The sequence below is a fragment of the Leuresthes tenuis genome, unplaced genomic scaffold (genome assembly GCF_036924035.1).
Source record: "Leuresthes tenuis unplaced genomic scaffold, fLeuTen1.0.hap1 SCAF_17, whole genome shotgun sequence".
Classification (NCBI taxonomy): domain Eukaryota; kingdom Metazoa; phylum Chordata; class Actinopteri; order Atheriniformes; family Atherinopsidae; genus Leuresthes; species Leuresthes tenuis.
Window position 1 is genome coordinate 7,163,451 of NW_027325371.1, and position 144,179 is coordinate 7,307,629.

Consider the following 144,179-nt stretch of genomic DNA (forward strand, 5'->3'; position numbering starts at 1 on the left):
TTGTGGAGCTATGTCAAAAGACACTGCCTGTTATGTTGCACAATTGGAATTTTTTCCTTTGAACTTCACTCTGGAAATTGTGAAGTTTGGTGGCCTTGTACATACTCTTACTTTGTTTTCAACATCTCCCAGACCTGCAGAGAACTGGATATCCAGTTCCATAACTATGTGCTTCATCACCTCTTTATTATTGCAGACAATGTTGATCTGTCTTTGGACATTTTCTACTGCCCAGATACTAAGTCTGAAAAGGTTAATGAAACATTACGTTGTAAATAGTTCAAGTGGTCCTTTTGAAATGAATTCCATAATTGAACAGACATTACGCATCAAAAGTACATATTTTAGTTTTAAGTATCACTCTCCAGCTCCACCCTTGTTGTTTCAGATAGAAAGTGCTAAGAAAGTCTTCAGCTGAGGAAGCCGGGGAAAAGCATAAAAATCCCAAGTAATGTCAGTTCAGTGTTAACCTTTTGCTGCAGAAGATTGTTTAGGTTTGTCAGAAACAAATCCTGTTTTTCTAATGAGGCTGAAATGATGCAGTTTACAGTTGGCAAGCGTTGACTTTAAAACTCCCTGATCTTCAGTGTTTGTGTATATGAAGCCTTGTGCTGAAAAACCATCTCATTCTCATCCTCCCAGGGTTTGGTGTGCTTTCAGGGGAGACGCAGCGCTGATGTGAAACAAGCCACCAACAAGCAGTGGATGGCAGAAAGAAATCCCCTGACAGAGAAAAAGATGAACTGACTTCAACAAAAGGGTCAGTTAGTATACACACACACACACACACAATAGCACAATTCTTTCACTTATTGATGAAACTGCTTTCTTATGCTCAGGGGTACTTGCGTGCCAGCTGATGTGTACAGGAGCTGATTAGAGTGGTGATTCATGACTGACCATGAATGAATGGATCTTGAAGCTTAACTCGATTGATCTCAGTGGAGGGACGCTGAGAATGCGAGGCGAAAAGACAAATGGGTTGAACGAGGTAAAGTGGGGCAGAGGGAGCGAGATGAAGGAGTACATAAGAGCATTAGGCTCCTGTACTGAAGCCTGAATTCACCATGAAGCCCAGCGTCCGGGGCCAGAACAGACCTGAGACCTGCCAACTGCGCTCAGCCACCCTGCTTTGTCAGAGCTGACTCTGTCAACACTCAACATACGGATGATAAACAGACTTTCACATATGGTGTTAATAAAATACAAAATCACAAACAGGTCCCTCGGGAAGTAACACAATGCAACAACACAAATGAGTTAATGATTAACAGCTGTCCCATTAAAGCTTCCCCTTTCTTAAAACCTGATCATTTTTTTTAAACAATAGCTGGCGTGAAATTGCCAATGAGAGCATCATGAATTGTGGGGTAATGATGTTTCATCTATTTAGGGTGTGACAAAGACTCAATCACTTAAAAACATGCATGACTTCCTGCAGAGATTAATTAGCAGTGCATAATGAAATATGGCTTTCACTCTCAGACATGTTAGAGAAGCCACTGTCGTCTTCAGGGTCTTTAGTTGCTCCAGTTGCATCAGCTTCATACACACATACTGCCTTGAAGGAGAGCACACAGAGGCCAAATGCCACTGCCAGCCACAGTTGAGTTTGTTTACTCCAGATAAGTGGAGACATCCTTGCTGCCACTGTGACTGAAGGCTGAGAAGATGATCTGGACTGAGGTTGTGTAAAGGAAAGAGGAAGGATACTGGATGTATGCACATAATGATGTGCAGAGCAACTCTCAATATCTTAATTATGGTTTTATTTAAGTAAAGCTGATGGCATGAAATAGTACAAATGAGTCTCACTGCCAACATGAATAATACAATTAACAGACAGTCTTGCACACCTGCTGACTGAGCTGAGCCCAGATTCCTGTGTTATGAAACTGATTACAGTATTTGGACAAAGATCCTTTTGTTCACATGTATTGATTATGTGAAAACAAAAAATCTGGGCAGACTGTAGTCAAAGTAGGAGGAACTCCTTTCATAGGTATTAAACACTGATTTCTTGCCTTTTTTTCACTGCATATTTTCTCTTTAACCACCAGCATCAGCTTGTTTGTTACCTTGAAGGGATGATTCACCTTGTACTAGGACCTGTCAGGGGTTAAATATCCTGCTCAAGGCCACATAAGCAGATCCTTCTGTTTGCAAGCAGGAAAACACAGATGTGTTGGCAGACAATGACCTTGACCCTCTTTCTTCTGACAAATTTACAGGACATCATTCATATTAATATCAGGCCATAGCTGGGACACGAACAGCACAGAGCTCTCCACAGTTATTATATTATCTATGTAATAAGTCTTTGTCAGAGCACAGCATCCATTAGCCATCATTCACTTTAATTTGACACGACCATGGACACCATCACTCCGTTGTCACCGTTTTTACCATAAGGAGCTAAGCAGGCTGAATGAAGGTCCTGACTGAAGGAGAGGCCAAGGTTTGTCAAACAGCAATAGTCAAAGTTGAAACGCCGTTCAAACTGGAAAATGTGTCTCAGGGAGCCAAGGTGATAACATTAACCTTCATTTTAGCTCCATAATAGCTCCCTAATGATACAGATTGAAAGATCTCTCTACAACTACAGAAAAATTTAAAACAATTTAAAAGATCAGTTCCATTATGAGCTTTTAATTTTATTAACTCACACTTATATATTATAAAATACCTGCAAAACCAATATTGCCTTTGGAGAAATTAACATGACAAGATCCCTCAACTAATGATATTTGTTTTATGCCTGATCGTCTCTTTGAGAAAGATGTACGGTTTAATGGTGTACTGAAAAATACTCAACATGAAAATCCTGCTCAACCTCAAGTGAAGACATTTTTATGCCATTAACATGTACTTCCAATAAAAATGTACAGTTTCTTCTAATGTTTAGTTTAGTGTTTAAAGTTCAAAAGATGCCCGACATCAGGAGAATATGAGATGGAGACACACACAAAGACAGGAGGCAAGTGAACGCAAAGCTGCCGACATTAAGAATTGAGTTGGAGTTGCAGCCAAATTCAGCAGATGGTGAGTGAATGTAAACGGAAGTGAGCACTCAAATTTCCAACAAAACTCTTTAAAGGATGCAGAGAGGGAGGGAGAGCTGAGATAGAAAAATGGAAAGGGCATGAAAGGAGCTCAAAAAGAGCTGTTATGCAGCAATATGTTCTTCCCTGCGGTGACATTTGTTCCAATACATTTTTAATCATCCAATCAGGCTTGGTTTGTCGACCGACAGCAAAAGTTTTCTGCTCATTCTGATAATGGATCAAAAACCAAGAAATGAAAGAAACAAGAATCACAGTCATCAGCGTAGTGTGAAAAACAGAAAGAAAACAATGAAGCAACTGTTTTAAACAACCACAGGATTGGACAAGAGCTATTTCGAGGGCATATTTGGACCTAGTTCAATGTTATATAAGTTATATAAATGATTGGCTGACAAAAAAAAAAAATGAATAAAAAAATGTTCTCTAAGCTGAAAGTATGGGCGAATCCCTCGTGGTGCCTCATAGCTGAGACATTGTATATAACCTAATGAAATCTCCTATATCACGTTGAGGACCACACGGCACTCCGTTTACATCTGCTAAGAAGATACAAACAGAGTATAGTCTTGTTACAGGCTATGTATGGCCTCTGTTATAATAAGAAATAAAGTAAACACAAGCCTATAATGTAAGATCAAAAAACATCTTTGACTTTTAGTTCAAAGTTGTTTTGACTTCTGCTTGTATACATGCATTCATAAAAGGACTGGGCTGGTATCCAGTTGGCCATACTGTGTTTACATTTAAAATAGATACGATTTTCATTGCTGTCTATGGTTTGGCAATTTCTACAGTCACATGGCCGGTTATGTCTGCACTGTATTCAGCTGCTGCTCTGGCCTCTTCATCACCATCACACTCATCACATGTGGATTAAAAAAAAAAAACTTTATGTGCATCACTCCTTAACACACAGGAAAGGCCTTCATAGTCATTTTTCAAAAGTGCAGATAGTCCAATAAACTCCAAAAGAAGCTCCATCCATCCACTTTCCATGCCCACTTAATCCAATTCAAGGTCGCAATAGGGGGCTTAAGCCTATCCAAGCTGCCACCGGGTGAAAGGAAGGGTACACAAGGACAGTCCAGTCCATCACAAGGACAACACAGAGACACACATCTATGCACACTTGCACACTCCTAGAGTCAATTTAGTAATTAACCTAAATTAACTCAATTAACCTAACATGCATGTTTTAGGACTGAGGGGGGGAGCCAGAGTATCCAGAGAGGACACATACACAGGGAGAACATGCTAGCTCCACACAGAAACCAGGAAGCTTCATGTTGTGAGCAGTGCAAACAACCATACCCCTATGCAGCCCCAATAGAAGTATATAGAATGGACACTTTCCTAAATCTAACCAAACAACAATCGTAAAGACAAAGTGCAGAACAAAAGTTTTTGACTTGTTCTCACAGGAGCCCTTACCACCCAAACCCAAACAGAACTTCTCTCTAATGTTGCTTCACTTTATTCTTATGAATATAAAGAGTAAAGGGGCAAGAATGAGTATCCACAATGTACTGCTAAAGGAAAAATAGCATGTGCCAAGTTTTAAATACAGTATGCCCTGGTGCTCCTGTGCCAAAGAAGAGACGTGAGCTCTGATAAAATCCAGAAAGAAATACACTGCCAGTGAGGTGCTGCTGCTGCTGCTCTCCCCTACGGCCTGCGCATACAATCACTAAGTCATAATTCTCTGAACAAACAAGCTCCTCATCTGAGTAAATCTTTATGTAAAATGTCTGTCCTAAGGCTCCTCACATAGGAACCCTCAACTCCCTCAGTTCCTCAGTGCATTCAAGATAATTTTGTGCAACAAAGGCCTTAACCAATAAAAATAGAACAAACAGAAAATACTGAAACAAAAGATAGCTATTTAAAGTTAGCCCTTAAGCACTTCTGTCAAGCAAATCTGTTTTTGTTTTTGTTTTAGACATAGTTAGCCTATGTCTGTGAGGCTACCATGAAGGCTACACTATTAGCACAAGAGCATCTGTGCTCACCTTCGGGCTTTTTCCTACCCATCACACCGTGGTAAGCTGTGGGGCATCCTAAGGCCATGTGGCCATGGAAACCCACTCATGTATGAATGTTACTTTGCTGAAACATGAAACCAGGAGCAAAGACAGAGGAAAGGACAGGTCAGGACAATCTGGGGAGACACATCACATGTCTCTGACCTAACCGAAGAAAACCTGAGTTGCTGCTTTAATATTAAACATAAATATTATTGATACAAGAGGATGTCAGTTTGTGTTTGAGGCTCAGTCTAACAGATATAAATATCTGTATTATAATGTGTTAAACTGTGTAAAGTATTCAGAACACAACTGAGTCTATTATTTTCATGGCTGATTTTTGTTGCCGGTTCTCTCCTAGAATGTCTGTTATAATTTCCCAGAGAACAAAGTGACATATTCACTTTGTTTTGTATTATCCAAACAATAGTCTAAAACCAGAACACATTCAGCTGCCTTTCCCCTATAAAAAAATGCATCCACTTCCTCAAGTTTGGACAGTTTTTTTTCACTTTTACAGTTCATTTTATTAACTTCCAACTATTTTTAGCTCTACAACTGGACACAGACAAGTCACTAAATATCCTTTAGAAAGACAGTAAACTGGCAACACTTTGTCAAAATCAAAGAACATAAAATAATTTGTGTTGTTCCTGAGCAACAGGACTATAAACACCACCAGACACTGAAATATTCTCCCATGAATAAATAGCACTGGTCACTGTGATCGTTCTGCACATAAATATATTCAAAGAATTTAGCTCTAACCTTAATCCAGACTGTGCCTGCAACATTTCTTTCAACTCAGTCAATTACGTAGCTCCATACGAATGCAGTCCAAAGTCTCTATAGGAGGTATTTACACTGAGCGTGACCCTGGAGCATCTTAGTGTCTGGAGGAAAATGCTGTATATGGAACAACAGCTAAAAATAACCCCGTGTTAGCTTGTCTCTTTCTTGCTTTGTATTACTGTAAGCCCTTTGTGGTTGCTCAATTGAATGAAACTAATGGCTGAGACATTTAAAGAGCTTCCACACTGGTTCAATACATGACACATTGAACTGAAGAGACTCAAATGCTGGGGTTCATATGTTAAGATGAATTGATAAATTCACTCTGTGATTAAAAAGTCATTGGTCACACTTACTGTGCATTCATTATAATTTAAATGATTACTTACATGATGCAGGAATGCAGGGACGTTTAAAAGAGGGGATAGGCTTGAAGATGGTGGAGCATTTGTAAAAGCTACCACAACACTGATGAAATAGGAGTAATATGTTCATTTGGTTATTGTTTAGATGAATCATTACTACATGCAAGCAAAGGGAATGCCAAAAAAATGTCTCTTTCCCAGAAATGGCTTTCGGACTAAATGCAAACCAATTCTAGTTTTCTCTGGTCTGTGGTCCTGCTTTTCATATTTCTGCACATCACAGTGTGTGTGTGTGTGTGTGTGTGCGGCTGCCTCAGTGTGTGGTGGAGGGCGCTAAGCAAGGCGGTGACAGGATGTCGGCTGCGGTCTGTGAACCTGGCTGCTCTGCTCAGCTCTGCTTGTGACAGAGAGCGAGGTGGACATCGCTCGGTCGTGGCTGCCCCAGCTGGGCCAATCAGGCGTGAGCTCGTGGTCGGATCAGCGAATGCCTTCCGCCATGTGCAGCACTGTGGCACAGATCTCCTTATGGATTCTAATATGCTCTCCACAGTGTCTGTGGCACTCTGTGGTCACTCGTGTGGGTTTTCTCTGATAATGAAGGTGTGTTTGATGAATGTGTCTCCTTGACCGCACCAAGGATGCTAAATGTGTTTCACAAGATATAAACAGTCACATGGCTGAAGTATAGGCTTCTGTAACTCCATGTACTTGTGGAAACTTAGTCATTTAATATGTAACCTATGTTTTGCAAAACAACCAAAGTGGCAAGTGTCACCCAGAAGGTCCCATTGACAACAGGCTGTGACGGTGGTTAAAACGTTAAAAGTTAGCTGCTCTGGTACGTTGATACACCGCAAGTACAACTTCAAAATATCTACACTATATCAAACTTGCACAAGAAAACAAAATTCCCAACAAATATCAGTCAATTGTACAGGTTCATGTATTTTTGGTCCCATCGTTACACACTTTAACCCACTGCAGAAAAAGGGTATTTTTTTAATCTACCTTAATTGACATCACTAAATAGAGTCAGTCATAGTTCCACAACTGCTCAACTAAACAACCTTGGGCTTCAATAGATGGATAAGAAGTACCGATGGCAATTTGAGTAAGTCTAACTGTCCCCAACACAAGGTAGTTTGGATATCTGACAAAAAGCCAAATCAATATGTTATTGAGATATGTTATCTAATATATATTATATATATTAGAGTTGAATAACAACCTTGTGAAATCGAGTCTTTGACACTGATGTTAATGAACCTGCTGCAAAATTTCTGAACTATAGTTCACCAACTTTGAAGCAACACTAATGAAAGACAACAGAGATACCTCTATTTTAAGTATTGTAGAACAGTTATAGTTACAGTTATTGTTCATCTGTTTTCAGGCTTTAAAAAAATCTGACAGCTGATCAATCATCTCATGGGGCATTCCTGTTGGCCGTACCAGAAATGCAGAAGCACACGCATGTCCCTTGAGATGATGGCATACACGCTTCAGTGGAGGAAAATCCTGACGGGTAGAATTAATTGGCAACAACTGTCTTAACTGTAAAACAGCCTAAACAAAGATGACTTGCTCATCCAAAAGCCTAAAAACACTTTGATAAAAAACACATTTGTCCATTACAAATGACACTTACATTAACTTAACTATTAAAGATGACAAATGATACAATGAACTGGACTGTCTCATAGCAGCTACTTAAGCTTATCGATCGGACTTGCCTTGAAGATGTACAGAAAGCATGTGCCTGTGCTTGTCTGGTGGAGAGCTATACTCTCTGTCTGCATTTTTTTCCTATTTTTTCCTTTCACTTTAACTTCAAACCTTCGAGAAATTTGATGCATGGTGCTGAGATTCACATAACAATCAGTGTAATTAAAAAAAAACACCTGAAATGCTCAAAACAGTTCTGTTGCCCACATCTTAATGATCAAACATCATTAAAAGTAACCAGCTTCACATGTGCAAATTCACCATCGGAGTCCTGCGAAGTAGCAGTCAGAACATATAGTCAGCACAACATAAGGGCACAGTTCAGTCCACACTCCAGATGGACATATTCAGCCCAAGGTCAGAACATGTTGCGAGTACCAAATGGACTGATGGACCACCAACGGATAACAATGACATTTTAAAAGCTGTTAATGTACAGACATATAGGCCCAATATTTTTATTGGTCAATAATCAGATTGTTGACCGCAATCAGCCTCTTAGCAAGCAGGACAACATCAACCGGTGGCAGTGGATTGACTTTGACTTTACCCTGAAGCAGCTGAAATGTACTCATTTCATATTTATTCATATTCATTTTAAGTTTGTTGGGCACAAAAAAATGTGTTGCTCGAAAATGACATTCCCAATGTATTTCTCTGCATTTACAAACATCAGAGTCAGATCAAACCAAATGTTCCCCTCCCGAGAGGTGAGGTTCATCGTTTCAGTAAATATATATATGTCTTAGGGCTGGGCAAATATTAAATTCTTTAATCGCATGATTTCCTGTGATTAATCACGATTAATCGCATTGTTATACGCAAAATCCAATAATGAATTCAAAAGTAGCATATAATGCACTTTTATTGGAACTGTACACTGAAGGAACTGAAGTACTCCGGTGATAAGACATTTCAACGTTGCAGTGCTTACAAATAACTTTTGCTCTGTCAACTGCGCCGTCTGGAAGAACTTTGAAATGAAAAAGGCCATGTAAAAGTTCTGTAACCTTCTCCAAGTTTGTTTTGCCTGCTTCATCCGACATTCTTTCCTTTTCTGACTGTTTCATGTGAGCTCCGTAGCAGTATGCAACATACTCGGCTCGCCAACAATGAACTTTTTCAAGATAAAAGCCGGTGAGCAACAGACGTTTACAATGAAAATAATAAAAACTACGTTAATGTGAGACAAATAATCGTCGGCGATAATGAATTCATTAGTTAAATGACGCGTTAATGTGCCCAGCCCTAATATATATGAACTGCTGGCCTTCTGCTGGCCTTCCAGTTGGAAGATGACCACTTTACCAGCTTACCCAGTTTTATCAAATATAAAATATATGTTGTCTTTTCACTTTTCATATACAGTGTTTGATAAAAAAAATATTTTGTTTTAGAAACTTTGGAAACTATTCCCACATTTTGAAGACAGTTAATTATTTCCAACTCTTAATTAAAGATGTCAGCATGCATCACCGATGATTCAAATAGTCAGCAAGCACTGGTGGGGCCTTAAACCACATGACTTGAGCAGTGTTGTCAGAAACAATGTTTTAAACTGATCCAACTCTGGAACGCAAGTGTCAACACAAGTGGGAGTGGAGCAAAAGTAGAAGAGACTGAAACGATGGGTATGAGTAACAAAAAACATGCAGTCCTCTGAGCAGAAGCCAAACAGTTACCTCAAAACTGCTGAAACCGGTAAATTTGCAGAGAAAGGAAGGCTGTGTCATTAGAGAGTAACAGTGAATGAAAGGCAACTCTCTGCCCTTATCGCTGTCACGTTGTGGCTCCACCTCCTCTGCTGACCCAGGGGCAGTGGCATAAGACCTGTCACCCTGAATCACGGCCAGGACCACGACATTCGTGCTCATATGTAAATGTGTCAGCACGCGCATCTTTACGGGCCTGACATATCAGTTTGAATATGCATGTGCAGCACTGACTACAGCGTAAACATCTCTGTGCATGCAGGGCTTAGTTCATCTGCATGTGTGTGTTTGCCCGCATGCAGTGTGTATGTCTGAGCTGATCCTGGTGTGTAACGGTGACATTCCCGTTGGGAAGGAGGCTCACGACCGTTTTCATTTGTTAGACTGCCCATATCTCTTCATGAGTACAGGCTAGGTGAAAGTGACGTCCGTCTCATCCACACTCGGTTGGGGTCTCTGTCTGTATATATCTTTTTCTCTTTACTACACATGTCCCCTATGCTTGGGAAGTGAATATCATTAGTAGTTCTTAAATTATTTTGTGGATATGAAGTTAACAGATATCAGTTGGGACTTTGAGAACTAATGATGTAGATGAGTCAGTAATTTATATTCATGCTGAGAAATTATTATCAGTCTGCTATATTTTGTGGACTTGATTTCATATAATATGGTTTCATGTTCTGAAGTGGTGAGCAGCAACTCTTTATGTTTATGAATTTATCCGCTTTTATCCAAAGCACTCATATCCCAGGTAGGCAGGTAGCATAAGGGGGTCTTGCCTTAGGACCCCTACTGGAGGTAGTACCTTTCGCGTTGGGGTCAGGATTCAAACCGCGACCACTCACATGAAAGATGGGAATCTTACCACTACACTATCCAGTCCATTATTACATTTTATCTACACAATAATTGTTGAAAAAATCTTTTTTTAAGAGGTTGAAAAATATGCTGTTCCCCAGAAATTCTATAAATGAAGCATTTATATGAAGCATAAGTATCATATTCTTTCTAATGAAAAGTTTTAAAAAGAAGATAAACTAAATTTCAGAATTAATTTCTATCAAAAATTTGTGTTCTCTCATACATGCATCTGTTATTACTAAGTCTAAATTGTACAATACAGTACCACTGCATTTGCAGTTACTGTTGCAACACAAACACGTGTGTTGCACAATCACCATATGTTGCACAAATACCACACAGACTACACGAAACACGGAGTTCGGATTCCCTTCATCCAACACAATCAGACACTTGCCTTCCGTATTTTTTATAGTCAAAGACTTATCTGCTGTGGCGTCACAGCGACACGTGTACTGACATAAATGGCAACACGCCTGTTCGGAAAGGGTCAGGGCCGACTGCAGGGCTCATTTTCCTGAGGAGTCATCCTGATTCACACAGAGCACGCACAGCCCTCTCCTGCTCGTTGTTGTCCAATATTTAAGGTCTATGCTGTAATATCTGAAGCGTTGGGCGCAAACCCCTCTAAAAGAAAAAAAATCACGCGTAACACTATACCAGTGGCTAATCAACTACATTAAAGAAACACAAGAAGGTCGAAATCTTTGTAATTTATGTTTCAAAGCGTGAAGTTAATGAGTTTGAAATTTAATGACGTTTTAATTAAAACTATTTTAATCCTCACAGTTATCTAAAGTCACATCTCAGTAGCCAATCTTCAAATTTCTCCTGGAAAATTACCATTTGCTGGCTCCAGAACGAGTTCCGTCACATCATCCAAATCCATAAATTACATCCTCATGGTACTTTCAAGTAGCCCCGTCAGTGCAGCTGAAAGCTCACACTTGAAATACACAGAAAATGCACACATAGAGAATAAAAATGGGTGGACTGACTGCACTAAAACACACAATACTGCATCTACCACTTCGAGCTGATGACCTCTAACTACTCTAATCACTTGGTAATTACATGGAAAGAGAGCAAAGCACCTTCCCTCCGCTGTTGCTTTAAAGTAGCTTACAGGAACTGGCAACCAGAAAATGCAGAGCAGAGTACATAGCGTCAAGCAGAGGGAATCCAGACTATTTGGCAAGCATAAAGACACAGTTTTCCCTCTGCAAGCTGCACCCCGAGGATTAAACCTGGCAGTGTGCTCACGTCTGCTAAACAAGCTATAGTCATAATACCTTGATGTTTCATGTTGCACAAAGCCATTTAGGAGATGCTGAAAAGGTGAAGGTTCTTCCACATATTTCCCATCTCACCTAAATCTCTGCAGTCACCAATTACTCATAACATGTTGATGGTTTACTCTGAAAAACAGGTGCTTTTTATGTGCAAGTGTTTGTTAATGTAGTGACTAAAAGCATCAAATTGACCTCTTACTGTACTGGCCCCACATCTCACACACCGAAGGCAAGAATTGGGGAAAAACAGGAAATGAATTACCCCTTTTATTTAAAATAGCAGCCTATAAAGCATGTAATTGATTTAAACACATCCTGCAGACATTTTACTTAAGTATGATGATTCTAAAGGGTGGATAAGACTGCAAGTGATTAGAATGAAAAGATTCAAATAACAGCACAAAGGAAGATCATTAAATAATCATAATATTGATCATATTTGTGTTTTGTTTATAGATTGAAGGTAATTTTTTTTGTGTTGAAATCAAATTAGAAAATGTAAGGACTGATGCGCTTTTTTTTATTGCACACATCAGCTGTCATTATTCTTGGTTGTTTAAAAATTATTTTACAGTTAGGTACAGTGTTAAATACAAGAAATGACAGTATGCATCATACAGTTGGATGTAAGATTAAACTGTGCCCTTAAAAAGTATTTTAATGGTGGAAGGAAAATCTAATAGGTCTTCAGTTTAACATGCCAACACTGATTACAACCACAGGAGTTATTTTGATTTTTTATTTAAAAAAATGAAAGAGGAGCAGGCTAATGAATTCTACACATTATGGCAATATTGATTTTCCATATATTAAATAGTACAGCAATTAAGCCTAAGTATCATTAAGCTCTGTACTGAGTGGGGCAAACAGCATAGGCTGATTGAAATGTATTGAAAAATGTTAGCAACAGACACCTTTATAGTATACAGTCATTAGGAATAATATTTAAATCCTGAGAATTTCCTGCTTTGTAGCGTTGAAATGTGACTGAGTGCATTTAATGGGGGGGTTGTAAATCAAAATGTTTTCTTCTTGACTTTGCTTGAGTATCTCAGCTATATACCACCATTAAAAAAGGTGTGCTTTCATATAACTTTATTTGTTTGACAGCTTTAGAAACTTTTCAGCAGTTCCATGCAAAATTCTTGATCCGGACCTCATGTCCTTATATTTTGCTTCAAAGGAGCTAAAGCTCGTAATCTTTTAAAGCGGTTTCGAGCAATAGTTCTCCAGGCTTTCTGAAGTTTTTCTTTGGACATGGCTGCATTTTCACAATTCTAGTCTTTGTAGCTGACCTTTCCAAAGGAATATTATCTTTTTGTTTGTTAAGCCACATAACACTGACCTGTGAGTCATTCTGACATAAAAAGGGCATCTAACTCAAAGGATTTGTGATGTGTGAACATGTATGTGTCAACTTATCAAAGAACCAATTTCAAATTTGATCTTTTGGCTCTTTATTACAAGCCGCTTGATACAAAGACACATAATTTGTTCAGATTTATTTAGTTTTTATCTATGGTGGAAAAACTCCAATATTTGTATACCAATGAGCTGGAAATTTTTGCATATCTTGATATGATGTGGGGGGTTGACATGGGACCAGAGAGATGCATCTGGACCTTCAGCTGATCCATCTACTGTTGGCCCAAGCCTCATCAGAAATGGTCTCCATGGAAGGGTGGCTGTCAAGAAGCCATTCTTAAGGAAGGGAAACAGGGAGAAAAGGCTGAGCTGTGCCAAATGACACAAGAAGTGGACTGAAAATCAGTGTCAACAGGTCTTATGGAGGGATGAATCCTCCCCAGAGCCCGGACCTCAACATTATTGAAGCAGTGTGGGATCATCTGACAGAGAACGGAACAAAAGGCAGCCAACATCCAAAGAAGAACTTTGGGATGTCCTTCAAGAAGCCTGGAGAACTATTCCTGAAGACTTCTTAAAGAAATACAAGAAAACTTGTCTGAGAGGGTTCAGGCTGTGTTGAAGAATAAAGGTGCTCAGAACAAATAGTAACTTTCAAGCTTAGAATCGTGTAAACTGTTTACCTTATATACTTATACTGTATTTTCCATTTATGTTTGCACATGTTTCAATAAATCTCAGCACCTTTTTTGTGTTTTTTTAGATATATAATTTTTTTAAGGATGCTCAAGACTTTTGCACAGAGGTGTACATGAAGCACACAATGAGCTTGACAAATGTGGCGCATTAATAAACGAAAGTGCCCATCAGCATTTTACAAGTGGAAAATCAGTTCCAACAGCAGCTGATGCATTCAAAATAAAAAATGAATAAATCAACAGTAGCTCAAAGCCAGAATTACAATTATTTTCATACAGCTATCATATTTTCATACTTACAGCACACTTGTTTTTTTAAATAGTTTACATTTTTATTTAGACGTGATAAAAACGTAGATTTTTCCTCTACTATTTTGCTCTATTGAGTATCTATTTATTAGTAAAATTGTGTATATGCTCTAAATTGCAGGATTCAATCAGTTCCACTCGTGTCCAACATAGCTGACAGCCAGCTTTGCCCGTGATGCGGTCCCTCTCATTTTTTGCTTTGCTTTTCTTGGTATTACTTCTGCTGTTAAATTTCTTGGGAACACAGAAAAAAATGCATCAGCCAATTTTTCCGTTTTATAGATATATTGGATATAGAACAACTTACCAGTCAGCTAAGACGCTAAATATCATTTCTCCGACTTTTCTAGGACGTCCTCTGATAATTTAATAAACATCCATGCACAATTTATCACTTGTATCTGCCAGGTCATGATTTTTCTTTTTCTCAGCGGTGGGGAAAAATACAGAAAACCCTGTATTTTAAATTAAAAGAGAGCAGGAGCATATTCTGAACTGATGGGGTAATTCGCAGCTGCCAAACAGAATGTGCTCCTCATCTCTCTCAGTGTTGGAGTGCACGGGAGGTGGCTTTTCCTCCTCTGTCGATGCACGAGGAGTGAAATAATGGTCTGTGGTGAGGTGGTGGTGGTGAGGCTACAAGGGTAACAAGGTGGGAGGAGTATCAGAGAAAAGATTGACTGCCTTTCACAATAGTTTCAAACATGGAAAATGTTAATTAAATCTATAGCATGCGAGGCCACGAAACGCCACAACTGCATTCACTTGATGGGAACAAAGGTATGGAGGGCAAATGGAGGTTGATATGCTGCTACTGGCAGCTTACCAAAGAATAAATTCAGAACAAATACATAGCAACCATATGTTATGTAGAAAGCAAGCATCACTCACTAGCACTAAGTTCTTTCAATTGGCAATACCCCAAATCCATCACAATGACTTCACGTGTAGCGTGGATTTTCTGTGGCACAGGGGAGAAAATCATTATGATGGCTCATATTTGAGCTGGTATGGCATTGACAAATACTCCACGGAGAAGTCAATGTGGCATATTTCAAAGATATCCAGAGGCTGTTTCTCAACATGGTGAATAATGCCGGCAGCTGGCTGCTTCTCAGGTTAAGGATTTAGGTGGTGGGAGGGTTTCTTTTGATATTCTGACTAAATCAGGAAATATGTGTAAATCAAAGGGGTGCCAAAGCCATATTTACCACATAGTATTGTAAGAATGGTAAAGGGGTTTTAGAGCTATACAGCAGAGAACCAGCTGCACAAAAGGATAAACATAATCCCGGGGTTTAAACAACAGAAAACTTAATTAGGTCATTTTTTTGAATGGTTACTAGTAAATTGGAAAATATCACGATGAAGACAATTCAACAAACAATGTTTCATCATAAGCTTTACTTCTGTGGGCTAAATAAGAAATTCCATCTCAATCTAAATAATAAAAAATGTGACCCTGAATGCCATACTTAAGGTAAAATCCCCACAGAATCCTTCAGTAAAATTATAAGGGAAGCTTTTCAGCCATTGGTGATTAATTCATTATTGATTAATGACAGCGGTTTCCCAATAAAGTAATTTTAAAGTCTGCTTGTGCTCCCTCCAATCTGAACAGCTCCTGCAGGATTCAACCAAACCCTGATCCGAAAAGCTCCACCGCCCATCCACACCATGGTCCTGCTCTTTCAAACTGATGAGCAGATACTGTTTCACTCCACATAAACAGACACAGTCAATGAGACGCTTATCTCAGCTCCTTCCCAAAAGCACGCTTGTTTAGAGAAGTTGATCTATTGCTGCTAACTGCTTGGCCTTGATCAGGGTTACGCATGCAAAAAAAAATAAAAAAAATAAAAAATTAAATTCAGTAAATTAAATTTAAAAAAGAAATTAGCCAAAAGGATGCAAATGTCATTTGTGCGTTATGGTGCCATGTGATGAGTCTGTGACCCTCGACATTCACTGAGCGAGTGGGTTCCACCGGGTCAAGTCAGCCACGTTAGGACTGATATGTATATGAAAACCTTTAAGATACTATGACTTAACGAAAAAATTCTTACCGCTATGCGAGTCTGTGAAGATGCTTTAAGATATAAGATGATCCTTTGTTTGGAGAGGGATGGTCGTTTTGGACTTGGTGAGGTCCAAACTTGAATCCCGCCGCTGATTATCTGCTCCTCTTCTGGGGAGGAACCAGCACAACGTATCAATGATGTCTTTTCAATTTTATCTCATAGCATCACTACGAGACTTGCAAGCAGTGTGTGTCCATGTGTTCCGTGATCGGGTGAGCTACGTCGATTACACTATGTGGTCTGCTGCGTAAAACCGGTGCCAAAATTCCTGCGGGCCCATACCGTTACAGAGATGTGAGACAATGGTCTGGTCATTTTGGCACGGATAGAACCTCGTCCACTGCCAAGAACAGTTGGATCTGCTGATTTAAAAGCAAATCTTGGGCGCTGGTTTGTTCATATCTCTGCGACTGGCTCGAAAATTTGGTAATAATTATGTCATTCGCTCACGTGCCAGTTGACTCCGGCGTTGTCTTTCGGGTCCCTCATCGTGTTCTTCGCATGAGTATTGGGTAGCGTAGTTGCCGATCTGTTGATCACTGGAGGTCCACCTACATCCAGCGGTACCTCTGTCTCGTTTCTATGGTGAGGACAGTGCTCTTCGCCACACAAGCCCACAGTCTGGCTCCGGCTGAACGGGGATCTCGGAGACTGACAGCTGGATTCTCTCAGTGAAAGCCTACCGTCTTTGCAGGGGAGCAGTAAAAGCAAGATGTTGCGCGTACGCGTTTGGCAGTGCGCGTACCCGACAGGTCACATAGCTCGGGTCCATAAACATCTGCCATAAAGAAAGAACAATTCAGGCAATTATAAACAACGTTTCAGTGTGTATTTGGAGCTTACATCATTGAGCCGTTCATAAATCAATACCACGCTGTATTCCACACCGTGTAAAAATGTGGAGCAATTGTAACGGCAAAATCGCACACTAATAGGTTAATTTTGACTAATGATGTAATTATTTTACACATTCGTATTTGAATGGAGTTAGTTTTACATGCTGTGGGTGTTTCCTTTTACATGCTTTTCTTCAATCGAAAATGGTTGACCTTGTTCATATCCCATTATTGCACAATTATGGCAATCGGTAGGCATTTTGAGTGCAATACAAAATAGGCTAAAACAGTAAATTGTATTTTTATAGATATTTTTAAAATACATTTCAACATTTGCAAAAGGTATAAAATGAAAGAAGATGGTTAAATACAAATATGAATCTACAAAAATAAGTCTTTGCTGAATAGAACTGTCTTTAGTTTGGTGTGGTTTGGTTAACAGAAGCCTCCAGTATATGCAGCATTCAGAGCCAATAAAGCTCAGATAAAAAGCAGATTTGATGAGTTTAATCAGTTGGATTGGAAAGAAAGTGATGCAAGACAACAGCAACAGATTTCATCATCAGGCTGCAAACAATATTCTGATAAAATGACAAACAAGGTCCTATGGTGGATAATGTCTATGATTCCATGCAGTTTGAAAGGCTTTCTGCTGAGAACTTAGTGGAATGACTTGGATCATTTTAAGGTGCTTTACTAATTGTCAGCTCAGTCTGAAGGACAGCTCTCATCCGGTTTCAATCTGATTTGTAGAAGGCCTCGAGTGGCAGAACACATATGGCTCATTTGGCAAATTGAAACTGCTGGTTGTTTTGCTGCTTGATTGTTCTAAAGTTGGCATACACACAAGTTCATCCATCCTCCCTCTGATTCTGCAGGCACCCATGCATGTGCAGCTCGAATCAGTCTGTTGGCTAAACTCTGCGATGGACTAACGTCTGGAACCTCTGATGCAATGATAAGGGAATGATTAAGCATTGAGGGTACTCTGGGTGAGGAGAGGGGGGGAGACCCACAGTCATTTGACTGCACATTTGCTTGTGTGCGTGCTCAAAACCTCAACCTTGCTGGACCTCAAATTGTTACAGACCTTCAGGGAAGCAGTTATCAGAGTGTTATGCAATGCTTTTTAGTAAACTGAGAAAGCAAAGATGCACTCAGGGAAGGTTGAGAAATAAGTGGTCCAGACTGGGGGGTAGTCTTAAAGATGAGGGCCTTTTTTTTTTTTTTCTTAGAACAAATTGAAACATTTCTAACCACCTGTTCTTCGTAACTACAGACAAAAACATTCAAAAGGAATAATTGCTAAAAACAAAATCCTCCAAACAGAGGGACATCACTTCTGCAAAAATCACAAAAAACTGAGCAGGGTGGGTTCCCAGATACCCACATACTAAGTTGAAAGCCACCTGACTGAAAATAACACAAAAAGTTGATAAACAGTAAAACTGCTTTGTGCTTACCAAGTAGTCGCGTTTCCATCTTGTTCTGTGGTTGGTTTACACCCTTTGGATCTTTTCTAGTCTCTTCATAGCGGTTGTAGTTGTGACATTGTTTGGAGGCTGACTCAACCTTTATCATCTTCACTCAGCCTTCTATTAATGATTTATGGTTATGTTTTTTGCTATAAGCAGACACTTTATATGAAATAACCCGATCGGACTCTTCATGCCTATAGCTGGAGATTCTAGAGGGAAGGATTTGCTCATGATGTTAGCAGGAAGAGACAAGTGTGACTGAGTCACAGACACATGGCAGAGTCAGAGAGGTGTGTTGTTGCAGAGAGGGAGGACAGGATGAACAAGAATTACAAATAAACTAGAGGAAAAGATAACAGAGGAGGCTTTAAGAGCAAATGGAGCTGAAAAGGAAAAAGATAAGGCCTTAACTTGCAGGAGGAGTTGCCCTGAGTCGGCCCCATCACACAGCTTGCTCCTGTCTATATATAGCACAGGGACCACAGATTGTAACAAGTGCTCCGGGGCCTTGCGTTCAGACTGGCAAGAACTGCTGCCATCCATCTCATCACCCGGGGCCAGACACAATCTCAGCTCATGCCAGCACAAGGGAAGTTTGATGCAACCACGTTTGAGTGCACACTTCCTTAACACATGTGCAGAACTGATAAAACACTATTGGAGCAGATGTCTTCATAATGGAGACGACAGGACGCCAACCCCGAAGGCACCTGCGTGTCAATACCTTGGTCAGTGGAGAGCCATTACTCAAGTTTTGCTCTTCTAATTGGCTGTATTAGTGTTAGCAAATTTCTCAATGTATTAATTTCTCCTTCCTGTCAGCATATCCAAGAGCAGAACATCCCCATCACCAACCCACATCTGCTGAAAAATACAAACTTGTTGGAAAGGATTGACATTCAATCGAAATGTCAAACGTCGCAGAAGCTGTTTTCAACTCTTCCTGTTTGTGCTGTAACCTTCACCATCTCCACCACCTCCAGGACTGTTAGAGGGATTGTCAGTGGTGAGTGATGAAGGACTGAGTGATTCAGACAACAAAGTCTTCTGAAGGTGTGACCCAAGACTCAAACTGCAATCCATCCTCAAGTGTAGTTAAATGCTATGGTTTACAGTGCTTAGAACTCAATATATAGCACCTTTGGCTCAATTTGTCACACTCAGCAGGGTTTAATCTTTAACCATAAACAGCAACTGTAGGCAGCTTGACACAATGTGAATTACGCTTCACAGAAAATGCTGTCTCTCATACTGTTCCTGTAGAACCACTTTAAGAGTAAACTCTCGACAAGTAAAAACACAAAAATATCAAGTTGCAAGCTGTATCATGATGGGAAATTGTACCACAGGCACATTTATGCAATTACAACTCAAGTTCCAAAACAGGCAGCACATTGTGAAAAATGAAAAAACAGAATCCAATGATTTGCAAATCAATAAACCAGTACTTTGTTCAGAACATATTAAACATATAGCTTGAAGAACATTCAGCATCTAACTGGTTAGCTGTCAACAGCTCAAAAACATGATTGGGTAAAAAAAAAAAAAAAAAAAAAAGAGCACCTTGGAGAGGCAGAGTCTTCCAGAACCCTTAAAAAAAACTATTGCTACAAATTGTGTCACAATTTCACAAGGAAGTCCCTCCATATAAAATTGCAAAGTCTTTGAACACTCCATAATACACAGTACATAAACTCATTAACAGATTCAGAGTCTCTGGGGACATCTCTGTGTGTCTGGGACACGGCTGAAAATCAGTTTGGATGCCCGTGATCTTGGGGCCCTCAGGCAGCTCTGCATTAAAAACAGACATGATTCTGTCCTGGAAATCACTGCAAGGGCTCAGGAATACTTCCGTAAATTGTCTGCAAACATAGTTCACTGTGCCATAAATGTTCCACAAATGCAGCTTAAATCTGTATCATGCAAAGAAGAAGCCATATGTGAACATGATCTAGAAACCTTACCGTCTTCTCTGGACCAAAGCTGATTTAAAATGGATTGAGGCAAAGTGTAAAACTGTTCCGAGGTCAGATGAGTTGAAATCTAAAATAAAAAATTCTCTTTGGAAATTATGGACGCAACATCCCCTGGATTAAAAAGAAACGGGACCATCTGGCATGTTGTCAGTTCTCAGTTCAAAAGCCTAGATCTCTGATGCTGTGGGGGTGCATTTGTGGCTGTGGAACTGGAAACTTGCACATCAGGAAAGACATCATCAGTGTTAACGGTATATACAGCAACATATGATTCCATCCAGATGACACCTTTCTTCAGGCAAGGCCTTGCACATTTAAGCAAGACCACGTTAAACCACATACCACGTCTATTACAACAGCACGGCTCTGTAGAAAGAGAACTCTGCTGCTTCACTGGCCACATGCAGTTCAGATCTATTAACAACAGAAAACGTTTGGCGCATCATGGAACAGCGAGAATCCTATCTCAGACAAGAGTGAGACCGGATTCCTCACCCTAAGGTCCAACAATAAGTCTCCCCAGTTTCCAGGTGTTTACAGGCCGTTGTTAAGAGAACAGTGGTAAACATGGCCCTGTCCCAGCTTTTTTAAGACATGCTGCTGCTGTAGAATTCAAGATGAGCAAATTGGATTTGGGGTTGTGGACACGGTTATTAACTACAATCGCAGCATGTGACAATACAAGTCGATGTCAGAGACTAGAAAGAGAGAGAAAACGCTTTGTGCTGATCTCATCCATGTACATCAGAGCATAACTCATCAAAGCTGCATTTTGTGGTTCATGTGTTAAGACATGTATCCATCATCATCATCAAGTCCACAGCAGTTTGTCCAAACCCATTGTTTGACCTACCTCACAGACCTGTTAGGATTTTAAGAACTCCTCTGCCAACATTCAGTCTTTACACTGATTACCATTCAACAGTTTTACAAAAAATAAGCCTTAAAATTAATTTAATCCTAAAACTTCTTCTTTATCCTCCAACACTCCTGTTTCATTGTTATTCTGTCACTAATCTTAGCCTCTCTGCCTGCCTTCAAACATCGCACTTCCTGTCCGTCAGTCACCGCCTCCAACGTGCCCAGAGTCACCAGTCACTCAATCAGTCAAGACCTTCTTTGCAAAGTTCTCTACAGACAAAGAATTCAAACTCAAGCCAACATTATCATGTTACATCCTTAATTACAGCCATAATCACAACTTTCATGGTAAAAAAAAACAATAAAAAAACCCGTTATATTGGAGTACAAAGCAACATAAACACCTGTCTTAGAATTTAAAACATTTTATTCAGACATACACCAGATCAAACACCCACTCTTTTTTTTGCCCAACTTCAAAGTTATTTTATGCTACAAAAACAATGATAATTTGTACATATTAAAAAAAAAAGAAGCAACAAAATGTTGCAATGTTTGACAGTTACAGTTCTGCATGGTTTTCATCAAACTAATCAACTGTGACGTTTCCAGCGGGACACAGAACATGCTAGAAAAAGAAGCCATGGGGACCTGAAATAACCCCATCTCAATCCGATTTTACCCATTTTCCTTGGAAAAAGTAGCATTATCTGTTGAATGTCCAGTGACGGTGGTGATCTCACATGGGATAATTAAGCACCACGTCTTGTTTTGCCAGCTCCAACAACATAGGATCGTCGAAGAACTTGCTGATACTCACATCTTCACTCAGACCCTGCAGAGCAAACAAGACAAAACACTGTCTGTGCAAAAAACAACTGCAGTTAGAAAAGGAAAGGAATAAACAGGTGGACAGAAGGCCTACCTTGCGCCTTCGGGTCTTGATCATGAACTCTCTGGCCAGGTGGGGGGCAGGCTGGGGCTCAAGAGGCCTGATCACAATACTCTTATCCAGGGGGTCACCAGGAACAATCTGAAAGAAGGACCAGATGGTAAAAACAGACAAAGGCGCGAACATCAGCTGAATTCCCAGTAACATTCAGATGTGTACAATCAACAATCAATCTGACGACACAAAACTTGAGCGTTAATAAGCTGAGTGGACATTTCTCATAGTGGCTTCGACCTTTCATTAAATATGTGATTCAGCAGCAAATGTGTCCCGTTGTTACTGAGTCAGGAGTACATCCATCATCGTGATGGAAGGAGAAGTGCTGTCACTCCTTCCAATGTGGCCAGCAGAGCAACAATGCAAAGTTAGCAGGGTGAGTTAGAATACATGGGAGCGGACAGGCTTTTAAAGGATTCACCAAAATCATCAACTTGTGGAGCTCCCGGAACGATCTTCACGAAACAGCTCAGTGCCAGGGATTTATAAAACATTCTGTACTGAGTAAGAGACACAGAAGAGCAAGAGGAGACTTGTTAGGAATGTTTTATCTGAAATAAGTAGGTTAGAGGGGGCTAAATACGACTTTCCAAGCCTCAGGGAGATTTTTACTGGAGGAAAAGAATAATCAATGGAGTGGCTGAAGCCCAATCAACAGATGGATGAGAGCTGTTAACAACAGTAACTCAAACACTGTGCTGTTAGCATGCCAATACTGGCAGCACACGATCAAACTAATGACGGAGGCGCAATATAGCCTCTTGAGTTTAATGGGCCAAACAACACAGTTCAGGGACTCGTGTTATTCTTATTATTATCTAGGGCAACTGAATCAATATGGTGCTAGCAGGAATGGCTTCTCTCAAAGACCAGAGCAGGAGAGATGATCCAGACTGCATCGGGTACAGACTCTGGTCTATACAAGAGAGTATTATCAACAAACTTCCTCACCCTGATACTGAAACTGGGGAAATGCTGTGAATACAACAACAGAAACCATTCTGTCATGAGCCATTTTCATTAATTCTTTATGTCCCCAAAGGACCACTGCAGCTATTATACGTGTTGTACACATAAATAAATAATTCATGTCTCGTTTCTTGTCAGACACTTGTATTTTCACCTCAAGGGGACAAAACATAAGTTTAGAGGATGAACATGAAATTATTTCACCGCAGACGACTGTCTTTTGGTTGGCACATTAGCGACTTTACAGTGAAGTATTAATCTACCCTACGTGGAGTTAATTTTCCCTGACACAGCTCTGCAGAGTGCAGAAACAAATACATGTCAGACAGAGACGCAAAAAAGTACTTAAAAAGTAATGACTCAACACTCCGCTTCCCTCCCCATCAAAAGCAGTTTAACCAGAGTGGCAGACGTGTGCACGAGGTCGGTTACACTGTAGCACAAGCTGCCAGAAATGTGTGCCAAAGTGAGCAAGGAAACATGGGACTTTGTTCGTGTGTACGGGTGAAAGGAGGATAAAGAAGAAAATCTGAATGCTGTAAAACATGCAAACCAACTGCTCGCCATAGTAACAGCCGAATAGAAATCTCAGGTTCAGATTCAAAAGTAGATTATTATGGAAATGCAATGTAATGTGACACAGTTTTTCTTTTAGTCAGGCTTCCAACATATTCTCCATTTTAAAACTTCCAGGTTGATTTGAAATGTTTGATTCAAGCTGCAATGTTAAAACGGTTCAAAACAGCACCAACATGTCTGCACAAAGAGGCAGTGAACCAGCCTCGCCTCAACATAATGAATATACTACGCTTTAGTTTGGTTCCCCCATCTTTGTTTAATCTCTTTTACAAATAAGATCAGAACATCTTCATCCTTTGTTGTTTCACAGGAATAAACATGGAATCAGTGATGAGCACAATGACAAAATCATAAAGCTGACTCCGTCTCTCACGCAGTGGTGGGACAGACCTGCTCCGAACACCACCAACAGGCACAGACTCTAATATCCTATTACTCATCTTCGTTTGTGGGGTAAATAATTGGTTTACAAATCTTTCAAGCTTGCATTGTGTCTGTGGCTCTCAGTCAGTGACTTGAAAAACATGCTGGTAGATAAACCAAGAGGTGACATCACTGTGTCCATCTTTTCAATAAACTCTAAGAGAAAGGAACTCTTCGGGTTTAATCAATTCTTCTTTTAAAAAAAAAAAAAATTCACTTTTTTAAAAAAATATAAATGTTTTTCCATATTTATCCAGATCTGGACATTATCGTGACAAATTCCATATTTTACGGCATAAGAACCTCATTCTTCAGGTGAAAACCAGGTGAGAGTCACTAAATCTTACCTGCCAATGATGGAACACAGACAGAGCAAAGGCCTGACCCTGTGTATGTGTGCGAAGGTCCGTCTCAAAGCCAAAGGAGTCGATGGCCGGGATGAAAGCCTTAATTGTGTAGAGTGGAGAGCCAGGAATAGGAGCATCCTGGGTGACATGACCCCTGATAGATGAGAAACACAAGAGTAATTTTAAGAAACGGACATTTCTGTTGCGTGATGTCAGAATTAATATTTTCAGCCGCTTTGACAAACTAACCTTCTCCGAGCTAGCACTGTGTAGACCGCTGACACACAATCAGCTGGAGCCTGAACCTCCACAAAGTAATATGGCTCCATCAACCTCGGAGTGGCCTGGGACACAAAGGACCCGAAACATTAATGCATGGACAAAAAGCCTGGAAAAAACACTGGCATTCTCATGTAAAACCGCTGATGGATTTTTTTTAAAAGCTGTGCACGAGCCAAAGAGGGCAAAGACAGAGGCCAAATGTGGGATAAAATATATATATATATTATTAGAATTAAAAATAAAGCACATCAGCAAAATTCCAAACCGTAATCAAGGTAATGGGATGTTTTTAGACTGTGTGGATTAAAGGAAAGTCGGGGGGGGTCAGATGAGGGGAGGGGAGAATGACCTCACCATGAGAAATGCAGAGTACACCACTCTCCTGGCTGTAGGAATGACCTGGCCTCCTCCTCTGTGGAGGGGCTCCTGAGCGATCACAGCATCCAGGATCTTAAACTTCACATTCCTGATGGCTGAGGGCGGCAAAAAGACTTGGTCATGGTAATGCAGCAGGGATGAGGAAATAACATTTTCCTTTGGCACAATCCAATGTCCACGACACCAAAGAGAAGACTTACGCTCGTCACACAGAGGCCCCTCCCTGGTGCCCCACTGGAAGCCCTGAACAATGCTGTCTTTGACTGAACCCAGAAGGGCTTTGTCCACCTACAAGCAAAAGGCAGACATATTTAACTGCTTAGGACAACATCAAAGGGCTTCTCTGGAATACAGTGGTATGTAAAGCCCGTAATAAGAGCCACTTCATAACCGACACACCATCTGATCATTACTTTCATTACCATTCGAATACTTTCAAATACAAGCTTCTTGTAGTATTATCCACAGATTAGTGGCCAGGATATATAAACATGTACAGTTTATTGGATCTCTATTTTATGTCAATGTAAGCGCTCCCAGTTTAAACTAAGCACAATGATGTGACCAGCACCACCTGGTTCTTCAGTCCGTATTGTTCTCCTGCTTTTTGAAGTTTCTCTCCACTTAATCCTGCTGAAATGTTATGATATTGCGAACTGAAATCATGATGGAGGCGTGGCTGTTATTGCCAAATTCAACCAAAATCTGCTCAGTTTCTTGAGCAGTCGGCAGTTTTCTCAGGGTTTCCTCCTCTCGTGTCCTCTCACTGGCTGTAGCTCCTGTTATACACCCGTTTAGCTTTGATTGTGTGACTTGGAAAAACTCACCTCAGAAGGCAATGTGTCGTCTACAAGAATGTTTGGTCCTGTTGTGTCTGGTCCGAAGGCCCATATAGACCTGGCAGCCAGCAGATCCCAGTCGTACTTGGTCTGGAAAAATTCTCCCAGCTTCTTCCTGTCATGAGGAAACAGAGCAGCCGTAAGTTGGGAGGAGGTGTGCACTGTGTGTCAGCTGGAACATTAAGGAGATTGGTTGATAGGGTGAGCAGAGGGGTTAATGGAAGAGGAACAGGGGTATGTGAAGTGTGTCACTCCTGTTCTGGCACTGCTGGGTCCAGATGGCCTCGCAGAGAAGAGGGCTCTGGGCAGAGAGTGTATTCAAGCATGCTCTTCATACAAGGAGGATGGAAAAACTCATGCATGCTTTTAGTGGACGATTCAATTACTGAGAGTGAGCTGATCAAACTGCCATGGTGAGTTTTTCTTTTTTTAATGAGGACATATTTCCATGATGTCGTTTGCACTGCTGAAACATTCCAGCACAGAAAAGTGTTTTATCTATACAGCTAGAATAAAGGTTGCTACAGTTTTAGCTCCACATGGCCCTTCCCTCTACAAGGAAGCTTCAAAATGAAAATTGATGGTTTTCTCATCAGAGTGCACACCTTTGGATTTAAAAGCAATGTCGCATGTCCAATAACTGCTTTTGAAATTACTTTTGTCAGCCCTAAAGATTTCTATATTCCTCTACCTTCTTCCCTGACAGCATCTAATTAAAGAACCAATCATCGCTCTTACATGTCTGCTCATTTACCCTTCCAAAGAGGAAATGAGAATTAATGGTCAGAAAGGTGGGGAAATTAATAAGCTGACATCCAAGTAAAATGAGCACGTTTGACATGAAAGGCACATTTTATCGCTTCTGCTAATTAAGACGTCACTTTAACTGGAATACGTGCCAGTATGAAGCTAACTTCTTCTATACCATACCTGTTCCATGTGATTTGCACCACTTCGTTCTCTATATCCTCAGCAAGTCCCTTCTCCAAGGGCTCAGCAATCATGGTGATCTTATTCCTGTCAATCAAATAACACAGCTGTCAATCAGTCTTCCTGGGTTGGGTGGACCCTCAGGCAGAGGGAAGGACACACTCGCACAACTCAAAATGAAGCACTACGAACTGAATCCGAATATCATTTCATCAGAAACCTTTCAGAAAATCGAGAGATTTAAAACACACTTTTTGTTCGGTGTCTCGGCGAAGCACTTAAGTGATGACGTCTCCACAACCGTTTCGCAAAAGGTCACAACAGGGTCGGCGACCTGTGGGCAAAGATGAGCAAAATTACTGAGTTAAAGCAAAGACTTTACACAAATACACCACCTGCAGCTGATACTTGTATCCACCTAAGAAAACTGTTTATTATAACATGCATGTTGCATATAGGGCAGAGGTGGAAGATAACACACAGTTTCATTGCTTTTTAGAGTTTCCATCGTGAGTTCTGTAGTTTTCAGATATTCTTTAAAATGGTTTAATGACTCTCATAGCCTGGACCCATACACACAGAAGTCAACTTCTCTTACTTTAATGTCGATCTCGGAATACATTTTGCGCAGGTCGTGCATGACGCAATCCAGGTACAGCTCTCCTGTTCCTAAGATGACGTGCTCTCCCGACTCCTCCACCTGAGGCACAAACACCCAATTCACATGTCAAACATGTCCAGCAAACAAAGTAAAATAATGGAATAATTACAGTGAACAGGTATGGGACCAACTCAACTCAAACCGACCCTCTACGGAGCAGCTGTGCAGACACCTACCTTTGTGGTGAGAGAAGGGTAGCTTTTGTTGACCTTCCTCAGGCCATCCAACATTTTTGGCAGCTCTGATGGGTTAACTGGCTCCACTGCAATCTTGATAACCGACGCAGTGTTGAACTTTAATGGCCTGAAAATCTGAGCCTGGCAGAAAGAAGGAAAAACGTAAACCTTGATCTGACTCATTTTCCTAAAGATCACTGAGGAATTTTTCATTGTCGTCTCACCTCTTCGTTCCCCCTGGGCTCTGTGATTGTGGCAGTTTTGACGATTGGCTGATCACAGCCTTCAATGAGAACCCAATTGCCTGCAGGCACTCGATTCACTTCAATCTGGTATCTGAGATGTTGTCAGATGCTGAAGTTTAATTAAAAAAGTCACTGATTTCTGGTCCTTCAATCATAATAAAGCAAACATATGAAGATACCTGGCGACAGAAATCCAGAGACGGCCCACAGTGCAAACCTGGGAGTCCTCTTCATCCTCGAGCGTGTAGTTCTCTCCTAAAACCTTAACGGGCTGACCTGCCTGAATGGTCCCGCTCAGCACCCTGCCAAACGCATGGAACTGAACGCCATCCTCTGTGCTGTACATCTTAGTGGTGTGGCACATCAAAGGACCCTAAGGATGACACACATGACATGTGGAAAGGGTAGAGGGAACAGAAAGACAGAAAAGCATCTTCCTTTCAAGCCATTGAATTAACCTTTAAATGAATATGTAGAAAAAACCACCATGAAGAGATTCCAGCTGTATGCTGTCAACTGGTCCATCTACTCAATAAAGAGGACACTATTCATGCATCTCTATTATACTCACATCAGGATCACACTCTGCCATGGCTTCCCCCAAATCTGAGTCAAGACCTCCAGTGTAAGTGTGTTCTATCTTTGTCTTTGCGCCCTCTTGTGGTGACGGAATGTGCTGCACGCACAAGTCCACAAAACCTGTAGGGAGCACATACATAAGATATAAAAAAAGATTAATAGCTTTTTGTAAAACATGAACAATTATCTCTAGATTATGGTTGTAATTGGGAGAGGATAAGGAATACAGATCAAGTATTTGATAGTTTCTGCAGCAGCATAATCACTGTATTTATCTCGCATTTAAGTAGTGCAACAATTTAAATACAAAAAAAATAAACCGGTAAAAAAACTTCACACTAATACTGTATAAAGCCGTACCAGTGAACTCTCCAAAGAAGCGATTACAGACCAGCCTAAGCAGGGGTCTTATGTTCAGCTTCAGTTCCTCCTTAGTCAGGTGGATACCAAGCTCATCCAAAACACGCGGGAGAGACGTGTCCACATCCCCGACCACCTAGACATCAAGCGGATTTGGGAAAAGGATTACACACCGAGGAGGTTTATCCTGAGCACGATGGAGGCAGAGAGCTCTTTGCTGGTTGTGTTGCTTTCGTTAAAGAAGAAAAAATAAAGACATGTCCAACCTGTGAGAGGATCTTGTAGAGAGGCTCCAGGACAAATTCCACAAAGCTGCGCTGGGAGTTGCTGCTGGGAGCTTTCTTTGTGAACTTGCGACTAAACGGAAAACAAAGGAAATGCACAGTGAAAACATGGCTGAAGAGGACGATTTCACATCTGCTGGAATCTTAGCTGGCTACTCACGTTTTGGGGTTGAAATAAATGTCTCCCCAGAGCCTCTTTGCAAACTCATTATAGTTAATATCACCTATAAAAAGACAAAATGGAGTAAGTGACTCCTATACAAACTGTGGTTATTATTGGGTTTACAGATTAATCATCTCACCATAGGTGTCTGAGTAGATCTTTGCAAAGGACCCCAGGGTGAAACAGATGTGGTACTGAGAGCTGGCGAAGCACACATTTCCAAGAAGGGGAGACACCACCAAGTTCTCATCTGTGGAATATGTACTGAAAGAGAGGAGACATTTCCAATTACAGTGTCTTCTATATTGATTTGTCCCAACGGCTGTGGATCACTGGTAAAACGTCCTTAAGATTAAAGTAGCTGTCATTCTTTAAGGTAAATTAATCCACCAAAAAAGCTATTTTCTAACTTTAAAAAGAGCTTTAAAAACCTTCAGCTTTTACACACACTGAAAGAGAATATCTTCCAGAATTACCTGAGCAAACCGTTGACCTCATCCACAATGTGGCGAAGCTTATAATAAGCATCTGTTGGAGGCAGTTTGAGCTCCACAATGAGCCGATCCACCTTGTTGATGCAGATGGTGATGGCCATGCGCTCCTGAACAGCATGTTTGATCAAACGTTCTGTGTTCAGCATCACCTAGGCAGAGATACACAAAGCTCTACCTCATGTGGACGAATGCAGAATATCAGAGTATTATATGGGGGGGGGGGGGGGGTGAAAATAACAAAAAGAAAGCGGCTCACTCCTTCTGCTGCGTCTATGAAGAGGACAACGCCATCTGAGATCCTCATGCTAGACGTAACCTCGTCTGAGAAGTTCACATGTCCTGGGAGGGAGATACAAAATTTGTCAGGTTTTTTTTTTTTTTTTGGTTATTCTGTGGGTTAGAGTTAGTTATCCTGTTAAAATACAACACCTGGTGTATCCATGATGTTAAAAAGATAGGATTTTCCTCTGGAGTCAGGCAGGACCATCGTGACAGGAGTACTTTTGATGCCAACTCCTCTCTATGAAAAATGTACCAGAAACAAGCATATGAGCCAAAATCAAAGGCAAATTAAACAATCTTATGAAGTAAATTCAACCACAACTCGAGCAAACCACTCACCTCCTGCTCTGTGAAGAGGATGTCTGTGTACCGGAGCTGAAAAGAGCCAAATATATATGTAGGATTTGAGTGTAATTAGGTGAAAAGATACTGAATTACTGTGGAAAACACTTACATCCACGTCATCCCTCTTCCTAATTTCTGGGTGTGTCTGTTCAATCAGGCAATCCACAAAGCAGGTCTGAATGGAAACAACACTTTCATTAGATTCCAAGAGCAGCAGATGAATCCACAGTTTTTAACTTTGTGAATCCACAAAGTTAGAAACAAATTCTTCAACTTTCAAACACATGTTCTCCTTATCAAAATGCTGTGGATGGGCTCTAACTCGGAACACAGAGTGAGGAGACTAATGCAGAGACATACGCTCTAACCTTGCCATGGTGGAGGTGACCACAGAGGGTGACGTTACGGATCAGCTCAGGACCATCCATCAGGTCTGCAAGAAACCTGCCGAAAGCGAGAGGAAGAATATCACAACTTTAAAAAGGAATACAGATACTGCATGTAAATAAGACATTATGAACCACATACCAGCTGTAACATTCACGATCAACATTGGAAACAAATCAATGCAAAAAAAATGAAGATACATGTGTGTTAACAGGTTTCTACACAGATAACTCACTCCATGTCGTAAACAGTGGCAGGTAACTCCTGTTCCATCAGAGTGAACTGCCTGTGTTTCACAGGCTTGATGATGGGTTCTAGAGAGAATAGAGAGAAAATAATTTGATTTGATCTGCTGTTAACAAATGTTTGATTACGTATTAATAAAGTATAAATAAATAAAACGAATATCTAATATTTATAGGCTATTTGCATATAAAACACTCTGAGACACTGATTAAGTAGGAAAACAAAATGCCACCAAAGAAACTAATAAACTGTGGTGGAAATCTTGTTCTTAGCAGGGTTTTATAAAACAAAGCTGGTGAAATAAAAACAGTGAAGGCACTCAGACAGCTTTCAGAAGCACAAATTGTCCAAAGTTAGATGAAAAATGAGAGCAACAAAAAATGGGCTCTTCAAGTTTCGTTTTTTTAACATGAAAAGCCAAAACATTTAATTGACCATCACAATATCACTCTCAGCAGAGTTTATTTTCTTTAGACTTTCAATAACTTTGTGCAAAAGCACCAACAGTTCTCCTGGTTGAGAGCCTCTTCGGATGTTTAAACAAAAAATTTATTTGAAATTAGACACTGGCTATGAGCTAGCTCTGAAACAAGGTTTATCTTGGCTTCAATTTACCAGCCAAGCCAAGTGCACAAAGCCCCTTATGGTAACTTTACAAAGCAAATGTTTGCTTAACAATGTCTCCAACCTGTAAGAGGCTGTGTGTCTTCCTCCTGTACAATAGTTTCCACCTCTGGCCCATAAACCTCCTCCGCTGTGGGATAGTACTTCTTGTCCTCATGCAGGACCACCTCCATGCCCGGGACATCATCATCAGCATCTGCAGGCTCGTCATCATCATCTTCATCACCCTGACAAGATAAAAAGTATGACAGATGTGCACAAGCAGCTTCAACAAACAAAAGGACCACACAGTTATGATCGTAAAGTACCTCATCAACGTCCCTGTCCTCTGCTTCCAGATCTTCATCATCATCGTCAGAGTCGAGCTCAGGACCGATGTAGTTCCCAAACTCATCATACAAATCAGCCTCCATCTTGTACAGAACTGAATGACAGGTGAACGTTTTTAAGTAATGCCATGCTCGTGATTGACGCAAATGCATATCACATTATTTCATCAGGAAAGTAAATAAAGATTTATTTACAACTCCAAAGATAAGTTATCCTGTAAAAAGGTGCATATGTAGTCTTAGTAGTATATTTTCCCTCTTAAACTTTGTCAAGAGATTTTTTTAGAAAACAGACACGTGCTGTTGTGATTCATTATATACCAATAATAGTCTTAATGCTCACATCTTCTTAGAGAACAACGTTTCCCGTATAAGAGGAGTTTAGATCGGTTTTCCAATGCCGGTGAAAGCTATCCTTCATTACCAAGAATCAACCGTAACCACAACAGCTACTGCTAACATCGCATCCCGCCGCCGCACAGGTTGAGTTTTCACAGTGACGTTTGTTTAAGTTCACGGGCTTATTCCACGGCCAGTTAATCAGTTGCACTCCAAAACACAACGAGTAAACATAAAAAGCTTGTATTATGTTTAAATTATAATTGGGTAACTAACATGCTAGCAGGCTAGCAATAGGACAAATGAATGGACTGGAAGCGACGTCGGAGTTACGTTGTTCTGACTGAGCTAACGCCAGCAAACGTCGCGTTGCTAACTGCATTGCACGTTACTAAATACACGTACCTGTATCTTGTTATACAGTAGCCAGTAAATATCAATTCCAAATCAATAAAAAAGTTGGTTTTGCAATCACAGGACAAACAATTATTCAAACAGTCCCATGCGCCCGAGATGTTACTTCCGCCGTTCTTCTTCTACTTTTTAGTCTAAAGACGAGGAGAACGTCCAGCTCATAATCGCCCCCTTTCGATTGGTGACATCGTTGCATAAATTCACATAATTTGGTATTTTTGTGACATTGGACTAATTTGAATGTATTTACTGAAACCTATTGATACGCCCATTAAAACGTCGCACGCTGGATATGTTATGTACCAAATAGAACATCTGAATCACGAAAATGACTTAGTAAATGCTGGACTTGAACTAGTTTGGAAGACCTAATGCAGGCTCTCTCACATAAACATTCTACCTATAGCCACGCTCCTTAATCGCTAGATGGAATTGGACAATAGAGACTTTCTTAGATATACTCGTAACGGAAAAAAAGAGAAGCATACCAATCATACAGGTGACTCTGGTTATGTATTAGATTACTGAAGGATGACGAGCTTAAATCATAAAAGCATAATTCGTGGCTCTGAGAAGAATAACACTATCTCAGGTAATTATAGCCGGGGTGCGATTTGCCGGTGGGGATGGTGGGGATCGTCGTATTTTACAGGACCACAACAAAAAAATAGACCGTTTTCTTAGTCTGACCTATAGACTATCAGATTAATCATTAAAAAAGAAAAAAAAACCATCTTGACAACACATTGCGGTATTTCATGTTTTCTGTTAAACTGATATCGGGAAAGAATTGAAATTTTATTTGTATTTGACAAATTTAAAAACAATATTTTGGGAAAATATTTCTGCAAATGCAGAGGTTAAATTCACGTTCAAAATAGGCCTACCGCCTACGTTATGTAGCCTAAGTGAAAGGCTTATCTTTAAGACTCAACAGTTTTCATGTTTTCACACTGTTGTGTGGTCATCGCACCCTGCTTATAAGGTAGGATGAAGATAAACTAATTGTTTTCTAAGTTGCTTATATCTTAATTTCAACAGCTTGTCTTTGTCATGGGACAAAAAAAACAATTAAAAAACTCGTGCAGAACATCAAAGCTGCAGTAAGTTTATTTTTTGGTTTATTTTTCAAACTAATTCTTTGAAAACCATTTTACGCTTCCTTGTAATCTTTTAAAGTGGTCACAAGAAAATTTGTCTAAGAGATTCAGACTATGTTGAATAAATAAAAGTGACTTGAAGAATAAAGCTGGCCAGTGTTGGTAATAACGGCGTTAGAGTATAACTGCGTTACTAACGGCATTCTTTTGTTCAGTAACAAGTTATCTGATTTATTACTTTTCACATCGTTGCAACGCCGTTGCCATTACTGAGTATGTGAAGTGTCGCGTTATTACAATTTGGTTGAATAAGGCGCAGCGCAAGGTGTCAGGTTTTGGCCACACATCAGCTGCCCGAAGAGAGCAGGGGTGGGGATGATGACACCGTTGCAAATGCGATGATGATTGGCTGGGGCGCGGATCACGCCGGTTCACGGTGTCTTTCTGCACGATCTGACTGCCAAACACAACAAGACAACGACAATGGCGACGAGCCAGGGAAATTCAAAGGTAGCATCCTCAAACCAGTATTTCCCGGCACTAATTCTCGCCCATTTTAATTAAAGGCGAGAATATTTATGTAACATGCAGCTTTGCCCAGGAAACAAAGACTATATCCACATCTGCCTCAAGCAACCCGAATCTTATGACGCACCTCACATCAACACATACTAACATGACACTTGTTGCTGCTGCTGGTAACCCAAGCCCAAATATATAAATATAGTTTTCTGTTTATTGTGCAGTAGGCCTAAAATACAGTTACAGAGATTTGCACCACTTAATGGTCAGATTTTCCTTAGTTTCGTTTAACCCAAGTTTACACGTTTCTTAATTTTGCACTTGAATTTTATTTTAAATTTGCATGTCATATGGCAGGCTGCAATCTATTGAGTTCAAATAAATACCAAATGTTCTAAGATACCGTATATAGTATTTTTATTCTTCAATCAGTTAATATAAACATCTTTGCCGTTAAAGATGTTATAGAACGCAATAGCGTAGAGAACATGAAAAATTGTCACAGTTACTTTGCTGAGTAACGAATTACTCTTACAATGAGGTAACTGAGTTACTAACTCAATTACATTTTCGGATAAGTAATTTGTAACTGTAACTAATTACTTTTCTTTTTTTTTTTTTTTAAGTAAGATGGCCAACACTGGTCATACCAAATAGGGACCCTCTAAATCAGAGTTGTTCTCTCTGTTTTTGCCTTATATTCAGTATATATCATATATAAAATGTGTATAATCTTTCCATTTATTGTTCACATGCATGTCTCAAATCAATGTACTCATTTCCTGGTACTGTATCTTAATCTAGAAATAGCTATTTAAAAAAAAAGAAAAGAAAACTTATATCTTGGCTATGAATGATCACTTTGACGGTTTGGTAATTCAGACAGACAGTGTTTCAGTTCATGGCTTTATTCCTGCTGGTGTATTTTTTTTTTTTGTCAATAGGCCAAGCCTATACAGTAAAGACAACAAACTGATAAACAATTAAACAGAGACACACTCCTTGACAAACAAAAATACATTTCTAAATCAGACACGCACTGAGAAGCATTTCAGTAAAAGATATTGCTTGATCCGCTTCAATGCCCGTTGCCATCAGATGGCAGTGTTGCTCTCATTTGATTAACCGACACCACAATTTCCCATTACATATTCAAAAAGTGCTGTTCAAGAGCAATCGCTTCTCATTTAAAAAAAGAGAAGAGATAATATTGGCATGGGAATACTCACTGAGCTAAAAACAGTAGAATCCCTGACTTTAGGCAAGATTGTTTAAAGATTGTTATGACATGACATTTGATGGGCCTTTGATTTGTCCAATTTTCACTTTACAGCTAAACTCAATCACTTATGCATTTCTGGGATTATCTTTACCTGAGAACATGTTTTAAAGTGGCAGCTGGCTGTTTTAACGCTCTTTGCTCCTCTTTCTGTCTCTCTGATCCACTATTCTGCCACCAGCTTCCTTAGCCGCTGCACCACATCCTCCCCGCTCACCCAAGGCACCGTGACCGCTTTGAACTCCCCGGGCATGGCTTCGTGGGTCTCCGTGATCAGCCGGTGCATGGGGAAGTCCCTTCGCGGAAATGCCACGTCTCTGGGCCCGAGGGACGACGCTGGGCAGAAGTCGTTGGCTCCGTCTCCCACGTAGAAGATCCTCTGGTAGGGGCGGCCGCGCTCCTGCGTCCTGCGCGCCACATAGTCCCTGACGACCACCTGCTTGCACATGTTGTCTGGGCAACGTGGGCAGTCGTGGGAGTGGAAGGGCCGCAGCACCAGTCGCCCGTCCTTGTTGAAGGTGGCCGGGTTGGTGAAGACTCGGTGGAAGAGCTGACGGGCACCGGTGCGTCGGAGCCAAGACTCAATGAAGAATGTGTTGGCGTCGGACACCAGCACCACCTCAAAGTCCTGAACAGGCCGGGTGCGGAGGAACTGGAAGAGGGTGAGCATGCCGGGGGAGGCTGGTATCTTCTCCATGATGTTGCGTATGTCGCTCTCGGTGACGCCTTGCTCTGCCAGGTAGGCCAGCACGCGCTGCATGTACTCGTTGTAGCGGCCGGGCTGGTAGGTGTCCTTCAGCCAGGCGGGCAGGTGCTGCCCCGGGGCGGCCTGCACCACCATATCGTCGCTCGTTTCATCCACGATGGTTTCGTCGAAGTCAAAGAAGATGAGGAAGCGCTTGTCTGAGGAGATGCGAGCTGAATGGGAGGCCATGATCTCTGAGCGGCTGGACCTGTGGGGTTCCTCCTCGCCTGGAGGGTGAGGTGGGACATAACAGCAGGTGAAGACTGAATCCCCCATGACTCCCTATGCCACACCCGTTAATGTTGCCAAGTGGCATCAAATCTTCACTCCTGCACCTCCACTCTCAAGCATCTGACGCAACACAGGCCACTTAAGGTGGAGGCTATGGATGACTCTCTGGGAAACATCAATGCATAAATGAGGATGGGGGTTGGGAGGAAGCAAAACAGAGTCATATTTTAAAGATAATATATTGATATATTAAGAAGGTATGAGATATATCTATAAAGAGAGCAAAACAGCCAACCAGCAGTCCTTTCAGCCCAGAAGATGCACCTTCAACCATACAAAACTTAGGCTGAGAGGGTCGATCCGCATAGAAGTTATAGTGAAGAGTATACTCTGGATCAGGATAAAACCAGGAGCGCCATGCAGACCCTGCAAGCGATTTAAAAAGAGAAGCCCCACCAGGTAAAGCCTGCGTACCTCGGATTGACGTTTATGCCGGCAGCCGCAGCGGATATCCCCTGCAGCAGCTTGACGCCTTCGAGCTGTGCAACTGGTTGAACCTGCGCTGCATGGTAAAGAAATACATGAGAAAGCAGAGCAATAATGTATCGGTTTGTGCTTTTAACCGTCCTGGACTAAATCATTATCACCATTACGACAGGTCATTTAAAGGCTCGTGTCAAAATGAAAGGTTAACAAACATCTTTGCAACAACAGAAAAACGGTGTTTGGCAGTTTAAGGTCAGAGTACAATGCAGAAACAAATCAAGTATACTCTAACAACTTGTCAAACTGCCATCTTTACAGGCTGACAGCAAAGTTAATTCTCTCTCATAAGGACTAGCACCACTTTCTAATTGCCATTTTTAATGACAGCTTAGATTTAGTCTTGTAAAAAATCTCTCACCGGCGCTGGTTCCGATCCCCGCTGCCAGTCAGGTCCAATCCGGTCTCAGAGAGTTCCGCCGGCCGTTCAGGCACTTTTATGCTCCTCTCAAAACCACCGGAGCCGCCGTGAACGTGCACGCGCCTCCAAGCCCGCCCCTTTAATAGCAGCCCATTGCGCGCGCTCACGACACTCACAAGAGAACAGGGTGTTAGGGGGCACCGTGGGGCGTAAGGAAGGGGGGAAGGAAGAGAAGAGACACTTTTCAAAGCAAATAGGCTGTTCCGTTTCCTGAATCCACCCGAAGGAATACTTGTTCGTCAAGTAATTGTATCATTATTCGTTCCCTGATCTCAGAATACAGTAAAAGAAAAAAGTCCCAATAAAGCACTTACATAAGGTGAGACTGTACCAGAGAGAAGAATCACATGTTGGCTGTGGCAGCTCTTAGATAAAGGTGAAATGTGGAAATGGAAATGTAATGTTTATGACTTGTTTGGTGGTTAAAAAAAAAAAAAAAAAAAGAATTAATAGACCGTTAACATTAATTTTAAAAGCCTATTATTTTCCTACCAGACCACAAAGGCATCATTCTTCCACAGGAAGATGTGACAATCAGCACAGCAGGAAGACACTTTCCCCCTCAGATCTCTGTTGTAATGGCAGGATACAGAAGGGTTGAGTTGTATTTTTAATATTTGAGGATAAAGCTTGGAATATTAAAATTATTAGCTGAAATCACATCAAATCTAAGGTTTGTTTCAATCAAACATCTTCAGTAAAACATTACTGCAGCATGGAGTGCAGGAAAGCAAACTCCTTTCTCAACAAGATCTTGATTAAAAAAAAAAAAAAAACCCAGCAAGTACACGGATTAATGAGCCGCACAGCGACTTTCAGTGGATCGAGCACACGCCTGATAACACAACGTGAAGCCCTCCTCCCTTTATCTGCCTGCTGACAGACGCAGCTCCCTCCCATACACCACAAGGCGTAATGACTAACAGCTGGGGAGGCTGACTATTTTCAAACCCAAATGGGAATGGAGATGTACAGACGGTGTGTTATTATCTCCTCTGCTCATGAAGTGAGCCTTGGTACCTGACCACCCACTCACCAACAGTGAGTCACACACACTTTTCTCTATACCCAGTGGTCTGCTGTGCTACCTTATAGGATTATGTGACTCATTTGAGCTATGCTTAAAAGCACACATGGTGATAGAGGGCATGTGGCGTTTAGGAGGTATTCTAGCACCAATAAATGTCTTTTAAACATGAGTAAAGTTGGAGGATATAATAGTAGCAGAGAGAGTTGTTTTGCAGTTATTAAAAATATATATAATAAAAGTCCCTGCAATTGTAAACATTACAATTTATAGTAACTGACAGTCAATGTCATGGCTTGCAGGTACAATAAAAATGTAATGTCACAATGAAAGAACAGTAAGCGTTCCCAAAGAAGAGAGCCTAAAACTTTCCCCGTCAAAAGCTTTGAAAAGCAAACGCATCAGAGCTCGGGGTCATGTGCAGCCTGCAGACGTTGTTAGATAACCTGTTACACCAACACCCCAGAGAACCTGAAATAACAGAAACGGGTTGATTTGCAACAATCAGCCGTAATCCACACTTTCCAGTAAAGCTCAGTGTGGAAGGTACTTAAAACTCAAACCTACAATCAGACATGTGCTGTGCGTCATACTTATTTCTTATTTGTGCACACTACATACTTAACTGTCTTCTGTTCCCTGGAAAGAAGAAAACATTACATGATAAAACAAAAACACTCAAAAATCCAATAATCGTCATGGCTACTTGTTTTTACTTCTCAAAGTTAGCAGTCAGTTAAATGTACATTATCAAAAAAAGGCCCAACTTTTTTACTTCTCCATCTCCAGATAACATACAAAAAAGACAAACCAGGACATTATAAAGCTGCACATTTTGTACCAGATACAATAATAAAATACGCAATGCTACATTAAGTGGTTAAAAATACAAAGGGGAAAGTATATTGATTTGTTTTAAAACATCTTTAAAGAATATACATTGTTATTTTTTTTCTTAACTACTCAAGGATTTTAGTAGAAAGTGCATTCTATATAACAAAGAAAGGAGGAGGAGAATCATTCTGCAAACTCACAAAACAGGACACGACAGAGACGGATGAACAGGTAAAAATAAGGAGAACGTTATTTCAGACATGGCATGGACGGGCTAGTGTAAAGTTGCCAAAGCAGGAGGAACGTCACCTTCACTCTGAAAGGAGGGGGGGGGGGCGCATATTGGAAAAAGCAAAAAGATATATGAACAGAGAAAATGAAAAATAAAAAAAGAAAGGGAGGAAATTTAAAAAAAGAAATGTCCTTTGTCTGCTATGGTCCCTTTCACACTACCCACCTCCACCCGGGATTCTCCTCCTTTCCTTGCCTAAAAACATCCACTCAAAGTAATCACCTCCACCCTTTCCCATGCAGCCGTAACCGCACTCTGTTCCACAATGCATCGTCAGTCCCACCCCCATTCCCTGCGCCTCACCCACGCAGCAGTAAAGTGCAGAGAATACACACAAATGAAGCTTAACAAGAAAAAAACAAAAGCATGACAAAAGATCCATACTGCAAAATGCTGAATCACAGCAGTGAACTCAGGGGGGACTGGGTGATAAGCAAATATTGCAGCAGTATTAAGACCCACAGAAATGGCAGGATAATCGTCGGTCTCAAATCGAAAAGGAGACTAAACTACAGAGCTTAACCACTTCAGACTGAATTCCATGAGAATGGCTGAAAGGGGGTCTACTGCTATTGTCTATGTCAGGTTTTCCCCAAACACACATTATCGGGGCACATTGTATAAGCAGCTTCTGGTAGAAGAGCACTGGGGACAACCAGACTGGTCGAGATTAATGCATGCACACGTATGCACTCACACACACTTCCAACTCCATGTTCCCCAAAACACTCCATCAGTGTGAGTGAGGAGGTGAGAACAAAGCAACCCAAATTCATGCCAAACACCAACCAATCACTCCTGCTCCTTTTCTCACGACGACCACTAACACCATCGGCTGTTACACACAAAAAAAGTCATTTCTTGCACCGATTTGATCACGTGTATGCCTTTTAAAAAAAAAGTCATTTACGTTGTATGACCACTGACTCTTATCCTGACATTTCCATCATGTGCTAACAGTATAACTACATGATAAAGCCAATCATTAGCTTAAAACTGAGAAAAATGACCAAAAAAACCCCGGAAAATAAAACATACAAATGGCTTAATAGCCATCATTCTGCTTAGGCGACATTCAACAGGATTAGACATGCGCTTGCCTGTGTGGATCAAAGTATGTCAGTATACAAAGTCCAAAACAAACCTCTACATTTCAACAACACCCCACACCAAACCGTGGAATATAGGCTGAGAGGAGTATGCATAATTTCCTATTAAGAGCTTAAATGAAAAAGGTCCCAGTTGTGTATATACTGTGTGTGTCAAATGACCTTTAACATGGTGACCCGTATCATTTCAACAGCAGCGAAGGAGGTGGGGTAAATCCTGATGGGGCCATGTGTCTGGCCCCTCACAGTGGCAGTATTTGTAATCCATTATCTAAAAGCAACTGTTGACCAACAGTACCGAAAGCTGAGGTGGTCACTGATCACAGCATGTAAATCAGCGACCACGTGGTCTTGTTTTGTGTGTGTGCTTGAACAAGTGTAAGGTTGTGTGTGCCTAGGTCATATATTGTTTAACTGAAGTTGATCACAAAATATCTGGTTAAACTGCAATTCCACTGAACGAAAACCAAGCTGGCAAGACATGTTTTGTATGACACAACACGCTATCTTGTATTTCATACTTCCGAAAAATCTAATGAAAAAGCAAAATTAAGAAATATTTTATGTACTGGAATGGAAAGCACCATTTTACCATGATAAGAATCTCAGACTTTGTCTGGATTCAACTAAACATTTACAAAATCTTTTTCTCCTTTACAAAAATTCCTCTCCCCCTTCTCACTGTAACCTATGGCACTGCATCTTGCACTACTGCCATTGCTCATCTGGCAGAAAGCCTCCGTCTTGACCTTCGGACAGAAAGAAGCTCAGGTAGAACCAGTTACAACATTCATTAAACATTTCTGTGAGCCCCGAGGTTTCTGCAGTTCAAAGAGGAGGACAGGTGGAGTATTGCTATGGACAAAAAAGCTCAAGTCCTGACCAATGTGCAACCGTAAGTCAGCTTGACAAAAGGAGGAAAGTTCAATGAGACTGATCTGTGATGATCAATAAAGTCCAGGTATTACATATGTTGACTTCCATCAGCAGCTTATGATGAAAATGAGATATCACCCATCAATGTACAAAGAGAAGTCACAAAATCATTTTCTGTAGAGGAAAATGTTGAACACAACATTGTAAAATTTTGTCAGTTGATGAGGGTTTTTAAGTGGGGTCTCACTTAAATGTGTGCACTGAGTGTGCATTAGTCTCAATCTTTCACACATACAAAGATGCGTTTGTTTAGCTTGAATTGTCATCTGCTTAACAGAAGCAAGGCGTGTCTACACAAAAAGCCCGTATTTTTAAGGCAACATATCTGCTCTGATGTGACAGATATGTCCCTACTTAATCAATACTGCCATTTACTTAGGCTGCAGATGTAACTGCACTGCTTGAATGTTGGGTTCTGAGCACCTTCAAAACACACACCTCCCTGCTGTGCCTGAAAGCCTGCTGTGTAGACCCATGTGGAATAATGGTACTGCTGCTCCGCCAGTGTGGTGCTAACACAACGCCTTCTCTGTAGACATGACTTTAGGGAGGCTTACAGGTAAGAAACCGAGGCAGGACTCTGAGAGGACAATAAACGAGGCGAGGTTTTGTGCTGCCTGCGGACCTGGAGCACAGTTCAGTGGTGCTGAGGGGCTCCGGGACCTTTGTCATGGGGGGCCATGTGATGCAGATAGCTGCTGTCCTCATGCCCGCAGTGGTTTAGGGGCTCACTCTTGAAAAGAGCCGGAGGAGGGGGAAGGTGGGAGACGGGTTGCACAGCCAGGTGATGGTGGGGATGTGGTGGGGGCTGCTGAGGTGTGTTAGAGAGGTGCTGCTGGGTTGTCGAGGGGTGGGAATGATGGTGGGGGGGTGTCGAGTGAAGCTGCACATGGGAAAACGCGTGTCCAACAGGGCCCTGCGGTGGAATTGAACCTCCTGTTGGGTTGAGGCCCAAAGATGCTGAAGCGGTGGCCGGGTCGGCAGTTGACGGGCCGGGACCAGAGTTGGAGGAAGCGGATGAAGAGGAAGAGGTGAAGGTATTGGCATAGATGCGGACAGGCACAGGAGGCCCACTGGTATGCAGAACAACAGGGCTGGTGACCCGGAAACACTTCTCTTTGTGTGCTTTAAGCATGTTGGAGAAGCGGAAGCGCTGGCCGCACACCTCGCAGGGATAGGGCTTCTCGCCTGTGTGGGTGCGGCGGTGACGTTTCATGTTAGGTCGGCTGGTGAAGCTCTTCCCACAGATCTCACAAATGAAAGGCTTCTCTCCTGCACAGATTCATAAAAGATCAATGAGAGACAAAGACAGACTCCATCAATTAACTAAAATAATGAAAATATGATGCATTCAAGTCAAATGGGATGGTTATAAACTTTTAAATTATAAGCTTTCCAAACAACTAAGTTTGCCTTTTGAGTTCTGTTTCAAAAATGCAAATAAATTGCCATCTTGAATTGAGGGTCTTTGCTGTCAACCCACCCACTCTGTAGGAAGCTATTACAGTTCACACTTCAAGGAGTGGAAATGTGAAAGTGAACAACAGCAGCTTCGTTGGAATGCCGCTCTCATTAACCTCCCTCCATGGAGCCACTGAATGTGCCTGCTGCCACCCACACAGCCATCTATTAACAGTCTGTTGAAGGGCTCTCTAAATGCCTGATTCTGGCATGTTATGTGTGAAGCTCCTCCACACAAATTGAATATCAAAAAAGTGACAGCTAATGTGCTCGCCTTCAGTAACTGTTACATTCGCTCATGAGAATTCATGAAAACTATGTGCTCAGTGAACCAAACTTTGGCTGTTTAACATTTGTGCTTCCTATTACAGACCAAGGCTGGGTGTGTCTCCTCCAGATGAGGCTAAATTGGTTGGTTGCTGCAAGGAGACGAGAGGGTAGCATAATTATACATCACAAATATAACCGAGGGCCAGCGAGCGCGGTGTCCACCCACGACAAGCAGGTCTGGGGAAAAACGGTGAAGGATGTGCAGGCATCACTGCTCAGTTTGTTTTTTGAAATAGCAAAGCACCACGGACGGAAAGCCAGAGGGATGAATTCTGCATGCATCTGGGTAGTAATTTTAAGCCGCAATACATGCAAAAGCTGTTCTTTGATGTAGTACACCCCTCTCATTGCAAAAATTGGGCAAAGTGGCCACACCCCATGTCTTTCCTTTTATAGGCAGTGTTTGGTGCCGAGCTGGCTGAGAGAGTCTAGTAAGATTGTTTTTTTTCCTTTTGAAAGGTTTTAGAATATCAGTTTTAAGATGTAAAAGTGAGAAGGTGAAGAACTTAAATCTGATGAATAACCTCCCAAAATGTACTGCATTTTTTCAATAAAACTGCCTTGAGTCCGTAAATATCAAACAGTAAAGTTTCAGTTAAATCAGCAAGCACAGCAGACATATAATTAAAGATAAAAAAAGACATCATTTTTGCAGGAAATGCCTTTAAATTTGAGCCAATTCCCTCTAAGTTACTGTAATACACCGTATTTAAAGAGAGGCAAGATGGGAAACGACAGTCAGGATCTGCTCAGTGCATTCTTCTAGTTTTTCCTTTTATAGTAGGATGCATACATTCAATATGAATCATAAAACAGGATACTCAGATTCCACGTTTTTTGTGTCAACATCTCCAGTGCCAACAAATACTGTATAAATGTATCAGTGTTGTGGAATGTGTTTGTCCCATTTGTAACTTTATTTTCATCTTGGACCATAAATGGCTACATTTTCATACAACTTTTCTGCAGCTTGGGCTCAAGCATAAACTCCCAGGTCAAAAACTGCTGTACAGACCCAAAAACATTGGAACAACTGGTCTGAAGTAGTCAAGGTGCACCGAGCCAAACTAATCTCTCACCTGTGTGTGTCTTCATGTGCTCATCAAAATACTGTTTCATGTTGAAGTCTTTGCCACACCACTGGCACATGAACTGCTTGTGTCCGATGTGAATGCTCATGTGGGAGCGAAGCTGGTACTTGTACTGGAACCGTTCGTCACAGTTCTACAGCAGAGACAAGAGAGGCTTTCAGAAATGGACCCACCAGGTCAGTACACAAGACACACAAAAGCCCACTCACACACATGTTCAGAAACAGAGAAGCCCGTACTCGGATTTGGACTAAATATCTGCCACATTCTCCGCTTTCTACATTCGCAAACTTGTTATAAATAGTTTCAAAGTAGTGTGAAGTAAAATGTTTTGCAGAGTGACATTTATTTCTGCAGATTTAGAGTTTTCTGTGCAAACATGAGCAGAATCCTCAGCCTGCTCTCACTGGTCGGCTGCAGTGGCCTGAGAAGCCACCGCCCACCAACGCACATGAGCTGCTAGGACTTTAAGAACAAAAAAAGGTTTGATTGAAAGCAAAACTACTATATCCCCCTAAATACAGGATTAGGTATAAACATGTCTGATCATTAAAAGAAAAAAAAAAAAAAAAGACATCTGTCAGATGTTTTTTCATTGATAATCACTTCATAACCAGAAAACTGAACATGTAGAGGTCCTGAGAAATGATGTCATGTTCTTTTTCCACCATCATTTTATAATTGTGTGTGCTAATCCATTTACGATGGAAATAATCAGAACATTAATTGATAACACAAATAACCACGCTTAAAGCACCCACAGTACCAAGATTGTATGTCAACACTATGAGGCTTTCTTGGTCAGGTAATTTCCTGAGGTGAGGTATTTATAATGTCAGTGGCACCACCTGACTAAATAAATGTCTGTTTGGGGTGTGTGTGTGTGTGTGTAATGTAGTAGTTTCCATATGGCCCTTCAAACTGTGCCACTGAGAATGGGCCTATACAACATATACACTTAATAAGCATGTAATCACATCTTACGATGTGGGACAACTTCAAACGCCTAAATGGAGCAACTCCACCCAGACAAATGTTCTCTGTGTGGTGTCCATTACATCAAAAGGACCAGAGAGGGAGTAAGCTACCCTTCTGTCAGCTCCCCCTGAATTAACATGTTAGAGATGGTTTGGATGATCAACTGGATCTAAGCCTGTGTGTGTGTGGATTTGTTTTATTTGACTTTAGCTCCAATAGACAACTTTGTTGACTACACAGGCTGCTGAGTGTTAAGAATGGAGGGAAAATGGCCCCCTGCCCCCATTCATAGTTGTTTAAACGGAATATTTTGGGTACATCACGAACCTCATGAAACATTTACTCAAACTATTGACTTAAAAACACAGAGGGTGATTTTGAAGGCACAAAGAAAAAACTGATTAATCAAACCTGTAGCCTTCGGTCAGGCCATAAAAGTTACACAATCACTACTAAATACTGAACTAGGTGTGTTAAAGAAGACACTAATACAGTAAGTCATCATTATATATATTCTAACCCATTTCCTGATGGGTAGGAAAGTAAATAAAACCATAACTACAAGTAGGAACCTGTCATTTAACTGTGGAATTTAAGATCTGTGTTTGAAAAGACGGAGTCTTCTATATTGCTAAAACCCTTCTCAGACACTCGGGGATTATTGGTTACATCAGTCTGTAAACGCAACAGCATTACAGTTATGTTTCAGTTTCTAGAACAGTTGGAGCTCAGAACTGTGATTGGCTTCTTTTACAAGAGTTTTATGCATTTAAACAGCATAGTAAAAAAAGTTTTGCCTGCATTCCCGCTCAGAATCGCAACCTCCACGATGTCCTCTGTGTGTGAAAAGAGAAGAGTGAGCTCGACTCAAACTGCAGTGAACATTAAGCGTGTTTTTCGCATTCAAATTACGTTGATGCAGCAGAACGAGAAAAAAACCAAAACACTTAAGCCCCATTACACACGCAATGCTTTCCATTAATCTGGTGGGAACTGAACGAATGTGTGTTTTGAGTGAAACACCCTTTGGCGCTTTTCTGTAACATTTTGCAAAGCTAATCTGACTACGTCGGATCTACTAACATAAGTCTTCTGCAGTCACATTAACAGACAGATGCACAGCTGCGGTGGATTAATCCGTCACAAGATCAGCTCATGTTGTTAAACTGCAAAAACAGAGTGTGGGTCAAGCTTTTCTCTTCTGTGGTTTTACCTTTAATAATTAGCTGCAGCACCGAAATGTTTCCTTTTTTTCCTCTCCACTCAGCGTCAAAGTCAAAACAACGACCATAAATATTAATTCAAATGGTCACATCTACTGCTATTAAACACAGCAGTACTTGCTGATTTGATCAAAGTTGATACAGAAAAGCCACGTTGTGAAAAACTTACTCTGGAGGAACTGTTGTGGCTTCTCTTCTGACAAACAGCGCCAAATATGTGGTTAATGTGTCCTCAGGTGAAATAAAAATCCCATTTTTCCATCCGCTGCCGCTGTGTTTTTCAAAATGCTAATATGAATGCTGTGAGAAAACTGTGACCCCAGACTATCATCGTTTCTTTATTGTCCATTTATGTGCGGCCCTTATCGAATGATAAATATTGAAAAAGCAACATGTGGCTTTTTCCACAACTTTCCCAGACATGTCTGAGTGAAATGTGTAGAACATTAACTGAAGTGCCTTGAGGTGCCCTTGAGCAAGGCACCGTACCCCAATGTTCCCCACTGTGAATGGCTGCCCGCCGCTCCAGTGTATGGCATCTGTCTCTATGAGTGTGTGACCCTCTGCATGTGCGTGTCAACAGGTGTCAACCTGGATGGGTTAAAAGCTGAAGACAAATTTCGTGTGTATGCATGACAATCTCTCTGTTGACTCTTTTGGTGCCTATTAAATACCCCAAACACTCTTAACCAAACATCACAGCAACACGTACCTCACAACGGAAGGGCTTTTCCCCAGAGTGCTGGAGTGAGTGAACTTTTAAAGACATGCTGCGTTTAAATGACTTCCCACATGTCTCACAGGTGAATGGCATGTCCTTTGTGTGAGCTGGATTTGTGGGCAAAAGAAAGAGAAGAGGTTAAAGGTTAACTGACCACAGGCAATTCTAAGGCCGCAAATAGGATTCAAAACTCCAAAAGATGTAAAAATTATTAATTTAGCTTATTCTATCTTATAGATACATTTACTGATGATGCTGCTCGTTTAAAACTTGACAATTTACTTCATTTTCCAAAGAAAAATGCCTGTGTTAACACGATTGTATTCATTGACATGCTGTGGTTTCACTGTATTGAATTGAGAGCTGTGCCGTGGCACATACTTCACATTTTAAGTTGATGAGGGACAGCAGGAACTCGGGGGGAGAGAGAGGAAGAGGCCCAACTTACCAACCATGTGCTTACGGACATGAGCCATTGTGTAGAACTTCTTTTCACAAATTTCACATGAGAACTTCTTCTCCGCATAGCCGTGCACAATCTTAATGTGCTCGTGCAGTGACCACAGCTTCTTGAAGGACTTATTGCAGGAGACACACTGAGGAAAACACAAAAGAAGAAATGATTGTCTCTCATTTGCTGAAATCTTTTCATTAAACAATAGTGCCCTCTGCTGGGAGAAAAAAGAACTACAAAGACTTTAATTTGCGTCTTCTTTAATGGAGAAGAAAACAAAGGGAAATATTTGAATTTATCAACACTTATTCACTATGATGTCAATATTTTAATTACATTAAATCATGTCAACCCACAAAAAGTATTCATATTGCTCAGACTTTGCTATGCTTTATCCTGAATGACAGGGACTGTAAATGAGCACTGACTAAAATGCTTAAATATACAGATTAATTTCACTTTGGACACTAATTTAGCATCCATGTACTGTGAGAAACTTCCCAGTTTTTCAGTTTCAACTCTGAAATGACTATTGCAGGACTTCAAAGTTGCTCTCAGGCCTTCCTAAATTTATCCTCAAGGTTGTTGCTCTGCTGTTAAATAAGTTCTTTGATGACAGCCGTTCTGCTCACTGCAGGGCTTACTGCAGAGAAGGACTGACACGAAATCATTCAGCCACCAACATGCAAAACAACAACAAAGCATTTTAAAGGATGGTCAAAACACAATTTTGGTCTCAGCAGATCAAAGAGACGTCATTCAGTTACTTTAGGAGTTCCCACATGCCTTCTTGCAATGCTGGCCAAGATATCATGTGAGTTCCCCTCAACAGTTGCTCTCTTCTCCATTTAAAAGATGTGCTGCTGAACCAGCTGCGTGCACATTAACTCATCTCAAAACCACCAATCTTCCAATTGAAAGATGACCACATTGTTGTCAGATTGTACATAGCAACATGCCAAATCTTGGACAACCCCTCCTTCATTCAGAATAATGTTTTTGAGAGTGATAACAAATGTATTAGGTAAAGAAGATGTTTGCATTACCTGGATGTTCTTCTCACAGTCAGTCTGCTGATGCAGTGCCAGCTCACTCTCCAGGACAAACTTCTTGCCACACTTGTCACAAATCTGCATTCGTCTGTGTGTGACATTCATGTGCTTCTCCAGGTACCAGCGCGTGTTAAACACTCTTGGACACTTTTCACAAGCCAGCATCTCCTTCTCCTCCATCTCCGCCTTCCCTGTTGTTGTTGCGGTGCCAGCAGAGGGAGCCGACCTGACCGACCTGCGCTTGCTCTTTGGAGGCTCCATGCGCTTCCGTCGGCCCCTGGTGGTCATTCCTGCGCTGGCAGCATTCAGAGCTGTTCTGAGGCTCTTTCTCTGTGGCTGGCTGGCAACTGATGCACTATTAGCGCCTCTACGGGTTCTCTTTGACCGTGCTTTTTGACTCTCAATCTCTTCTTCCTTGTCTTCTTCATCCTCTTCCTCATCAGGGCTGTCCTCCTCCTCCTCCTCCTCCTCATCATCCTCCTCTTCTTCTTCTTCCTCCTCCTCCTCCTCTTCGTCATCTTCTTCATCATCACTCCCAGCTCTCTCTGAGTCATCAGCTGTGGCTCCAGTTTTGTTGTCCCCTTTGGACACGTGAAGTGTCTGGTTATTCAGGTTAACTTCAACAATGATCTGCTCACGCTTGTAGCCCTCTTCACAATCCTCCCCGTCTTCCTCCTCGTCTTCTTCATCATCCTCAGTATCGTCAGAGGACCCCTCATTGCCTGTCTGGGACCCTTGCGTCCCCACTGCCTGTCCAGCTTCTCCCTCTCTGAAATACTGTTGATGCTGCTGTGAAGTCGCATGTTGAGAGGGCAACTGACCAATGTTTTGATCTCCGATGGATGTCTTGGCTGCCATTTTATTGTCCACTAAAACAGAATAAGGCTTGCCACCAACCTCCCTTTTATAAACTTTTCCTTGCAGCTCCAGGTCTGTGTTAGGAGAGTGGAAATAAGACTGGGACACCAGAGCCCTACGTCCCTCGTCCTGTGACATCCCGCCAAGGCTGGGGACAGAAACTTCCTCCTTGAGGGTCTGGCAGGATTTCATGAATAGGAGGCCGTGGGATCAACAAGGTAATTCAAAAGAGTAACTGCTATGGTACCAAGGAAAACTAGCTTAGTCTATGAAGAGGGGTAGGGGACGCCACACCAATCCCCCACCCTCCTTCTTCTGAAGAGACAGGAAGGAGGGGACAAGGCGAGACACAGTCAACCTGATTCAAAGAGTGCATCCATGCTGTCCAAGGCAGGAAATGCAGATGTAACGACATAAAAACTGTCCAAAAGTTTGTTCCATATGGTTAAAATTCAGACTATAAAAACTCAGATTCTAACTCCTTGATGGTTACTGTTATTTACGGTGCCAAAGTCTTCAAACTGCACAGCAAGTAAAGATGAGCTGAATGCCAGACGGAGAGCTGCAGGAAGGACTTCTACGTCTTGCTTGGACAGCCATTTACTGTGTGGTACCTAGAAGATACAACGAAAAAGAAACAGATAGAAATAAATTAAGAGAAGGTGCTCTTCCGCGCTTTTGTGACACTAGAAATTGTGTGACCTGAAACTGCAGCCATGTTGTCTCGTTTTAAACTGAGTGCCACATTTGCCCGCAAACGTTTCAGTGCTGTGTGTGGGAGTTGAAACCACAGCTTTCACAATTGAATGCGAGTGAATTTAATTTCAACAACTGCGCAGACTAAATATCTCAAGACCACAACAGAAACACCCCATTATCAAATATAATACAACTATATCTTGATTTTTTAGATATAAAATATGATGTAGCTCCTTAATCTAAAAGGCAATGTAGTGCAACTGAACAAGGCATTTTTTCCCCCAGAACATTGAAAAAAATAATTAAATTTACATGAGTCTCAAGGTAGATAAACCTCAAAGCTAGCACAACTTGCAGTGAACTATGAACAAACATAGATGCAATCACCTTATCTAAAATCTGAATCCTAAACAATAAACACTTGCTCCTGTCAGAAACTTACCTCAATCAGATATGTTCTTTCCAAATCTTTCAAGTGTAACACGAAAATTGGGGTACTTTCCAGAAACCAAAAGCCCATATGAAATGGCTGTCGAGGCACAGATTAAACACAAGTTTGTCTTTTGTCTTAAACATTACACATGCACACAACTCCCATTGACTGTTAGACAGCGTACTGTAACCACAGCTCAGGAGCTTGTATTGCAAATAGAACCACAGGAAACTGTATGTCAACCTGTCAGGACAGCTTATGCGCTGCACTTTTTGTAACTTACCGTACCTTCATCATGCTTATACAAGTTAAAAGAAGTGTACACTTATGGACTTTTGGTTTCTCTGTTTTTTCCTAAAATCATGCACATCATAACTGAGGTGAACGTGGCTGACAGCCAGTTGACCTCACACAACCTTACAACTCACTACTCATTCTCTGCATGCATCAAGGCGGTTTCTTTGCTAGAAAACCTCCCCGAGCAGTACACAAAAAAAGAGCATTTCCTTTCTTGGAGACAGCCAACATCCTCTCCTCTAACACTTCACAAACAACTTATGCTCTACTTTTAATAAACAACAACCCGCTACAAAGAAATCACAAGCAGGCCACGGGAGGCTTTCATTTACAAACACCTGCTCTCATCTCATTCAGTGCATGAAATCTACTTTGTTCTTATGTTTAACATGAAGGGTTTGCAAGAGTGCCAGAAAAAGAAGCAACTAGACAGTGTGCAAATAAGGGGATAACAAGTGACATAACCCGAATTATTGTGGACAACTGTGACTGATCATAAAAAACAGTCACTAGTACAGCTTCAAAGTTATTTATTTGTCACCTAAAACAACCTCTATTAACATGCTTATGTTGAATATGCTTAAAATAATTTCACATGACATTTTTTCAGTTTATTTCCCCCCCCAGACACTCTGTACATCAACATTCAGTCTTTGATGAAACTGATTCTTAATACAAATAATCTATCTTCATAAATTAATTTAAAATGGATTTTCCTCATTCCTTCTGTCGATGAAAAGTATGCAAGAACAACAGACAAAGTTTATTAGTCAAATAAATCAGCCTGTTCTGCATTCTTTTGCAAGAAAAATTTAGGAAATTCATGCTGACTTTGTCCGTCTACTCGCATAAAGACGTTCGTCTTTCTGTGCACGCTGACTCTGATCCTCTCTGAGAAATGGACAGCAGTTTCGAGAGCATTACGAATACAGGGGGAGGGGGAGTTCAACACTGACAGAGCGACTCGACTCACAGGGCTGTCCTAGACGCAAAGCCAAATAGATTATCCTGCGTCTAGATGACAGAGCAATATGAAATCCATGAGAAACTATTGCCTGAGCATGACTTAGCATCCAGTCACCTGGTTTCTTTCAAGCATATGGCTTCCAAAAAATACAAATAGCTGTGAAAGACTGTGTAAACCTGAGTAAGATGCTTCCTCTCTTATCAATATCAACGATGAGTCATTTCTAGGTTTCACTCATAGTGAAATCACGCTGTCCTTTGATGTGGGAATCATGTGGAGCGCAGAACTTCCAATATCAATTAAATCGGCAGAATCTTCATCTCAAATCTTGAGGTGAAAACTATTTAATTGATTATAATTTGTCAAAGCCTTTATTTTGGACAGCTTTAAATGATTCACTTTACACCCTGACGCATAAAAGAAAAAAGTGCATCAGCGACTGTCTCTCCGACAGCCTGTTTCACCAATCCAAAGCATATTAATATGCTTTAAAGGTAAAATCTCTTTTCAGCAAATCTCTAATTCAAAGCGTTCCTTAATCAACTTTCAGAGACTAAAAATCAACTTTCAGAGACTTTCAGAGCCGGGACACCAAAGCTCAGTTGATGTAGGGTAAGCCACAAAACCAGTCATATACCGGATAGATGCTACTGTGGCTTAAAATTTGTATGACACAGGATGGGAGTGTTACTGAAACCACTATACAACACTAAAACCAAGAGCTTTAAATGGTGCACACGCTGACAAGTCCTTTGCTGAACTGTGACATTGAGGAAGATGAGACCTCTGCATTCAAAATATGTCACATTTTCCTCTTAACATGCACCACAGCGACACAAATCCATGCACCCTCAAGTCTAGACCTTAATGAGCTTTCTCTTTCGCAGCTTGCAGAGTATCGTGTGAAGGTTCACATTCCTGACTCTGTCCAAACTCATAAGACCTTAACCAGCTCACTGGGTGGTGCACTGCAGGGGTGCTTCACGGCTCTGTAGGTATTTGGCCCTCAAGCCCATAATCAGGTCATAGAACAATACCTTGGGATTTCAGTCTAGTGCAAATCATTTGAGGTAGTACTAAAAATTGAGAATAGAGTTTCAACTCTTCTCCCATATTTTAATCCTATTTCTGCAGACAATAAGACACCATCAAGCCTGACAGTTCACTGATGTCAATTACTGAGATATTTCTATTCGAATTGAGGAAAGATAATCACTGAAATGTGATTAAAATACAACTAGACTGGCCAGCTTACAATTTGTATTAAATCAGGTTAAAAGGTCCATCATTTAGGGAAGTTTTACGTTAGCTGAATGCAATCAAAAGACGAAAAAAGATACTCTTTAAGTGGAAGATGCTGTACATATGAAGCAAAGAAAGGGTTAAAACAAAAAAGGTAATACTGTACAACGAATAGCAGTAAGGTACAGGCCGGACCAACTTAGGCTACTTAGCTAGCTAGCAGTAGTCTTTAGGTACTAACCTGAACACACATGACAAGCTAACTTGGCTACATTAGCTCAAGGTGCAGCCATAAGACATATCTGCAGAATAATCACAGTCAAGAATAATAGCCTTGCACAAGCTATACCATCTGAAAGCTAGAATCTGCTGGCATGCATTAGCTAAAATCTGATATGGGTACTTTCACTTTTTAACCCCAAACCGCCCAGATTATGGCTAGTTAGCTTAAAGCTAGCATTCACGTCAGATATCTAGCATAAACGTTACACTTTATTGGGATGCTGCACATTGGATATAATGTGTGACAGTTGTTGGGCCCACACGAAGCTAAACGAAAAGCCGACGTCATGCTTTGTTTTCAGTGTATTTCCCTTGTCGAGCGCCGCTGTCCTAACAAAACCCAGACTGCTGTACAGGCAAACCCACTCAACTCGACTGTCACAAAGTCAGTGCGAGATGAGCTCACGGTCAATTCTCACCGTAGCTTCGGCCACCGGCTACCGCGTATCCGTGTGTGCTCCTCCCGGCAGCTCCCGCGCGTGTCATTCATGTAAGTGCATTAAATGTACTAGTATAGCGGTATTTTGTTGTCGGTTTGTTGGCTTACCTCCGTCGAGTGCGACCTCCTTCTTGCGCTCGAGCAATCAGAGTTGCACAGATTCAGGGTTGCACGCGCACTTCTTTCGCTTGCCCTCCCTCTACACTCGCGGATGTGCATTTAGAGAAGGCAATGACAGTCGTCTTTGTGTGCAAAATGTGGGCTGTTATTTGCCAATGTGCGGTACGAGCTGGGGAGATACCTGGACAGACCGGCGTCCTCTGCCCCGCTACGTGGCCCAGCCAAGCACTGGCGCGCACCACCGCCGTCCCGCGCTCATACCGGGCATTCAGGCCGCTGTCTGGGCAGGCGCGCGGCAGTGTCTGGGTCTGGATTCTTTTCGTCTCCCCTCCAAACCAGACAAGGTACGCGCGCACATACACGAGGTTGAAATCCTTGATTGATTAAATAATACTAGGAGGACCGTTTCATATTCTCCCGGGACAACGGCAATTAATTTATGTATTTTTATAATCCAATATAAAACACTAAAAATGACCCTCTATAACTTTGACTTTAATGCCAGATTAAGGTCCTGACACTCGATATCTGTGGACATATTATCGAACAGGGCTACTGCAAAGAGTCCCAGGGGACAAAGGAGTCAGGGTCTCTCTGTCTTATACCAGAGAGATACACAAAACAACAAAAATTAGACATAAGAGACTATTACCAACGAAATACCACGACAGGGGTGAAAATGGTTAAAAATTACCAAAATGTGATGTAAAATTACTAAAATGAAAGCAACCTATGTCATTTAAAACAGATCCATATTCATTATACCATGCAAAAATGAGAAAAGGGGATAGCAATAGACATTAACCCAAATCACAAATACAGGAAATGAGTGAAGTGAGATGGAAATTTGCCTAAATGCAACAGAAAAAAAATTAAATAAAAAATTATTTTAGATGAAAAAAATACCCACAAAGAGTAAAATATAAACATCTTTGCGACTGTTGAGTCTCTTTAAATCAATACATTGTTTGATAATCTGGATCTCCAGACACTTCACGGGATACAAGGTTTGAATATGCATTTATGTGAGACACTTATACGAGCTGCAGTAATTTCATTTCAAATTATACATTAAAAAACATTTGGAAGAGTCATCATCAGAACTATATGTGATACTTTGCAGCATCATAATGGGCTCATTTTGGATTTTGCATTTATTAAGAACCCTCCTGTAATGACAGCATTAAGCTCAATATCACATACACTCACATCTAGGTTGACTGACACAACTGATCACAGGGAGGTAGAAAGACAATTTTATTGTTAAGTTGAGCCATTTGTGAATCATGGGGCTTACACACCGCCAAAGACAGCAAAAACTGTAAAGAAAGCAAAAGCAGTAAAAAATGTAAAGTATCATCCTCTACCGTCAGATAGGCACATTCCAATTGATACAGGGTGGCAATATTATTAGTGAAGAACAATCATGAAGAGTGGATCGAAAAGATAGCCTTTCATTTCAGATTTGTAAAGTTACACAAGTAGCTTAAACTTTCTAGGACAACAAGAACAGAACAACAGCATGTATTTATTCCCAATTGAACATATTTTAGAGGAATCATACACCACTTCCCTTGGTGTAAATGACCATTATTTTTGATACATGCAGTGCTCCCTTTCTAAAACAAGTTTGAATGAGAATTGACTGCATTGGCGATGCTTCTGAAAGTATTACATATATAGGTTTTCATAAATGGAGCATTTTACCCCTTCACTTCCATACACAAGGGTGAACTTCATAAATCTATCCATTACAAACCTCTCACTCCATCTCCCACCATACTGCTATCAGCAGTGCCCAGTCCAGTGGTGGTTAGAGAAAGAGTGGGAGGAATGCTTGTAGAGATGAGAACCCTCAATTGACTCTTCCAACCATCCCTCTCCATGGCCCAAGTTACAGCGGCGAGGGACAGGCTTGGAATGGGATGCTATCACTGGGGCAGCTGGAGCAACGTGCCCTGTCCGGAGGGCAGGTAAGTGACATTGCGGGAGCGTGACAGCTGGAAGGCGATGTCTTCTGCTGCTTCCAGCTTACGTAGCTCTACCAAACCATCACCAGCGTCCATCAGAGAGTTGGCAATGAGCAAGGCAGCCTGAGAATCTCCCTCTGCCGAGATGATGGCTGCTTGCTTCTGTTGCTCCGCCTAAAAGAATGAACAGAAATATCACTGATTTAAGCTTCAACTTTAAGTGACTAAGTTTTAAATGCACCAGTGGCATAGGGAGGACATGCATGTTAAAAGGAATACCTTTTCTACAACAAAACGGGCCCTCTCAGCCTCCTGCTGGGCCACCTGTTTCATTTCAACAGCCTCTGTGAATTCCTTGCCGAAGGTCAAGTGCGTCTAAAAGAACACCACAATTTATTTTTGTATTTTTTCCAAGGTTAGACACAACCAATAGGATAACAAGGGTGTTGTTGGAAAAACTCAAACAGCTTCATACCAGTGAAACATCATCCAGGATGAGACCAAAGGTGTTTGCTCTTTCTGTAAGGTCCTCACTGACTTGCCGAGACACGAGTTCTCTCTGAGTGATGAGCTCACCAGCATCAAACCGAGCCTGTGAGAAGGAGACATGCAGTGAGTCACCTCATCGGCTCATTATTCAAAAGAGGAAAACATAATGCATTTACTTTTGGCCCGATACTTACCACTACAGCCTTTAAGACCTCTGTGGTGATGGATGGTAGTACCCTCTCATCATAGTCCTCACCAATACTGGTGAAGATGCGTGGCAGCTGACTCGACACCGGACGGAAGAGGATACGCAGTGTGATGTTAACGTTCTGCAGATCTGCAGGAAAAGGTTCAAAAGTAACTTTTATTGTGCATCATTTGCCCACCAGTGAAAGAAATCATTTACACGTGTACATTAGCAATTTTATCCTCACAGTTTGTGATGCTTACATAAAGAATGCAACTACATGTAGAGTAATGACATTTGGATTATACATTTTGACTTTACTGGTACATGAGAAAAACTAAAAGGGAACAATCAAAGTTATGGAGTCAACTAAACCCAACCTAGTGATTTTTAAAAGACAGAGCATGCATGAGCAAAAGCAGAGAAAAGAGCATTATTTATATACCTTTGCTGCCTGTGATGACAGGCACATTACGTGGACGGGAGCGACAATCAAAGATAATGGGCTTCTGGACCCAGGGAATGAGGAAGTGGGTCCCTTCACCGACAACGGCATCCTGAACACCTCGGAACCTGTCGAATATTACAGCCCGGTGCCCTGCATCAACTGCAGAAAGGAGGATGGTCTCATAAAAGTGTGTAGAAGTGATAATAATTACGCTGATAATTAATTATATATTTGAAATTAATGGTAGAAGTGGATCTATCCAAGGCACCTGAATATTTAATAAGGATTGTAAATAAAATAAAGTGCAGACATCTCTAACACAAGCAGCATCTTCAGTGATGCCATTATTGAAATCTTCTTTTTTTTTTTAAAGTTCATATTTTAAATAAGTACCCTGCAAAATTGCATGTATGTTTATTCAGGCTCAGCGATTTTGTGTCTCATTTACTATCGTTAATTTATTACTACTAACACTTACATATGCTGTTATATTATCTAAATAAGTAGCCAATGGAAAAAAACTAAATAATCCCAGTTACACTACAAGAGTGCATCATTCTTATGTCTTGTGCAACTGTCCAGTACTCACCATTAAAGAGGGCAGAGTTCACAACACCTCCACCGATGGCAAGGGCGAGCCCCAACTTTCCAATAGACTCGAATAACTTGGCCATGACAGTAACCTGCAGGTAATGAAAAGTTAAACGTTTATAACCTTTAAAACCCAACACTTACTTTACTCCTACGCCATGCAGTGTAAACAACTTAAATCGTTGGCGTGGTAATTAGAAAGCCAAGTTAAATCCCTTCTCTCCAGGAACAATTTGCTTTGGCCTTGAGTGATGCCAAGGCTGACGGTGGTAGCCAATTTAGCTTAAGGGCTAGCATTAGCTTATCGGCCAGCTGCAACTGAGACACATACAGCAAACCAAGCTGACTAATCTAAAATCTGCAGTTTAGAGATTGACATGTAAACCACTAGCTAAAATACATAAATAAAGCCAGTGTCAACCAAATCCCGGCGGTATGCTGTGTGGATGTACGCATGTTAGCTTTCATGCAAAGTGCCTGCTCGCGTTCATGTTACTCAACTCTTGTGTGCCACATTACTGAAAGGTAACACATAATAACATCACGATCTTGTTCTGTCATAGTTTCTATACAAATATTTAGCTTAACAGTTAAGTAATTTCTGTGTTACGGACATACTATATGTCATAACTCACCTCGGGTTGCTCGGATGTCTGTGACCTCCACCAGACACGACGTTGAACACATGAAATACCTTGCTTCACAGCGCCTGCGCACTGGATATCGCAATGTAGCTTTTGATTGGACGAAAACACAGACCTCTTCTTCTACGACTTGTGTAACACCTATTGACATTCACAGTAACAACGCTTTACCGCCAACCACGGTTCATGCCTGTGAATTTCTGACGGATTGAATAAGTATGTTAAATAAGTTTAGCACATCACACACATTTACTATCTTTACAGTGCTCTGCATAGTTAGTTCTTAAATTACAGTCATATGACACTGGTTTTAAGAGACAGAAAAGTTACCACAATATCCTCAGTTCTGACCACTAGGCGCACATGACAATAAAAATCTGATCTTAAAAATGTACCACAAACTGTATCTTTAAGGTTTGTGGTTATTTTGTGTCTCTTTCTTCAGACAAGTGCAATGGTGGGACTTTCATTGACTTGTACTCCGGGGTTTGCTGTTTCATGATCCGTGGCGGAACAGCGTTGTCATGCATACAAATGTACTTAAATTGGTCAAACGTTATCCTCAGCAGGTTATAACGCTGAATGCACCGATATGATTAGGTATACACTTGGCTCATAGACCCGTATTTCGCCTCCATCACGAAATAAGATAACTGATCAGTCTGACTGTAAATTCTATCAGTTTTTAGGATTAAATGCTCGGGCATGGGTTTGAAACCTGCCAGAACACCTGCACATGTCAGAGACATAAACACGTTATCGCCCCCTAGCGCGGAAACGACAAATGACATACTTAGTTTCACTTTCCCCCCACGGTGTGTAAAGAGTGACGATCTTTGAAATTTACCAAGAGAAACCAGCATGAATCATTTGTAAGGTCAGTAATTATTTAATCCGAAAGAGATTCAAGATGCAGGGCAACGCTTAAAGTAACCTCGACGGTTGTGTGATAACCAGATTCAGTTGAGACGTGTCTGATTTATTTACTTCCTTGACACTCGACTCTGCAATGTGGCTTTTCCGCTCGCATTTAGATACCACTTCTGATTTGGTTGCTGTAAACACGCTCCTCCTTTGCATTTTGGCACTATAATTCAGGGTGTGTTTCTAAAACAACCTTGTTGTTTGAGATTATTCGAATATATGACGGATATGAATGCGCAACAGGTTTAGTAAGTTTCGCTTCCAGATACCTGGTTTATCATTAAAGAGCTGCAGACGAGTTAATGATCAGTAGGAAGACGGGGAAGTATTGGACGGTTCACTTACTTAGTGGTTGTCCTGTTTTTCTCAGTCATATCGATAAACATCAAAGAAGTGTAATTTATTTAACAGTACAGCAAATATGTCAGTGAGTGCCATCAAGGTAACTGAATGTCAATTGTAAAAAAGAAAAAAAACCCTCAGCCTGTTGTTGTTTTGCATAACCAGTCACAATTACTTCCTAAACATTTCTGGACAGAAAAAGCTTGATCAGTGATGATGGAAAATTTTTGATATGTGTGTGTATTTCATAGTAACCCCCAATAGAGGGTGTAAGATTATCAATGATGTCTTTCTTATCATTTGTAAGGGTGGGGTCCTTGCATGGCTTTCCCCGTATGTTAATAGTTTCATACAATGGTTCTATCTTTTGGCTTAATATCGTCACCATTGTGCTGCTTTTAACACTCTGCTTCTCTGCCATTTTTGTGTCTCTGTCTCACAGTGACTTTCAGTTTCTCCCTGAAACTACTGATTGTGTTTCTTCCAGCAGATGGCAGAGCCTGGTAGGACTGTGAGGGTGAGTGGTCTTCCCACAAACATTGAGGATGACAGGCTGAAAGACAAGTTGTCCGTCCACTTCTTACGAGCCAAGAATGGTGGAGGGGAAATAGATTCTGTTATCCTCATCAAGGCAACGCCTGCCTCAGCCCTCATCACCTTCGAGGACAGTGCAGGTCAGCGGGGTCAAGCTGTGTTTACATCTCTAAATTAGAGGTGTAGGGGGTGGGATTCTATTAAACACACTCTTTTATAAAAAATACTTTTAACTATATGATTATACTGTCTGTAATATCACCAGGTTTAACAATATCACAGAAAATGCCTCCTAACTTTCATCCTTTAAACCACAAATTGTAGCTGCATTTATTTACATAGTATTAGTAAGATATTGCACTATGTCTGCAGTCACCAGTGATTTACACTGAGCTGGAATGCTGGCATGCAAATCAGTGGTGCGGCCAATGGTAGAAACGCTTAGTCAGGATGCTTTACAGACTCTGATTGATTTCCCTCCATTGACCTCTCTTACACAGTGGCACAGAGAGTAATTCGACGCAGCTGGCACGTTCTTGAAGTGGATGGGAAGAAGTATAAACTTACTGCAGTGGAGCATTGTGAAAGCTTGGATCCAGACCAGGTATGTTAGCTACAATTTTGCAAAATATGGCAACGCATTTTGAATTGTATAGTAAAATTCACGAGTTTTGGCTGTTTTTGCTGTCATCTGCTGTTTAGATCATCTTAAATTTAAAAGCAACTGTTGACTGCAGCCGGCTTCCTGGCGGAGTCACCGCATTGACAAGCCTTCATAAGAGCCACTGTGACATCCAGATCAACTACACTGCTAACAAGGGATTCTGCACATTGCGTGGCTCCTACTCCAAAGTGCAGGCTGCCTTGGCACAACTACTTGGTCACCCAGGAGGTCCAGAGTCAGCAAACAACAGTCACTCAGATCAAGTTGACCCAAGTAGTTCCCAGTCTGCTCAGACATCACAGAAGCCTTGTACTCAAGTGTGTGAAGATCAGAGTAAAAAACCTAAACAGCAAAGAGAAAAAAATCACTTTAGCATTCTAACCGATGAGTACAACTTAAGTTCAGAAAGAGATCTTACTCCTGGTATTCATGGCTGGGAGGATACCAGACACACAGACAGTGCAGCTCTGCATCCCCCTGCCACATCTGTAGAGGACTCCTCTCTAATTGTGGATGCAGACATGTTCCACTATCTGCAAAAACACTGCAGCAAGGAATACCAGCATATCCTCAGTCAGTATGGTGTGGAGGTGATAGATGAGACAAATCAGGGCTTGACCACTTTGTTTTTCCATGGTGCAGAAACAGCAGTGATGGAGGACAGGAGAGAGCAGGAGCGCTTGAAGCTAGCAAGAAAGGCGATAAGCCAGCTTTACCAGGAGAATGAGAGTAAGATCCGTCGAGCCCAGCTCCCAAAAGCTATTCTGTCCCCCAGGGGAGGACTGCTAAGGGCACTGCAAAATTTAAGTGTCAGATTTCCCAAGCTTCTCCTGAACGAAGATGAGCAAAATATTTACATTATTGGGAGCAGCAGTGACGTGTCCGACGCCAAGGGCTCGCTTCTTCTGGACCTTGATGAAGTGACACATAAAAAGGAAGATGTGTATGATTTTGGGTCCTCATCAACCCATGCTGATAAGCAAAGAGTACCACACCCGATGCCCTCTCCTGTAGGATCCTTAGATCCTGAAAGGACAGATCAGATGGTGGGGTCAGAGGAGGATGAAATCAGAGCTGGAGGAGTCAAAAAGTATAAACTAGCTGCTCGGTTTAAAGACTCAGGCCTGCCTGCATTAGGCAGTCGACCAACTGACTTCACCTTTCGAGCAAACTCATCGCCCAGTCAGCAAACACGACTAGGGCCACTGCGAGGGCATGATGTGCTGGCAGAAAAAGCAGGGACTTCTGGTGAAGCAGTCTCCAGAGCAATACCCCAAAACACAGGAGGGGACATATTGTTTAAAACTGGATATTCGTTGCCTCCATTCACCTTAATGCAGAGTAAAACCTCTTCGAATACAGATATGACGGATACTCGACCCAAAAATTCAGCATCTCCTTTTAGCGCTCCTCATTTCAGTTCGTCAGGGAGCCCTGCTCTTCCACCTGCTGGGTCTGGATCCACCTTGAGACGAGCCAGTAGTTTCTCAGGAACACCTCAGCAGAAGGCTCAAGTTGTGGGTCAGAAAAACCAAGATGATTCCAGCCAGTCCACGGTCAGAACCAGGGCGAGGTCCTCTAGCTTCAGTAATCAGATGGGAGGGGACGGGCAGGAAGTCCATAATGCAGAGATTTCACTTTCCCGGGTGATGTGGCAGTACATAAAGGAAGCCTACTGCGCCCGAGTGGAAGACCTAACATCTGATGTCCAGATGAAAGAGAGCTACACAGAAGGTAGTCGGGATCTGATCGTTACTATAAGAGGGGCAGACTCATTTAGAGTGAGATCATGCCAGCAAAGTTTACAGAAGCTGGTTGACTCAGTGGGCTTAGACTTCTCTGTGCAGGAGCTGCGCTTGTCAGAGCTGGGTGTTACTGACACAAAAGATGAAACCTTACAGGCCTGTTGCTCTGAGATGAAGACCCGCTTCAAGAAGGTTATGGTTCAAATGTTGAAGAAGAGCTTATTTCTTCTTGGGCCACATCAGTTGTGCTCTCAGGTTGTTGCTACACTGCGGGAGGTGTTTTCAGGAGAAGCTGAACAGCATCTCTTCTCCAGCCCCTCTAACTTTTTAAGGAATTCACCTACTTCTTCACAAATGAATATGGATGAAAGCACTTGTCTGAATTTTAACGGTAATTCAAAGGTGGTGCTCGGGACCCAAACAGACAAAAGTGGGACGAGCCAGGAATGGAAAACAACCTACAGAAGGGACTTTTGTGAGAAGGAGGATGTTAACGGTCCTATTAGCCAGTCGTCTGTGAGGAAAGACTATGTCATTAAGGAGAAAGTGAAGATTGCAAGTATGGTGGAGATGGATGGACACAAGGCTGGCAATCAGTGCGTGAACAGAAATGATACAAGTACGAGTCCTGTGAATGGTATAGAGAAAGAGAGAACCATATGTGCTCCCCAGACAGACACTACAGGGCAGAACACTCAAGAGGAATCCAGGTCAGGTCAGGGAGGCTGGGTGAGCATCTGTGTGTGTGGGGAAAATGGGACAGCATTGATGAGGACAAAGTGTGGTGCAACCATGTGCCCAAAGTGCCTGGAAACAGTACATGCCAAATGCAAAGTTTGTCACGAGACGGAGCCGATGCAGCGAGGCATCCAGGGTGAAATGAAGAAATCTCGACTGGGCATCAGTTTACCAGGTCACAACAAGGACTGTGTTATCAAGATCACTTACCGTATCCCTGATGGTATCCAAGGGGTGAGTGGCTTACTTAAAACTTACTCTCAGTGACAGTTGTAGTTATATCTGATACAGCTTTTCACTTCATCTACCATGGTGACTTTTAAGCTGTCACCTCATTAGAGAGTGTTGATGAGACAAAAAGTAGTACCCGTTGGTTACTATGCCCCTTCACAGAAAGTAGTATCACTCTGTGCCAGACCTTGAATATATAGCTTTTATGTAAAGGGAAATTAAATCTCTATGTGTGGAATGCTCATTAGTAAGATACACTTATCATTTTTACTTGAGTTGTCGTTAACTCCTACAGGATGTCATGATTGAGTTAGCAAACGATAATGATACATGTTGGACTGGAAACTGATCATTTATTGTGGTGTGCAGAAGACAATACATTTTAGTTATGCAAGAAGTTAAGTCCCAGTTTTGCTTGCACACTTGCACTTGCACTCATTCATCCAATGAGATCTGCAAACATTAGACCATATAAGCTTGTTTATTGTCAAAAGACAAACTAGTTGCAGTTGCACCCCACATGGACGGTGCAGCTATTGTACTGAGTTATGATATAAAGCTATATTATGTTGAGTTTATGAAATGTAAGCTTTCATTTTGAATTTGCTTTTTCTAATTAGGAGGGTCACCCATCTCCTGGAAAACCATTTAAAGGCGGGGTATTTGACGCCTACCTCCCCGAATGCGAGAAGACAAAGAAGCTGCTGCCCAGGCTGATGAAAGCCTTCAGGCAGGGACTCACCTTCACAGTGACAGGCAACGACACAGAGGCCAGAGTCACCTGGGACTGCATCCCACACAAGACCAGCTTACAGGGAGGCAAAGCAGAGTGAGTGAACCCAGGCCGAATGTTGAACCGGGCTGCAGAACTAAAGGTCACAAATATAAGTCCACAGATCTGAGCTGAACGATTGTCTTTTCATTTCTTTCAGGAAAGGTTACCCAGACTCCACTTACCTGACGCGCTTATCGGAAGTCTTGAGTAATCATGGGATTGAGTAGCCATCAGCCAGGCCACACCAAAAATACATGGCAAAGAAGGAATTCTCATGTCAGTTTATGCATATTTTGTATATTTTTGTTTTGTGCCATTTGCACTACATTTATCTTTTGGTTGATATCAGCTTATTTTATTGTGTTGTAGATAGTCTATCATGTCTTCTGTATCCACACAGTAACTGAAATCTCTCTCAGATGATAGTTATGTCATTGCATTGCACTGAAACTGTGGATTTTTAAAATTAATTTAACTTGCCTTACTCTTCCTTTTTGAAAGGTGATTGATTCTCTAGAAGTGTTTAAATGACTCATCATCATTGTTTGCAGTTTTTCCCAAAGTATTCCTATTTTTTTTTTTCAATTCTTCAACCATGTAAAAAAGAAAAATGTATACTGCGTACTGTGCACTGTACTGTATGGATAGATATTTTGTATGGTCCAGTTTAAGAAAAACTGGCTTTTATTTGTAGAATATTTGTCAGTGTAATGAATTAAATTACTAAAGTCTGTCTTTACTCTTCCTTAGTTTTTAAATGGGCACAGAAATAAAAGAGCACATTTTCTGTTTCTTTTTTGTTATGCTTTTTTTTATTAGTCCTGGAAAACATGTAAGGCATATGGTAACATTACACACTGAAGCGTTACAAGCTCTAAAGGCCATGTGGACAACATGGCGTCACGCAGTAAACCCAGAGTCAAGCACAGAAGCAGCATCAATTCAAAGGGTTTAAAAACAGTTGAGAGGAGAGGTGTGTCTGGAACCAGCTAAAAAAAAAAAAAGTCAACGCATGGACGGACAGAGCGAAGGAGATCTAGAAATCAACTTGTCGGATATGCTTTGTAGAAAATTCCCAGTTGTGACAGAGCTCTAACAGCAGGCGTGTAGCGGGGATGGATGCGAAGCGAGTTTCTGAAGCATTCCCAGAGATAGGTCAGGATGTCTGATGGATGTACCAGCTGGCCGTGGCAGAACAGGAACTCAGGTGGCACAGGGAGCAGTGGAACAGCACTATCCTCCGTCATGACACACCGATACATGAAACTAACGGTGAGCTATATACACACCCACACACACACACACTCATGCTTTATTTTCTGGTTGACTAAACATGCATTTGAGAACTGTACATGACAAGCCCAAGCAGATTGCAACTAGCATCTCTGCAATACTTCTACAGATGCACAGCTGTCCAGTAAAAGTGACTGCTAAGGAAACAACAGCTGCAGGCAGATGTGGTTGTTTGGGTCCTCAGTGTGGATGTGGGACTCTGAATTGGAAAATAATCCACCGACAGATCCTCCCTACACATCAAACACGGATGGTTTGAAGGAAAATTTGGTTTGTGCTGTGAATGATGTCTGGTGGTGTGGGTGTGTGTGTATTCATAAATGCAAAATTAAGCATTTTCTTAGTGTGGAAAACTGCTGTTAGGAATGACCTGAGAAACCATATGTTCTTAAAAAAAAAAAAAGGGAGAAAAATAACAAAAAAATCACCCCAAAGCTTAACAGTGCATGCTTGTGAGGGACATCAGCAAGACACAGATGCAGGTTATTGGAAATACAACGGTCATTGTGTTTTTCTGAGCTAAAACTATGAGGACACAATGAGTACTATCAAATCAAAACTTGCAAAGAAAATGACCAATTTGCTTATCTGTACTTTCTGACACTATTTTTCCCTCATGCATCTCTAAATTGCGCCTGCATAAATGTCTGGAATGACTGGGAAATCATTTCAAGATGACATACAATTCAGCTTCACCATGGTGGAAAAGCTCTCAGACAGAACGCCAAAGTGGGAAGGGGTGAGCTTCAGTTTCATCAACATATCCACTTGAGCCCCAACCCCAGACGCTTAGCACCCGACCCTCTGATTGAGTTCATCTCAAAGGCATTAGCTCAAAAGAACCAAGGGGAAAATGTAAAAAAAACAAAAAACTTTCTAATCTGTTTTCCACATGCAGATGAATGCATGCAATCTCAAATTCCAGATGTGAAAGTGGTTTATTTTCTATGAATGTGTTTGCAGAGGGAAGGGGGCTGATATGGAGAGGAGTTTTGGCTGGCTGTTAGACTACCGCACAGGCCAAGAGGCTCTGCAGCACAGGGAAAAGGAACAACTAACAATCCATGAGTGAACTGAGACCATCTGTAAAGCGGAAATGTTGTGTCTGGGGCAGGCCAGGGCTGAACTACGTTCAGCCAATAAGCTGGGGTTTTGTTCAGCTGTGTTACAGTACTGGCATCCCTGCACATCTGTGTGAGAGCATCTGTTGCCTCACTTGTTACACGGACCATTTGCAAACATACTGAAAGAAACATGCACATGAATACCAATACCAAGCGGAAGAAAATTGCAGACTTCAGTCAATATATTTACTTTTGTTGGAGTTTTGAGTCTTAATTGCACGTTCCTATTCACTGTTATATTATAGTTGTAAACACAGGGGGGTTTAACCAGTTGTGGTTGACTTGAAAGCTGGTAAAGCACAGTGAAAATCATAGAAATACAAAGGACGGGCCTCGGATTGAGGTAAACTGTGGACAAGGGGAGAGGCACAGTGCAGGTCTATGCTTGAGCAAGACTGCAACCAATCAAAAACCACAACAATTTTGTAAACTGCAAGAATAAACTGTCAGCACCCATGAGCATTTGAGATACAAAACTGACACACTGTGGCAACTCATTTGAATTTTCTTTCCTCTTCAAGGTTAATGGAAACGCATCCAAAAGCAGAATTTTCTTTATATATTTTTATGCACTGTTAATATTCAAAGCATTGACAGAGGAATATACATACAATTTGGCACACATGGTTTGAACCAACAGAAAAACTTTATCACATTTAAAAGGAGTGCAGGTTGGCAGGTCCCCACATAAAGAGTACTGTATGAGCTTTGAACTTTAAACCCTTGAATAACAAAACAAAACAAACAAAAGAAAATATAAAGGTAAATCAAAAATAACATAGTAAGTAAAACATTTTTCTTTTTTTTACTTTTACTGAAGCATTTGTTTCTCACATGGCACTCAGAACAAAAGCACCGTCCACAGGTTCACAAAGGGAGCCCAGCAGATTAGAACAGAACACTAACCAGAGGCTGACAGGACACAATCACTCCCCACACCAGCGTGGCGGTCGCACTCCAGACCAGATTACCCTGCTCCACATTTTACTTCCCACAGGCAAGGATGGATGAATGCTTTGATTTTAGCTGCCACCCAGGAGAAGTTGGCCCGAGCAGGGACTGGCAAGCTGAAAATGAGGGGATCTTTACATGAGTGTGTGTGTGTGTGTGTGCCAACTGTGCCGCTTCAGCAGATACACTGGGACTGGATGATGGGAAACAGGCTGCAAACATGGAGCGAAGCCTGCATAGGACTGGAGTGCAACTGCCATGCTTGCAAGTGCATTAAGATCAGCGAGCAGAGTGCAAAATACTAATACCAACTGTCCTCATAACACAGGCCTCTTATCAGACAGGAGGGAGAAATAGGGCGGGAAAGGTAGGTTGGATTGGAGCTACACGGTACTGTAGCAAAGTAGTGTAAGTTGGAAATGTGGCAGGGGCCGGTAAGGTGGGTGCTTTTAAAACCTGACAAACGACCTGAGGACACACGTCTTCACACACAATGGCACACCACACACAGCACGAGGGAGGCCACTCATGCTTACACAACAACTTTTTTCTTTCATTTTTTTGGAAACATTTTTTTGTTTGTTTTTTTACAAAGTCACTAGTCACCATCTGAGTCTCAACAGTGAGGCTGGACTCAAGAGACAGGCAGTGAGGCAGGCAGGTACGTCTAATATTTAAAGTTGATTGATAAAATTAAAACCCACCCAGAAATGACACAGAATACGTAATCTCCATTAGGGGGAGCGGTGCACTATGTTAGCCAGCATACTGCTAATTGCACACATTGTCAATGTTAAAATTCTAAATTTCATACTAGTTGGAAATAACAGTTTTCTAGACCAACACTAACAACCTCAAGAACTGCACCCCCTCCTTCTTTTAAACACAGATTCTTAATACATTCTCCACCTGTTGAAATACTGGTCGACAGGGCCGACTGTTGGCAAACACAGAGTTGTTAGAGCAGAAAAGAGAGACGCAGCAAGAGGGAGTCAGAGAAACAGACCACAGTGCCATCTCTGACGAGCCTGACGCCTGTTGCTATGCCGACCACAGAGAGGGAAACCGAAAAAGGAAGGAGAGAGACAGAGAAGAGTGGAGTGGGGAAGCAAAGTATGGACACCAGCTCCAGCTGAATTCTCCTCTCGGGTCATGCTGATCGACAGGCGAGTGGTTGCTGTGAAAGCAGCAGAATTCCATGGAATGCCTCGAGGAGGATAAGGAAAAAGAACTTGTATTCACCTTCTTAACTTGGTCACTTCAGGCGCTTCACTGTCTCGTTATAACAGTGCCTCTTTCATCACATCCAGTGTGTGTGAGTGTTTATGTGTGTATTTGTTGCTTGTTTGAACAGAAACAAATTCTCTCTTAATTGGCACTGTGCACTTCTTGCCAACAGTTGGTCAGCTAGAAAATCTGTAACTAAGGAGAAGGAAGCTGAGGGATGATTTCTGCCTCCCAATTCAATATGGCACAGAAAGGCTCATTATGAAGGAAATTCATATTCAGGCAAGTGCTTACTGCAACCACCGTATGGACTTCACAGAAATTTGGTGAGAACATAGACATGATATCAACCAAATGACCGATAGCATTAACACTATTTTCAAAGTACTCAAACATCGTGATCAAAAATCACGTTGAGAATATCTCTTGGGGAGGTGAGGTGCTTTAGCCTATCAGAGGCATCTCTGACTCATCCTTAGTGACATAACTAAATGCTGGACACAGAGAAAGCAATGTGTGGGTGGGTGTGGTTCTTGGTTTCTCTGCCTGTGTTTCTGCCTGTCTATGGGTCTGGCTCGTAGGTGTGTCGGGGTGGTGGTGATGGTGTGGGAGGTGTGTGTAAGGGGAAAGGGGTGAAGGGAGAGACTCAGCACAGTGAGGGGGGAAGTGCAGGTGGCAGGTGGAAGTCAGAGCAGAACAATTTAGCACAGTGGGAGTTGTGGCGCGGAGGGGCACAAGGGTCGAGGGTGGAGCCGGAGGGTGAGCGGGGATTAAGGTTGTCAAGGAAACAGAAATTTGCCCCAAGCCTGGACCATATCCACCATACTCCATGGCTTTCTTGTGTCTATGATTCCCAATGGCAAAAATGTTTAATACTATAAGGAAGAAAGGGTGGAAGATAGGATTGGAGCTTATAATGGGTTGTAAAACTGGAATTTTGTTTAGACAAATGCACGAAACAGGAGAGGAATGGGAGGCAGGCAGAGCCAGGCCTGGGAAATCACTGTGGATTCGAAGTGAAGCAGAGGCGAGGTGAAAGACTGAGAATGTTGTGATCGTTTTCTAATCTATCCCAACTCCTTCCAATCTTTATTCACACCCCACCCCCATGCTTATCCCCGTTACACCTCCTGCTCCCAGGACACAAACTCCCTGCTGGTCTGCTTGACTATCCATCCTTCCCTCCCTCTCACTTCTCCTCCTTCTTTGCCTCTTCCTTCTTCTCCTCCTCCTTCTTCTCCTCCTTCTTCTCTTCCTTCTTAGGCTCCTCTTTCTTCTTGTCATCTTTCTTCTCCTCCTTCTTTCCATCGTCCTTCTTCTTGTCATCTTTCTTCTTCTCGTCCTTCTTCTTGTCCTCTTTCTTATCCTCCTTCTTGGCCTCCTCCTTCTTTTCTTCCTCGGGCATTGGCTCTGTGGTGAGGATCACTTTGCCGATGTTGTTCCTCTCCTGCATCTTTCTCATGGCGTCGCCAACCTAGAGGAGGAACAAAGAAAGAAGGGATAAAAGAGCAAAAATTAGAGACTACATCATGGAGAAATGTCTATGGAGTGTCAGCAGAAGAAACAATTCCACAGCGATATGTTTTTAGTTTTTTTTTTTTTACAGTCTATACCTCTAATTTTCCCTTTGAATACAGCAGCGTAGAAACAATATTCAAGGATTGTCTTTAAATACCACTTTAATACGCAGTATATGAGAAATTATATTTACATAGATGAGACTTCAATAATCTTTCTGGGGAAATGAAATTATTCTAGCAGTGCACAGCAAGCAAAAAGTGGTGAAAAGATGACAAAACAAATGAAAGGAAAACACACAAAGCCAATAGATGAAGCAGAAATCGTGCTTTTATTTTCCATAATTTTATTTAAAATCCAAACGCTGCCAAAAGTGCAAGCCACTTTGAAGAAAACGCCTCTAAAGTAAAATGGGAACTTTGAGTTCGGGGAAATAATAACTCAGATGTTGCAGATTTCCTGGAAACTGAATGATGGAGGGCAACACTTGATATTGCATCTTGGATGATGGATTTCATCGTCATTTACAGATTCATAATTTAATTTTGGAAGTCAACTGAAATAGCTTTAATGCCAAAAAAACCCAAAAACAATATTTTTCTCATACTTCTGTTGTTGCAGTACACCTTCTGCTGCAAAAGCTGCTCTTTCATAGTTCAGAGTGTCCCACAGTCGCCTCTTGGAAGGCATCTCTCTAACGGGTTTCATTGTGATATTATTGTGATATTGTGATAGATTATTGTAATAGGTTATTAGGAAAAAGGAAGAAAATTACTGTCCATAAACTAGGTATTTTAAGCCACTCAGGAGCAGTGTTTTCTGTGGGAGGATGTTACTCTCATTTGTGTGAACTTTGGACTTTTACACTCACTTAAGCTGAAAACTCCCCCAAAAGCATAAAATTACCCCTTTAAATCAGCAATTACAATTCTACTGAGACTTTTACTGGACAGACTTACCAATAAGATTTCAGAAGTGTTCAGCCTTTTTCAGTGATACACTGAATAAACCACAACAAATGATTAAACCAATAAACTTAAATAATATCTAGTCTTTTTTTAAATTAAAATGTGGATTCATGTTTACATTTGTAAACAATTGAATAATCACCTCTCATGTCGTGGTAGCAAACCCTCTCCAAAAAAGAGAAAGAAATTAAGTGTCCTTGTTCAATGCAAATAATAAATCCAAATAAGTTATAGTCATGCACTGCAAAAATCCTGCTTCATGTTAGTGTCCAGCCACAAAAGAGATGAGGAAAAGAGCCATATAATCCAGATTGCTGACTACATCAGTGACACACTGCTTTAAGGCTAGTATAAGTAGGACTGCATTGACAGCAATGGATGGGCATGTGAATGCAGAAAAATTTAAACCTATGCTTTCAAAGGTAAACTCTTATCAAGTGAGCCTCCACAACAAGCACTGCACTTACTGTGTAAGAATGTTAAAAACTTCAGAATCTGATGTTTATCCCTAAAGATCTCTGTCCAAACTCAAAGATTTCTCTACAAATTCCAGGCAAATAATTTACAGACTCTCCTTTAATGACAACCCCCAAACCCCTACACAGTAATGGATCAACCAACTGCCTCTCCATCATAATGATGACTGGAGGATCCCAGCCAAGATCTGCCCCACCCTCCTCTTGACCACTGAGCTCTGTCCACTGTCTGTTCCAGTCTCCATCACATCCCCCTCCTGCTCTCCTCCAATCCCCCTATTTGTGTGAGGCAGGCAGACCACCTAACGACCAATGCCACGGCAACAGGGCCATCTCCTAGCAACGTAAAGCCTGGCTGAAACGTGGCTCTGACGACTCAGACACATGGGAAAGAGGGGGAGTGTAGGAGTTGGAAGTGGAGGGAGAGTGGAGAGGAGGAGGCGGAGGGAGCAACTGGTATCCCTCAGATGAAGAACAGCACTGGAAGGGAGGGAGGAGTGAGTCTAGGAATTATAAGAATCATCTTCAGTGTGAATGAAAGTCAAAGTGAGAGCGTCTCTGGCTCTTTTATCAACTCCACCCACATCCACCCTCCGCTCTCTAAGATCTGACATCCTTCCTGGCTCCCAGGCATCTTGGACAAGATTGTTCTATTTGTGGCTGCTGACATGACCCTTATTATCGTGAGTATTGGTGTAGATGTAGAAAAAGAATCTGCATGACGAAACAGTCACGGTAATTTTAAAATATTGCTCAGGTTTATTGATTTGTCGAGCAACAGCAAAGACTGACGGGGGGGGAAGGGTTTTAACGAATGGGGTCAGGGTGTGGCATTTTTTCTCAGGTCATAATAATCGATCCACAAGTCCTTAGGAGCTTTTTGTCTTTGATGCTACCACAAGCACCAGCCTCTACGCTTGTAGACATCAACCCAGAACTTTACACCATGAACTGCTCCAAAGACAGACGGACATACACCTTCATCTCTCCTCTGTATCTGCACACTCCTTCCATGTCTTTCTCATACATCAGGGCCCCTCCCTGAGACAGACGCACACGCTGACTAAACGATGTCACCATAGCAACAAGAGAGAAAGAGCAAGAAAGATACACTGTGAGGAGGGAGAAGGAGAGAATAAAGCCAGATAGAGAGAGACAGAGAGGGACTCAATAACCTAAAGACGAAGAAAAAGAATCTAATATAAAGAGCAGACAGATGGAGAGGCAGAGAAAGAGCGTCAGATGGCGGAGAAAGACAGCGGGTGATTCTCTCCGGCCACAGTCACACAGCCAAAATACTGACCAGCTCTGACTTTGACAACAGAAGATGTCAGCCTCTGACGCTCCCTTTCTGTATGTGTTTTTCACACTCTCTCTTTTCATATCTGTTAGTAGTGTTAATTTTGTCAGCAACAATCTGAGTCTGTCGGCCTGGGTGAGTTATGCTCCAAGAGACACAGTGCTTCTTGTGTATAAAGTTGCTTGTTTTATGCGAGTCTCAGGGCCACGCCCAGCTGCAGAAAAACCCACCACAAGACAAACACAGACACAAACCCACCTGGTATTCATATGCTCTCTGGGTGAGTTGTAAGTGCTTGTTACATGGAAAAATGCATGTAATTCTGGTGTGGAAGCACCTAAGTCACAGTGAATCATCTGGTCATTCAAACTGATGCACAGTAATGGATTTAGTCACATTAATAAACTAGAGTAAAACGGATGTGAAATTCAAATACAGACCAACAAAATTGCTTTGGAGTATTGATTCAGCCACAAAGGGCATTAAAACATGTACCTCCCCCTAAGTCACCAGTGACCGTTTCCCCATTTTTTACATCAAGTTCCAGCTAGTCCAGTCTGCTCTAACTGGTGTGCTACACCACCCTAATCGGGCTCTGCCCAACATTTTACATTAGCTTTGCTAAAGTTAAAATTTGTGCTAAAAAAATATTTCATTCGCTAACTCAGAGGTTTTTAAGTTATTTTTGGACATTTGCTACAACTGAAACTGTCAGAAAAGAAAGAAAGAAAAGATTTGTTTGGCTCTTTCTAATGCCCCTTATGTAAAATGTAAAATAATTCTGTGCCTGAGCGTAAACAACCAATAAACCCAAACTAAATCATTAACTGGTGTCAATAACTGCCACTTCTGCTGTTGCCATGGTGACTTGCGTGTCAGCCTTAAATTAAGTCCACCCTCTTTTATCTTTAAACCAGGTTCCGCCTTGATTAGTTTACCTTTATTAACCAACAAAAGTAAATACATAAACATAACATTTAAATACAGTATGCCCATTGAAGAACATTTTACATTCAAAATATTTGAAGGCACTATTTAATGTCTTTTAATATTTGTTGGTTTTATTTTGGTTGGCACAGTAATGCTACGGTAACTATAAGATGCCGGTGTCAACTATACTTCTTAAGCTTTTTGTCCCATCCCCTCTGTAATTCCAGGTGTAAATGGAAGAGCAGACAGACACAAACCTGCTCGAGATGCCAAGTGGAATCGATGCGGGGTTTGACTTTGCCCTGTTTGTACAGATCCAGAATGGTGTCCATAGCCTGGGTGATGAGCTCCATCTCCCCATCCAGGTAACCTAGGTGAAAGCCACATACTGACTTGTTCCCCTGGATCAGGCTGAGTGTGTGGATGGAGAACTGGTGGTACCAGTTCTTGGCCACGGCAAGCAGGTTCTTCCTTTGGCCCGCCAGCATGTTTGCCGCACCTGAGAGGAAAGAGGGTCGAAAGACAGAGACCCTAAATCTTCTTCACTTAACATCATGTGTTTTTGTCTCAGTGCAGCCGAGTTGAAAAGGTGATATATCAATGTTAAAATTCTGTGAAGAACCTCTGGTTCATTATCCCACCTCTGTCCTCCTGTGCTCTCACACTCTCACTCTGTCCCTTCACCCTAAAAACCAATTTCGCACATCAACTGTCTGTCACCACATCCCCTTCCAATTCCCCCCCTTATGTGTTCACATAGCTGCCTCTGATCTCGATCTCATTCTCTCTCAGGGGAAACAGGGGACACAAAGCAAGCTCTGAGAGAACAGAGGGACCCAGCCTGCAACATTCAGACACATTCCAGGTTTTTTGTGGATAGAACGCCCATTGTTCCACCATGCCTACTTCTGATAAGCTGGAAGAGAAGCAGCCGACACAGAGAGACCAGAGAGGGTGAACGGGTGAGGGTGGAGGGCACCATGCTGGGTAGTAGGTTTCTGAGAAACACGCAAAGGCAAGGCCCTGTTCTCCATGGATGCCGACCCTGCCCACTGCATGTATCCAGATCGGTATTGTAACAGAGAGAGCGTAAAAGGGCTTCCCACGGAGGAGATGGGCCGCTACAGAGGCCACTCTGCACAGAGTGAAGCCCAAAACTTTTGCAAAGTCTATTTTATGCACCAACAGCTTTCTGTAGATCTCAGTGTAGCTAAACTAATAGATTTCTACTCAGCTCCTACTAGACTACCCAAAATTTAATATTTTGTAGTAACTGGAGCAAAAGTCAAATGAGAAGCATGTGAAGAATTTTGTCAGAGAATTTCAATATGTAGCTAATGTGTTCCAAGAAGGAATTTCTGCCCAAAGACTGAGCGTCCCACCAATTTGTGTAGTACTGCCAACGAGTTTGTGGGCATCACAGTTTCTTTTCTGGTAGTTAAAAGCTAATAGGGTGCAGGTCTGTTATTACGAGATAATTAATTTGTTTTGGCTTCTACGAGTGGTCTTGATTATAATAGAGTAGGAAGTTTTCCAGACAGGTCATCTTGTAAGGATTGCTATCTTATAGCAGTAAAAACTTAGATTTCAGCTTTGAATGCTGAAAACTATCACTGTTCTTTCAATGACAATGGATTTTTACTTACCATAAGTAATAAGTTTGCCCATTGGCTTCAGCAGGTTGTAGGCCTTATGGGTGTCTGATCCTCCAAGAGGGTCCAGTATTATGTCCAGCCCTGAAGCAGAGAGAAGGGGAGGCAGTTATCACTATTGTGTATTCAGAGTATGTGTGTGTGTATTCAGTCTGCCAAGTGTCCTCAGTGGCCCGCTCTGTATGCCAGAGTTCACTAGGAGCACCGAGCGTAGCCAAGCTGCCATATTTACATGAAGGGGAGCCAATAAAGGAGGACAGGAGGAAGGTAGTCCAAGATCCCTCTCGTTTTATATGTTTTTACTCTTGTCACTCATAAAACAAGAGAGATAAAAGGTCTATGTGTCATTCCAGAATAACAAAACAACATCTGAACAGATGGTTAAGCACAGCAAGCTAACCAAGAAGGTTTCTTTGTGGGATATTAATGTCCAGCCATGTAGGCTCAGGCTTAATAATGTGCCTTTGTGCCAGAGGGGGCTCCTTAAATTGGGTTGCCCCTCCTTGCTCTGTTGAACCCTGGTTCTATTGATTATAGGAGGCTCACAGCAGGATTCTGCCTTCACCATGGCACAGATGAATTGACAGAGAGCCAAAGATAGAAGGATAGGTAGTGAGCAGGGCTGCACATTGATCCAGGCTTCTAATTAGATACATTCTGTCTAAAGTGTCACTTCTCGCTTTCAACGTATCCATCTCTGCAATGTTTGCCTGTCTCACCCTATGCTACAAAGGACAGAGACGGGTTGAAGAGGGGACTATGAAATGAGCCTCCGGCACAATAAATTTGTCCTAGGAACACAGCAGTGAGTGGAAAGGATAAACAGGAACTGGACATTGTTTAATTTAGCTGAAAAGCAGCATTTTAGTGCACTTCTAAGCAGAGAGCCCTTATACACAAAACTCTGGGGCAACATTTTTTTTTGGCAGTTAGACTCATTGTTTCTAAAGGTAGCTTTGTTTGGTAGCAACAGTTGTCAGTTTGGTGCATGTTGCGGCCAGCTTTGCTGAGAAATAATGAAAATGTATCATCTGTCTGTCATATGTTTATTCAACACATCAACAAATGCTGCAGCCATACATAATTGCTTGTGCCAGTGGAGATGTATTGATCTGAACAATGAAGCTTACTTTACTCATAGCTGTAAAAATGATTTGATATTATTTACAGTTATACGTTGTTGACACTGAATCCAAATTTAAATCACTTCATTATGGCAGATTTATTATTTTCTGACCTTTCGGACTGATCTTGCGGACTTCTTCCACATAGTCCTTGGTGCGATAGTCGATGGTGTGCGTGACTCCACCCTGGCTGATGGTCTCATGTTTGCTGGCTGATGCAGTGCCAAACACAGTCACATCCTTCACGGTCTTGCACAGCTGAGTTGCAGCAATGCCCACACCACCTGAAATAAGTGGAAAATGTAAGGATATGACTTCAAATGTAAACAAGCAATCAACGAGGGTTTATGTCGAACTGGATATCGTCCTAGGCGTCAAGACCCACACGAAATGGAACTCAACGGGAATTCCCATTAAGACACATGTTTTCAGTGGCAGATAAATGGGATTTGCATCATTTATTGTCCAAAACAAGTAAGTCAATGACACGGTGGATGTGTTTTGCTCAGGGGTATGTCAGGAGCAGATTAAACACAATCACATTACCCCAGCTGGCCAGGGAAAACAGACATCCACACACAGATGCACAGACACACACATCCAGCTCTGGAGAAAGTAGCTATTGTCACCCAATAATACGATCCATTTTTTAGTTTCCTTTGCCAAGACAACCTAAATTTCACAAAAATCACAAATGCAGCTGAAATGTCTCCTTGGAAAAATGATGAAACAAATTATCTAAATACATGACTTAAAATACAAAGTACAAGTTCTGAATATCTATGTTTTTGTTCACTGTAGATTTACATTGTTGTGGCAAAAACCTCAGCCAGTGTTTGCTAAGGGAGCCAGTGCAAGAAGTAATAGGTTACTGATAAGCAGTGGCTTATTTGAAAAGGAGCCTGACATGAGGGCTGGAGCTGAAAGGCATCCATAAAGGTCATTCATGCCTGACCAAGTAAAGAGTACATGTTATCTGATGCATGAGAATAAAGAAACAGAAAGCAACAGGTGATTTTTCACTAACATTTATTTTTAATGGCATAGTTGAGCTATTCGAGAGGTTTAAAGTAAAATAATGATTTGCTTGCTTACATGTCTGAATCTATTCAGAATGCACAACAAGTAATAATCAGACAGACAGAAGTGACCAAACAGGGCATTTCTAATCTGTGGAATCAATTTCAATCAATATTTTTCTATCTTTATGTAAAGAGGTAAAGAAATGTGCTTAAGCTTCATGTCTTGCAACAGGCTTAAATCCATTTGATCTCGATGCATTCTATATGTATAATATCATCTCTGTGCCTGTTGCAAACGGAGAATGCACTACATTCAAAAATCAGATGACACTGGCGAACCTCTTGTCCCTTCGTTTAAACATTACATTTTTTCTGAGCCACTGAACCTGTCTAACAGCACAATGTCCTCAACTGCACACTGGCAGCTTTTCTCTGTGGATCACACTAAAACAGAAAAATAGTACTGACACAGGCCCGAAAGAATGATAAGATTAGGCCAAATCCGAATCATCTCCATGCAAGAATCCCTCAGCATGAAAATAATAATAATAAAAAAGGATATTTTATATATATATATATTTATATAAATAAAAATGTGTATTTTGTGGATTAAACCTCTTCAGAATTTTTTTCAGTTTTGAGGTGTTTATCAGGCAGCTTAAGCCCACGTGAGACAAACCAGCCAGTCTGCATTACTATAATCACCCCTGCTGACACTGAGAGTAGAACTGATGAGAAATCAAAGTCAAGGCTGTTGCTGTTGGATGCGAACGCTGTCGTGGCTGTGTTATAACAGCAACCATCTCTCTTTGTTCTCAGTGAGAAACCAAGTTTGTGTTGCCAAGGTAACCTCAGCCAAATTGCCAGCAATGACTAAGCAACGGGGGCCATTTTGTTTCATTGACTGTTCTTCCTTGGTAACAATTGCAAGTTTGTCATCAGTTTATATTTGACATATACTGGATCTCATCTTCCTCTTAGAGGCCACCAAGCATTTGATAGGAAGCTGCAGGCGAGCATATGCCCTGCCCCCCCGTAGAAATGATATCAAACAAACAGAGCAGATTCTCTTTAAACACACTCATCTCTTTAGTCACGTATCTCTTTACACATGCAAACTCTGCAAGCAAAAATGTTTGCTTTTGGTACACAAAAAGAGAGGAGAAGACGGAGATGAGGTGAGAAATGTTAAATATGCATCGTCTGAGTGGGTGATTTAATTCTGTTTAACTAAATGGTTCTGTCACATAGTAGCAACCCTCATACACAGGTGTTAAAAAGTGTCCAGCACAATAATGCATCCATTAATCCCACATTTACCCAAGCATGCACTTACATATTAATATTTAACTAACGCTGCTGTCATAAACACTGATTTCCCCTATGTTCCATCACCATGAAGTAAGTGTTGTAAAAACAACAGCAGAATTGACTTATTATTTTTACTCATACTAAATTAAGTCAAAACTAAATCTTTATTTGGCAAATACTGAACAATAAAAAGTGATTATATAATCAGATATGTTATGAGAGGGTAAAAATGTGTTTTCAGTCAAATAGAAAAGGGTACCTGTTTCTGAACTCCATGAGAACAAACTCCTGATCTCCCATCACAAGACCCTTGAGCTCTGCCAAGAGCCCCTTTCTGCACCCCACCTCAGATCACACACATCCATACGTACACAGATCACAAAGGACAGAGGGCTGTAGACTTGAGCAGTTCAATTGGCTGCTGGTATCTGCTAATCTGCACAAACACGCAAAGATTAAAATATTAATCTTTCATTAACCCTTAGTTCCTGGGCTTCCTTGGTTTCCCAATTTATATTTTCTCCAGTTTTTCTACTTTTTTCAGACCTGAACCACATCTCTTGTGAGAGTTTGACATAAGACCGGCCACAAATACTCTGTGAAGAAAGAGCAGCTTAAGCAAATTCTTGCTGCTAATTGCATTTGTTTTCAAGATTCAATTGAATTGTTTACACATGGAAATAAGGACATGTCAATAAGACATCATCCTATCTGCTCTGTTTCACTCTCTCTTCAGGGAAACTAGATACACAGTAGGGTTTTGTCTTTCCCTGAAATCCTTACATTCTCGCATTTTGGCACAAATTGCACTTGGCTCCCATAACATGGCTGTTAGAAGCGAAGAGGAATTTTCCCCCCAAAACACAGTGGAATCCAGACTGACAGTGAGGCTACTATTATTGCTCCACACCCAGAGTTCAACAGCAGGGTTGGGTGGGGACATCAGGAATGGATACCATGTATTAAAACATCCGTCATAGACTTTTAAAATGACATCTCTATCTGTTTTAATCGAATCAATAAACACAATCTCAGATCACAGTGACTGCATGAGCCAGGCTACGATCTCAGGTGTTAGTCAGGGGATGGATGGTGGCCATATGGCAACTGTCAACACCAGAGGATGACTGGTCCCTTGTGTCCGAGCTCTGTGTTGTATTTTTTTTTTTAAATGATTTTTTTTAACATATTTTCACATTTCCTCAAAGACTCATATCTTTCCTAACCCCTCATTACAGCGTATCCTGTGGTGTTGGCTGACAGAGAGTGAAATACAAACATGGAACCAAGTGTTTCTTTTTACCCAGAGTCACCAAGGCAAAGTTAAAACATCAACAGCATTTTGAAACACAGATATGAGTCCTGTAACAATGAGAGGAGCTGTGGTTGGCTCTTTGTACTGTTGAAGTATTACTCTGGATTATGTAACCCTGGTGTTTTTTTCTCGAATATCTGTGTGTGTGTCTGTATGTGTGTGTGTGTATACATACTGTGGTCTTGAAAAGCAGTTTAATGTGGTGAATTTCATAAAATAAGACAATTTTTAGTTACTAGGAGAGTGAATTTGTTCTAGCATGAAGGAAGTCCATGTGATTTCCTGAATAAGAGATCTCATAGTGATAAATACAAATAAAACCACCTTATACTGATAACATGACATGTATCTACATAGATAAACACACAGACAAAAACTGTTTCCTGTCTTAAACTAGAAACAGAAGTTAGTGCACACAACACAGATCTATATGCACACACAGGTGTCCTGACAAAGGGTTCACGTACACCTGCAAGTGCATGCGGTGGCTGGGAATGGGGGGTAGATGGGGTCATTTGTCAACGGCTGCAGCGATGAGAGTGCAAACAAGCAATGCGATTGGCAGGTTATGTTGGAGGTTGCCCTGGTTTCCTTCTACTATCAGTGCAGCTGAGCTGCCGGCAGCAATGTCAGGCCTGAGGAACGCAGAGACGGTTCAACCACGCAGCCCAGACTCCTGCTCAGTGGTCAGAGTGAATTAGCTTTCTTTAAACTAGGAGAAGACCTTCTGAGCAGACATTCTGATTGGAGTAGAGGGAAATCATTTTAAAGTGCAGACTTTTAACATGGTTCAAAAAACCCTCCAGGGTTGTAAGTACAAGTGAGCTAATGTTCAAACAGCAAAGGACTAAATAATGAATGAGCATTCTGGGAGGGAGGCCAGGGAGAAGCAAGACACACACAGAAAATAAATAGTTATTTCTGTTCTTATAGTTTAAAAAAAGTTTCTTGCAATGATCCAACCTCAAAGACATTATTTTGCTCAGAATTTTTCTTTTTCACTGAAGGCAAATACGCCTGAGGCCCTGTCTGCAAGTGCGACAGCAATCATGAAGATCTACACCAGGATGAGATTCTCATTCACCACACCCACAAGATCCAGCCACCTGTTTCACTCGCTTCAGGCATTTAGAGTTAATATACAGCAAGACTTCAGCAGATGTATTTAAAGCTGGAAATATACCTTTTCTGGAAAACACAGCAAATAGAATCAAATCAAAGTTCCTTCAAGTGTTTCTGTGTTCTGCTAAAAAAATGTAACGGACAGCTGGAAGGCTTCAAAAGCAGCACAAAATATGACAACTGAGTTAAACATAATTGTTTTTTTTCATTAGATATAACAGGAAACATTGAGCGCAAGAAAATCCAGAGAGCTTCAAACATTGTTACTAACACAGACCAGAGTCAGTCAACAGAAAAAGCTGTGTTTTGAAGAAAGTTTTAAACAGTCATATTATGGTTATGAATTTTAAATGATCCAGGACAGCGCCTCATTTTGGTGTTGCTCAGCCTTGCTGATTACTACCTTTAACAAGAATGTAACTCTTACTGTGACTGCTGCCACCCTTCACTCTCAAGGTTGGATTTCACCCACATGCAGCAGCTGGAAGCCTCTTATTTTAAGTCTTGCCAGCTAATCCTCAGTTTAACCTGGTGTTACTCTATCCTATACAGAGACACTCCAAGAAGAAGCACCTGTTGAAGTATGGGAACCTCCATAATTGGCCAGTAGAAAGAATAAAATCTAACACACACACCTAAAGCACACTACTGAGAAGCTTTATGAAAGCAGATGATTAATAACATGTGCTACTTAGCAGACTGAAGCAGGGTTATTAGTGAGTGTGTGATTTTTACAGTATGGGAGTTTAAATTCTGGTATTGTTGGTGCCAAAATGCCAAAGTCTTGACCTGAAGTGGACCCATGCTCCTACAACATCACCTAATCATATTATGAATTCCAAATCTGCAACACAATGCATGACAGTTAATGTCAGAAACTCAATAGCTCATAAATAAAACAGCGGTAGACGTCATGGTTGTAAGCAGCGGAGCCCCATATGTATGCAGGAATGTGTAGTGTGGGTGTGGTGGCTGGTTGGCTGGCTGAGGTTCATAAACATTACGACCAGTTCAGGGAGAGGTCAGAGGAAGGGCAGTTGGCTGGGTACAGTGGAAGACACACGAGATACAACCAAATGTCGCAGAGCTTCCCTCTCTACCCAAACTCTCTGGGGAAAACAAAAAGGGGAAACTTGCGCACGTTCTCCGATGACGAGGGCTACAGCACGGATATGGCGAGGTCACACAGAGGGATAGGAGGTTATGGAGGCCGGAGGGGGAGGAGGACAACGGAGGATGCAGATGTGCGGTGGAGAGGAGAGGCACGATGGGAGGAAATACAACAAGCTATTGTTTGGAGAGAAAGGCCAGGAGTGGAGACACGAGAGAAGCAGCTGAGGATTATTCACCAGCATTTACATACACACACAGACATACATAACACCAGTCAGGCATTCTTTATTGGTCACCTGATCATGATGGGTAAAGATGCAAGTTGATGTGACATAACCTGCAAACATGGAACAATGGAAAAGCAAAAGGCAATAGAATGGCCATCATCACTCTTTAAAGGCCCTCACTACAGAGTTCAACAGGATATTTGCAGTATAGATCTTTACTTTAGTAAACATAATAAAACTTATTGTTGCTGTAGTCAGTGTGACCAGCTGGAAAGTTATGCTCTTACTTCTGTCATTAGTCTTCACTCCAGCTTTAGTTAATGCTATCAAATTATGAGAAATGTGTATATTTACCTCAAGTTTGGTGAGAAGACAGAGCTCTCATATGTAGCCAAAATGTAGACCTAGTTAGCTTAGCATAAAAAAAACAGAAACAAAAAGCCTCCTCCTGTCCAAAGATCATGTTTTTTAATAATTTCAAATGGAAACCACTGACTTTCTATTGGAAATGTTCAATTTCTTTTAAGGACCTTTCATCGCAGTCTATTCACCAGTTTTTCTTCTTTATTTGTCTTATCTGTACATATCAAACTTTTGTGGATATGCGTACAAAGAGAAAACTGAGCAGAGTTTCTATCTCTGCCTTTTTGTTGGGAAACAATTGAGACAACTTTCAAATTTACAATATTAAGATGCATGTCTTGACAGAAACCTGTTGATGATATCATTAGATGAAAATCACATTTCTAATCAATTTATAATGACGCAGCTATTTAACTAGAGGCTACAGGGGCTTTGGGAGAACAGAAATATTGAAGTAATTGAAATAAGTGTGATTAGTTTCCAAAAACATTTAAATCATTAAGTTAAATTTGTTATAGAACATAGAACAGGTCAGCCATAAAACAGAGACAGGATGAATGACGAAAGCATTAAAAGCCAAAGAAGAGAATCACACAGAGATAAAAAGCTGTTAAAGGCCTTAAATGATAATCACACTGTTCTAAATCGTAATTATCGCTGGATCTTGGGACCAAGGATGTAAACCAGATTTTTGCCTGCGTTCACTAACACGTTTACTCCCCATCCAGACAGATTGCTCCCAGATAATCTCATTTATGTGCTCACTATTTTATCTTTACTCAACATTCATTGATATAGAAGGAATTCAGTATGAGTTCAGGCATGCAGGGCACACTAACTCACTACGTTTTAGTTAGATGTACAACTTACTGATGCAACCATCAGCTGCTGAGTCCTGAGACAGTCTTATGAGGTGAGGTAAAACATTTCCTCACATAGCTAATACTGTATGTGGCTTAACGGGGTGTGTATGAAGTGGTGAGCGAGGATGAGTTGTAACAGAGTTCTTGTACTTACTTGTAATTGTGCTTTCATGCCATTGTAAAAATGCATTTTATTTACTTTGACTCAATATGTGGGAAAAGGAGACAAACTCTCGGAAAGCTTTTGTTCAAAAACAAGATTTTTTTCTGTGGAAATAGTGATGGTGTTCCACATCATCATGTGATACTTTTTAAAGTCAAATAAATAGTCTGACGCAACTCAAAAGTAAGCACAGGGAATAAGAGAATCATTATTGAGCATGGGTAATACTTTTGATCAGCAGCTTGAAACCTGTGGGTGAGGAAACCCCCATTGCGTCTAAAGGGTGAAAAAAAAGCAGTTATGCAGTTTATTTGAGAAACTGTGACATTTTCCAAAGTAATGCTGGATTATTTCCATCTATGCTCAACAGCATTAATGGCAAATATCAATAGATGCTTGAGTTGGCATCTGTTTACCATGCAAATGTGTGACATGAAGATATTTTCAGTTTTAGCCATAAAGGAAATTCAAAATAATTTTTGGTAGAGGTTAACTCAGTCAACTTACCTTCATCACTGGCAAAGTTAGACAATTATTGGTGGCTCTATAAAATGTTAGAAAACATGTTGTTTTTGGTATTAAATTCAGAATGATTATAATGATCTATAATTATGGAAAACAGCTCATCTTTACATTTGTGAGGCTGTAATTGGTGAATGTTGGCACATTTTGAATGATAAAAGACTTAATCATATTGACTATAATAATCTAATGCTTGCCTTGTTAAAATAGGGTTAAAATCACCAGATCCTGTGATGGAATATGTTTAGAAAGGAATATATAAAAGCCTGCCTGCAAAATCTTTCATATTATTAAAACATATCTGACTTGAAAGAACAGCACAGACTGGCTTATTCCCCCACCCCCTTCACTCTCTGGCCCTGTCACAGCAGACACCTTTGATCTGTCTAATCATTGAACATCAGGAACAATTTGACAGCAGACTCCTGGTAGGAACAAACCCCCCCACACAAACACACACACTCAGCATCCAGCACCATGTGAACCATGCAGCCCCACAATGAAGGCTGACAATCAAGAGAAGGATGTGCATATTTTATTCACAAAAGATACTGCTGCCATTATCAACAAAGCTCTAAATGTCACCAGAGCATGTGTTGTACAGAGACCCGTATGATAATCATTTACACATGGAAAGAATCCAGGCGTGACTGCTCAGCAAATGATTTTTGTCATAGCCTCAGTAATGTGCTCTGACAATGCTGATGTCTGGACAGCTGGCGAGCAAAGACTGGCAGCCTGCCCTGAGAAATAAGAGGTGCTGCCTCGACTAAAACGGAAGGGAAAGTGTCTTGAGCCACATTTCCACAGCATTCCTCTTATGGCGAACATACTCTGCACAGAAAACTTCGTGCAACATGTGTGCTCACTGGGGTGAGTGACATCAACAGGATGATATGATGAAGGCAAACATTTGGGATTCCTCTATAGACCACCAGTCCCACAGCTATGGGCCTGTTAGCTATTGTTCAGCTGCGCGCAACTATTTACTCTTACAAGTCCATTCATTTTCAGTTGTAATGTCAAGGGGATATACGCACCTGCGCTGGCGGGCTCCCAGAGCTCATTGTCTCCAGCGAGAATAAGGCCAGGTTTCATTATGCACTGAGCCATTTACACCCACATACTGTCCCAAATGCAGAGGATCCATTTCTATATCCCCCCACCCAGGAAAAGTAGGAATGAGAGGGAAAGTGAGTGCTGTACACCAGCAGATAACAAGTGGGAACAATTTCTTTTGGCAAATGTGCCATTGCTCTTTCCAGCTGGCCTGACTGTGTAAAATCAAATCACAGCAAAATCAAATGCTCTCAGGCTTAATGCATCCCGCCCCAAAGCAGGTGCCTTTGCTCCCTTAGTCCCCATCTTTTTCCCACCCACTCACTCTGATCTTAGACCTCACAGTCCAGGTGGCAGGTGTGCATTGGTGCAGTCCTGGTGCAAGCAAAACGCTGAACTACATCTCACACAAATGAAGTGTGACCTTCTCCAACAGTCATAAGTCATCTAGACAAACAATGCATGAACAGGAGGAGCCAAGAAGGAAGTCCTCATTTTCATGCCATAAAATGAGCTTGTTGTTTCTTCTTTTTTGTGTGTGTTTTGTTGTAATATTCAAAACTATTCCTTGTAGCAAGACTTCCAAATACCAAATCCAGCTTTCTGGCTGCTAACTATAGTGTGAAATTCACTGCACAGTTACAGGGATTCTTCACACTGAGATAAACTGAAAACCACAGTTTATCAGTCTCGGATTAGGATGTAGGATTTTTTTTCCTATTTCAGTATAATGGGACTCACTGTTATCTAATACCTCTGTGAATTAATTATTAATCAATGTATACTTTATCATATTCATTTAAGATGCATAATTAAAGAGGTCTGTGTGTTCCCTGTGTGCTTGTGCTGTGTATGTGTTGGTACCTGCAGCAGCATGGATGAGGACGCTCTGGTTTGGCCGCAGGTTGCCAAAGTCAAACAGCATCATGTAGGCAGTGATGTAGTTGACAGGGAGGGCTGCTGCCTCTTCAAAACTCATCCCCTCTGGGATGAGGAAGGTGTGGCTGGCTGGCACCACTGCCACCTCCTGCCACAGCCCAAAACGGTTCAGCACCATTACCTTATCACCGACCTGAAACAGGGGAATGGAAGACACGGGCTGAGTGAAGATCAGGAAGGAAAGACCTGTAAAATAAATGAATGTCACCAAGGCAATAATTCTCAACCAGGGGGCTTCATCTGAAGTTTGTAGGGTGTACATACAGAACAAAATAAAAAGAATAAAGAAGCAACAAAAGGAACAAAGAAAAACACAGAAAATGAATAGTAAATAGCTGAAAAACAAAGTTCGAGAAAAAACAGATCAACTTACATTATTACACTTTCTTTAATGAACACATATCATTGATGGATTGTATTGAAGAAGGGATTCTCAAGTTTGACAGATTGGGGACTAATGCCCAACGCTGCACTGGAAACACAGGAAAACAAGCCAACACTAAAACTGCTTTGTATATGTGTGTCCTGGTCAGTCCTTTATCTGCTGTACAATGGCAGCATTTTAGCAATGTGGGCAAATGAGTCTTTAATCGCCAACAGCATTTTGCTGTAAATGGCTGAACTCTTGAGCTGACAATAATTCAAGTTGGAGCTTTTGGTGTCCTGCCATTTGAACCTCATGTTGTCTGTGGTGCAGTGTGAATGATACAAATTGTGTAACTGGAACTGTAAGAATGAGGTTTATTGTTTGTCTTACAACAACAGCAGACATGCAAACATGAAATCACCTCAGCCACCAAACCTCAAAGTGTTTGCCCTAAAAGAATAAAGGCAAACAGGTAAAGTGATAACTGTTCAGGAGGGTAAGAATAGCTGCAGGGCTTCATCAGGAGAGAAGAGGAAGAGGATCGTGTAAGGTGATGCAAAAATATGAGAAGTATACTGATGTATGGTGTGCTTGATTCAGATGTAAATACAAGCAAGAAAAGTTAGCAAAAACAAAGGGGTTTGATTTGATTTTAGGCTTTCAAACTTTCTGCAGGTTGCAACCTGATGCAAATTCTGATCCTCTAGTCCTGTACTGTTCCCAACCTATCCTTATCAAAGCAGGATCCTCCGATACACAACTGTCTCTTTCCAGAAGAATGAGCCATGATTTAAACTTCTCCCCATCCCCCGAACCAACCAATCAGAAGAACTCACTCGAGGGACACAGGAAACAGAGACGACGGCGGCATTATAACTCTCTTCCTGTTTTCTTCCTCCCCCTTATCAACTCTCCCAACATAGCTTTCCCTCCCACCCCATTTTCCATTCTCCTCACTTTTTCTCTTCCCTTCTTTCTCTTTCACTTCCTGAGTCCTTTTCCTCTCACAACTTCAGAACGTCTTCCTTCCCCTTCTCCAGTCCCCCGGTCTCATCCTGTCTGTGTCTGTCTTCTATGATGCTCCCTCTTTCATCCTCAGCTCTTCATGCTGTCTTTGCCTTTCCTTTTTCTTTTCTCACTTGTGAGGAGTGTCCCCTGTCCCCTCTTCCTCATCAGCTAAACAGGACAATGGGGCCCATCTTCTCCCCTGGCTTCTCTCCACTCATCAGTTTCCCTGCCAGATTCTTCCCCATGGCTGAGCATAAGACAAGCTCTCTCCTCCTGGGAACAAACCCACTCCACCCGGGCCTCTCTAATGGTCTGGAGGGAGCCATGCGTCTCGCTGTCTATCCACTCCAATTAGAGAGATCTCCGTCTCTCTTTCTTTTCATCTCCTCATCTTCCAGTCAAAGGCCAAGTCATTTAATTTATTTAAAAAACTCCACTTTCACTTTTTCACCGTGGGTTACCTTTCTTTGTTATGCATGCTGACCAGCTCTCCTTAGCATCTCCATCTTTTTTCTTTTGTAGTGTTTGAGTCCTCTAACCCATCAAATTCACTGGTATAATTGGGGGTACAGTGTGGTAGAATCGATACGCGGGGGAGTTAATTCTTTTACAGGAAATAAACATGACTCACACTCTCAAATGCATCTGCAGCTATTCTTCCATGCCCATGTAAAGCATGTGAGTTACTGTCAGTCGCACAGACACAAGGTATGAACAAGCAAACAAGCCTTGTGACACTTCTGTTTCAACATCACAGTGTGACACATAAAACACACAGGCACTTCTTGCATTTCCTCTCTCTTTCCCTTCATACTGCAACAAGTACAGCCACAGTCGGGGTCAGGAGTGCGGGGGCTCAGAACAAAGACACTTCCAGTTAACTGTATGTGAATGGACTTAATCAGATGGTGATTCAATTTTAGGGTATGCAGGCCTCAAAGTCAGCTGGCTTTGTGGCCAAGAGCTTTGGTGATCTCAGCAAAAAAATCTATCAGCGGGCACAAAATTTCTTATGCAGTTTTACTGAGTCAGGTGGAAGTAAAAGACGAGGGTTAAGGTTAAGAGCAACAACTCATGTGAATACAATGAAGAGGAAAGTGAAATATCTGTGGTGTCAGTGTTACTGACACAGGTGTTACTGTGCTTTAACCCAGTTTATATGATGTTAAGATAAAGGCCACGCCCAGCTCGGATACAGCAAAATCTGTCATATCAAGGTATACATGCTGCCTTTAGCAGTAATGGGCCAAACAGGCTTATTGCGTTTGCAGTCCTACTTGTGTTCTTTCAAATAAGAGAACAAATATTAGCTTGATACATTTTATGCTATGCAGAGGTGGAATGTTTCATGTTTGTACATAACACATTCTATAAAAACATATAGATTATTATTCTGTCCCAATTAAATGTTTCAAACAGACAAGAGCCTGGTTGGTCGATTACTTAGCTATCCTCATAAGCAAAATTGTAAGTGTTCAACATTTCTAATTTGGCATTTTAGTACACCTTAATAATTTGAAATCAAATAATCCCTCCTCTATAGCTGCATGTTGGATTTCTGGGTCAAATAGAGTTCACAAGAAAAATTTTAGATAGCAGCTGCTCGATGAGTTGACATGGCACGACCCAAACAGATTTCTAACTACATGCAAATGAGAATACCATCATCTTGTTTTCACAGCTGGATTGATAAATTCCACACTTCCAGACCTAAAGCAGAACCACACTGACCAAAGCAGAGAGACTGTATTTTTCACCCAGAAGCAAATGCTCACATGCCAGTAGATATCAGTGAAGAATTCAGTGATAGTCCAGTGGTTGAAGGAGGATTCACAAGATTACGCAAAGCAAAGACGCTATAGATAGGGGGAGGGAAGAATTGATGGAGGAAATACCAGACTGACAATGTGGGCCAGAGGGAGGTAATTGAGAACATATGGGTCAGATCCTTCCAAAACTCACCAGGGGAGAGCTTTAATTTTTTTCTTAAACCAGGCCTGGAGGGGAAAAAAGTGCTGATATTTGGCATCAGGGGAGCCTCGGTGTGATTTGTGATATTTCCGCTCTCGGCTCACTTATTCACTGTTACACTTTTCCCTGCACTCCCTCTTAGGTCATTTCGGGTGAACTCAACGTCGTCTCACTTCACTCAGCTTTATTGGGGATCTTGAAGGGTTGCTTGCCTTGCAAATATAATAGATGTACAATATGAGGCATGCACGCAAGAATAAAGAATCCAAAGACAGGAGCTGTATTTAACAGCTCCACATTTTTTGACAGTTGCAGCACAAGCTTGACAGGAGTTTTTATGCCAAAAAATTCAAAATATATAGGCAGTATGAATATGATAAAAACATCAATACAGTTATTTATAATTCTAAAAGGTATGTAAATCATAAAGAGATTATCATAAGTGTAACTTAAGCCTCTCAAATGCTTCTTTTGTCTGAAAAACATTACATTAAACATTACATTGTCACATTAAAACATAATTACACATAAAATCTCACAAAGATAAAATCAAAATCAATCACATTAGCTTCTAATGTATATGTTGCATTATGTGTTTAAAGCTTTACTGGGCACAAACACACAAGACACGCCCAATATTGCATGTCTTTGTGTGCATATGTGTGTCTGAGAGCAGCAGAGATGTGAGCCTCCCAAAAATTCTCTGCTGTCAGGGTCAGCACATTCCCTCCGAGTTAGCTGCCAAAAGATCCAGAGATCTCCATCCATTAGGAAGATTGGCTCTTAATTCTATAAGCAAAAGGCTGCAAGTGGATGTGGGAGTCTGGCAACATTCTCTGTGCTACTGCATGTGTGCGCTTTGTGACCTTTAAATCCAATCAACATCACTGACAATGTGGAAAGAAGCAATAAAGTAACCTGGAAACACAAGGGTCTTAACCTTCTATGATATCTGGCAGCTGTTAGCTGAGCCATCATTTAATTTTAATTTCCCCAGTCATCTACTGTATTATCTGCACTTCACAGACACATGTGCCACTCCCATCTAGATGCAATAATTCTGCACTTGCATCACATGTGCTCCTCTTGGTGTTATCCACAGATATCTAGTGGCCAATTTGAGAAAAACTGCTCTTACAACAAACAACGTGAGTCATTACTGTGTGTAACATTTAGGTTTTGTAGTTAAATTGATTTTCAAACGGCAATACCGTGGTGATGCCATGCTGCCGGGAGACGGACATATACTCTCGGCCTGTGACTCATCGTGTAATGTAAGAAAGACACTGACAAACCTCTTGCAGTTACAACATCATTCACATGGGTTTAACATTAAAGAAAGGCCTTATAATTAGTCTTTATTTGACTTGACATTATTGTCTGAGACGTACTAGTTTGAACTTAAATCATGAATTACTTAGGACTGTAAATATTATCTGAATTCAACAGAGGTGATGCGCTATTTGCTGATAAAGAGGATCCCTTAGCTCACACCACAATGTCTGTTGCATCGCGCCTCGCCCTTTCCACACCATGCGATCGTGCGCCACAGTCGCTCCCGGTAACAAAAGGCGTCGGTGACTCCTGTCTTCACTACCGGTGTAAAGTGATATGAATTACAATGTTTTTTTCCAGAGGTCTCCAAAATAAAATCCCGGATTTGTTAACGTTCTGATGGCACATTTGTGCTGGATATTCACCGGTGCCTCACATTAGGTGTGTTTGTCATTTGAAAAACGTTATTTTACAGCAAAATTCAGAGCCAGAGCAGAAAGGGTGTTTAATTTGATTTAAAGCCTTGATGCACTGTGAAACCCCCATGATAGCCTGTAACACGGCATGTTATAGTCCAGTGTCTTGTCACCCTTTATAACTCCTGATCTCCTGAACTTCATGATGATGGTTCTTACATTGTATTATTTTGTATTATTTCATTTATTTTATTCTCTGTGCTACTAGCTTTAATTTGGAAGATACAGATTTGATTTCCGGTCTATCTCTGGCTACCTTGACGCAACGCTCCGCACAGTGGCGCACATCAGAGCGCAGAAAAGCGTGGGTGCAGCCAGCATGAAAGGCATCCCACAGATTTGATTGTGTTTATTTAACTTTAGACTTTCAACAGACAAGTTTGGTATAAACAGTTAATCCATCCAAGTGATTTTTTTAAAACTTTAAGTTACCCAGCGTTACGCACCGGTAGCACAGTTTGAAAACCGGGGACACAAGAGGAGTGACGTCTACATCAAGCGGCATTGTCCTCAATTTCTATAATTTGTATCCAGTCTGGCCATTCTTTAAAATAAAGAAAAAGTACGATGTGAATTATGAGACATCTTTATTCCCAACTTTTGATCAAGTGCTGCTTCCTCTCAATCTTCCATGAAAAAAAAAACAGAAAATAGTTAAGTAAAAAGCACTAGTAATTCTTTTAATAGTACTTTAATGATCAAGTTAACAGTCTAAACCATTAGCCTAGAAGCATTTAATTAAGTGAATTTAGAAAGTGGCAGAATAAAGCAGCCACCACATCTCTGAGAAATGAGCGAAGCCTGACACGCCCATATCCAGATGTAGGTGTTGAGCACCAATATGAAGCAAATACAATATCCATCACTTAAATAATGAAATCGACACAGAAAAACTACATTTCATGTGACGTGAAAAAAAAAACGAAATTCGGTGTTTGCTTACTTTTCTGTCTGTTACTTCTTCCCCGACAGCCTCCACCACTCCGGAGCACTCCATACCAGGAGTGACCGGCGGGGACGGCAGGCGGTCGTAAAGCCCCTGTCTGGCCATCAAGTCGGCGAAGTTCAGCCCGCAAGCCTTGACCCGAACAAGGACCTCACCAGCCTTAAGCGATGGCTTTCCCTTCTTCCCTTGCAGCTTGACTTTGTCATAGCCTCCGTAACCTGTGAGCACCAGAGCGCGGTAGGTGAAGGTCTCCTCCTCGGGGACCTTCTCGGTGGTCGCCGCAGGGGTGGCGGCTGCCTCGGCGGCAGCGGCGGGTGCGGACTCCGTTTTGGGCTGCTCAGATTTAGGTTCTTCGGTGGGTTTGGTCTCCTGCTTCTGGTCCACGGCGTTTTGCTGCTCTGCAGGTGCGTCCTCTCCAGACATTGTGCAGGAAGCTACGAGACGGTGATGAATCTAGACAAAATTACTTTTCACTACTTGTGAATTTTGCTGCCGTGGATGGGCTTGCTGTTTGGCTGCGTGCGCTTGCCTTGCAAGTCAAACAAAATGTGAGAGTCAGAGCTTCTTTCTCAGCAGTCTTGGAAGGAGACACAAACCCCGACAAAGTGGGCTGATCAGTGGCCAGTGGCTGTCAACGCCGCGCTCTGACAGAGTCTGAGTGGGACGAGACAGAGGCAGACTGGAAAACACGGAGTGCTGATGAAATTCAGGGATTGGCTTGGGTGTTTGGCTAGGTTTGGCTATTTGTATAGGGTAGTAAATTAAGTCCATGTTGCATCAATCAGAGAAGTGATTTGCAAAAATTTCCATTAGGCTTAAAGGCAGATAAAGTTAAAACCTTCTTCACAACCAGTCGGTTTCTGCAAAGCTCCATGAACTCATTAAGTGGACTTAACTGGAGGACATAAGTAGCTTGTCAAATACAGATACACCTCTAAAAAACGCCAGTGATTAGAAATCATTATTTGACTAATAATCAGCTGAGGCACAAAGGATGCAACTTTAAAGTGAATATTGTGGATAATTTTTATTTTTTTTACATTTGTCACATTTTTATATAAAAAAAACAAACATTTCAGCTTCTTCAGATGTCATAAATCACAAAATGGTGATAGACCTTATCAAAATTTACTCCAGTCTGCGTTTGCTGCCTGTTTACTGCTAGGTTTGTGAAACACCAGAAATCATAGGAAATGTCTGTTTATGCTACCTATTCTACAGTAGGATTTGCAGGAACTTTTGGCCTGCTTATAGCTCATTGTTGTAACTTCCCTGCACAGGCAGCTCAGAAAATACGAGTTTGTGTTGAGGTCATGCCAGTTTTTGATGAAATGCTGCAATCAGCTTTGTATTTCTTGGCTTCTGTTGAGCGGGGATCCAGAGCTGTCGGGCAGGATGACCTCTCCATCAGACCAAGCACCGGTGGTGGAGGAACATTCACTGAATTACAGGTTTGAATTTTACTGATGGCATCTAAAGTGTTTATTGCAAGTCGAGGAAACTTGTTGGAAAGAAATGTAAGTAGCACATGTTTTGGAATCATAGCAACTCTCAGTGAGACTTGTATTAGACAGAAAAAGCAGCCAGCATAGAGCTGAGATTAGCCCAGGGTTCATTCAGATGGAGTGACCACAGAAGGAGTGGTGAGACATCTTGTTGCCGTAAAGTGCCACTCAGCAATCCTGAGGCCAACGTCAGCAATGTCCCAATCGATATCCCACAGGGGCTTAATGATGTAGGCATTATTGATCTCCAGTTTTGAAACAACCAAACTGTTACACAGCAGGTGTCTGTTCTTTCCAACTGCTTCGAGCCACTTTGACTATACATCAGTATGCAGTGGGTGCTCACAGAGTGGCTCCTGCTCACATCAGCTCTGACAGGGTGAATATGGTAATGTATCAGTCAGGTGCAGTCAGAAAACTGAGCTGGACTGCAGGTTGAAGTCTGAAAAAAGCATTAAAGGGGAGACAGAATGTGAATGTCTCCTTCATCATTTTCATGGTGTGGCCAAGAAAAGAAATTCAGAACATGTTCCAGCACAGGAAATGGCTGGAGTTGAAGGAAAGCAGGAACAGGAACAAAGATGTACTGTCTTGGGCACCTGGTGTAGTTTGGAGACTTTTTCTATTGTCTAAGTAGGTTACAGAGTGCATAATGTTGCTCAGCAGCGTAATCAGCCTGGATAAAGTACTGTGTCACCACTCTGCTGGGCAAATATACTGAGTTTTCAGGGAGTCTCTGAGGATGTCTGTCTGGACTACAAACACGTATTTAGTTTCTATTAAAGCTGCGCAGACACAGAGATTTACAAGAAACCTATGAAAAGAAATCAAATTCAAATCCCCTACACGGCTGCCAGCATGAATTATTTCTGCAGATGCAAAATTATAAACTTCATGTGGCTGTAGCTCAGCTAATCACTGGATCCATCACGGTGCTTAAATGTTTTATTGCTCTAAACCTGGTCACTTTCATCACATATGAAGGTATATGTTATTCATTTTATTATAACATTCTCAAGCAATATTCTGCATCACTTTTGGTGCTGCAGAGGTTCCAGTCCCACTTGCTGATCAACCTCATTTCATTGGCTAATGTACAGTGGACCTGAGGTCTGGCACACATTAGACAAGAAAACAGAAACACAATAACATGAAAAATCCATCAAAATTTCCCCCAAAAAAAGAACACTCAGGGAAAGGCTGCCACAACTCATAAACACAAAGAACAACATGGCTGTACACACACACAAAAAAAGATGAATTAACGAAAGACACCAGAACAGGAAACGCATCTTTATGCCACCAGGTGTTTCAAAGCAACATAACTATACTTCAGGAAACTCAACATTTAGCAAAACTCCACAACAAAAAGACAGCACAGTAATATCTCATTAAAAAAGCATGTCATACGGATGCTGTGTTTTCTAAAATGTGTCCTTCTTGTTGTTGTGTTTTATCAGATGTCATTATTATTTTTTGTGAAATGTGTTTTATGAAATTTTTTTTTAATGTGTCCCTGTCGAGTTTTGCCTCCAGTGCTCAAAAGTAACTGAATACTTTAATCAAGCATTGTACTCAACTACAAATCATTGGTCCTTAAACTTGAGTAATTTCTGTTTTCAGCTGTTTTAGACTTTATTTGGCAGTTTTACTCAGTTACTTTTGAGATGGAATTTAAATGCAACCTACTGGTTAACAGTTTGTTGGAAATTTCACTTTCCAGATGGCAACATTTAATCAAACATCTGTCTCTATATGTGACTTCACCACATGATTATTGTGTTTAAAAGCATTCACAATAAGGAGGTTTTATCAATGTGATATACAATTTTGAAAAAATTACTTGATATCAAACTAATATAGCTTTGGTTTTGGAGTTTTTTTGGGTCTCCCTTCATTTATTGGTAATTGAATTACGCGTAAGAACTTTTTTTAAAAAACACGTTGAAATGATGTTATTGGCAGAGATCAAATTATGATTTATCCTATCTGTAATTTGAACATGATATAAATAATTATTTAATTTAATAGCATGATTATCTCCAATGTCAGTATATCACGACACCCCTAATCTGAATTGCCTAAAGTGGACTGAATGAGTTAAAGTATTGTATTTATTTGATTGCTCCTCACCACTTTAGTAATCATCTCCATATTTGGCTGTTCCATTAACCCTGTTATTGAATATTATATTGAACTGATGTTTTACTTTGATTAATGCATGCATTTAAGGAGTTGTCCTGCAGAGATTGAGATTATTATAGCACAAAACAAGCATTGATACAGTCATACAGATATACAGCCAATGACAATGCAGAGCACTACACCCACCTGCTGGCAGGTGGCTATGACCGTGCTAAATACTCAGCATGAGAGTGATTGTAAACCCCCCACTATTTACTGTGAGAACAGATGCATTCACATATCAGTGCTTCAGCAAATACGTGTCATGTTACTGGTTGATGTGGTCTGCAGCATGTCTGTGCCATCTTTTCCCTCAAGTTCAGTTGTTTGAAATATGCAGTTTCCATAAAAAGAAAACCAACCCACAAGATGTCTGTGGTGTGGGATGTTCATGCTAGTGTTGCATTCGTATATGAAAGCTCACATTTATGGGAAATTCCTGAATGTGTTTTATGTTTGAGCGTGCATGGTTGTTTGTCTCATTTGTCTCTATGTGGCCCTGTGATGGACTGGCGACCTGTCCAGGGTGTACCCCGCCTTTCGCCCGATGACTGCTGGGATAGGCTCCAGCCCACCCGCTACCCGATTAACGGACTGTCGGTATAGAAAATGGATGGATGGATGTTTTATGTTTATGCATTTATTCAAAGCGACTTACACTGCTAGGCAGGTAGGGTAAGTTGGTCTTACCTGAGGACCTTTCATGCAGGGGATTTGAACCCAGGTCACATAAAAGATGGAAATCTTACCACCACACTATCCAGTCCAGCTGGATAGCGGCTGATTTAAGGATTGAACAGTGAGTTTGACCCAAACTCTTGTTTGCTCATTTCACTTCTAAAAATTGTAAGGTACTGCAGATAATCAAAAGATTTTGGCCCTGGGTTAACAGGTACAAAACCCTGTTCTGGTTATGAATGAATACTGCCATCTACTGTTTAGTTGGATTGAGTGTGACAATAAAGGAGCATTTCTCCCTAATCACAATAAAACAAAATTTTCTGCTTATTCCAGCTGATATACAGCAATGCAAACAATTTGTTTAAGTTTCGTCAGGTTTGGAGATATTGTGCCACTTCACTATTACAGTGAATGCTTGTTAGATGTTGACACTGACTGAAAATCGGGACACTCGGGAGATTTTGCACGAATAACAAGGCTGATTAAATTGAGACTGATATTCATATGAGGACTACAACAGAATGAAAAGAAAATCAAATTCACTGGATATTTTTTTAAGCCCATAAAATGCTCTAGAGGGCTGTGAAAAGGATCTTTAAAAACTCTGCATTGGCTTTGTATTTTTTCCCATGGTTTCCACACGTGACACATTCAGATTTGCCTCTTAGTGCAGTGATTAAAAGGTATGTAGCATTTATTGTGCTTCATGTCAGTTGCACCCAATTTGTCACACCTGCAAAAGAGATTTTTTAGAGCAATAACATTAGCATCACTGACTCAGTGTCTCTAGGCTGTAATTTTCTCTCTAATTTACAGTTTTGATTTGGAAGAAGTCAGATGTAAACTTTAGAGGGAGTTTTCTAACATCAATAAATTGTATAAAAACACTTCCAAGTGTCTGTGATTAGTTTGCTTTCACAGCTCTGGAGCTGTTACTGACTGAAGTCAGGAATGTTTTCCATCAGGAATGGCTTGTGGAGATCAAGGCTAACAGGATGCAATCTTTCCCACTGAATTTACTTCACATTATTTGGAACGGTTTGCAATATTTCACATCAAATTTGTCATTATTTAGAAAACCTTAAAGCTACATTATATTCTTGCAGCATTCACAGTCAGAGACTGAAGTCAGTGATGCTGTTGAACTCTGTGACAAATTATGAATCTAAGAGCTAATACTAATACTAATAATAAATAGACTAATACTAGTTCCCAGATTTTGTTGCTGGATATATGATCTTCTGTAAAATTCATGAATACTCTATTTTAGCACAGACTATCTTCATCATATTTTCAGGGTATCAGAATTGCTTATAATCCAGAAAGTGACAGAGATATCAATATAAACATTAATGTAGTCTGAAAATTAAGATTTGAATACATTTTGAAAGTCATTTAAAGTCTAATTCACATAAGACAAATACCTCTACAGGCAATGAATAACAACTGTGAAACTAATTAGGACGATACATTTAACTTCACAAATAAGTTAACGGCATTGCAGTAATCAATGATAAATAAGCAGTTACTCTTCAGTGATGCTCATGAACTCGCAAAGAAAGTGCATCCCTAACGGTCCTGAAGCAGGCTAAATTATTTTTATCTACCATCTGCTCCTCAAATTTGAACTATTAGGGCGATACTTATGAATGAAACATATTCTGTCAGGTCGCCTCTGATTCGTAAATCATTACATGCACTTCTTGCTCACACATTTAATTGAGTACTCCACCATTAGTGACCAGAAGGGGGCAGTGTGGGTCTTCAGGCAAGTGCAGATGACTCATAGTGGTGACCTACTGGCACGTGGTGGCTCGTCATTTCATTATCTCATTTAAAAAAAAAGAAGCATTAACTCCCTTGTTGGAGGATTTACAAGTAATATCACCTAAATGAAAGACTACGAGGCTCATAAAAACAGCCCAGTCGCCTCGAACGACTTAATTTGATGGACTATTTTATTCAGCTATGCTGCATTTATTGTATGACCATTAAAAGGTCATGCTTGCACTAAATCAAGAGGCAACCCAGAGCATGTGAGGAGAGATGGGTTTTTATGATCAACGATTGAAGACAGACAGCGACCACTCTTGAGTCAGCTAAATATTATAACAAGAGTAAAAAAAAAAGCCTCACATTTCATTAAACACTGGTAAACACTTATTTCTTGAATTGTGTTTGTTTAGTTTCTATCAAACTCGAACATTATATCAAAATAAAAAACACAGCTGCAAACAGGGATAATCAGTGTATGCAAATGCATCCAGCTGCTGTTCAAAAAGTAAAAGATATATCATAAATATGCTCTCATAATAGGAGAAAGACGTTCTCTTCTCGTTTATGTAGGGCTCTACGCTCATAGCTTATGGTGATACATTTAAAGTTTCAAGTTAAAAATGTGTACGTCGGAATTTTCATCCTGTCACATATTATACTAGCCTGATGACCGCAAATATTTATATTGCCAATTGTTTCCATCACTGTATTGGCACTTTAGGAGATTTAACATCTGATGATGTTATGTCCAACTAAATCAGTCGCTATTTTTATCAACAGTGAAATATTAAGGTAAACATAGAGGATGCAATGACTGTAATTTGCCTCATAGACTCTTAACGTCCCATAATTGCAGACTGACATGTCTCAGAAGTGAATATTAGGAAGGCGTGGCCAGTAATGAAAGTACCGGAGTTTCCAGGGAAGCTGTGTGAGTCCCGCTTGTGGTTTCGGTAGCCGACCAATTCAGACATTCAGAAAACAGAGGGCTGCGCGTCGGACTGGAAGCTGGATAAAGCGCACGGGCTCGGCGCATGTGTTTGCACCCTTTAGTTCTCAGTGTTCTCTCTCTCTGTGTGTCTTATCGGATGCTGGATGCAATCGCTCCCCGTCTTAAGAATTCACGTCTGACGGACTAACCATGGACAGTCTAGGCAGCCGTTGTAAGATCGTAGTGGTCGGAGATACGCAATGTGGGAAAACGGCGCTCTTGCACGTTTTTGCCAAGGACTGCTATCCAGAGGTAGGTCTGTAAAAAGTCTGAACTTAGCCTTTTAGTTTTGTATGGGGAAAAGGCTGAATTAATTGGGGAAAAATGAATTAAGAAATAGGATCGCTCAACTCCAGCTTTAAGTCAGCAGGTTAGATTCACCTGTCAAACAAAGAGGTGTTGAGGGGGATGTCTGTAAATTCATAGTATCAGTCCTGTTTGAAAAAGTCCTCTGACCAGAAGCTTAATGGCTTTGTCTCTGCCTGCCAAATAATTAATTCATATGTTATCTGGAATTGTTACTATGCTGTGAAATTTGACTGCCATTATGTTATGCATCAGAAAAATTCTCTGAACTGTGTTGTCTGTGGAAACACAGGCTTTTCATGGTCCTCTTAACTTGATAACTAAAACAAACCTCTCATTTTCAGAATTACGTGCCCACAGTGTTTGAAAACTACACAGCCAGTTTCGAGATAGACAAGCACCGGATTGAGCTGAATATGTGGGACACGTCAGGTAAGACAATTTCATATCGCTGTGTGCACCTTCACTTAGAGGCTGCTGGCATCATGTCAGTTCCCCTCCAGCCTTTCCATGGTGCTGGTTACTGGCTGTGACTGTGAGAGGACTGCCTCCATCTCCCCTCTCCAACTTTTCCAGCAGTCATCTTTCTGATAAATTGCTTTGACCTGGCCAACTTAAGATTTTTTTTTTCTTTTTTAGTTTGAGGCATCTGCTATTTATGATTGTCGTCTTTGGGGGAGACTTCAGTGCCAGCCATGTCTGTGTGTCTTGTGTTTGCATTCCTTCCTGTGCATTACACTGTGTGTGGCTGACTCTTCCCATGCTCTGGCTCAGGGTCAGGTGACTCTGGGAGGGGAGAGGGGTGAGGACATGGCTAAGTCAGACAGGATGGGCCTGGAGGGACCAGTAATTGCTCTAACCATTAAAAAGTGTTTTCATCAGATTTAGATGGATGCAAGTTATCTGACATATATTATAAGGTCGGGTCATGTTGTCTGCCTGCTTTTGTGATCGCGTTTCCTGCTTTGCCACATTCTTAGATCGGGAAACCGTCACTTCTGTTGTTGAGTTTGACTTCCTTTGCATATTTAATTTAGTTTGTTAATGAATCATTAATGAAAGGGGTGAAATTTGATTATCTAGAGAGTAGGACATTCCCAAAGTTCATACAGCTGATCACTCCACATTCTTCAACCCATTCATTAGGATTCATCCATCATTGTCTCAACTTATGGTTTTAATGGCATGTGTTGTTATAGATTATATTTTAGGGGCTTTGCCTAGTCTCTTGAAAATTGTTAATGTCTAATTTAAACATACTGATTCACTCTAAATACCAACTGCTGGTGACATCAGTGTAAGAATATTTTGGAAGACTATGTCCACAGTGTTGTGCCATGAGAATGGGACTCAGTGTGATTAGGGTACATTGACAGTATTGACAAAGTTCTTGCTGAGGAAGTAGATTTGGCTGTCAAGCAGCGAGTAGCACTAGTGAGACTTCTGCTCTATCCCACTCTTGTCAGTGTAGATGGATTTACTGCTCTGAGCTACCCTGAGACTCTGTATGTCAAAGCAATCTCAGGCCAGATCGGCTCCTGCCAGCCAGCCATGTGACTAGTGACCAGGCAGAACACTTGGAGAACTGAATATTGAATTCTCCCAGAGGGAAGTTCTTTGTTTTACCATAAACATTCCCAACCCTAAAACTATCTTCTGAGTATTTTTATGTCATGTGGTGAGCCAGTGAAATAATGTTATTTTAAGTTGAACCTCATGTCGACCCAGAGAGCAAATCTGCTTGAGCCTGTCACTCAGGGGTGGGAGTCCTCTGGGGCCTGGGGCCACAATTTTGAGTCCCTTATCTCTCAGCTGTAAGAGGCTAATGATGTGGTGGGAATGTTGTGCTTCTGTCCATCTTTTAAACCCCAAAGCACCTTTGGCAATGTAAGGCTTTAATCTTCAGTCAGGAGCCACCCAACTCACAATAAGCGTGACGTCACCCAGCCCACAAGGCAAGTGTGTGTGTTTGCCTGTGCGCTTCTGTGTGCACTGCCCCATTATTCACTGATTCACAGCAAACACAGATGTCCATATTTTCTTGCAACAAAAAACAAAACATAATGATAATTGGCTCACATTTAGATGAAAAGGGCTTTCATCTGTAGAAAAAAGTATATCTTCCAGATTTTTATTATTGCTTCACCCTTCTTCCCCTTCAGCTCCCCTAGATCAGCCTTTTAAGCACCGTCACCACCAGTTCAGCCTCTCAGGGGGTCAATCACACCAACATTTATAGATAGACATTTAAGACGTCTATTACTCTTTTTGTACAGATGATGACAGTGATCAGTTGACTTGTTATATGTATGACACACGTGGCATACAGCTAAACTTTGGTAAAGTTTGACCCATGACTTGGTTCATCTGTCATTTGCAAGCCGTCTCGACAGCTCTGACCTTTCAGGCAACAGAAAGTCGAAGACTCCAAAAATGAAAAGGAAAACTTATCACAAGTAATAATAGCAACAGAGCAATCCTCTATATATTTATTTTGTCATCAACAGAACCATCCACTCTGAATAGGAGCCATCGCGTGTAAGCATGCGACACAGCTACAGTCCACTGGACATTTTCTTTTTGACGTAACATTAGCCTCAGTCTGTCTTCCACCTGCCATTCCTCATTCCAGCCCCGCATACTAACATCTGTTTTCTTGCTCACAGCATATCACATAAAGTATTGTCTCCTCATTTATTGCTTGTGAAGTCTACCTGCTGTGGTCTGGCTCTGTTAACAAAAACATTATTGATCACTGTTGGAGGCTATTGCATCTCGCCTTGCTCAAATTTCTCTGGTATGGTTACATTACACGTTCCCAGGAATCAGTGGTGCAGCATAGAAGTTAGACATTGATTAGTTTGGTTTCATTAATTCAGATTCTTCCTCAAGGTCTTGTCCTTGCAGGAATGGTGAGAGAAGGGATGAGCTGTTAATCTAATTGAAGTTACTACTTAATGTAAATCTCAATTTCTCTGCACGAGTATGTTTTTGTTGCACCTCCCTAATCAGATTTAAATGTTTTATCTGTTGTTCTTTTAGCCTATTTTCTGCCTTACAACTTTAGACAATCTGGAGAATTTAAGAAATAAAAAGAATGATTCACTCATGCCACATAGGTGGGCAGCCATGAACTGTAGTGATAGACAGTGAAGTCAGTTTCACCACTGCATGTATCTCTGTTTTAATTTACTCTACAGAAACCCAAGCTGTCATGTAGTCAAAATGTCAATACAGCTCAGTGATAACTTGTCTGAGGGCCATTAGTGATAACTGCCAATGCTCACGGGCCCCTTTAGTAGTCAGTCAGTCTGGGTTTTTACTGTGCCTGAGGTACTAATGCACTCATCCACTTCCCAATATGGTAAGAGTGCCTGAGAAAGATTCCCTGTAGCCTTGGCCTGAGACTAATACCCATCTAAGAGGTGAGCATGTTGTCTCCTACATGTCCAAGTCATGACGGGACGGGTTTCCCCAAAGTTCCTGCAGCAGTACATTCACATCTCTCTCTCAGCTGTCTTGTGTATGCCTGGTCCGATTCCCACATGAAGCTCTTGTATTCTGTTTAATAATGCTGGAGGGCTGTTTACAAGAATCTTGTTTTCCTGTTTTTGTCTTTTCTTTTTCTAATCGCTTGGCCATCTTTTTGTTTTTACTAAACTTTCTATAGATTACTTGTAATCTTTGCGTGAGTCATTCTTATCCTGTGAGTTTAATTTTTCTTTCCGTGTCTGATTTAGGCTTATTCTCCTGTTCCAACCACCCTGCTCTTTTTTTGTTTATTTCCTAACAAAGTGTTGTAGCTGCTGGGAAGTTGAAATGCATCACTTGCTGTGGTGTTGAGGATTTTTTCTCCAACAGTCTTGCTTTACATGGGGTGTTCACAACAAAACAATGATAAGAGCTTTCTTGAACTGGCAGTTTGAAGCACTGTGGGGCCTCACAGATACTGATTTTCAAGAATATACAATGTTATTGCTCCAAAAAGTAGAATTACTCCTTAAAGAGTTCCAGTGCCCATTTTCTCAAATGAGTCTTCGTTTGCTAAACCTGTTAACATATTTTTCATCTGTCATCACACAGCTTCCTTGTTATTGTTTTTGACTTGTGAAATAATAAGATGACACTCTGATTGTGTAACGCCGCTCCCATTTCCCACTCTTGCTCATAGTTACAGTCTAGTATGAGAGTCTCGATCCTTTCATACCGAACATTCCTGACGACTTTATGCTCTTTAAGCTCCACATTCTTAGGGCAGTGGACCGGTAGAGCATCCAGCAGCCTGTAAAAACATCCCAAGCTCTGTGGGCTTTCTGATCCTCAACACTTTCCACTTGATTAAACTTTAATGGACAATAAGTGAACTACAACCACAACACAGAGCAGAAATAAAACCAACAGACACTCCCCTCTGACCTCAAATCCACAGCTCAATGGAGCTGGAGGATACTCAAAAAGTGCTGTGAGATCTGATATGACGTTAGAGCGGGTCTGCTCAACGCAGGGGATAACATTTTCTGTTCTTGGATCATATAGTTGTTTTGCTTGTCTTCTGAATCACTACTGTAATGCTAGACTTGGGGTTAAATGAGTGGAAACCAACATTTTCATTCACTTTTCTCCAAATAACCTCCAGTTTTAGTATAAACTGCTTTTTAGTTGGTTGGAGCCGCTGGATATAAACACAAATGGTAAAAACACCTTTTTTTTTGTCAGCTTCTGAAAGGAAGTTGACGAGATCCTTTAAATTGCTGTTCAAAAGCCCCAGTACGCACCCAGCCTAAGCCCTGAAAGTTGTTTGTTACTCTTTGCTGAACCAGCCCAGGGCAATAACTGCCTAAACAAAACCTGTTTTGATGATGCATAGCGAGAAAGTAAGGCACTCCCCTGCACTGACAAAGAGTGGCTGCAATACAGTTTCACTTATTGAGTAAACAGACGAAGGCTGATGAAAAAACTGTCCCTCAAATGGATTGTTTTTCTAAACATAAACAGAAAAAGTATTGGGCAGTTTTTTCTCACCTGCTAACTCATGTTTTCATATGAAAAACAGTTTAATCTGAAATGATGGTTTTCTTAGTTATTGATATATTTAAAGGGGATTTAAATGTTAACACAAACTCACAGTTTCTCAGAGCTCTGGGTGCTGGCCTGCTTTCTCAGACTAAATGTTCAAAATCCAAAAATATTGACTTTACCATCACACGTGATTAAAAATCACCCAAGTCCGTACTCAAGCATCAACAGAGTTGTTATCTGACAAGCTTTTTATTCACTCATAGAAGATCAAAGGCCTTGTTACAATGACAGCAGTGTAACGTCAAGGTGTAAGCTTGATGAAGACGGCATCTGGTGTAGGGATCTGGAGGTTACAACTCTGTGGCTCTGACTGATAATGTTGTCTTTCTTGCACCTTTGCGCGAGGGTCCTCTTAACTTAAACGACTTTTGGCTGTGTGTGATGGGTCTGAAACTTAGAGCACCTTTGAATCTTTGATCAACTGCTCCGTCAAGGTGAAAGGGGAGAGTTTAGGTTTCTTTAGAGTAAAGGATCTTTTAGAAAAGATATTTCTTAGATTGGATGTAGCTTTTGCTTTGATGCAGTCAGTGTATCATAAATTAGTGGTAAACAGTGAGCTGAGTTGTAAAGCCAAGCTCCAGATTTACCAGTCTGACTTTGTCTCCACCCTCATCTGTAGCCATGAACAGATAATATCTAAAATACCAAGATGACTAAACAAGTAGCTGAAAAAGGATTTCCTCACGTGGTAGCGCAACCTGCTTTCTGAGATCAGGTGAGAGGTTCTGATATTCAGGTTTAGCTCAGACCTGTTCTTCCTCACAGAGGAACCTGTTGAAGGGATTTTGTGACCTGATAAGGGTGTTGTCAGGGCACCTCCCTTTAGAAGTCTACCAGGAATGACCAGCTTGGTGGAGGTCTTGAGGCCAACAGGAGTCACAACATAGATCATTTTTCACACCCGGCCTGGAGGTGTATCTCTGGGAGGAACTTGAGGAAGTAGACAAGAGGTCTGGACATCTCAGCTCCTCATGTTGACTCTGAAATGGACAAAAAACGTTGGGAGAATGGATGTAAATGAATGCATGGGCAATTATTTGGCCAGGTTTATATGATGACACAGCAATAATTTCAAAGGCGATTTTGCAGGCTGTGTTTCATATAAAAAAAAGAGTGATCCACAACTACTCCTCTATGGGTTGTTGTGCTGGTTTATTGGCCAGCTCATCCCATTGGTTCAGACTGCTGGATGGATTGTCATGAAATTTGGCAAAGATGTTTATGGTTGCCAGGCAAAGAATCTAATCCCTGGTGATGTTCTTTAGAGAGGCTTATACTTATCATTTTGAGTGAAATATCATGATTGGAGAGATAAATGCCTTCAAAATTGGAACTGATGCACATATTCTGCTTTGTACTAATCAGTGATATGATACAAAGATGGTGAACGTATGAAGTCAGACACAAGCAAGGCTGCAGACTTGATGAAACATGAAAATGTATGTCAGGTGTAATATTTTGTTTTGTGATAGAAACCATCATACAAGTTTTAATGAATGTTTCCATTTACAACTGATATGTGAACAAAAATGCAACTGGGTACTGTTTGTTTGTTGGATTTGTGTCTGCCTTGCTGGATGCTTTTAGTGCTTTGAAATAAATCTAGGTCTTTGTGCCAGACCTCCAATCTCCATAAAGTGATACTGGAATGCTTGTTAGGGTATTTTTGGACAGAGAGGCTACTGCTCTGTACTCCTGGACTTTATGAGCTTGATAACAATGTAACAGAGAATTTATCCACTAACTGGTTTATGCTGTCAACCTGGCGTCAGGTTTTGGATGAGCCTGCGGTCTGTTTGACAGGATTCACTATAATCCCTGAGACTAAAGTCAGTAATTAAACATACACATAAATCTAATGGCAGTGATAGCTGCAGAAATAGGGATGCAGGCATGCCTCAATTTATAAGTGACTATGGTTATTTTCAAATTCCAGTGATGAATCATAATGAATCTAAGTTTACTCCTCTTTTTTCCTTCTTTGCAAATCATCCCCTGCTCTAAAGTTCTTGAAACATGATGGGCTCCTACGCAGTGCTGCACTCCACTGCACCATGAGTCTCTCAGCAGGTTTGTGTGATGCTGGAAGACAGCTGGCAGTCCTAGCTACAGGGGGTAGATCTGTTGGTTCTTGAGCAGCAGTTTGTGAATTAGATTCTTATATTACAGAGGATTTTAAAAATAAGAAAACATAGCCTCCCTTAACTGTTAGAGAAGATGATGGAACAAAGGAACTTGAACAGAAAAGACAGCAGAGGAGAAGGTAAACTTTGTTCTTTGAAAGTCAAGTATGTATTCTGTCTCTGTTCATCCTGCCCTCTTTCTTTTCCCTTGTCAATGTTCTCCATCTCTGATAGCCCATTAGTGACAGTGGCTGCTTGAGCACTGTGCTAAGGTCACTAGCAGTCAGGGCCAGGGGGTGGTGGGCAGATGTGTAATTACCACAGAGACTATCTGCTCTCCTCAGTGAGAGAGAGAAACACAGAGACGAACACACTCACAAACATCTATACTCTAACACAGTGCAGCCTGACTCATGCACCCACTTTCAAATGCGTACAAAAAGTTTAGAGTAACCCACATGTCTTCTCGCCCATAAACAATGAAACATGCACTTCTGGGAGGCCCCAGACGATGTAACTCTCTGGTCCTTCTGACCTCTAACTTCAGTCAGGTGAGCCAGTAAATGTGTCCATGGATATAGCTACACGATGAGACACATTCTTTCACCACATCTCAGCCATCTCAGCATTTGCTATCATCTTAATGCTTAGCGCCAAGCAAAAGTGTATAATCTGCTTAAATGGCACATCCACTGCTGAAAGACTGCATTTAGCTTTTACTTAGTGAACATCCCATTATGAAAATCAAACTGATAAGTTAATAGGGAGTGAACATTAACTGGGCAGAATTAAAAGGAGTCTTTTGGAACACTTAAGGCTTTTGATGGCTTACAGATAACAAGCTTTGTCTTAAGCCTTTCTGTGCAGTTTTAGTAACAGAGAAGCTATTTTAGCTATTTCAAGAAAGAAAGAATAAATAGATAAAGTTAAGACTTGTACTGTTTTGCAGCCAGAATAAAAAGGAGAGAGAACTACAAAGACATGAGAATAAAGAGATATTTAGTGGTGATTCACAACACTGACTGCACATTGACATTGAATTAATAAGTGTTTTACTCACATGAATTGTGCTGATTGAATATTGGAGTTATGTGTCATTATTCTTTAGTTTTTTGGTCTTTAGCAAATCCCAAACGAGATGTTCATTTGTTTTGAACATCATATTTTGATGATAAAACTGTATGAGTTTTGAGGTTTTTTTTCAGAGCGTCACTGATTCCAAAGGCCAAAAATAGCTTTGTGCAATTGATGAGAGTGATTCAAACATCTGCACTGAACAGCTAAATGATGATCTGCACCCATTTCATAGTGTACATGGTAATCTTGAAGCTTATGATGATAATTCACAAGTGAATTCTTTGTACGATTAAAACTACAAGTAACTCTTTGTTTGTTTTTGGCATTATTGTTACACATTTAAAAAAAGACTATTTGTTCAATTTAGGAAATTAAATTATATAATAGGGGCCATTATGTTTTTTTTTCATCTTCTGATATTTGTTGATATTGCTTGTTCATTGCAAACATGTAAATTATCAAATAAGAATCTACACCTACGTAAATGTAGTCCTCCAGAGCCACAGACTTTACACTGCTCTGAAATATGGTAATTCAAATTTTTTTCTGTTTTGGTGTCAAGGTCATTGTAAATTTCTTTATAGGGATATTTGATTTCCCACAGCTTAAAGTCATTGTAAAGGGAACAAGAAAATCAAACGTTATATAAAAAAGAAAATATCTGTATGTGATGGATATGTGAGACTTCATGTATCAATGTGTGGGCATGATTGAGTGAGTTAGTGTTTGGGAATTCCTACAGCCGTGAGCTTGTGACCCTTTCTATTGTTTCCCAGCTCACCAGAGGCATAATGGGAGCTGTTGAAGGGCTTTCGGGTGGGAGCAGGGGCACAATCTGGCTGGAGAGTGCATCTGCTGCCTCAAGCAGTAGGCAAAGAAATTGGGGGAGCAAGGGATTGAATGAAGTATAAATACGGAGGGCATGGGTGGGCCCAGAGAGTGTGTTGTGAGAGCAGAGAGTGCTCACCAGAAATGAAAACTAGAAAAGAGGACAAAAGGAGTCGACAGAAGGAGAAGCATACATCTGTGCTTTTCCCAGTCCCATCCACCACCCCACCCTCACAGGCTTTGTCTTGTGAGTAAGGTTTGTCGGTGGCACCCTTGGGACCTGACCCACTCTGGTCCTTAGGGAAAGGCATGCACAAATGTCGCCTGTGTCACATTTTAATCTAGTGCACCGTCTTGTTACACATTGAACTCTAAGCTACATATGGTAATCTAAAACAGTTCCGTTGAGAATTCAGGCCTTTTGTCAGTTGTATTAAGAGGTGGAAGACTAATGTTTAATTGTGCAACCTGTCTTTTTCGAGCTTAAAAGAAATGATCGATGGCAGAATGCAGAGGAATGTGTTGACACAGCGACATGCCCTTGAAGTTACTTAATCAGCACAACCAAATGGACTATAGATTCTTTACTTTTAAATTTTTAAATAAACATTTTTCTTTAATAACTGGAGAATAAACTCTAACGGCCACTACTTTTCAGCTGTCATATTTTTAGATCTGACCTGATCAATGGTTACTGTGTCATCTACAGTCATGCAATCAGTAAAAGACAAACTATTGGACCAGAAGGGTGATTGCAGAGCATTCAACCTCCACTGCTGTTCATGCACTTCAGCGACTGACACAACTAATCCACCTTGACACTAAAGTAGGCATTTGTTCTTATTCAGTAGCAGCAGTAGCAAATGCTTCAGTCAACCAGACAGAAAGGAAAGACACCCAGGGAACTGTGGCTTTTCTCGTGGTCCACTCCCTCTGTTCGGTGCAACAGTAGCCGATGCAGCGACAGCTTTGATCAGCCCACTTCAAACGGCCACATTGACTGGTTCTGCTACTCCCAATGCTACAGCGTTCAGTCCCTCTGGCCCTGCACCTCCACGCAAGCAAAACCCTCTCAGCATCCATCTGCAACCCATCCGAGCGTAAGGAGATACGGGACGGGAGGCCGTATTTCACCTCCATCTTCCACCCCCCACCTTCACCTTGCTCATACACACTCGACAGATCCCATCATTTATGGATGACTTTATTTATAAACAAGATCCAAAGCGCTCCCTTACTCATTGCTGCTGCTGCTTTTGTGGCAGTGAAATTGCACTTGAAGTGGTGCCATGTCTCCCTGGTGACCTCCCTTGGAAATTGCAAAGTGGGCTTGGGTATAGATAGCACCATGATAGGGATGTGTTTGGATGGTTATACACTGGAGGAAGTAGAGCTGACGGAGCTCAGGATATCCTATTCCACTCACAAGTTTTTCTTTCATATGCCTGTGCAGCCGCTGACTGAATATTCTCATTCCTTCTTTCATATGAGACTGACGGCTGTGGACAGAGAAGTGGCAATCACAGTGTTATTACAAGTTTTAATGAAAATCTTCAAGTTGGAGTTTCAGAAGGAAAGAATGAGATTGAAAGATGTGTAGAAGTAAAGGATCTGATCGCCTATTTCAGGATAATAAAGAGAAGATTTTGAATACTGAGTGTGTGTGTGTGTATGAGGAAGTTTTTCAGATAGGAATTTAATGTGACTTACAAATCACTAGTGGCCAAAGAATAAGGGTAATTTGCAATATTGACATTTAACTTGGAAAGCTCTCAGATTGTAGAGATGGTGCTGTGAAATAAATGCAAAGCTCTTCAATTATTGGCTTCGTTAATGGTGGAGGGGCTGGTATAAATCTCTATCCAGTGTGTAGCATTTTGGAGGATCTATATTCCTTACTATGATTTGAAATATGTAGAACTGCTTGAATATAACCTTATGTTTGAACAAGCAATTTCTATCTACAGATTGTGAGGGAATTCCTTTTTTTTCCAACTTTCATTTACACTAACTGCTTGGTTATGTTTTGGCAACTAAATTGCTCAGTTAGGGTTAGGAAAATATATTTGTGAATCATCTTATAGTTTCATCCTCTTCTCTTCTTTCAATGAAGAAATTCGTCACAGCTCTGGTATATATTATTGTAGTGTCATCTACACATTGTTGACTGTCATCGCACCAAAAACTTGCTCATAGCTGCGGGTGTAGGACACCAACTGATGTGGATTTTCTTGTGATCAACAAAATTATCTGAAGGACTCTTCAGTTATACACAGGAAAAAGGTTTTTTTTAAAGATTGTGCATACTTTGAGATCAAGGTGAAATATTAGGCACGGTCAGTAAATAACCGGTTTGATTATGTAACCATGTTAATATTTGATTGAATTTCATTTGTAGTCGCCCACTTTTATCTCTGTGTCCCTTTGAAGTGGGAGCTCCTCAGATCTGATCAGTGTTAGATTTTCCAACAAGCCTCCTTTCTTTTGTAAAACACCCTTAGTTCCTTTGTGATTCCTTCTATGTAACAAACAATTAAAGCGTCTATGTTGGGATATTGAAACCAACTGCGGTACAAAAAACAGACAATCAAATTCATATAGTGCTCTTATTTTTAACTGTGCCATGTTGGGGATCATGTCCAAAGAGTCTGAACTACTTCTGCCGATTTGATCATATCCAACACTTGTAGAAATGAAATGAATAAATACGAAAAAAAGAAACAGTTTGATCGCATGCCCTAAGTACAGCACAAGAAATCATTCACAGCTTCTTCCTTTTCTCACACAAACAAATGTTGAGTATTTATTTATATTGTAACACCCAAACAATTGAACATCCCCAAGGAATTAGGGTTGTCACAGTGTAAACTTCCACTCAAGTCTATAGTCTTCTGTCAAACAGTTCACTTGGGAAAACCGAAGTAAAGCTAGACAACGAATATATGTTTTAATCAACTGAAGAAGCAAGTGACAAAGAAGCATTGTGATCTTTCAAAGCCAAGCAAAGCGCAGAAGTCTGAGACAGATACAGAGATCAGACAGCAGGAGATGAAATGCATAGCTGTTACTCTGGGGTGGGATGTAGGTGTATGTGTGCGATGATGAAAGACGGCTGGAGTTTAGGGAAACTGAGAGGAGACACACTTTTCCATCTCTGGATGACAGACAGTAATGATGCTCTGTCCCCTGCCTGTGCTGTTTGTGCGGTGGCTGGCCCCACTTTATAAACCTGTGACTGGACAACAGACACGAGCATCAACTCAGACCTCAGAGCAGATCCGTGAAAGGTGCTTCAAAGGCTGCACTTCCTGCACAGCAAAAGAGTGTGGGCTTTGATCAATATCTCCCATGTGAAAGCTGCAGACATGGGAGGTTAATGGCCATTTAACCCCGTGTCACCTCCTCTGCCTTGGCTGCATGCTAATGCTTTGGAAAACTTGACATAGACATAGCCATAGTTATCACAGATCAACAGCTATTATCTCGTTGTACATGTGTGCATGCATATTGGGTATAGACACGTTTCAGTGCATCCTGTATGTCAAACTAAAAGATCATTTGAAGATATTAATGTCAGTTCAGAGATCAGACCAGCTGGAGTTGCTTCATTACAGACTTATTAATGATCTGTTTCGCAGGACTACTTTATATTTCACAGACAGATTCATTGCCTTGAGCAACTCGTGTAAATCTGTTGCAGATACTGCAGCTTGTGTTGAGTATATCACAACGGTAAGTCCTCTGTTTATGTGACTTACGCTTTAACATATTGCACACAGTGTGGCCAAGATTCCATGTCATGAACACTGCAGTTGCAAAACTACTGACAAGTTCCAATATCTTTAGATATGTGCAACTATTGTATAGATCTTTGGTGGTTTAAAATATGTTCACTGAACACTGGAAAATATAATTGTTGTGAAGAGTCCTACTTAATAATTAATGAAACTTTACACATTTTAGAGAATAGAAATGTTGGATCATTTTTAAAGAAAATAAACTCCTCAATGAGTGTCAAAAGACTTCACCCAGCTGTCACCGCAGCCTGCTGTGTCCCCCTGGGATGTCTGTAAACTTCTGTTATTCCAGAAAATGAAAGGCACATGAATGAAAAAACCTGTATAACCGTTGGGTAACATTCATCCTTTGTACTCAGGACCACGACAGTGAAAATGTGCACAATAACATTCTAGCTACAGAAACAAATAAGCATAAATAAAATGAGCAATAAAACCATGAAGAACTTGAAAAGTTTAAGTGCAGCAGTTGTTTTTTTACTTTTTCTAGTTAGAAATTCCAGGTCGTCTTTGTTACAGCATATGTGTGAAACTTTATTTGTACGCCAATACACCAGGTGTTTTTTTCCCTTCTGGAGTGCGAGCTGACAATTTCTGTGCTGGGAATAAGGTCAGTAGCTATATATGTGGGAACAATATTGGTTTCTAGATGTGGGACTGTAAAATAAGATTTGTGCAGGCTAATATTCACACAGTGAACTGCACGTTCTTTTGTATAAGAGAGTGGCACAATGGGTCAGAGAAAATCCACCTCCTCTCAAAGGATGCCTCGACAATTCGCTTTGTTGATCTCTGTTTGAGTAGAAACTTGATTGAGGAGAAAGACATCACAGCAGTTCACAACACAGACAGGAACTTACACAATGTAAAATCTGCTTTACCTCTTCAGAAATTGAGCACTGACTGCTATCCTCTTCTAGTATCTCCTCTAATCACCAATGCAGCAGAGCACCTCCATGATCCCCTCGCTCCTCTGCTCTCCTCCTCCTAACTTCCTTTAAGGGTCTCACAATGAAGCTATTTGCATCCCTCCAGGTTGCTATGATACTCTGCCAACCCAACTTGTAATGTTTTGCCTTCACTTTGAAGGTGGTTTTCCAGAGGAAAACAGTCACAGGAGAAAAGAATTGGCATAGTGACTTACTGTTTTCCTTAATTTGCTGATTTGGTGACATATCAGCGGGTTTATGGTAACCCGCATTGTGTGGATGAGTGTTTTTCAGAATGCCTATATGACCTAATGGGGCTGTTAGTTGCTGTTGACTCCCTGCAATATGTGCATACATCAGAAAGCCCTGAAGCAAAGACTTTATTCCTTTCCCCTCATTCATAATGGTTTGTTTTTTAAGCTGTTTGCAATGAGCATGCAACAAACAGAGATAGAGAGCACACTCCTGCTGTGATGGTACAGATTATTGCAGAGCAAGCTGTAAGACTTTGTTTGATGGGAATGCACACTCAATTGCACAGAATCCCCAAAGAAGCTTCTTCATCAAATAGCACAATTTTGTGTTTTATTGCTAAGTTTATTTTATTGTCTGTCCTCATAAAACGAGGCTCTCGCAGAGGAGCATTTGAATGAGCAGTTAGAGAGCTGTCATGCTTCAGACAGATTCTCCCTACGGGGGAGTCGATGTGTCAGGGGACAGGAGGCATAAATGAAGTCATACCACAAACCCTCAAGCCTTATTACTGTACATTTGCGCTCTACTAAGTTCCAGCCCGCCTCAACATCCTCAGGGATATTTCTCGCCTTTGATGAACCTCGACTGATGGTTGGCACTTGCCTCCAACTTATGTCACCTCTTCTCTGCAGATCCTTCAACGTGAGGCTGCAGGGTGGCTTAGCGCTAATAAGCCCAGCAGAAATAACTCTACTCTCCACTTTGAGAGATTTTCTTTTAAATCAGACTAATGTGAACTCTCAAGGAGGTTTTGTCAGGGATTTTTTAATGCCTTTTCTTTCCTTTCCTTGGCAGAGTCCCCACTCCTTACCAGGCATGATGGTTTTTAATGGTTCCTGCCAGGCTATGTGCTCCTCCCTCACCCTCCTGCCCCATTTATCTCATCCTGCCTCTGTCTGAAATTCAATTGACCTTTTGTTCCACCGCACAGTGAATGGGCACGGGCCAACTCTACCAATAGCCTACCCAGAGCTCTCATACCTCTTTATTTGATCTGTCCTGCCGAGTCCACTGCTTTCATTACCTACCCAAACACTCAGTCCCGCTGACCCATCCTCCTCTATGCAGTTACATCTTCTTTTATCACTGGTAATGTCTATTTTGCTTGGGAAACCACTCTCCCCTTTTTTCGGCTCCTTGTGTTTTTGAGTGTTATGGTGATTGGAGTTTATTTGTGCCTGCTTGGCTTGCTTTGAACACAGCACTTTTTTCCTATCTTACCCCCAGTGGGCTTTTTTTTCTGACTTTACAAAAGTGCTGATGTGGCCCTGCTGTGGCTCCAAGCAGAAAGAGCTCAGAATTGCTGCGCTGCGAAGAGACCTGTGGGGACTGGGACCTGCCGATCATGTTGATCTTTTGGGGTTGACAAATGGATCCCAGTGGCCTTATTCTAGCTTCTAATCACATCTCAAGTCAAATGAGTACTGTTGTCTCAACTTTCCTTCACCCGACATCTCACCACTGTCATGAGTTCTGTTTTGATACCCTCTTTGCCTCTCTCACCATCACAGGCTTCTACACCTTACCCTTACCTTGTTGTCAAAGTCAGTCTTTTTTCCCCCTCTCCACCCCCAAACATTCTGTTTCTTTTAATCTCCAGCTCTAACCTTAGTACAGATCTGCTTCTCTGTGATACATATTAAAGACTAACTCCAGCAGTGGCAGCACCTTATGTGTGACCACTGCCGATCAGACCTTTCTGTAATAGAATGTGAGCTTTGCTGACTGTTGGGCTTCCCTATGATTGGGTTTTGGTTATGTGTATGTGTGTGTGTGTTAGTCTTGCTACCTCAGCAGTACATAACAGTAGCAGTCTTGTGTTAATAAGATGAACAGGGGGCTATGAGCTGCTAGTAACATCTTGTAAGATACAAATTAAAATGACTATTACTTTTATCAAAGATTTGTGCAGTTTAAAGGCACATTCATTTGGAAATGCATCAGGGGAGCATGAATGATTGGATCATGTTTTGCCTAGTATCAAATCAAATATTTGCCCACTTTTTGAAACATGATCAATAATTACTAAACAAGCTGCTCCTGTGACAATGAAAAAAACTTAAATAGTAGACTGCAATCTAACTGTTCAATGCAAATTTAGAAGTTTGTACATCCTGTAAAGTACATGCTCTGTGGCTACGTGTTTATTACATTCTTGCCTATGTCATTATCACTGGAGATGCTGAGGACGTTGCTCCACCACTTCTTGAAATTACCCATTTCTCCCTATCAAGTATTCGGGACAATTTGATTAAATTATATCTAGCTTGCAAGTTGCAAATTCAGGGGCGTCCCTGTCTATCTTCAAGAAACTCTTCAGAGAGCATCTCCTACCCTGTACTCCTTCGACTGCACTTTCTCTTTCTGTACTTCCCTCTATGCCTGCACTCTGTCTCTACACTGTTACCCCTGTCCCCTCTGACAGAGTCTGACTAGTGGCTTCCTTCTATGTAGCTTATTGTTAGCTTTGACGTTAGCTGTAATATTATTTCCTCATTTGTAAGTCGATTTGGATAAAAGCAGTGGAGTTTAAGGATGAGACCCTACACCTTTTTTGGATATAATTAGCTTTTTTACAAGGCAATAAAACATTTATTTTTTTCACTGAATGAGACAAAATCATGTTTCTCTGGCTCCTCCTGGTGCTTCCATTCGATGCTGATTTGTAGGACTCCATCGTGCCTGCCTGAGAACAACCAGTTCTGGGAGGAGTATCTAACTGCCACTTCAAAGTCGCTGTCATTACTTAGAGCCTACATTGGAGGGAGCGTCTGTTAAGGCAGAGCTAAAGGACAGCAGAGAGAGAGGGGGAGGGACATGCATTGTTAAGTTGTTATTAAAAAGTTTGAGTTAAAGTAATGCCTCCCTTCTTTTCAAGGTTACCACGTTCTGCTTTAGCTGATAAATGTGAGGGCTGAGAGGTTTATTGCGAGTTCATAGTGAATATAGATTAAGATAAATGCAAAGTGTAGGAAAACTGTGTTGTTCATCAGGTGTTGTGGGGAGTATGTTTCCACAGAATTTGTGATAAGAGTACCATTATTTTATTACAAACACAGTACTGTACATGCTAAATAAACAAGTGCATTCAAAATTACAGTTTGTGGCCAAAACGTCTGACAATTTTGATAAGTAAACCTCAGGTTTAGTATGAGTCAAATTTGGTTTGACTCATTTAACTTTTAAAGTTTAACTTTTAATTTTTCAATGCAAAGTTGATTTATTATCTTTAGCTTGGCAGTATTATTCCTTCAGCTGTCTCTACTTTATGGCAGTTGTTCGGTTTACGGACATGCAGTGGTGCATTTTACAGTATGAAAATAAAAATGTTTCATAGTGTTGAGGTCAGAGGTTGACCAATTAATCATTTTGTTTGTCTTTGTTCAGTCAAATATATTAGGCATGGCATTGCCATTGCAGTTAACTTGTTCACTTGGCTGCAGTGCCACAAAACACAGACTTTCATATAATGCTAATCAGAGTATAATGAACATTAATTCTGCTGTTGCTAAAAAATCATTAGTGCCTGTCCTCCTCTTTTCTCTCATCCTCTTAATTTTCCAGAGATGTTATTTCTCCTCATTAACTTTTCTTTGTATTTCAGCTGCAAAATGTGAACAGCAATTTTAGTTTGAGATGATACTGTGTACCTGAGATAATCGGCATTTAAATTAATGTAAATTTAAAAGGTTTTATTTGTAATTATGAGCATGATAAGGTTGTCACTTATGATAAGGCATTACGAATATATTTGAGTGAAACTGCTGCTCTGCTGAAAGCTGTTTCTAATCAAATAAAAGATTGTTAATTTCTAACAGTGCTGGAAATGGACTAATCTGGTCAATTAAACTGCAATTGGCTTTTTCATGCTTCATTATATTATTTTAAGGGGTTTTGAAAATTCATTACTGGTCGACCTCTAGTTGCAGTAGGAGATTTTTTATGGGTTATATAAGTATGTATAAGAGCATCCTCTTACCATAGATACCATCATTACATATCCTAAAATCACATATGTTGGATAATGTCTCTTTTTTCATGTCTCCACCATTTTTCAATACAAAGTCATACCCTTTCATCCTAAAAAAAAGCCATATAGGTTACACATTTCTGCTAGCTACAAATGTCCACAGTACAAACATTTTGGCACTCTGGATATTTGTTAGCATGCAATGGCAAAGCACATTTAGATGAGAAACAGATTGTAAACAAAACTTTTCCTCTCACTTTGAGCCACAAAAGTAACATTTTTTTAAATTGTGCTTCCTGTTGCATTGTTCTCAGTGTGAAGGCAGGTCACCACAGGACAGCTAGTTGAATAATGGGGATCTGGGCCGCATGCAGCTATTGTCATAGTCTCATTCCATCATTAACGAAGAGAACCCAGTGATACTAAAACACGCTGCGGTTCTATTGTGCAGACTCCATTTGCCACACCAGACAAAGGCATGCAGCTCTTTAACAAGCTGTTCATTGTGTCAGATGTGGTATGAAGCACTTATGTAGAAAATGTGAATCAATCAGCTTATATCACCTTAAGAAAATAAATGTAGTATCAATGGTGTTTATACCAAAGTGTGCAAATATTTTTATTTGATTTAGTGATTTTTGCACATTCCAAGCAGTGTGAAATAGGATCTTGTCAACAAATGAGATTTTATGACTGTAAGTTTATGCAGCCATGGAGATCAGGTCCACACATGCCCCTAATAGAGATGGGGGGAGGGTGCTCGCAGACTGCAGCCACATTTCCCTTAGAGACCCTATTTTTTTACAAGCCTCCTAATGAGAGCTGTAAGAGGGCAGAAGCTGTGGAACCGAGCAGCTTGTGGAAGTGCAGAGACACCACTCTGCCTTTAAATTTGATCAAAGTACAAAAATGCAAAGTAACACTGGGGAAAAATTAATCTCAAGCATTTAAAAGAAATGTGATATTTTAAAACGGGGAATATTTATAAAAGAGGCAGAAGGGGGAATGAGTCGAGAGAATTAACGGGTTCAACTTCAAGTTTGGCCTTTGTGCTGGCACTCGCTGCTGCATCAAGATGAGTATGGATTACGTGCACAAGTCCTCCAGCCCTCAGCCCACTATAATTCACTTTTGTGTGTGCTTCTCCGAGTAACTCCTCGACATTCCTTGTGAAGCCCTGTAATAAAGGGAGGTCGCAGCTGTGTTGAAGTCCAAGAGAAAACAATACCAAAAATGCGTGCATAACTGTGAAGATTAAGACTCATTTGCATCTGCAGAGTGCAGTCAAGCTGCAGTGTGTCCAAGTGTATGTCAGTGTGCCTGCTTTAATGTGCTATGCATGTATTTAATGACCTTTAGATCACTTCCTAGGAATGTGAAGTGTGTTTCTAATTGACAGAATAAGCCATGTGGTTGGGATGGAGACCCTCACGGGGTTAAATTTGGTTAAAAACACATACTCTCAGGAATTCCTCAGAAGACATCATGACCTTATGCCATATGTTGCTGTGTCCACAGGTTCTTCCTATTACGACAATGTGAGGCCGCTGGCGTATCCTGATTCAGATGCGGTTCTCATCTGTTTCGACATCAGCCGCCCAGAGACTTTGGACAGTGTCATAAAGAAGGTCAGTGTTTTTAACTCTATTTTACATTCCTTTCTCAAAACTTTACGTCAGCATTTAATACCTGTTGTGATACAGGACAACCAACCAGAAAACAAGTTAGTTTTTTCCCCAATCAGCATCTTGTATCGACTCAGATTTCTGTCCCAGCAGCTTTTCATGGCTCAACAATAGAGCAAATCAGCACAGAGGTTAAAGCCTCCCGTTCCTTTATTTCATCAAAATGTCTATGGATACTTGACCAACGTCCTTCTAAGCAATGAAAGGTCAGCGAAAAGAAAGAGAAGCGGTTTGCAGCTGGGTCAGTTAAAGAGGAGTATCATGTATGCAAATTAGCCAGCTGTACCAGAGAAGCTGCTGCAGAGCCTGGCACTGGAAAGTGACTTACTGTAGACCTTTTAAGAAATTTAAAATCTTGAGTTTTATGCTGAATAGTTGGCCAGATGGCGGCAGTTAAGGCAGCTAATTTGAAAAAAATTATGATACTACTGTTGAAATTGGGTGTACTAGCTGGGTGGAGTTGTTAAATGTGGTCTGTGACGTGTTTTTACAGCCTGTGGCAGACTGTGTACCCACATATAGTGAAATACCTTATGTGTATATTTCCCCAACTTAATGGGTTTGTTTGCGTGCATGTGCATCTTGTAAAACAGCCTTGTGACTTTTACTGGTCTCTCATCTTGAAGCCATGTGTATTTGCCTTTGAACTGAAAGACAGTTCCCATGGCTGTCCTGTTGACGTGTTTAGTGGTCGGATGGGAGCTGCTAAAATACCCTTGAAGTTTTTGTAGGTCTAACCTGAGACACACTTTTTTTTGGAGACACCATGTATATTTCACAAGCCTCAGTGGCTTCTGTCAACAAGGAGGAGCCTTGCTAGTGTCCTGCTTTAGCTTTTCCCATGAATTGCTTGGCAGGGGGTTGCCATGACCCTTGGCCCCTAGTTGTCATCCTGGTAATCCCTAAAACTCAGGGTCTCATGGTAAACCTGTTGCACAATCACCATCCCAAATTAGACTCTTGACCTCTGTGAAGGGGGTGTCTTACAGGTCGCTAGATGACAGCTGGGGGAGGAGAGAGGGTTAAACAATCAAAGCTTTTGACTGGATGTTATTGGCAGAATGGGGATTGGCTTCAAAGGTTAAAGGTTGTGTTAAGCCTGAAGGATGAATGGACACCCTGACATTCTGCACATGGCATGTGGAACTTGTCAGGGTTGTCGTCTATTTGGGTCGCAGGGAGGAGAGACTGTTGGTTCAGCGAAGTCTCAGAAGTGACATTTAATCTCAGGGTGGTTTGAGAAGGAAGAGGGCTAAACCTTTTTTAAGTGGAACCTGAAATAGATTTGTTGACGGAGATCTGTGAGGAAAGTCTAATATGTTTAAGGTACTGCAGAAACAGGAGCCAAGCTGGCATGAATAACACCATTTTCTCACCCTTTTCCTATTTCTCATAATGAAACATTGAACATTGCATGGGAATGTGGAAAAATAATCTGCAACTATTTTGACAAAGAGAAAGGTCAAATATATTATAATTATAAACATGCTTCTAAGAATCCAGAGTCTTGGTGCACTTTTATTTAATACACCTGTCATTGACCATGTTTCTAATTATCAAGGAGATGCCTTTCAACTGCTTGTGTTTTAAAGGAAAAGACCTAAAAGGCATAAATGGTCAAAAAACTTGGTTAATCTTTATTAGGATAAGTTAACTTATTGTCTCTAATCAATTTAGATGTCAATATATGCAGAAATGTACCTTATTTATGCATGAGCTCTCAAGAGGACTGGTCTAAATATACTTCACGTTGTAAGAAATACTGTATATGCACAGTTGCATGAGAATGTATGGACACCTCTGGTGAAAGTTTCTGATTCTGTGAGCAGTTAAGAAAGTAGTAGAAAAGTCAAGTCAAGTAGAAAGTTTACTTGATGTCCAAAATTCAAGTTTAAGATGGCAGATTTCTGTAAAATTGTCATTGAGGTTTCTCTTTTGAATGCACTTTTCTTATATATGTATTATTAAATAGGGGAAAATTTAGGCACCCTGCCAGGTACGTCTCGTGGATCATCACCTTTTGAAAGTTTAATACTTTTGGTTAGAGCTAATAGTCTTTCAGTTCTTGTTTGAGGAATTTCTCTATTGTTCCTGCAAAGACCTTCTACTTCTATGAGATTATTACACAGACTTTTGACAAATTTCTGATGATGTTTTCGTTAAGCACTGTGAGGAGCAAGGCAAATCTTGCACCTCTTGCGGTATTTCATTTGGGATTTTTAAGCTTACTTTTAAGATAATTAGAAGCCATCCTCCTTTTATTTAAAATTTTTTATAGATAGTGATATGAATTTGCTTCTGTTTAGTTTAATTCTATCTTCCCTCTACAACTAAACTGTTGCACATGCCACTGGCTGCAATAAGCTTAAAACATGATCAATTCACTTCCTTGCTCAAACAGCGGCAGGAAAGGTTTCCTTCTGTTGACTCTGCTGAAGGTCGTATTTGTGCAGGTGTGGCTGCACAATAGATCAGTGCACCTACACTCCAGAGTCTGAGAAATTGTCTTTAATATCTTAAGCAGGCAGAATTTTTTCCAGCATTCAAAGGAGTAATTCTCTGAGGATTGTCTTGGTCTTGTAGGGCTCTCCTCAACCTTCTCATATTAATTGTCATTTCTAAATTGTATTTTGAGCTACGACCACATTCAAACATTAGCTGTCTTTGTATAGCCTGCCTTTGCATCGTTTTGATCAATGATCATATTTTCAGAGTGCTAGGCAGCTTCCGTGGTGCTCGTGGTGCTTATTGATAGGATTCATGCGAAGAGAAGCTCTGAAATAAGAATAATTCATATTCATATTCACAAGCCAGCATCTGAACAAACTGAGTTAGCAAATCTCTTAAAAATGCGCATGGTGCTCATTTCCCTTTTCTTTTTGATCAGAGTAAGATTTTCTCAAGTAGAAATCATAGACAAATATTGCTTAATATGCCAATAAGTTCAGTTTGTTTATTTGTATGTCAAACAAATTCTTCCTCAAACCACAAGCGAACAAACTTTGTATCCTTCTGTAAATCATTTTGAGTTTCCTGTGACTCCTCAACAGAACAGTTGTATTTTATAACTGAAGAATTGAGTTTCTCTGAAGCTCAGCTGCTCAGTGTCAGAGAAGCCAATGTTTTTAACTGCACCTAGTGATGAATTTCTGTTTCTCTATTGGTCAACTTCTCCACAGTGGCAAGGAGAGACGCAAGAGTTCTGCCCAAATGCCAAAGTGGTGTTGGTGGGCTGTAAGCTGGACATGAGGACAGATGTCAACACCTTGAGGGAACTCTCCAAGCAGCGCCTCATTCCTGTCACCCATGAGCAGGTGAGAACAAGCAGGAGATGGATATCTGAGGTGAAAGGGTTGGATAAATACAGATATAGAGTTGCTTCCCAAGGCACCTTCGAGACAGAAAAAAACGATTTGAAAACAACAGATGAGCAAATAAAATCAGAAAGCAATCCAGCGATAAGATTGTTTCTATCTTGGATCAGCAATGACATTGCTTTTATTTTGATCCCACTGGAGGGTGGGAGTATGAGAGAAGTCTCATGCAGCACAACCACTGACTACATGACCAACATAAGAGCTGTGTGAAACCCCATGGGGACATGTTGCTGCAGTTGGCGTTTTAACTAAAAATTTGCTGACAAGCTATATAAGGTTTCTTATGGCAAACGCAGCAGAAGAACAAGCGATGAGTGAAGTTTATCTCCAGGGACTTATTTTTTCCTGAAATTGGACATTGACAAATAGTGAGCTTTTATCATAAGCTGATATGACCTCTGAGCTAAGAAGATGGGAAAAGAGGCTCGGGGTGATGATAAACTGTAAAACTTCTTAGCGTGTTGATTTTGTTGCTCTCTTGTGGTGGACTCAAAAAAATGAAGTGTTTTTTTCAGCGCCACACAAATCATAAAAACAGCTTTTTTTTCCCTCTGCTATCAGAGAGCTGCTGTCGACTTACCTTAGGCTGCTTGAAAAAGATCAGCCTAAGAAAAAATAACATGTAAATATCACAGAGCTAAAGTGCCTGGGGAGCATTTATGATCAGGCCTACTGCCGTGTGAGACAGTAGGAACACCCTCTTTCCATTCTGAGGTTTTATGTTTCAGGAAATAGAAAGTCTTGTAGTCCATTCCTGGTCTTTAATTTAGGTAACAACAACAGATTTAATTATCTATTGAACAAAACGGTTCAACACTGTTTCTGCTTTTGTAATTACCTTGATTTAAGACCTGGAAAGGACTAAACAGTTTTCCAATTATGTCCTGATATGAACAACCTGAACTTTACATAAAGGAAGTTGTACTTTATTTTTCACATGACTGTACATTCAGCCGCTATTTTGCTCCTTTTCACTCTCTGTTTTGGTTCAATGAGACAGCAGATGATAAAGCTGTTGACAATAAACATTTTGGTGCTCTAATCCAATAGCAATAGTGTTGTTATCCCATTGTTGATCTTAAATTGAATTCCAGCAGAGCTAAAGAGTTGCCAGTAAGAGTGACCATTGGGTGAACTCTTAGACATTTCCGCACTAATCTGCCCGAGATTCGATCAAGCTTTTCTGCTTGTCACTGCAATCTCTACCGTGGCTCCCTCCAGCTGAATCTAAAGCTGCTGTTCCACCTAATAAGAGCCTCATTGCTTCTTACATGTGCCTCAGTGCATGATCATGATAGAAATCAAACCATGTCCTCTGAGGATGAAAAGCTCCCTTATTGTTGGAGAGCATACGGGTTTTAGGGTCATAGGAAATGCAGCACCGTCTCACCTGTTACAACCTTTGCATGTGTTGATCCTGTGTGAATTAAAAGCTGATCATGAAACAAGAGATGAGGCCCCTTCTCTAGTGTAGCAAAGAGAGGGGCCGAGGGATTTGATAATCAAATGAACCTGATTTGATCTTAAGCAAACAATTTACAGTCTTAATTATCTAAGTATATTGTTACATTACTCAGGGGTAAGCTCGAGAGATGAAGGAGTTCTGCTAGTTTTGTCTCTTCTCTCTAAATAGATGCATAGACTGTGTCAACATCAGCCCAGTGGGCTCTGTGTTACACTGATCCAGAATTCAGCATCTGCATTATTAATGCATCAGACAGAGGAGCTTTATTTGTTTGAATACGTGTAGACCATTGACATTCTGTGATTTAGATGAACATCTTTGTCTGAGAATTGCTGCTTCTTTTTCAGCAATATTTAGTGCTCTGATGTTGTTATATAAAGCCTGATTATGCCATGGTACAATGAAGGGTTGTATTACAAGATTTAAGCTTCTTTGTGAAGCACTGCTCATACAGCACCTTGATGTAAAGGAAACTCGTGTAGAAGACATCCTCTAAAAGCCAGAGGAGACAAGAGAAAAGACATTTTGTGTTATTGTGAAGAGAAACACATAAAACCATTGAAAAACAGAATAGAGGCAAACAATGTCCTTCAGCTCTTTGTGAAGATCATATAAGTGAAGAGCCCTTTTACAAAATTCTGTTTGATTGCAGGAAGGACTCCAGTTAAAATGTTGAATATAGCCCTCCTCTATTGCACTTTACCAGCTGTCTCATTGCCTCTCTCCTTGTTCCAGGGAAGCACAATAGCCCGACAGACTGGAGCTGTGGCCTACGTCGAGTGCTCCTCAAAGGTTTCTGAGAACAGCGTTCGTGACGTGTTCCACATCACCACCATGGCGTCGGTACGGCGGCCGCATAAGCCACAGCTGAAGCACAGCACTTCCCGCAGAGGCCTGAAGCGGGTGTCGCAGCTCCCCCTGCCACCTCTGCCGGGTCGGACTGAGCAAACAGACCAAACTCCGGCCATGAGGAAGGACCGGGCCAAAAGCTGCGTGCTCATGTAGAGACTCAGCCTCATGAATATGCAGTATATATGTATATACAAAAAAACAACCCAGAAATATATAAAGGAGAAAGTCTATTTATTATTTGATTTTTATTTTTTTGCGTATTTTCTTTATTTTCTATTTTTTTGCACTGCACAGACGCGAGAACACAGAAACACCGCACTGTGGAAAGAAATGCTTTGGGTTTTTAGTTTCCTTTTGGTGTGTGTGTGTGTGCATATTTTATAAACTGTTTACATATTTGTGTTGTTTTGAAATGGTGGCAAATTGGACAAACCCTCTGGACCTGTGGAAGCTGCGATAGTGGAAATGCCGTCTGGTCTCTGGAATTAGAGTGGAATTAATTTCCTGGAAGAGGATGGAACAGCGGCGTGGCGGTGGAGAGCGTATGTGAAAGGAGAGCCATATTGATGCAGGATGTCTGCAAATTGTTGTTTTTCAAAGACAGTGTTGCTCAGCAGACATGAGGACTACTTGTTAAGCTATGTTGCCGAAAGTTGCTTCCTGTTGCTTCAATTGAAAGAAAAACCTGTATCTATGGTAATGCTAAAAAGGGATTCCAGTGAGTAGCTGAAATATGACTTATTAAGAGCTGGAAATGAAATGAGTGGCTGACTGAAATGTTGTGATGGCGTGTGTGTGTGAGCATTACTACCACAAGTGCATTTTAGAGAAAGGATTTTATTTTGCCCATTTAACACTATTTTTCTCATCAGCTCCAGTTGTGTCAGTTTGATTCACTGAGATTAACGCTGTTGTCGCTATTTTAAAGATGTTTCTTTGTGGAAAATAAAGTGGTAAAATGTTAGGGATTTTTTTTGTAGGTTACTTTCACTCAACTCTGAAATAAAAGCAACAGCTTGACTGCACTGGGAAAAGATGATTTCTGGTTGAAGCTTCTTTCCTGACTTTATTTATTTATCTTTTATATAAATGCATCAGAAAATTTAAATATGACAGCCTGTCTTGGCCTCAGAATGATGGAGAAAACAAATCCTTCATACCACCTCGACATAAAACTACTCCTATCTTTTCTTCTACCAGCCTTCAAAAACTCTTATCTGTAAACTATAACTGTCCAATTTGGGTGTTTGTGCCATTCTCACCACTCTCGTGTTGCTATGCAAATCAAACAACAGCGCAGCCTGAGGAAAGACTCTTTCTTGTTAATGTTCAGAGTATACAGTCCTGTCAGATGGAAAAAACTAAATTGAACTGCGACGGCAGCCCCAGAGCTCTGATGTTCTGTTTTTAAATGACTGACTCCATGCATGCTGTGATACTGTGATTTTTAATCAACAGAACCATTTTTCTATCAAACTGATTCCTGAACTGCAAACCATGACAGATTCTTTTTCTTTTTTTTTACTTTAAAACACTCCAGTCTCTCTTCATACCCTTCATCTTAAGTGGCTTGACCTCATATCCAAACTGCTCTTACTGGGCACATTGCTGTATCCTGACAGCAAGTAGTTGGACGGGAAAGTTAATAAGCCTGCCTACTGTAAGTCAGAGCAAGATGCCAGCACCTAAAAGCTGTACCTTTATAGCTGTCGGTGTGACAACTTACCTGCTATTGCATCCTGTCTAGACATTAAACCACCGACAAGCTGAGCTCAAATGATGGATAGAGAGAAAATAAATCTAAGAAATGGAAGAGGATTTGCAAGAGGAATATTGAAGAAATATTTAAACTAAAAAGTTTCTTTATCAAATTTGGGTACAAAATATATCAAAATAACAACAGTAACTATACAAAAGCTTTAAAGAATCACACAGTCCTGTCAGTGGAAAAGTTCATAAAATAACTTGATATCATGCCTTTCTTTACAGGAATCTTATTTTAATTGTGATGCTACTAACACATTACCAATAAGTTGGAAAAGGGGGAACAAACTGGAAGATGTACTGATTATTGTAGCATAAAAACACATTCACATTTTAAATAGATGACTGGCGACAGGTAAGCAACACAATTGGATCTGAAAATCTCAGAAACACTGATTCTTTCAGAATTAAGGTGGGGAGGAGTTCACCACTTTGTAAAAACCTAAACAATAAAAGAAAACATTTCTCAGTTTCAAATAAATAATTTGAGGAGCTCGTATAACATCATCAGTAAATATTCAGGCAGCCCTGAGAGATCTCAGTTTACGACATTCAAAGCTGAAAACTGATAATGACCGGTCGTGATCTGTAGGCATTACATTTAAAACAGACACAATTCTGTTTGAAATCACTGACACGGCTCAGCAATACTTATGAAAACCATCTTCAGTTCATCACTGCATTCACAAAATATAGACTCCATCAAGCAAGAAAAAAACGTATCTAGCTTGACATATCTGGAAACTCTAGAAACATATCTGAGCTCCTTTAAGATAAACTGTGCTGAAATGGAAAACCAACTCATGGCTTAAAACAAACAAACAAACAAACAAAAAAAGATTGACCTGGCATTCAATTGTCTAAAAAAAGACAAAAAAAAGCATAAAGATCAAAAGCAAGCTTCAGTGATCATGTTGAGCACATCAGCGCTCAAACTGTGGCTGATAAGCAGAATGGCTGCAGTGCACAGGTCAAGTTGGACAGAATCAATACAAAGGGGACAGGGGTTGAGAAATATGTGAATTTTTGAATCCCTAGTTGTTGTTATTTACTGAAAATAAGTTAAATGAAACTGTGTTCCACTTGCATTGATTTCATGTCAAATGTGCATATCTATAAAGGCAACATATACTTCTTTCCAGACATTGTTTTTCTGTGATGGTCTTATTTCTTTTATTGGAAAAATACAGATGGCACGATGTTGGATAGAAACAAAGGTCACAGGAGAGCTGCAGGAAGGTGCTACTCAGGGTAGGAAGTAAGCAGTGGAAGGATGCTAAAATGCACAGTGGGGGCACAAGACCTGCTGTGCCCCCACTGTTCAGACTGACACTTGAGAGGATTAGTCTTATGATGCCAGTGTGTTTATCTGTGTGGATGTGTTTAATAGGGGGGCATCATCTCTGCTGCACTGGCCAATAAAGCAGTCATCCAGACACTGATATAGATGTATACATCTTGCCAAGATAAATAGAAATCAGCTGCCACTTTGTTAGTGAAATCAAACAGGCATCAGACTTTATCTTGACAATCTACTCCCACTCACAGGCAGGATTATTACTGCAGGATTATTACTGCAGGATGTCTCGCCTCCATTTCAGCAATCTAATCAGCCATTTGCCCTTTAACGCTGAGACGGCTGGAGGATTAGAAGTACCTTTGTGAGTTCATGCTCTGATTTTGCATCCTTGAGTTTGCCTTCTCTTCTCTGCTAATACAAGCAGCTCTGACAAGCACAGAGAGCCCAGTCATCTTCCCCCTGAGCGAGCAGTGTTGACGTCATCTACACAGGAAACACACATTTGTAGATGTTCCAGGCTAATTACAACAATTTGCTGAAGGGGTTATGTCCCTAGAAATGGCAGAAATGAGGCAGAGTGACTGACACAGACACACAAGAAAGGAGGGGTGATGTGAAGCAAGAGAGTCAGAGAGATTTTGTACTTCCTGCCTGCCAACAGAAAGCTACAGAGTAGGGCCTCAAATTGCATACAGTCATGAGAGAATTTGTAATGAGAAGCAGTATGTGACCAAGCTGAACTCTCACAAACACACACACGATAGTCACAGGAAGTCAGTGGAGATTTTTTGCATTCCATATTCATAGTGCAGAAATTGACCATCATTGTAATGATAAGCAACTGCCCTCAGGGGTATATTAATCTGATGGTCTTTCCTCTGCTAACTCAGTTTCCTGGCAGAAAATCCCCACAGTGTAGATACCAAACTGGACTCCACTCTGTAGTTGTTAAGCAATGAAGACACAGACAGCAGAGATTAACTACAGTTTAGTGATTTCTACATGTAACGTGCTGCTAATTAAAAAGTGCAAGCATGTGTTTTCATATGGTTTGTCTGTGTGTATGTTTATTCATATTTGTTTGTAGATCTGAAGTTACATCTGGGACTGGCATCTTACTACAGAGAAAATACATATTTTTTTATGTTTTTTAACAGTGGAAGAGAAGCACTTAACAGTGGAAGAGAAGCAGAGAGAGACTGACTGATAGTGTGTTGGAGTTATTGATATTTTCAACGACATCCCGTCTTCAGGTGAAAGCTCACATATTTCCCAGAGGCATTCAGTGTTGTGTGTATGTTGTTTGTGTGACTGAGCTGTGTCACAGGAGGTTTGATAAAACAAAAAAGATGGAGAGTATTGACTGTGATATTCAATATCCACAGCCAGTGGTCCAGAGCCCAAATATTGATACACATCTTGGAGGACATCCGTTGAAAATGAACTAGCTTTTATCAGTGGCTCTGAAAGATGCATTTAAGTGTTTACAGGGACTTCATAGCTGCAGCCATCCAAAATTAGCCATTTCTTTTCAGATAGGTGGACTTAAAAAAGCCCTGCTTTCACCTGATGAATGCTAATTGATTTGCTCTTCGGCATTCAAACAGTGTAGTGCTATGGAGGGCAATGATAATAGGTTGTTCCACCACTTTGTGGCAAATGATCTCAATAAGTACTTGATGGATTGCAATGAAATTCATCACAGAAATCCATGATGTATAAAATATTTGAGATGTACAAACAGGATGTAAAAAAAAAATCCCTTATTTTATGCAACGTCTCAGCATCATCTCAATGGATTGGAGCAAAATTTTATATATATAGTAACCATCTCTCTTTTCTCTTAGGACCACTTTAAGGTATGGGTAGAATACTTCAGCTTCTGGTTTTATGGTATTTCACTGTTCAGTCGTGGAAAGAGTATTTATTCATTTCTAATTAAAGCTATGAGAATGTAAGCACAGAGGCACAGAGCACAACCCAACTCGCTTTACTGAAATAAAGCAATAATGAAATGAAACAATTTGTAGTATAAAAGGATGAGAAAATAAAAGAATAGCAAATATGAAAGAAATTTGCAAATAGCAGTATGATATAGACATAAAAATAAATAAAAGCAAAATAATGTGAACAAGCCAAAAGGGTTAAAAACAAATAAAGGGCTGGCAAGTACTGCACCACAGATCAGGAAATTAAATAAAGGCTTTTTTAAATAAGTTAATTCTATACTACTTCTATAGTACTCAGACTGGTAACTAGTTCCACAAAAGAGGAGCCTGACAACTACAAGCTTTGCCTCTCATTCTAGATCTGGAAACCCTGGCAACTACATGTAGGCCTGCTGTCTGAGAGCAAAGAGCTTTACTGAAATAATAGGGGCCAAAGAGCTCTAAGAGATAAGACAGGGCTTGGCCATTCAAGGCTTTTAGGAGAATTTCAAAATCTATTCTATATTTCCGGGCAAATTTTTTCAAAGAATCACATGGGCAACAAATTAAAATGGCTTTACAGTAGTCCAAAGGACTCTTTACACCCTAGTAAGGCAGCATATCCTGGAAGACATATGGATAACTAAGATTAATAGTTAAATGAAATAATCTTTTCGGCTATTTTTCAAATCCTGTCTATTTAAGGCTTAAATTCAGCATGATGGCATGCCAACTTTGTTATTCAGTTCACAATCTTCGTGCCCCTTTCCTACCACATCCCAGGCACCTGTTAGATCCTGGTAAAGTTTTATTCTTGTTAGCTTCCAGCACAAACAGAGTGTGTTACATGGTGCCCCTTTTCTACAATAAGTTTCTAAAAACCTTTTCAACCTAAAGGATTTCTTTGAGGCTGTCTGATCAAGCTGGCAGACTAACCACCTGTCAGCAGCTAATTATATTATGAAGCAGCAGGTTGCTGCAGTTGTGATACTTTCCTACCCTGCAAACAGCTGTCTTATATTTTGGGAGTATCAGCAGACTCCTTGAGTTTAAGTGCTTGTGTCACTCAAATTTTAAAAAAAGAGGTCACCCATTTGCTTTGCTACCATTTCTATGGCTTTAATGTTGCCATGGCTACTTAATCAGTCAATAACTGCTGCGTCTCTGCAGCTGCCCGGAGTCCAACAATTAAGATTTTTATATGCCATGCAAGTTGTTATCTATACCTAATTGGGTCAGTAAATCGTAACATCAACCACCCATCCATTTCCTTAGCCACTGGGACAGAAGTATTCACATTTGCTGCATGCCAATGGCCATTTGCATAGTCACACGTTTGGGAGATGCCCTTTTAGCTGTTCGCTGTTTGGTCACTGAGCAGCTTGAGGGGAGCAGTGGGGGGTTTAGTGCATTAATAGGCCACATCACTGTCACTCACTAAGGGAGAAGAGCATTATGTTTATTCACTAGTGCCATCGTGGCAGATTCAGCTTTTAAAAGCTTTTCTGCAAAAAAGCAATCATGTGACAAAAGCTGGTATGAAGCAAATCAGAATGCACACAATAAAGTACCTTCAAATGGCTCTTTTGATCCAGCTTAGTCTCTTTATTGCACAAGGACGCATTTGACTACTACTTAAGGCTTAAAATGTATTGCACAAGGGTATACTGGATATTTGCTAAAGAAAGATGAGAATGTTACAGTTGTAAGTAGCAGGGTGACTGGAATCTCTGAAGTGGGTTGCACTTCTTTATCATATAGCAAATGCAGTCATTTGCTATATGATAAAGAAGAGTCTTTCACTAATAATCCACTTCACTGCACTGCAAAGGTTACTATCTTTTTCTTTACAACTGAGTTAGTGGTTAAGGTGATTTGGTTTAAGCAAACTTAAAGCTCCTATACTGTGCTCATTTAAATGTTTGCAATTTGTGAAAGGCTATACTTGTAGAAGTATATTTGTTTTATTGTTTAGAGTACAATGACACCTTTTGCAACCATTTGTCTGGAAAGGTTTGTTTAGCTCCTGTCCCTTTAAGAACCCCTTCCTAAGAGGCCTAGTCTACCATGATTGGTCTAAAATGGACAGCTGCTTCTTTGTTTGAGATTGAGCAAAAACTATTCAGGTATTATACAAATGTTTTACATGTGCGGACAATTTGATAAGGTCTTTTTCCGCAGTTGCTGTTCACATGGGCACATCACAGCGGGAGGCTCTCTGTGGGAGATGCGCTCTCTCGGCTGGAAATGCAGTGGTAGGTGTAAGGATGGGCTGGTGTCTTGATTGCAGTGGGGGCATCACGTGATACAGAACTTCTGCTGTGGAAAGCCCTGTGTTTTCTTCACTACACTTTGAGAATATCAGATGAGATTTATTGTTGTTAACATTAATACTGCATACATCTGTACATATTCACAATAGCAGGAAGTTAGCAGAAAGCAGTAAACAGCAGTAGAGAGCAGCAGACACATGCTCACTCGCACAGTGGCTCTGAAATATTATATTTTTAGGTATTATATTATAAATATTTTGAAATGCGTCAAAATATTTGCTGAAACGTCAAATATCGTCTCACCTACTAATTTTCTAGAGATTTTACTAGGATCTGAGTGGGAATCCTCCGCAAGAAGTCCAGAGCGAATGTTGAGGATGTTGGTGTCCTTACATCCCAATAAAGGAAGGCAAGCCTGAACTACAAAGAAATAATTTCAGCAGCAAATCTTCTGGGAGAGGTTAACGCACCTTGCTGTGGGCTTGGAAATTATAACCAAGGCAGACCTTTAGCATGTACAAAAAGGTGTATGAGTTCACTGAGAGGAAACTCAACTAAACTAATCTCACCTCAACTCAACTACATATATACATATATATATATATATATATATATATATATATCACATTTTTTGAGCACAAGTGCTACACAAGATATTTTACAAATCAAAGGATAAACTTATAGCTTTTTTTAAATTGAAAGGTCCAAACAAGCATAAAGGTTAAAAATATGCTATAAAAAGGAGGATGTTAAAACAAGGAGACAGAAATATCAGTGGATTAAGTAAAGGCTCTTTGAAAATTGTTTGAACCCTCCAAAACATCATTTGACCACTTTATATCTGTATTATCTATATCTATTTTCCTATGGACCTGTCCCAGCTACAGAGACAAAGTGACACTAGTGACACACAGGTAAATGTACACTGACTGTCTTCATCAGTTTAAGATTGCAGGATTGATTAGCATTTGGACATCTCTGATGTCAAGTATACAGAATCAGATATGAGTTGGCATGGTAATGATGCAGTTCTACTTCCTTAGGTATGAAGACAGCAGTCCATTGTTTTCCCGTTCAGTCATAAACTCATCTGACTTCTGTGCTTTTTTTTAAATCTTGAAATTAATTGTTGTATTGCACATTAACTTGAAGTACAGCTTGCTTCTGGTTCTGTCATCTGCCTTCTGCGTCCTACGGTTGGCTCTATCATGTTGGAAAAATGGCTTTAACGTTGGGGAGCATGTTATTGCCCTTTATGAAAGCAGGGGTTAATTGATATTATATTAAAGTTACAACATAGACGACAGAACACCCTGGGCAGTGCTTATGACATTGGCTCAATTTCAACTTTCATTATATTATCCTCAAGGGTAAATTGGTCCTTTTAGAAGTGAAAGAACACACACAGCCTCCAACCACCAAAGGCATATAAAGCATGGTGAGATATATCAGCCTCGTCCCTCAGAAAAACACGGAATAGTCATGACACAAAACTTTGCATTTGTGCCGATGAACTTGAAAACGGAATCTGTCCAACACATTTGTTGTGGGCAGGACTCATCAGTCAGTAATGTATGATGAGACATTATTTTATTTTTTTATCCAGTAGCAAAATTGTGTCTATAGATTGAGTTTTTGTGACTATTTCACTGAGATTGATTTAAATATAAACTACAGGATAAACTACAAGATATTACAAAAATGCATTAACTGACAACAGCATTACTTGGGTGTGTAAGACTGGTTTAAGTCGACAGTTGTGTACACATAGTGAGTGATCATGTGGAAGACAACAACAGACAACTCAGCTAATACATATAATGACATGGGTGGATGCTAATGTAGACAAAATGTAGATGTTGTAATTCAAAAGTGAGTTTTACAGCAGCTTTCCTGTGGTTTGAATACACATTTCTGACAATTATGTTATCATGCCAACAATAAGATTTAGTCTAATAGCAATGTGAGGCAAAACACGGCCATAATTATTTAAATCACACTGAGTGTCTCTGGTCCATCACCTAACAATCCAGACAACATCAAATCTCATGTTCAAGCCAAACAAAAAATTTCATTTTAAGAGACAACCATGTAATTGTCGTTTTAGAAAAGTAAAATAATCATGCAGCTTTGTATGATGAGGCACTCAGCTTGACATTGAAAATGGAATAGGATGCAGCATGTGTAAGAGAATAGCACTTTAAACAATTTTCATGCTCCTACACCTTTGGATGTGAGAATAAGTGGCTGAAACTATCCAAACATAATAACAGTGAGGAGATCCCACCACCAATCGCTATCTCTCTGGGGAAGAAGTACCGCAGCCACTTAGTCTGGGTGATTATAGAGTAATAAAACCCATGTCCACTTATGTATCATAGAGCTGATTTGACAGCTATAAGGCTAAAATCCCTCCTTCTGCACACAAGAAACAATAGGCTTTCTGATACAAAATGTGTCTGTTTTGGACAATTAAACTCACATTAAAAAGCCAATGAGGTATATTGTCACCTTGCACTACTGTTGGGTTTTCTCCCAGTACGTATGCCCTGCAGGTGCTTCAGACTGGTACACTATTTATCATCAGTGGCACAGAACAATAATACAGATTGTAAATCATAAGAGTGGGAAGCAGACTACAATTATTTTAGTGTGTCCTCTGACAACCTGACTGAATGAATAATAATATGACTGTGGCACAATATGAATCTGACCCTGATGCCCGAATGAGTTTCCACAGAGACATTGACGTCATGGCAACCATGGCGGCAATGCTTTAGAATGTTAATGAGTCACCGATGCCCAGGATATGTTGTCAGTTACCTGGCATTGGTGAGTCACTCAAAAGTACTCAGAGCACAGCGGGAAAAACAAAAAAGTGTTGGGAGGAAGTAGGAGGAGAGCTGCATGAAGAAAAACAAGACAGAGAGCTGTGGACATAGGTGGTTTATTGGTACAGAAAAAGCCACTGAGGTATTGCTAATCAGACCTGTGTAGCTCTGAGCACACAATCCAATATGACGCATGAGCTGGAGTGTTTAGCCGGCTATGCATCTCCTGTCTCTACATCCTGCTTCGTCTGCTGTTGTAATATAAAAGGTTATTAATGTTGTTCTGACCTGCGACTCACGACTTTGTGCTGCTGTGACTGTCAGCATCCAAACTCCTCAAACTTAGAAAACCTCCTTACTTTAGGCAGAGAGACATCCAAAGGACAGGCTTGCCTGTGCCTCAGTGCACACAAACACGCCTCTGTATGTCATATGAAGCTTTTTATTGAGTTTGCAGGAACAGCTGTGTATTATGCTGTGAGCACGTGTAGTTTATAAGAGGGGGGTTATTTTGGCTGCGGTCCAGGCCCAACTGAGCATTTGTGGCCAGTTTTGGACGGCATATCATCAAGTTGGCAGCAACTGCTTTCAGATAGATTCCAGAGCAGAATAGTAACTTTGTCATGTGGACCGCTGTTGCAGAGTGTGGTGTTAGGCTCTGCAGTCAAATGGCAGCAGTATAAAAGCTGTCTGGCTCTGACTTACAGTAGGTAATTCAGAAGATGAAGCAAGGGAGAGATTGACACCTCTAGATTACGACCACTGATTTATGTATGTCATCATGCACTTTCATGCAAAAAAAAAGACCCAGTTTCAGATTTTCCAGACTCGGACCCAGATCAGTTCAGATTTTCAGTGGAAGTTACATCACTTGTAAAGTTCACCCTGGGTTGCCCTGTGAGTGCCACCCTGATTTTCTTGCTTGCATTCAACCTGCTGTAATGATGGCACCTGCATTGCGTGAAAATGATCTGTTGTCAGCTTTACTGACAGGCATGGACCTCACATCAACAGCTAGCCTCAGAGGATATAAAAGCCCAGCGGATACATGACCCAGCGGATCAGCCCTCTCTGGTCTTTTTTTTTTATCTAACAGCTTAGGTAATGGAGTTGATGTACAGAAACCTTCGAGTCTTATTAATGTTACTTCCTGAAACTATCATTGCTGTTACACTTTTACTTTGTTAACCAAATGCTTTCTAGCAGAACCGTTTCTGTAATTTAGACAAGACACAGTTGTGGTGTACGACGAGGCTCTCATTATTGTAATAACATTGTGCAATGTTATCTGTTTTCAATCTTCTGGTCAGTCTCATTCGCTATGTGGATTGCTATATACAGCTTTCAGTGTGTTAATGCTCCACATGTAGTTTATTGGCATGTATTTAATTAAGTTTAAGGTCTCAAAGTACATGATAAATGGCATAAACATATTAAAACTGTTTATCTTCTGGGATCAGTACAGTCTATCTATCTATCTATCTATCTATCTATCTATCTATCTATCTATCTATCTATCTATCTATCTATTGTACCACTATAGGCATGAAAAGACAGCTGTTGTGCTTCAGCCCTGGTATTTAGACCAAAGCATGTCTCATACATTTTAATAAGATCACAGGAAATTGTGTCAACTTGTTAAAAATGGGTGAAATATGTCTCCTTTGACAAAAAACTATGTTGAAATGCAGTGTGTGAAAAACTACTGCTTCAATATGAATTAAGAGCATCCTTACTAAATGCACCTAATTACTAATTAACACTCGCACTTGATTAATCATCAGCAAGTATGAGCACCTGAAGAAAAAAACTTTTGCCACTTTGCTCGTCTGGAGCATTCAGGTTTGTGTTAATGCAATTCCAAGAAGAAAAGAAATCTTCCCAGGAGGGAACATCCCAGCAAGTTCACCCCAATGTCAGACTGTAAAATGCTCAGATGCTCAGAGAAATTGAAAAAAGAAAACAAGACAAGAGCTTCATCTGAAATTCCACAGGCCTCAGTTAGCATGTTAAATGTAAAAATTCATGACAGTCCAGTTAGAAAACACTGAACAAGTATGGCTCATTTGGAAAGGGGTTGCAGGAGAAAGCCTCTTCTCTCTAAAAAGAACATGGCAGCACAGCTCAGGTTTGCAAAGCTGCATCTGAACAAACCACAAGACTTCTGGAACAATGTCCTCTGGACAGACCAGAGCAAAGTGGAGATGTTTGGTCATAATGCACAGCAGCACGTTTGGATAAAACCAAACACAGCATATCAGAAAAAAACACACAAACATACTAACTGTTAAGTACCATTGCAGCAGGCAGATCATTTGGGCTTGTTTTACAGACACAGGACCTGAACACCTTACAGTCATTGACGCTACCATGGACTCCTCTGTATACCAACATAGTCAAATGTAAAGCCATCAGTTTGACAGGGAAAGTTTGGCTGAAACTGGACATTGATCCCAAATAGAGCAGCGAATCTACAACAGGATGACTGAAAAAGAAAATAATGAATGTAGCAATTGTCCAGTTAAAGTCCAGACTGAAATGCTGTGGTGGGACCTTAAGAGAACTGTGATTAAACCAATGCTGTAAACCTCAATGACTTGAAGCAACATTGGATAGAAGAGTGGGCCAAAGGTCCTCCACAGCAACATGAGAGACTGACAGTGACATACAGAAAACAATTAAAGTTATTGCTGCTAAAGATGGTTCCACAAACTGTTGAATTGTGGGGTGTACTTAGTTTTTCACACACAACTTCTTCTTTGGCTTAGCTTTTTTTAAAACCTGTTTTATTTTTTTTATCTTAATGTCGGACCTGATCAAGACCAAATGATTATTATAATGTCCTGATATGTGAAAGCTTATCAAAAGAAGCTTAGCAAAAGAAAGAGGGTGTACTTTCTTTGTCACAGGTCTGTAATTAAATATAGTTATTCAAAAGATGATGTGGTTCGTTGTTTTCCATTGCACGTGTATGTTTGCATCTTCGCTGTGCTTGTGTGCATGTATGGGTCCATGTTTATTTATGCAGCGTGGCAATGCATACATTTCTTGCTGTGCAAAGAGGAGCAGATGGAACAAACAGCAGGCGAAGGAGGACCAGTCTGAAGGCTTTCCTCTGTGTGTGTGTGTGCATGTGCATGTGATCCTGGTATTGCTTATGTTGTAGGGACCAAAGTCTGTTTTCAAATTGTCCTCCTTATAGGGACAAAAAGCATATCTCCCTCAGAGATAGAATGTTTTAAGGTGGAAAAAGTGATTTCAAAGATTACAGTTAGGGTAAGCAGGTATAAGGTCCTTTAAAGTTATGAATACCAAACAGTTAGTGTGTGTGTGTGTGTGTGAGAGAGAGATAGTGAGGGGTAATAAAGCTTACTTTACGTCTTGTTTGGTCCACCCTCACAGTTTGCCTAGTATTTTTGGGCGGACATAACTCCTATTGATGTCTGAGTTGTGTCAGCAAGATCTGTAGTCTTCCTCCTGCACAACACATAAATCACTGAGTGACTTTACACCGTATGATCTCATCGCATAGAACAACACCAGTCACAGCAAAGAAACACACCAAAAAACATTTCCTTGGACAAGTTTTCAATACTTTGTTGTGGCTTGGAATGGAATGAATTCTCATAAAACATTATCGTGTAAAATAAGGGAAAACTGTAATCCTCCATGGAGTAAGAAAACTCTCGAAAAGGCTAATCACAGCAGTATAAATTTGTCTCTGAAATTGCACATACCACTTATGTAAAGATGTGTTCTGCTCAACAGCTCAACTGAAAAAACAATCCTACAACAGTAGGATCTTTCTTTATCTAAATATTTAAATTTAGATATTTAAATTCCTATGACACGCAGGCTGCTGCTGGTGGCTTTTCTAATGAAATTAGAAAAGTCAGAAACCAGCGTCAGAGTGTCATTCATGTGTACAAATGAGCCACACACTCCCAAAGCAGGCCTGCAGCCTGGGTCAGGTTCAGGCACACTGGTCGTAAGTTATATGTGCAGTTAGAAGACTGTGCTGACTACCCACAGCTGGCATCTATGCTCTGGGGTGATTTCCTGAAGCATATCCAAGTGCAAGTTAGGGTATGTCAACTTTGCTGAAGCTTGCAGCCCTGACATCGTGTTAGAGGTGCAGTTATTCACCAGTTTGGCTGAGGGAAGACTCTGGATTATTTTGACTTAACAGTTTATTTCCCTTGCTGCACTGCTGTTTCCCATTTTTCCACAAGACCATTCTCTGTGTATAAATTTCTTCCACACTTGAGGCATTTTGTAAAGTCACATATCAAACAGCATAGGGAAATATTTTGTAGGCAACTAAATAACTTCAGATTCACAAGAGATGAAATGAATGCATGCAGTCATCACTTTGAAAATAAGCAGCATTAAACTATTCTTTTTAAAACACTAGAATTACTCATGGCAGCTGCACTTCCAGATTATAGCCGGACACAAAAAAGTAAAAATTAACTGTAATAACGTCACTTCATATTGAACAAAATAGTGTATGTGTGCTGAGATATAAAGTTTGAAATAAGGAGGAGCTTAAGTTTTTAAGCTGGTTATGTATTTGGTCAAACTTTACTTCCAGACTCCCAGAAGCAGAAAGTGCAATGCTTTCAAGTGCAGATGTGCTTGTGATTGACGTCAGTATTACAGTAAAGGCTTTCAGCTCTCCTCAGAGTCAGAGTATGAGAGCCAGATGGTAAATGGTGGTGAAGAAAGAGCTCTGCTTGCCAAGGAAAATAGAGGTATTTAAGAATGAATTGACTGTTTAAGCAGCATGTAAAATTGAACAGATTATAGATGTATACATCCAATGCTTGTATTCACAGAAGCTCACTCTGTTTTCCTCTGTCAGTCTCCCATTCTTTCAACCACCTCCTTTTGTCATCTTCTATTCTACTCTAATTCAGTTGTTATCTTTCACACACTGATTGCTTCTTTCACTAAGACAATGACACAGGCCCACTCTAAACAGCCAGTTATGAGAAGAGATGTGGCCACAGTGCCACCGCCGAGGAAATTAGACTGTTTGTGATTTAATTTCAGATTTTCACACTTAATTGCTTGTGTGTGTTTGTGTGAGTTTGTGTTGCAGGGTGCATGCATATGCTTGTTTGTATATGCATTGTTCCCCAGCACTTGTGGACAAAAGATCTTTATTGAAAAAGAAAATAATATAGATTGAACGTATTATACTGGGGTGGGCGATAATGATGGCACCAGTAATGATAGCTTGACTCAGGTCTGTCTCCTGGAGACAAGTAATGAGGGTTGTTGTACAAGAATGTACTGAAGATGTGGTGTGTATATTCAGTGAAAATGGGTTGAAATGACAGAACAAAAAAATACCTGACTGACAGCTAGGAATGAAAGGGATGAAAGCTTCTAATAAAACAGAAATGAAAAGCGAAGACTCATTGCAGGAGTATTAACAGCTAACAATCAGTCATACAGTCCAGGGTGGGTATACCCACTTATCTTTCAGTCAACATAGAGTATACCCACTTCTACATCTCCTCTTATTTTGTGCGTTGTATTATTTTAAATCCATTCTCATTTTCTTTGTAAGTCACCTTTATTCATGTAGCACATTTAAAGCAACAGAAGCTGACCCAAAGGGCTTTCCATTCAGGGCGAATGAAATAAATAAAATCAGGCATATGAAAACAACATTTGCAATTTGTGCCACCAGCTGTCACTACGTCCTACACACTGGACTTTCCACCCTATCACCACATAAGAATAATGGTTTTCTGCAAAACATCTTTATTCAGCAACAACATCTATATATTCTTTCTACAGTCACTGGTAATGGCAACCACACTGTCATTTAGGGCAACTCTCCACACGCTGAAATCCCTGATTTTGACAACTCCCAGGGGAACAGTGTACCTGTTTGCTAATGCCATGTTTAAGGGAATGGACACAGCTGTAACAGCCTGCAATCACAATAGCAAGACGTTTTTATTAAAAAAGCTAATAATAATTAAAGGTCTGAGTCTGAGACAAAATGCAAACTCCAATCTCCTGTACAAAAGTCAGACACCTTCAAGCTACAATTTGATGCATGAAGAGCACAATGTGCAAGCTGCTCTGCTTATACTGACTCAAGCAGAAGAGCTAAATATACTTATATATCCGACACAAATGTTTGTCAGCTTTAAATTCATTCTGAAAGTTAAAATCAAGTATTATATTTTATTTGGTATTTAAACATCTGGTAGTGTATTACTGTCAAACATGCTTTGAGAGATAAATGCATAAGCACATGTTCTCTGTGTCTCGCCAAAATAATATACACTAATTATTTACAGACGTGAGTGGTTGGCACAGAGTGGATTTCTGTGTCACAGACACAGATGCATCTTTGTGCCATGTGCTCAGTGGTCCAACAGCACACACACAAAAGCAAAAACAAAACACCTTGAACACCGCACGCCTTCACAATTTAGAGAGAGTGAGAAACATGACCAAGCAGTAATGATACAAGTGAGCCAAGAACTCAACATCAATATCTCCCATTGATTTCTATTTTGTTCTGACACAGAAAAATGAACAATTTCACAATAACAGACTGTGCTATCCAGTCTTCTGTTCTCTCCTGTGCTCTTATCTCTCTTCATTTCCCCCCATAGGCTTTTATTACTTCGGCTGAAAATGATGATATTGGGAATAGCTGCAATTTTTCTTTGCAAAATGCAAATGAAGATCAGTTGCAGTACGAGGTGGGAGGTTGCGATTTCCTCCTGGTAGTTTCATCTTTCTGGCTCCTGGCCCTAGAGGGTCAGGGATCATTATGGGTCAAGGAAAAAAAGTCCAAGACAAAAGTATGGGAGGGGACATGCCCTGCCAGCTCCGTTTGGTTAAAGGTACAAACATGAATCAACTATGAATGAGCAGTAAATATAAGCTCAGATTGTTGAGAGAAAGTCTCATTAAGTTATTCCTGAAAAAAACATTGTACACAAACAAAAGAACCAAGAAGAGGCTTTTATGTTTGGCTGGAGGGTGTTTTATCTGTTTATTAATTGAAAAGAGGTTGAGCGCTGAGTGGCCACTCCTGGAGAGATGTGTGAAAAAAATCAAATTATCTTGCAAACAAAGAGGCATCCACCTCCATGGTGACTGGCACACAGAAAAAAACCCTCCCACTGGCTCTCCTGAGGGGAAGAGCTGGACCTCCACTACCCATGTGGTGACAACACAGGCAAGCCAAATTCAAGGACTTCAAAGCATCCACACACAAACACCACACACAGGGTCTGTCCGAGACATCTCCGGTCATGTGACTCCAAGCCAGGTGCACCCAGACTGGACCCTTTGCAGAGTTACATGGTCGCTGCCCTTGTCACTTTTGATCGGCAGCCAATCAGAGGATTCCCCCCCTTTGAGGCTGCCATTTTGGGGGCTCAGGCCACCTCCCAAATTGGCTGAGCACCTGCTGCTCTCCAATATGCCCACCCGCTCCCCACAGTGTCACAACAGGCCTCTCATTCACACCCCCTCAAGCCCCCCTCCCTTTCTATCTCCC

At 40.9% G+C, this 144,179-nt stretch overlaps 7 protein-coding genes across 11 annotated transcripts; 2 read left to right on the forward strand and 5 right to left on the reverse strand.

Moving 5' to 3' along the window:
- Positions 1–21,808: 21,808 nt before the first annotated feature.
- eftud2 (elongation factor Tu GTP binding domain containing 2) lies at positions 21,809–33,190 on the reverse strand. Of its 2 annotated transcripts, XM_072368337.1 has the most exons (28): positions 33,062–33,190; positions 32,297–32,412; positions 32,053–32,215; positions 31,354–31,432; positions 31,100–31,175; positions 30,841–30,906; positions 30,726–30,761; positions 30,534–30,624; positions 30,361–30,443; positions 30,087–30,253; positions 29,750–29,874; positions 29,608–29,671; positions 29,430–29,520; positions 29,164–29,299; positions 28,796–28,923; positions 28,404–28,597; positions 28,204–28,315; positions 27,980–28,120; positions 27,741–27,842; positions 27,394–27,476; positions 27,143–27,229; positions 26,201–26,327; positions 25,574–25,661; positions 25,350–25,468; positions 24,963–25,057; positions 24,714–24,867; positions 22,372–22,479; positions 21,809–22,281 (listed from the first exon to the last, which is right to left on the reverse strand). In XM_072368337.1, exons 2-28 carry the CDS (start codon positions 32,399–32,401, stop codon positions 22,186–22,188), a joined length of 2,916 nt encoding a protein of 971 aa, XP_072224438.1. In that variant the 5' UTR covers positions 32,402–32,412; positions 33,062–33,190; the 3' UTR covers positions 21,809–22,185. The 2 variants fall into 2 exon arrangements, with proteins under 2 accessions (XP_072224438.1, XP_072224437.1); XM_072368336.1 differs by lacking the exon at positions 33,062–33,190 and having other exon boundaries at positions 32,297–32,446.
- Positions 33,191–35,584: 2,394 nt separating this feature from the next.
- Positions 35,585–38,196, reverse strand: phospho1 (phosphoethanolamine/phosphocholine phosphatase 1). 2 transcript variants are annotated; one of them, XM_072369001.1, is made up of 3 exons: positions 37,852–38,196; positions 37,422–37,509; positions 35,585–36,943 (listed from the first exon to the last, which is right to left on the reverse strand). In XM_072369001.1, exon 3 carries the CDS (start codon positions 36,903–36,905, stop codon positions 36,138–36,140), a length of 768 nt encoding a protein of 255 aa, XP_072225102.1. In that variant the 5' UTR covers positions 36,906–36,943; positions 37,422–37,509; positions 37,852–38,196; the 3' UTR covers positions 35,585–36,137. The 2 variants fall into 2 exon arrangements, with proteins under 2 accessions (XP_072225102.1, XP_072225101.1); XM_072369000.1 differs by lacking the exons at positions 37,422–37,509; positions 37,852–38,196 and adding an exon at positions 37,230–37,296 and having other exon boundaries at positions 35,585–36,955.
- Positions 38,197–39,630: 1,434 nt separating this feature from the next.
- On the reverse strand, positions 39,631–55,043 carry znf652 (zinc finger protein 652). Of its 2 annotated transcripts, none has more exons than XM_072368509.1 (6): positions 54,745–55,043; positions 49,414–50,891; positions 48,362–48,509; positions 47,905–48,020; positions 44,980–45,124; positions 39,631–43,381 (listed from the first exon to the last, which is right to left on the reverse strand). In XM_072368509.1, exons 2-6 carry the CDS (start codon positions 50,467–50,469, stop codon positions 42,747–42,749), a joined length of 2,100 nt encoding a protein of 699 aa, XP_072224610.1. In that variant the 5' UTR covers positions 50,470–50,891; positions 54,745–55,043; the 3' UTR covers positions 39,631–42,746. The 2 variants fall into 2 exon arrangements, with proteins under 2 accessions (XP_072224610.1, XP_072224611.1); XM_072368510.1 differs by lacking the exon at positions 54,745–55,043 and adding an exon at positions 54,617–54,712.
- A 946-nt stretch (positions 55,044–55,989) lies between these two features.
- phb (prohibitin) lies at positions 55,990–59,145 on the reverse strand. The gene is made up of 7 exons (XM_072368673.1): positions 59,077–59,145; positions 58,440–58,533; positions 57,848–58,009; positions 57,410–57,552; positions 57,202–57,318; positions 57,006–57,101; positions 55,990–56,900 (listed from the first exon to the last, which is right to left on the reverse strand). The coding sequence occupies exons 2-7, from the start codon at positions 58,522–58,524 to the stop codon at positions 56,688–56,690; spliced, it is 816 nt and encodes a 271-aa protein (XP_072224774.1). The 5' UTR covers positions 58,525–58,533; positions 59,077–59,145; the 3' UTR covers positions 55,990–56,687.
- Positions 59,146–59,874: 729 nt separating this feature from the next.
- Positions 59,875–65,828, forward strand: LOC140273771 (uncharacterized). 2 transcript variants are annotated; one of them, XM_072369432.1, is made up of 6 exons: positions 59,875–59,962; positions 60,842–61,025; positions 61,386–61,489; positions 61,588–64,266; positions 64,884–65,092; positions 65,196–65,828. In XM_072369432.1, exons 2-6 carry the CDS (start codon positions 60,842–60,844, stop codon positions 65,263–65,265), a joined length of 3,246 nt encoding a protein of 1,081 aa, XP_072225533.1. In that variant the 5' UTR covers positions 59,875–59,962; the 3' UTR covers positions 65,266–65,828. The 2 variants fall into 2 exon arrangements, with proteins under 2 accessions (XP_072225533.1, XP_072225534.1); XM_072369433.1 differs by having other exon boundaries at positions 59,882–59,962; positions 60,839–61,025.
- A 2,254-nt stretch (positions 65,829–68,082) lies between these two features.
- On the reverse strand, positions 68,083–94,312 carry vat1 (vesicle amine transport 1). The gene is made up of 6 exons (XM_072369434.1): positions 93,661–94,312; positions 87,546–87,753; positions 77,715–77,885; positions 76,472–76,561; positions 75,083–75,324; positions 68,083–71,107 (listed from the first exon to the last, which is right to left on the reverse strand). Exons 1-6 carry the CDS (start codon positions 94,084–94,086, stop codon positions 70,823–70,825), a joined length of 1,422 nt encoding a protein of 473 aa, XP_072225535.1. The 5' UTR covers positions 94,087–94,312; the 3' UTR covers positions 68,083–70,822.
- A 6,423-nt stretch (positions 94,313–100,735) lies between these two features.
- Positions 100,736–127,580, forward strand: rnd2 (Rho family GTPase 2). Its single transcript, XM_072368587.1, has 5 exons — positions 100,736–101,052; positions 101,451–101,538; positions 120,683–120,792; positions 124,029–124,163; positions 126,427–127,580. Exons 1-5 carry the CDS (start codon positions 100,951–100,953, stop codon positions 126,694–126,696), a joined length of 705 nt encoding a protein of 234 aa, XP_072224688.1. The 5' UTR covers positions 100,736–100,950; the 3' UTR covers positions 126,697–127,580.
- Positions 127,581–144,179: the final 16,599 nt, after the last annotated feature.

Bases quoted from the DNA above. Each gene is read 5' to 3' on its own strand.
- eftud2 (XM_072368337.1), bottom strand. From the start codon at position 32,401: ATGGAGGCTGATTTGTATGATGAGTTTGGGAACTACATCGGTCCTGAG. The intron at 30,444-30,533 runs GTGTTGTATTTT...TCTCCCTCCCAG, and splicing joins TAACATCATGGATACACCAG to GACATGTGAACTTCTCAGAC. The intron at 26,328-27,142 runs GTATGGTATAGA...TCCTCATGACAG, and splicing joins GTGCAAATCACATGGAACAG to GAAGAAGCTGGGAGAATTTT.
- phospho1 (XM_072369000.1), bottom strand. From the start codon at position 37,281: ATGGTTGAAGGTGCATCTTCTGGGCTGAAAGGACTGCTGGTTGGCTGT. The intron at 36,956-37,229 runs CTCTCTTTATAG...GTTATGTCCCAC, and splicing joins ACTGCTGGTTGGCTGTTTTG to CTCACCCTCCAGGCGAGGAG.
- znf652 (XM_072368509.1), bottom strand. From the start codon at position 50,469: ATGAAATCCTGCCAGACCCTCAAGGAGGAAGTTTCTGTCCCCAGCCTT. The intron at 48,021-48,361 runs GTAAGTTGGGCC...CCACAAATCCAG, and splicing joins TGTCCGTAAGCACATGGTTG to CTCACACAAAGGACATGCCA. The intron at 45,125-47,904 runs GTACGTGTTGCT...TCTCTGCTGTAG, and splicing joins AAAAGCCCTTCCGTTGTGAG to AACTGTGACGAACGGTTCCA.
- phb (XM_072368673.1), bottom strand. From the start codon at position 58,524: ATGGCCAAGTTATTCGAGTCTATTGGAAAGTTGGGGCTCGCCCTTGCC. The intron at 57,553-57,847 runs GTATATAAATAA...CTTTTCCTGCAG, and splicing joins TGTCATCACAGGCAGCAAAG to ATCTGCAGAACGTTAACATC. The intron at 57,319-57,409 runs GTAAGTATCGGG...TCCTTCTCACAG, and splicing joins AGGTCTTAAAGGCTGTAGTG to GCTCGGTTTGATGCTGGTGA.
- LOC140273771 (XM_072369432.1), top strand. From the start codon at position 60,842: ATGGCAGAGCCTGGTAGGACTGTGAGGGTGAGTGGTCTTCCCACAAAC. The intron at 61,490-61,587 runs GTATGTTAGCTA...TCTGCTGTTTAG, and splicing joins AAAGCTTGGATCCAGACCAG to ATCATCTTAAATTTAAAAGC. The intron at 65,093-65,195 runs GTGAGTGAACCC...CATTTCTTTCAG, and splicing joins TTACAGGGAGGCAAAGCAGA to GAAAGGTTACCCAGACTCCA.
- vat1 (XM_072369434.1), bottom strand. From the start codon at position 94,086: ATGTCTGGAGAGGACGCACCTGCAGAGCAGCAAAACGCCGTGGACCAG. The intron at 77,886-87,545 runs GTACCAACACAT...CACTTATTTCAG, and splicing joins CCTCATCCATGCTGCTGCAG to GTGGTGTGGGCATTGCTGCA. The intron at 71,108-75,082 runs GTTTGTGTCTGT...TTCCTCCTCTAG, and splicing joins CCACTTGGCATCTCGAGCAG to GTTGGCGACGCCATGAGAAA.
- rnd2 (XM_072368587.1), top strand. From the start codon at position 100,951: ATGGACAGTCTAGGCAGCCGTTGTAAGATCGTAGTGGTCGGAGATACG. The intron at 101,053-101,450 runs GTAGGTCTGTAA...TCTCATTTTCAG, and splicing joins CCAAGGACTGCTATCCAGAG to AATTACGTGCCCACAGTGTT. The intron at 120,793-124,028 runs GTCAGTGTTTTT...ACTTCTCCACAG, and splicing joins TGGACAGTGTCATAAAGAAG to TGGCAAGGAGAGACGCAAGA.